Source organism: Lagenorhynchus albirostris, chromosome 12 (assembly GCF_949774975.1).
Source record: "Lagenorhynchus albirostris chromosome 12, mLagAlb1.1, whole genome shotgun sequence".
In the NCBI taxonomy this organism is placed as follows: domain Eukaryota; kingdom Metazoa; phylum Chordata; class Mammalia; order Artiodactyla; family Delphinidae; genus Lagenorhynchus; species Lagenorhynchus albirostris.
This window is the reverse complement of record NC_083106.1, coordinates 8203707-8347885: the sequence shown is the minus strand read 5'-3', so window position 1 is coordinate 8347885 and position 144179 is coordinate 8203707. Positions and strand designations below refer to the sequence as shown.

Sequence of the window (144179 nt, the reverse complement as noted above, 5' to 3'; positions counted from 1 at the left end):
AGCCCCTGAAGAGGAGGAGGTGACTCTCCTTGGTCTTGGGGCCCTGGGTCAGCGCCACGGGGCTGTGGAGGATAGGCTCGCCCTGCTGGTTGGGCAGGTCCAGCTGCAGATCCAGCTGTTGGAGGGATGCTGCTGATGCCAGGCTTTTCCTGGGCGGGGTGGGGGAAGAGTAAGAATCAGTCTCTAGGGAAGAGTGATCGATAGGCAGACAGTATGTGAGGAGTCACAGCTCAAAACAGCAAGTCACCGCGAGTTTGGCTTAACCGGGGTGGAAATTAGGAGAGAAAACAGCGAAGAGGCTAACCACAGGTTGTTTTTTTAAACCTGAATTTACAATAAAACACAATAAACCAAGAAATGTTGGTCCTGCATCAGTGAATAGCTAATAAAAGCTTATAATGTAACTGTTAAGAATTTCTGTGAGCTTTTTAACCTAAGGCAGTGATTCCCAAACATTTTCATGTCACAGTACATGCAATAAACCCCACCAGGAGGTGAACAGAGGCTGCAAGGGCTGGCTGGCCCCCCAGGTGCAGCCACGCCCGGAGCCGAGGGGAGCCTTGCAGTGGCGTCGCTGTCACTCATTTGTGGCACGCGGGTGGGAAGCTCTGACTGACTCACTTAATTAGGAAAAGTATTCCCTAAAGTTTGAAAGGTTTAGCCTGCAGTGAAATCTAAATGAATGACTCTAACGGTCTTCCCGCACAGAGTGATTTAGCAGTGGTGCCGAGCAAACACCAGCTGCGAGGCAGACTGTCGAAATTCATGAGCATCTTCTCCTTGTGATTTTTACAAAGCTGGGACCACTCAGTCTCCGTTGCTTGTTCCCAGCTTGTTCACTTCCTGGTCATTCACCCAGTTTCTGGCAGAGATGGACGACCTCATTGTGCGTGCGTGCGTGCCTACGTGCGTGCGTGCGCGCATGCGCGGAAGGAAGGAAGGCGAGCTGGGCCACCTTCTCTGTGGCTCTGAAATGAGCCTGCAAAGATGGCTGGCTGCTTGTCCTGTTTTCCGGTTGCTCTAACTTTTGCTCCCACTCCTTCCATCCTAAAGGCGACTCTGCTAACTCTGGAGGCAGATCTTTTATACAGGGAACCTTCTCTTTAATTCAGATGTGGTGTTTGAAAAAAGCTGTGTTGGGGCTTAAGGACACCTTTCTGTTACTTAAAGCAAACATGAAAATTTTCAGTTCTCAGTATATTCTAGAAATCAGTGATGTGGCACGAATCTTTGACTGAGCTCCCTGATGAAAAGTTCCCGCTCGTTAGTACCACTCTGCCGCCTGACCTTTCCACCCACCACACACCTCCCACTGCCTTCGCTTAGATAACTCTCAGCGCAAGCTGGTGTCCAGAAATGATACGGCCCGAAGTAAAGCCCGGGGGTTGTGAGCCAGAGTATTTCCAGCTCTTGCTGATGGCTAATTAACTGTTTAGGGAGGGAACCAGGGTAGAGAAATGGGGACTCAAACCATAGGAACCGGGAACTAGAACTCCCTACACTGTTTATTAACGGGTACACACCACTATATGTAAAATAAACAGCAAGGATTTACTGTATAGCACAGGGAGCTATATCTGATATCTTGTAATAACCTGTAATGGAAAAGAATCGGAACCTGTACACCTGAAACTAACACAGTGTTGTAAATCAAGTATGGTTAAATTAAAAAAAAAAAAAAAAAACCCAACCCACATTGTTTAAAAATAAATAAATGTCTTTTGGTTTTCTTTGGGTTTATTTGGAAACGCCTCATTATTTATATATATCTGAGGGATAAAAACTCACTAGTAGAAAGCACAACTTTGGTTACACCCATCAGAGCCTGCTTCACTACCTGACCCAGAGGTTTCACCCTCAAATGGCTGAGGCGCCAGGCAGGAAAGGTGAATGGTTGAGGTGAGCGATAGGGAGCCGCGGGGACTGTGGAAAATGGCAGAAGTCATGCTGTGTCCAAAGGGGTGGCCCATAGGCACCATGCAGGAACGTGGGCCCAGTGTTGCTGCCAATTTTTTTAAAAGCCAGAAAGCCAAAATTTTATTCAGTGTCAACTAATTCTAAGCATTTATTTAAACACAATAGAACAATGCTCTGACCTCTGGCCTGATTCGTCTTAGTCACCTGCAGATTTAGAGCACATGAAAACATTCAAATGATAGAGAGCCTCTGATGATTTGAGCAAAATATTTGAATATTTTAAATATGATGTTACAAACCGTATTGCAAGTAACATCTAAATCTGTCAGATAATTATTCATTTGAGCTTTAAAAACTATGGCCTCATAGATAATCTGTGACCAGCAAAAGGAAGTAGGTAAGGTTTCTTTTTTGAGAATGCTGCTCTGCAAAGTGCTTTTCCAACTCTGACCCTGGTCTAGACACTGTCTTCTCTTCTTTCACCTCTCCTGTCACTGCTCTTCCCCTTAACCACCCCCTCCCTCTTTTTTTTTTTTTTTTTTTTTTTTTGCATTTCTTTGAGATCCCGGAGGACTATACACTCACCGGGGCTTTAGTTTTCCTACACACAGAGACCTAGTCTGAGCAACGTCATGAAAAAAAAAAAAGCACCTCGTGTTAACCATATTTCACAACAAAGGCGCCTCAGGGCTCTCACCCCAGGGGAAATTTTTTAAATGCACTGAAATAGGAAACCAGTGATGTAGCAAATACATGGTGAATGGAAAGTTGCCCTTTGCCTTTCCATGTGGTGATGAGTTTCCAGCCTAGAGTGCGGCTGAATGTCGGCTTCTCACAGTGAAAGTGCTGGCTGCCCGCACTTTTTGAGACCTGATCTGCTGCCCTAGAGCCTGACCTGACCTGAGAACTGATCTAGTATATTGAGGGCCCCCGCTGCATTCAGAGTCAGCTCCTGGCCTGAGCGAGCTTGGGAGCATGCCTGAAGTGGGGGAAGAAAGAGCAGTCGGTTTCTAATGGAAGCGGAGTGAGCATGCTCAAAGGGGCCACTCACTGGAAGGGGAGGGTACCGGTTTACTCTAGCCCTACCCTCTGATCTGAAGTCCCTTCATTTGTCTCTGGTTTGACATAAGGAGCGGACAGTGATGAAGCATTTGGGGGTTCTCTGAGTGACTGGTGACTCTGCAAAAGGAAGAAGGTGCTGTTCAACTAGTTTCAGCAGTAGGAAGCCTGAGCTTGAGACCATGCTTTCCAGAGGGCTGGGGTTTAGAGGCAGCATAGATGTGGGTCCTCTATTCCACACAACCCCCGGGGTTTCCTGCATTAGGAGCTGCTCTGAGTGAAGTCATGGGCATACCTCTCTCTCTCTCCAGCCACATCGTTTCAATGCGGTTTCTCCCAAAGTCTGGGTGTAAGCTTTGTCCCCCGACACTAGGGTTCCTGGCAGCTCATCTCTGCGTCTTCCCTTTTTCTTACCATTTATTTTCAAAGTTGACTCCTACCTGTGGCACGAGTTAGCCTTTCTTTCTATGGGGCTAGCATTTATTCAGTGCCTGCTATATGCCAAGTTCACCTCTTTACTCTCATTCTTTTTCAATCCTCACAACATTTCTATATAATTAGACTCATTTTACAGATGAGGAAACTGAGACTCAGTGGTGTAACCTGCAGATGGCATAGTTACCAGGTGTGCCGGGGCTGTGAGCGGAGTCGGGACATTTCCTTCTCCATGTGTCCAATTCCACCTCTGAAGTATTTCTCATTCACCCCTTTTCCTTTTCCTCTTAGCTGCCATTGCTGAAGTTCCAAGCTCTGGTGGCACGTTGCCTGCATGACTCAATAGTTTCTCACAATTTCCCTGCCTCAGATCCTAATTCCCCCAACGCTCTGAACCTCTCCATCCTCCACATAACTATCTGCGGATTGTTTTTTAAGCTTGAACCACTCCCAGACTTAAAATCCCATAGAGATGCCACTGCCTTTGAGATTCTCAGAGCTCTTGTGGTTAGCCCTGACCCTTCTGTTGTTTGCTGAGATGCCCCCTCCACATTTCAACCCAGGGACCACTTGTCGTCTGGATTGGGTGACTTCTGCAAGCCTCTCTCACCTAATTTCCTGCTCCTCTATCTCCTCTATTGTAATGCAGATTCATTTCTACACGCCCAGCATAGCGCCTGGATGTGGAACATGCACCATGTGCAAATGAATGAATGAAGCAAAGATGAGTTGACCACGTGTGAACTTTTACGTGTCTTGCCTAGTTTGCTTTCCACTGAGGGCATCTGGCATTAGCTTGTCCTTTACTTGGCTTATCTCCCGTACCCAGTTTGTAGCCGGGGGCGGGAAAGTCGTGGAGTGATGGGAGAAGGCAGCAGGTGGTGGAACCCCAGGGAAGCCTGATTCCTTCCGGGGCTCTGCTGTTGAGGAGACACAGGTGGGTGAGGAAAGACAGCACTAAGCACTGTTACAGAGCAGCCTGGCCAGGCTCGTCACACACAGTCTCTCCAGTCTCCCAGAGGCTCTCCGAGGCCAGCAAAATATTTTATAATAAAAACAACCCTTTGCTTAGCACCAACATGTACCAGCCAGCGTTCTAAGAGAACCTGACCCAACAAAGTAGAAATTTCTTATTTCTCACCTGGAATTATATCGAGGGTCCTTTTCTTTCCTTTTCCTTTCTAAAATTGCATAATAAATAAAAAGTAAGTGTATTATTTATGATACCCTATAACAAATGACAGTATTTATTCTCTGCTGGCAGTCTGGCTTTCTTTTTTTAATGTTGAAATATTGTTTGGTGGTAATAGTGAAATGCCCTTTTCCCCCTGTGATGTTATCACCAGTTCTCCAATATTTTCTCTAATACTATACATGGCTTTCAGAAGGTTTAGAGTTAAAAGTACTCTTTGCCTGCATTATCTCACTTGATTTTAATTCCCATCTACCTTGTGAATTGGACGGGAATCCTTGCGCCCTATTGACAGATGGGCAACCCAAGGCTCAGACACGTGAGGAACAGAGATGAATGTCGACGGAGAAGGAGGTGAAGCAGGTCTGCAGACTCTAAGTCTTATGGGAGCTTCGGCCTTTCCAGTTATGTTTACTTTGTTGATCTCTCCGTAGACTATCGTCTAGAGAGCCTCCCGCTTGCGTGAGGATGGTGGATGGAACACACTGTGAGCTGAGGGTTTGGCTGCGGGCTCCGTGCAGACACCGGCGGAGGGCGGCCGCACATGCATACATGGGGCAGGAAGCAGGACCGCGCGCCCCACGTTAGCTGGTCCAGGGCGGGCCTGCGGCTGGCTGCGGCTCAGCACCGCTCTCCGGCGGCAGTGGGCTCCGCGCCGCCAGGTCTCACCGCCCCAGCGCTTCTCTTGGTGTGAGTGTGAAGAGACTTGGGTGGCCCGGCAGAGGCAGAGGTGCGGCTTCCAGCTCAGGTGTACCTGTGCTGGAGCTGTATGTATGTCGGTGTAGTCTCAGCTGGCTTTGAAGCACTTTGTATCCTACACGAGAATGTTCTAAACAGGAGTCCAAGGGTGGCTTCATGGGGGCAGGAGACATCATTTTTTTTTTTAATTCATATTCTCAAAGGACTTCATGTCCCTTGACTGTTTAAGATTCACTATTCCATAGGAATTTCATGAATATATAAATGATGTACTACATCTGAACTGGAGGGGTTCTGTGTTATCCCCAAGTTGTGATGATCATATATTGTGCTCATGAAGTCAGATGGCATCTCCCGCTGCCCTTCAGATGCGTGGTGGCATTCAGGACGCTGCCCTGCAGGACGTGCCATTCTGTACTTGCAGTGACCCCACCCAGCCTGGCCAACCCTGGCTCATCTATCAGAGTCCAATTCACTTCCCCTCCACCCTCAAGCAGCTCTGGCGCCCTGGGGCACACCTGGGCGCTTCCTCTGAGCCTCCCAGCACCTTGCTGTGGCTCTAACGCCTGTCTGGTCGCCCTGTGGTTCCTTGTTCACCTGTCCCTATGCTGGGGACAACTGGAGAGCAGGGCCTTTGTTGTATCCACCTTTGCATCCCCACCATCCAGCTCTGTGTCAGGTACACAGAAGGTGCTCAGTAAATCTGCGTTTGATCGACAGCCTGGAAGTGAGGTTAGGCTATGAAGAGCTGACATGAGACCAATTCCGAGTTAAATCAGGTCAAAAGATGTGGTTAGCCTGATTCACACAGGACTCGTGAAATGTCACATGAGAATTGTCACTTGCATTTGAATGGTGTGGTCATCCTGACAAGTAGGGTGGAAATTTCAGCCACTTGCTGAGCACCTCCTGTATGCCAGGCACTCTGCCGCATTCCCTTCTGAGAGGATATGAAACTTCTGTTTGATTGGGCCAAGCTCACGTACAGTTTGAGGTCTGGAGCTGGTCCCACAGCCAGAGCACCCAGTGTGCCCGTGCTTAGATGCTCCCACAGGTACCTGCATCTCCTAAATCTAAACATCTGGTCACAAGGATTAACTGGCAAGATGGCCCCTTTTCTTTCATATGTCACTAGAAGGAGGACAATTTGATGGAATGAATCAGATCATTTGCTGATCGCAGACAGCAGCACTTGAAAGCATTGGGTAAAGCGGGCACTAACGCAGAAGCAAAGGTATGAAATCCGTCTGCATCAGCAGAAGTCAGACACGCTTTACTGTCATATCGTTAACCATGCAGTGGTTTTACTCAAGGCCGACCACCAACTGACTCTTCTCTAAACCGGATTTTCAGTCCTGATTTTTCTCATCCTTCCCTGCTGTGGATATTAGCTTATGACAGATAGAGTCCTTGTATTCTTTGAAACCTTTCTATTAAGTTTTAACCACTGAAGGTGATGGTCAAAATCGTGGCACGTGGATTCACGTATTTGGCTCCCGGCCAGCAAATTTCAGCCATCTCCAACTACACCCTCAAAGGGGTGACCTCACTCCTTTGCTGACCTCATTTATCCTGTCATGTACGGGCATCTTTTTCCACGTGGAGGTATGAGGAGTGGCCTTCCCAGGCAACAAATGCGGTGTGGGATGCCGTGTCCCCCAGGCACGCTTGCTCTCCTGTACGCCAGGTGCGTTACCTATGTTTTCAGTCAACTTTCCCTCATGTTTGGAGAGCTTGAGAAAGTCGTCTTCATCTGCCTGAGGAAGAAAATGAGCTCCCGTAACTTTCCCAGAGAATCTGCCATCTCTCATCCTGTCTCCTCCTGCACCCGCGTGCCGTGGCTGAGGGCTCCTGGTCCAGCTTAATGTCCCTCAGGCCAGCCTCCTAACTGTCCTGCTCTGCTCCCAGCCCCTTCTCCGCACCTCCCCTCCTAGATCCTGATCACACCATACCTGGCTCTATTGCCAGGGCCACTTTCTGGATACCAGCACCTCCTGCGGGTGATGCTGAGTCAGTGGAGATGGGGGCTGTGTCTGCAATGTCCCGTCAGGCCTTTTCTGACCTCCCATCTCCCCCCATCCTTTCACACAAGTCATGACATCAAACTTACGACTCAGAGACACCCATCAGGATGACAGCTGTATGACCTCCATTCTCAAATGACAGGAGATAGTGAGAGAAAATCCTGTCTGCCATCAAGTGCTGTGGCTTCCTTCGAAATGCTTCCAGCAGACGTGTAAAAGCAGAAACTACCTGTCTGCAAGAGCTGAGCTTTCACATTTAGGAAGGCGGCCTGCCGGCTCCGAGGGAGGAAGCTCTCTACAGGGAGCCCGTGGGCCGTCACGCAGCAGCCCGGCCTCCAGCGCGAGGTGGGGATGCTCTCCGTGTGTCTGAGTGCACGTGAGTTCTGTGTGTCCACGGCGTCCTGGAATGGGGGCTCTGTGCCCAAGTGTGGGGTCTGGGGGTAAAGGAGGGACCACCACGTAATCACAGGGGTGGCCTCCTTTCGCAGAGCGCACTCTGGCTCTGCCACATACTGTCCACTGCCTGGAACGGCCTCTGCTTGGTCTTCCTCCCAGGGTCCTTGCCATGCTGCTTCAGGTCCCTCTAACCCCACTTCATGCAAAGAGTTTTGGGTAAAAGCCTGGAGACTTCAGCGTCACTCAGATCCGAGCTGGGGTCCCAGTCCTCGTCATGTTGTGACAAGTTACCCAACCGCTCGCAGTCCTGCTGGGATAATAACTGGGTCCCCTTCCCACGGCGCGCTGGAGGGTAAATGATGCGGTGTGGAGAGGCGGGGGCGGCGGCGTATGGGAAACGCCCGAGAACGGCAGCTGCTCCACACCTTGGTTCTGCCCCTTACTTCCTGGGGTGAGTGAGAGCCCAGGGAGGGAGGTGGACACTCATCCGATTTGGACCAATTCAGCAAAGAAAAGATTAAATTTAAACACCAGTCTTAGACCTGCCTTTTACTTTTGTGAACTGTTTCTTTCCTGCTCTTTGGTTCTTTCTGGAGCGTAGCCACGTGATGCCGAAATGCCCAGGTGAACCAGTGAGCAGCCCGATGCTCTGCCCCGGGGGCGGCCGGTGCCTGGGAGGAAGCTGAGGCTTCCTCTGTCCGGTTCACCTTCGCAGTACGACCTGTTCTCCTGCAGGATGGACGGTGCCCCAGAGACACAGACCCTTGAGCGACGGGCGGTGAAATGAGAAGAGACCCACGTGGCACCTCCGCTCGGAGAGGCTCCCCGCCCGGCTCCGCGGGTTCCCTGCAGGGGCGGGGGGGAGGGTGTCTCCACCTACCTGGTGGCTGGCCACACCTTGCTTAAAACCTTGCCCAGTCCTGCCGCTGGTGCTGAGGGGCAGTGCTGGGCCAGGCTCCTGAGCTGCAGAAACGAAGCAGAGCGGGGCTGTCTTGGTCTGTCCCTTTGCAGGGAAAGCATCATTCTCAGGAAATACCAACTCCCTCGGGAGGAGGGAAAGCACGGGGAGACTCACACACCCACACCCAGACCGTCGGGTGGACCTGGCCTTAGCGCCCTCTCACGTGGCACGGCAGGGAAAGGGGGCTTCTCACCAGCACCCCTACACACACACCAACCCCTCTGTGCAGCTGGGTTGGGTCCCTGAGTCCCTGCCTAGGCTCTGCCCACGATGTGCTCTCCAGACCCCTCCTGCCCATTTGGTATAGTCAGGAGCCTTGATTTCTGGGCCCAATGTAGCGGCTCTAATGCTGAACTGGAGTTGTACTTGCAGCCCCTTTCGTGTGTGGCAATTCGACAATAAGTAGCACTTTGGCTTTATTTTTGCAAAATACTGATCGCCAGTGTTTTCCCAGCTGTGCCCGGCTGGGTGTGCTTTAATGAGCTTTGTTTTGCATTTTACTGAGAAAGGCCGCAGACCTCTGGCGTATGTTCTGCTGTCATGGGCGGGGGCGGGCGGGGGGGAATCTATTCCGCTCCACTGTGCTTTGTCGACATCCCACACCCTCTATTTTCTCCCACTTTGCAGGCAGTAAGGAACCCCTGGCAGGGAATGGGGCAAGTGCCGGTTCCCAGACTGGAGGCAGCTACTGCAGGAGCAGAGGGGACTGAGCGTCTTCCTGACACCCAGTTTAGTGATCCGGTTCTTTCTAGGCGTATCATGAGATCTCACTGCAAGTAGAAATCCCTAAATGTCGGACGCTCTGATAATCAAATGCAAAAACTCATTCCAAGGTCAAACAGAAATAAAGTTCATTGTCAACAATCATGTTGACCCTGCAAGATAAAGGGTGACGAGGAGGGGGTATGGTTTCTAGCCTCAGGTGAACTTACAGGGAAAATGAGGAGTCAGGATATATATGAACAAGAGGAGGCAGATGGCAACATCGAGGCGAATGGTCCCCAGGCAGGATGTGCTGGTGGGCTGGGTCACCTCTCCCTACAGCACCAGGTGCCAGGTCCATGAAGAACCCGTGTGATTGAACTGGAAAAAGGACGGAGGAAGTGGCTTCTAACCAGCCTGGTACTGGGAGTGAAGAATGAACCTCTCTTCTCTAAGTCACCCCGTCTGTGTCCCAGCTATGCCTAAATGCTACCCTTGTAGAGTCATTCCTTTCCAAAAGGTATCCTGCCCCCTGATAAAAGACAAATAACATTGCAAGACGCTCTTATTCATTTATACCTCCAGGCTATGACTTTTCCCTGTCCCACAAGCAGGTTTTCATAAGAGGGGAAAGGAGGTGAATTTGAAGATGCAGGAAATGTGCTCTGGAACTGAGTAGGTCCGACTTCACATCTTTGTATGGTCCATTCAGCTCTGAGGTTCAGGTGAGGGTTTTTGGAAGATTCACCAAAATCTCATCATTCTTTTCCTGCTGCCTTTTCCAAAAAGGCAAACCAGTAGCAGAGGGAAATCCAGCTTTGTTAGGGAAGCTGTGAGCGTGAGAACGCGCTCACGCTGGGCCTGGCGGGACCTGGAGAGGCAGGTGGGCAGCCTCTGAGCTGTCCTGGGCACACTCCATGCCACTGCTGGGCCAGCCATCGCCCCCTGTCGGTGGGTCTCCCTCCGGAGTCATCAGCCAGATAGAGATCGCGGTCTTTGTTCCACTCGGCTGAGCTCCGGGGCTGCAGAGGCGGTGGTGGTGTGGCTTCCAGCTGTGTCTGCAGGAGCACCGGTTGGCGCAGTGCACCAGCGGGCCAGGGGCTGGCCGGGCCCTGGGCGTCTGCGTGGAGGCGGCCTCACGCCTGTTTTCCACCCCAGCCTTTCTCCACCTGGCTTCATGACAGTCAATCCTGCTGGGATCCCACAAGGCCTCAGAGGGCCCGAAATACCCTGTAACTCGTGCCCTGGGCTGGCACGCGGGGTGAAATGGAGAACAGGAGAGAGGGATGCGTGAGCCTGGGAGGCCTGGGCTGGAGCGTTCCCACCTGCCCTGACTCACCCTGTGAGCCCAGCCAAACTGCCGCACCTTCCGAATGGAGCCTCAGCTTCCTCATCTGTAAAATGGGCGTGCCCCAGGGTTTCTCCTGCTTTTCCTTGCCCCCATCAGGAATAGGATATTCGTTTAGGTCAGTTTTCTAAGCCTTATTTCTTGTGAAGTGAAATACATTATTTTCTTATGAAAGGAAATGAAAATATCGGAGACCAGGTAGGAGATTTGGGGAGGTGTGGGTGAAGAGTTACTGTTCGTTTCTTTGCCCTCAAAATATTCCTACAACTTTGCTCTTTAAAATGTAAAGTATTCTTGTCTCAGGAACAGTATTTGGGTAAGTCTATTCTCTAAGACCTTCATCAGATAATCTGAGAAGGTGATGACCTGACTGCCTTGAACATGGCTTAGTTGTGTCCCCCATTGGATAATACGTCCCCAGGGCAAGGACCGTGTCTTCTTATTCCATTTTCTCTCCCCAGAGACTACCAGCTCAGGGCCAGGCATGTATAAGTGCTAGGAGTTGTTGTTTAGTGAGCTGAACGGTTGGACTGTAAGCCCCCAGGCAGGGGCGTGTCTGCTCCCCTCACTGTCTTCCCAGCACAGGGCTGACGGCAGAGCGGTGGGACAGCAATTTAACTTCTAATGAGTTTACTCACCAAACGCTAAATGCACAAAGCCAACCACGACTGAAAAAACTTACATACTGCTGGAGAGAGTGGAAGGGACCCAGACCCAGATAATGGACAGTGTCTACATAAGACATAACTGTAGTGGCTTTCACGCGTCATATTTTGATTACAGTGTTGGAGAAAATGGGAGTTTTTCTGTTTATGGTGGAGATTAAGGAGCCATCCATTCATTCTCACACAACTGCAAAACACCTGGCCCTTCTCTAGTCATTCCAGTCAACACCTGTGGAGTGCCATGCAGGATCCCGCACTGACTACTGGCAGGGGACAAAGGAGGTGTGTCCTGTCCTCAGGGAACTATATAAAAAGGCAACTGCCTGACAAGCAGCAGTGGGGAAAGTGCCTGACTGTGGAAGGACCAGTGGGAGCTGCTCAGCAGAGGAGGAGTTTGTTGAACTAGAGCAGTCAGGGCAGACTTCCTGGAGGAGGTGGCCTATGAGCTAGAACTAGAAATACCAGCAGGATTGGGGCAGACCAGGCCATGCTCAGGCCCAGGGAATAGATTAACAATCTGTCTGGAGAATGAAACGGAGGAACAAGCTGCTAGGCAGGCAATTTCACGTGGACTGTATCCCACATTCAGGAGGTGACCGCACGAGCTAGGCTGGATGGATACATTTTAGCTAATCCTGGAAGAAATCATGGTATCAAAACCAATATATGTGCCACTACCTTCAGACCCAGCTTCTTCCTCGTGTGTCCCCGGGCCCGCCCCCCTGCTCTCTCGTCCCACACCTCAGCACCACTGCCCTTTCTAAACAGGTGGTGGGCGGAGAATGGTGCAGCGGAATGTCCTTGTGGTGACCTTTAAAACCTGAGGGTTTCTTGACGTTTCTAAACACACCTCTGCCTCCACCCCCAAATGGAATTCTCTATTGCAGGGCTCCGTCTGGAAGCTAAATCATCACAGCCCTGGAGGCTGGGCGCCTCCTTCTGGTCAGAGTTGGTAACTACAGTACCTAAATGGCTGTTTTCCGGACTTCTCTAGGGAAAGACCCCGGTGGAAATTGCCCTTGAGGTGAGTAACAATTAATATTAACTGAAGGCTTCCTGCATGTCATGAAACTTCCTAGGGGATTATGTAGACTGTCTCGTGTTTTTCTTCATAGCAACCCTCTGAGGTTGGTACTGTTATTATCCCCATTTTAACCAAGAGGACAACAGAACACTGAGAATTCAGAATGTGCCTGAGTTTACATAACCAGGAATCAACCAAGTTGTGCCTGCTGACACAGAGCTGACTCTTAACAATAGAACGCAAGACTTACAGTTCTTATTGATACAGATTTGTACCCTGGTGATGCTAGTAATTTAAGGACATAATGTGAAAACTCCATTGTTTTGAAGGGTGCAAATTGTTCAACTCAACAAACTTTAAATTTTTTTTTTTTGCGGTACGCGGGGCTCTCACTGCTGTGGCCTCTCCCACTGCGGAGCACAGGCTCCGGATGTACAGGCGCAGCGGCCATGGCTCACGGGCCCAGCCGCTCCGCGGCATGTGGGATCCTCCTGGACCGGGGCACGAACCCGCGTCCCCTGCATCGGCAGGCGGACTCTCAACCACTGCGCCACCAGGGAAGCCCTCAACAAACTTTAAATACCTACTATCTGCAAGCCCCTGGTGATGCTACATCATGAAGGACAATATTATAATAACAAAGTGACAATAACCCACAGTGTGGTATCAGTAATAAAACAAGTATTCAAATAACCACAATACAGAGAGAATGTTCTAGAAGAATGCTATGAATGTTATGGGAACACAGGGAGGAAACATGATTTCTGGCATGGAGCTGGGACTGGTGGAAGATCTGATGGAACTTGCTGGAAGGGTGACCTTTGAGCTGGGCTGATGTTGGCGTAGATGATGCCGATGTGGCAGGAGTTGGGAGGAGGCATGTGTTGGTGGAGTGAGCAGTTCTAGCAAAGATAGGAGAGCAGAGGGTGTTCGGGAGGCCAGTGGATGAGTGAGACTGCTTGGAGCTTAAGTGAAAGAAAGTAGGTAAGGATGGGCCAGATCACTAAGGGGTTAAGGGGTTCAAATGATATTATAAACATGGAAAGTTTGGGATCAGGAAAGTGATGGAAGCAATAAATATTTTTGTTAGTGCAAAAAGCTGTGAGCAAAACCAGCTTTAGGCGAGAGAGAGGCATGGACATATATACACTACCAAACGTAAGGTAGATAGCTAGCCGGAAGCAGCCGCATAGCACAGGGAGATCAGCTCGGTGCTTTGTGACCACCTGGAGGGTGGGATAGGGAGGGTGGGAGGGAGGGAGACGCAAGAGGGAAGAGATACGGGAACATATGTATATGCATAACTGATTCACTTTGTTATAAAGCAGAAACTAACACACCATTGTAAAGCAATTATACTCCAATAAAGATGTAAAAAAAAAAAAAAAACCAGCTTTAGGGAGAGGAAGGATGTACCTAACTAGCAGGTAACATTTGCAAAGACCCTCAAAAGGCGCTATAAATAGAACATGTACCTACCTGCCTGCGCTGACTGGCACACCTGTCTCCCAGTCTCCCCCACCAACCTGGCTCCGTGGCTGGCATTTCCACCTGGTGTACTTGGTGAGACAAAGGCCTATCAGGAAGGCCCCAAGTGAGTTGCACGTAGTTGCTGTGGAGGGTCGAAAAGACAGGCGCCACGAACACGTTCATAATGATAATAACAACGGTATCAGCCAAGAGCAATTCAGCACTTACTCTGTGCGGGGCATGATCTTGGTGTGGTACAGAGCCTAGTGCATCTTCCCCATAACCTTTTGCTGTAGGTACTATTATCGTCCCTGTGGTACCCGAGGAGGAAACCGCAACCCGGAGGGTCCACACAGCCAGTAGGTGGTAGAGCTGGAGTTCATTCTCCCGCCTCCTCTGGGTGTAACTACCATTTAGCAGAAGCCTTGGCTCTAACTCTGGACCAGCAGGGGAAGCAGGGCCGAGGTGAACGGCACAAGCAGCCACGTTTGGAAAGGATGTGGATGGAAAATCCAGAGTAGGATGGCTCTCTGAAGGGAGAGAAGGTCCTGTAGAGAGCAGAGGGGAGCCCAGATGGTCTGGTCTGGGGCAAACTTCTGGTGAGTGTGGCCAGACCTGGCCTGTTAGTGAACTTGTGTGTACAGTGTGCGTGCAGCGTGTGGGTGTGTAAACTTAGGTCAAGGTCACCAACCTCCGGCCTGTGAGCTCCAGAGGGCAGCTGTGTTGGTCCTTGCTGTGTCCTCAGTGGCTTGCTCCAATCGACAGGTCTTGGATTTAAATTTTATTTGGTCTAGTTCAATTTGAAATTATATTTTTCTTAAAAACCTAGCTGGCAGGGGCTTCCCTGGTGGCGTAGTGGTTGGGAGTCCGCCTGCCGATGCAGGGCACACAGGTTCGTGCCCCTGTCCGGGAAGATCCCACATGCCGCGGAGCAGCTGGGCCCGTGAGCCATGGCCGCTGAGCCTGCGCGTCCGGAGCCTGTGCTCCGCAACGGGAGAGGCCACAACAGTGAGAGGCCCGCGTACTGAAAAAAAAAAAACAAAAAATAATCCTAGCTGGCAGAGACACATTTTTTTCCTCCTCCTAAAGGTCTCATTGTATTAGTCCAGTTAATGGACAGCAGATCTGTAAGTAAACATTCTGGGTGTCCAGTGAGCTTGCGTTCACGTCAACATGCACCAGGACAATGGCCTCATGAACACATTAGTGAGCAGCTCTAAGACGGCATGTCCACCTGACAAGTGTTTCCTTAGGTGAGATGATGTGCAGGGTGCATTCTAAGTCCAGGCAGGGCGTCTGGTCATCTGAATAGTGTGACGTAAGGGGAACTAGGAAGGGCTCTGGGAAGACCCATCACCCACTCTGGCTTCTGTCTGTGCTCGGAATTCCCACATGAAAGGTATTTCTCCTCCTAATCACCTTGCGAGCTAACTCATTAAGGCATAATCACACCTGGAGCCTTTCGTGAGGTCGGTTTTTAGCAATGCCACTGGCTGGGAGGACATGGGCTCTCTGGGCAGAGCCTGGGCTGCATGGGGACAGGGGTGGGGAGGGGAAATTCCCCCCTTGCCCCTCTTCAGTTCTTGTGGCTGGACGATAATAAAATTGACACAAGACAGATTAGCAGGAGGAAAAAAAACACATTTTAATTCATGGGCATGGAGGTCCCATAGAAATGAGAGCGGTCAGCTTTTATACTTTTTAGACAAAGAAACAGTAAATTTGTAAGGAACTGACAGGATAAAGAAACGTAGGTTTGGGTGTCCAATTAGTGGAGAATCTAAACAGAGTTTGGGCTTGGGGTACTAAATTAAAGAAGTAATGGGGTTTGTTTATATATATATAAACAAACTTATATGTATATATAGGCTTCTCAGCCTATATGTATATATAGGCTTCTCAGCCCTGAATTCCTTAGCTTTGGTGATAAGGATGTCCTTCTATATCTGCATGCAGGGAGAGCATCTTTCGCACGAGAGATCTATTTCTTGCTTTCAGGGACACAGAAAGGGCGGTCAGAATATCCCGCTTGCACTGGCCATTTCTTAAGTAACTTCAATTTCAAAATAACCAATGTGCCATTGAGGCACATTTTGGGGCGGTCTGCCTTGGGCCCCAACACCAGCATATGGGATGGTCCATGTGAATGGCCTCCCTGCCCAACATGGGATGCAATGACAATAGCTCAGGAATCTCACACTGCATTGTTTATAAACACTTTTATGTATATCATCTTAGTTTATTTATACAACTGAGAGGCAAACATTTAACATACAAGACATTTAACATACAAAAACAACAATAACAGTAAAAACAAAACAAAAACTCCCTGAAATTCAGAGAGGTCACTTGGTTTTCCTGAGGTTACACAGCGTAAGTAGTAGGATGGCTGTAGGCAGTCACCTACCTGCTATGATTTAATGGGTTCTTCTAAATTTTCCATGTTAAATATTACATTCCATTATAACATGATCCAGCAATTCCACTCCTAGGTGTCTACACAACAGAAATGAAAATACATGTCCACACAAAAACTTGTATATGCATGTTCATAGCAGCATTATTCACAATCACTCAAAAATGGAAACAACCCAAACGTCCACCAACTGATGAGTGGATACACACAATGTGGTCTATCCCTACAATGAAATATTATTCAGCCATAAAAAGGAACGAAGTACCGATGCTAGCTACAACATGCGTGGAAAACATTACGCTAAGTGAAAGAAGCCAGTCACAAAAGGTCACATATTATATGATGCCATTTATATGAAATGTCCAGAACAGGCAAATCTATAGAGGCAGAAAGTAGATTAGTGGTTGTCAGGAGGTGGGGAAGATGGGGGAGTTACTCCTAATGGGTCTGGGGATTCTGTTAGGGGTGATGGAAATATTCTGGAATTAGTGGTGGTGGTTGAACAACTTCGTATGTGAATGATAACTCAATTTAAAAATATCTGTTTTAAAACTATGTCCCTCATTGAGTTCTTTATTCTCTGCCACATTGCCTATATTTCTACCCATCAGAGAAGCTCCTCTTTAAAAAGGCAAACACTTAACCGCAGCCGTCGGTCAGTTGCGCCTTAGAGAGATTCCTCTAACCTCCCCCAAGAGGGTCAACACCGAGAGCACGACTGCTTGGAAAAGGAATCAGGGCACCAGAAAAGTAACTCTGAGGATGGAGATGTGGATTTGGCTGACGTGGAAACCTCGAGGCAGGCCGGCGCCCGGGAGGCCGGGGTCAGGGCCGCGAGGCGGGATGAACAGTTGGGACCCTTACTGCCCGTGTTCCATGGGGGTCATTCCAGAGGACATTGGCCGAGACATTTTGAGCTGCCTCTGTTTTTCCTCTGCTGAGTCGCAAAGTTATCTACAATAGACACTTATTTTGTTATTTACCATTAGAAGAGGACCAGGATAGCAGAGCCTAGCCTGTGCCTTGAGAGGTTTATATCCAGCTCTGCCACAGACTAGCCATGACCTCGGACAAGTTACTTCACCTCCATGCCTCCGTCTCTTCTTTGTAAAATGGTAATAATGATAGTATTTTCCCCATAGGGTTATTGTGACTATTGGCTGTGTTCTGTAACCAGAGTGCTCAGAACAGTGCCCGGCACTTAGTGAGGGCTCTATACATACTTGAGATTTTATAGACTCTGAACAGTAGGTGCATCTTTTTGAAAAGCTTACTGATGGAAAGAATTACATTCTCTGTTTTCTTTCAGATTGCTTCTCATTTCGCATTTCCCCATATTTGTCTCTCTGTTAACTTTGTTACAAGTTAACAAAAAGGAATGTTATACTTTGAATTATATCTTAATTCCGTGCCCCACTGGAAATAAAGTTTCCAAATGAGAGGAATTTTTGTCATTTTTAATACATTTTAAGGAAATCAGTTGTACGGGTGGAGGGTACAGAGACGTGATTTCGCGGAGCAAGGCTTGGGCTCTCCATAGCCTGTTTCTATGAAGTTTTGGAACGAGAAGCAGGTCGACCCTTAGATTTGAGCATATGACTTCTTTTCTAAGACACAGCCCGAGGGCTCTTCCACTTTCGGATTTGCAGAACGATCCGTGTAAAGCCCCAGAGCCTGACTCGGAGTTTCCACCAGCAATGCTTGGATTTCAGACAACCACCCGGCCACAGCGCTCCTTGTGATTTCAGGCCTTCTCTCGTATGGAAGTGATCTTTCAGCGCTGTGATGTGTGCTGACAAGGAGTCAGGTCCCGGCAGGATTGCCACCATAAATCTGTAGGTGATCGTCACTGACACATGGAAGCAGGGGTCACGGGGTGGGCAGGGTGTCCCCAAACATCAGAGTTGGTGATGGAGGTGCTGGATCTGGGTGTCACTGTGGACTGACTCTTCATTCCCCAAATGACTACACACTCAGGGTCACAGTGAGCCAGTTTCTGGAGTCAAGCCAGCTGGGTGGCTACGAGAAGCAGAAGAAGGTGCCTGATATCAGGCCCTCGTCGGTGGAATGCTGGCTGATGAAATTACAGGCCCTAGCCTACTTTTGCTTTTACAAGATGATTTAAAAAGTTGAATTCTAACCAGTCTTTCTCTTCTTGCAAATGAGTAGTTCGTTACTAGTTAGTAATCAATTTATTGACCTTTTCCCCAAAAAGGCTTGTGCAAGTATCATGGCGCATCTCCCTCACCCACTCTTCCTCACCTGACAGCAAACGTTGTTGATTTCTGCCTCCAGAATATCTCGCAAAGCGCCCATCCTCTGGGCCACCATCCAGGCCCGCTGGATCTGGGCCCCTCTGCATCTGGCTGAGGTGGTCGAAATTTAAACCTCTCATCCCTTTTCCTTCCTTTGCTCCAAGATATATCATTTCACATAAAACACTACAGGGCTGTTTTTAAGAAAGAGACCCACTCCTTAAATGAACTGACGTTTCATTTAACAAGGGTTAAATTAATTTAAGATCAACAAACACTGTGGATTTGAATTTAACATCATTCGTAAATGAATTAACAAATCACAGTCATTTAACATCATACGTGCTGGGCTGGTGCTCTGTATGCAGAACTATGGTCATGCTCGATCGTAAGCTAAGTTCAGACATTTATGTTCCTGAAAATATGAAGACTTGTTTTTTCTCTTCTATGCTAAATGTTTCTTTTTTCTTTTTTTTTTTTTTTTTTGTGGTACGCGGGCCTCTCACTGTTGTGGCCTCTCCCATTGCAGAGCACAGGCTCCGGATGCGCAGGCTCAGTGGCCATGGCTCACGGGCCCAGCCGCTCCGCGGCATGTGGGGTCTTCCCGGACTGGGGCACGAACCCGTGTCCCCTGCATCGGCAGGCGGACTCCCAACCACTGCGCCACCAGGGAAGCCCTAAATGTTTCTTTTTAAGTGAACTTTAAAAATCACTTTGAGCGCACACTGTATCACAATATTCAGTGTGATCTTCCCCCAGTACTTAGAGGAAGAGGGAAAAACAATAAACTAGGAAAGGGCAGAAGACACCAACATATGGAGGAGAGGTTTAGATTTGGGGTTAGGATATGCAATACTAACTCTTAGCCTCAATAAATGTTCCCCTCCTCCCCATATAGCTTTAGTTTGAGATTTCTAAATAAATATTTCTTTAAAAACTTAAAAAAAATAAGAAATATATGCTCATTGTAGAAAAATATAAAATATGGATAATACATAAATAGTGAAAATGCAAAACTGACAAAAATTCCTACTTCTAAGCTAATCATGGTTAACATTCCAGTAGAGATTATTCCAGACCTTCATATGAACATATTCTAGATATCTACATAAACCCATATTGGGTCAACCAATATATACTGTTATGAACAATGGTCTTTAAGTTGGAGGCTATCTTTAGGTCCCTCTGGGGAGGAGATTTGCTATGCTCGATCCCCTTAGTATTTGAGGGCCCAGCGGACTTCAGACTGAAGTCTCCCTACTCACCGTGCTCTTTGGAGTGGGGACCACATCACGGCTTTTCCCTGGGGATGCTCTCGGAGAATGGGGACCAGGCATGCTGGGGCTGCTCCAGGACAGCGAGGAGCTGAGCTTATCGAGTCTCATGACCCAACTGGACCTGGGCAGCCAGAACACATGCGGGCCGCTCCGGGCTGGGGCGCTGTGAGAAGCGCGTTCCGAGCGGACTTCTCAGGCTCTACGCGCATGCGCCTGCCCTCGGTCTCCCTCCCTCGCTCGCTCTCTCGCTCTTTCTCTATCTGTCAACTGGCTAGAAAGTAGCGAGTTCTCACTCCTTCCTTCTAACTCTTTGTCTCTTTCCCCCTCAACTTGGTTTGACCTGCTGAGTTCTAAAGAACTTCATGCCACACGGGTCCATTTTCAGCAAATGTGACTTACAGGCTTATTCCTACACGAAACAGGTCATCCAACCCCTCTCACTGCAGAAGTTTCAATCAATTGTTGGACACTCTTACCCAAAAGAACAATGTGGGCCAGCGAGTGAAAAGCTGTGCACGGTCCCCCTTAGTGTCCGATAGAAATTGGCTCCCCGAGCAATTGCTTCTTATAGCGGCACAGGTGGTGGTACAAGCCCCCCTTGTGAAGGCAGAGGGCTCGGCTCCCCGCCTTTGCAGAGAGCAAAATTTTCAGAGAGAAGAGAAGCTCTAAATAAATGACTTGCTTTCTTCTGGTAACTTGAGAGCATTAATTCAAAAAATTTGTTTTTTGGTGACTATCAGCTTTTTGATCGACTCAGTTCTAACTGGTAATCAACAGAAAGCATGCATTTCTTAAGAATTTTCTATCAGTAACTGTTATAGTCATTCAGAAGATCCTTCAGAATTTTAGATTTAGCTGCAACTTGAAAGATAATATGGCCCCAACTCCCAATTTTCCAAATAAAGAAACTAAGATTCAAAATCAGTAATTTCTTCAAGATCTCCAAACAGTCTGATTTGGTTTCGGCTTCCAGCATATTACAGCATAGTCTCTGCTACTGGATTTATCATTTGCGTTTGGTAAAAAGACAGCATTCCATGCCAAGGTGCACGTTCTAGATGCCTTTGGTTTGCGTGCTGCACGTAAGGACAGGCACGGACCGCAAATAGAAACCACTATGTTCATCTTTGTATAGACTTACACTCATGGTAGTTTCCAAATACAGAGAATCTGTTAAATATTAAAAAAAAATAAATGAAGCCCCTGTCTTAAGGTCGCATATCAAAAAAATCATGTCTCATTCGTCTCTAACTTTCTTTAAATAATGTGGGAGGAAAAGAGCAATTTCAGGGCAGGAGAAGGGCAACTGAAGTGAACTGGGACAGGTTCTCAGTTCTGAGAGTTAAAGAGCTTCTCTTCCAGACTTTTCTGCAAGGCAGTATTTCTGAGATTATCAATTGAAAGGTGAGGTCATCTGAAATAAATGTAGCCTCTGGCCAATTAGTCTATGCAGGAGTCTATTCTGTGATAGCATTTCCATCCCTTTCTTTGGGGCCTGTCCTGCAGCTTGGGGAGAGCAGCTGTTTTACGACCTGGCTGCCACTGGCTGCTTGGGTCTGGCCCGGCCAATAGTTTTCCACACAGCTCCCGGCTACAGTCAATTCTTGCTCCAGGAATAACCCAAAATAGAACAGAGTTGTTTCCGAGGGATTTTGCAACTGGAATGAGGAGAAGAAACCACCTCTTGGGCACTGGAATTGTGAGAGGAAAGGCTGGGGATGCCTCGAGGGACGACATACCCCCATGTGTTCTGGGGAAGAGGAGGGAGTCGGTCTGCAAAGGGGAAAAGCAGAGCGAGGCAGACAGGGGGGACCGAGTGGGAGGTGGAGAGGCCCTCACGGCAGCCACTGGGTCCCATGGGGCCACGTGTTTTCTTTCTTTCTTTTTTTTTTTTTTGCTGTACTCGGACCTCTCACTGTTGTGGCCTCTCCCGTTGCGGAGCACAGGCTCCGGACGCGCAGGCTCAGCGGCCACGGCTCATGGGCCCAGCTGCTCCGCAGCATGTGGGATCCTCCCGGACCGGGGCACGAACCCGCGTCCCCTGCATCAGCAGGCAGACTCTCAACCACTGCGCCACCAGGGAAGCCCGGGCCACCTGTTTTCTGATTTTGATTTTTGTGAGTCTCTCCAGAATCCTCCTGGCATATTTGCATCTCTGACTCCTACAAACCAATTCATGGTAAGTGGAGCAGTTAGGGCTGATTTCTATAAAATTACCCCAAATGTTCTCATTCATCTAGTTTGTCTAAGTAATTTTCTGCTAAAGGAGGTCTGGAAGACAAAGCAAATCAAAACCTTTTCTTCGTGAGTTTAAACAAAACAACGGCGTAACCTACAGATAGCCTTGCTTTCTCAGCTTCCTCAGGCACCGTAGCCATTATTCATGCCTCATTTGTGTGTGGCCCTTCGGTCTCTTACCCATCTGTGAACGTTTCTTATCCAAGCCCACAAGGTGGTGGTTCCACCTCTAGTGGTCCCAGCTGTCTTTAACCTGGTGTATGAAATAAAAATAGCCGGTACAGCGAAAACTGCGCGTCAAGTCTCTAACCGTGGTTTATTTTACACATTTATATGCACACGTTCACACACACACGCATGCGCACGAAGCCTTCAGCTGAATTATGATTTGCAGGTGTACCTGTCTCCTCAGCGCGCTGCGTTTTCCAGGATGCAGATCACGTTGTATTTCTCTCTGTAGCTCTAGGCTCAGCAGGATGCCTGGTATTTTGTAGATATACAGCCTTTTTTTTTTGTTTTTGAAAGAATGGACGGATGTATACTCACGAGGAAATCGAAATCCCAACTTTATAGGAGTAAAACCATTTACCAAACTCGCCTACCCAAAGGGCAGGGTTTGTGTCTCAATGCAAAACTTTGTGAGTAAACTAGATTTGCAGTGACTCTTGGAGCAGGCTTTGCTCTACACACTGATTTTGATTCTTCACCCTGGTCTCTCTGCTTGGCTCCTTTCACAGGGCATACACTGCTGTCAGGGTCAGAGTCACTCACAGTATCCGGGATCAGCCAGCTCTCTGAGGGTCACACGGAAGAACAAGCTAGTTCGTGACTCCTTGTGCGCTAACAGGAGATGAGGTTTTCTTTAGTGGCTGAAGAGAAGAGGGAAGTTTTGGGCAGAGAAGCCTGGGTTGAGAGGGGAGACAGGCAGCAGCAGGATGGCTCTGGGGACCGTTCTAGAGAGAGCTCTGCAGGCTGGTACTGGTGGTGGGTCAAAGGAGCTGCTTCTTGAGACCTGCAGCCCAGGTGATGTGGCTTTGGGGGCACAGAAGCACAGTCCCCCAAAGAATTTGAGGGGGCATTCTCTTCCCTTCCGACCTGTTGCCCAGCTCAGCAGCAGGGAGCACAGGGCACAGGAAGTGGTAGGTCGCTCTGATGTTGCTGTCATGCACTTATGGGCAGAACAGACTGGGGCGGGGGTGGCGGTGGGATGGGGCAGTCCCGAAGCCTGGGTCCTGATGCCCGCAAGCCTCGCTGCTCACTGCAGGCAAGTGAGGCCTTGGGACACTTCCCCTCCACAGAGGATATAATTTTTTTGTTTGTTTTTCAGGAAGGTCAAATAGTCATAGAGATACATCTGATAAAGCCACATCGCCTCACACCATCATGAGATGAGTGCATTTCAGGTATGATTGTCCCCATTTCTCCTTTCCTCCCGTGCCTTCTCCAAGGGTCCCTTCGCTCATAATTAACAATGGCGTCTTTCCCTTCCTCCATTCGTTTATTTTTCCCACCACTCAGTTTAGTACTTATTTCTCTCGTCTTGCATATTAGTTTGGTTCACTCATCTAGGTTATATAGGCAGCTCTTTGAGGATGGGGACCTGGTCTCACTTTTCTTTTCAATACCCAAACCATCTACTACATTCTGAGTACACAGCTGATATTCCAGAATTGTCTGTTACCTGAATGAATGGCTGGAAGCAGAGTGATTTTCTACAGGGATGAGCCCAGGAGGCAGTAAAGCAGTGCGCTTCCTTCCATCCGAGTACAGCCACCCGTGGTACCCATACCTCTTTGCTTTTTTCAAACAATGCATCCTTCTCTCCTACCGTACACTCTGTATGCTCTGTGAAGATCCTAACTAGTGAGTTTTGGAGAGAGAATCTCTGAGAACTGTCAACTCAGTTTAGCTTAGAAATGTATTTAGAATTCTGTGAACAACTTTTTCTTTTCACGTCTTTTTCTTGCACGCAGTAGGCATCCAGTGAAAGTTTTTTCAATAGATGCAGATAAATAGAGAGAAACTAATAAAAAGAGAACACTCCTCTGATTTGAGTAAAAGAATGAATTCGTATTATTTGTACCCCTATCACACTTAGCTTGGTCAAACTATATCTTTAGGACCCGCGGGAAGAGGAGGAACAGTTGCCAGCAAGCTCTTTGCTTGGCAAGTGTAGGAGGAAGTGACTCCACGTCGCCGCATCTTTACTGTGATGGCTCTCTATTTCCCTCTGGTGGCAGATCTGTGCACTGCAATGGGTGTTTCTGAGGCTCCAGTGAGGTTAGATTTGAACAGAACGGACTTGAAGGGTTTTAGAGGTTTTTGATTCCAGTATTTCTCCAGCTGGAGTGTTGTGACAGATCCTGGAAATGCCTCTGAGTTCTCTACAAGATCAAACCTTTGCTTGGATTTCGGTGATAATCTGAAACAGATGTGTATTCTGGGTTATGTGGATGGCCCCCTTCTAAGCGCTGCCCTGCTGCTCTGTTTTCTCATTTGTGTTTGTGCTCATGGTCAGGCTGGTGCCACGTATTCCTACTTCAATTGCCAAGGGAGGCCCAGTGAGGTTCGGGCTCCCTGTAACAATACAGGTTTTGCACGAAGCCACTACAGTAGAAGCACCCCCGTGCAAAAGACTCCCACTGTCAATACTGCATTTGGAGGTGCGGGGGGAGGTGAGGCGCAGGGTTGCTTAGAAACGTGACATTCTCTCTCATGTCGGTTTTGCCGGTTGAGTCCTGTTGACTTGTGGCGTTGCTACTATTTATTTTTAAAATGTTTTAAACAGGTGCTTTAGTGATACCTAAGAGCTATAAGCCTAAATGGTTCACACCTTACTTTATCATTGTGTAAATTTATGTGTTATTCCAGAAAATGAAGTAATCCAACTGTGGGGTGGAGGGAGCAAATTTTCCCTTTAAAAGTGGTCCAAATGATGCAATGCGGGTCCCAGGTGAGTGACGTCATTCTCCCGGCATCAAGCAGTAGTCGGGGGCGGAACCGGAAATGCCCAGAAGGGATGAGGCTTTCGGACCCACAGCCCTGTGTGGTCTCCACCACCCACCTGCACTATCTGGATTTTGTTTGTTTGTTTGTTTTTTCTGCGGTACGCAGGCCTCTCACTGTTGTGGCCTCTCCCGTTGCGGAGCACAGGCTCCGGACGCGCAGGCTCAGCGGCCATGGCTCACGGGCCCAGCCGCCCCGCGGCATGTGGGATCTTCCCGGACCAGGGCACAAACCCGTGTCCCCTGCATCGGCAGGCGGACTCTCAACCACTGCGCCACCAGGTAAGCCCGCTTCACTTTGTCAGTGGAGACCTGATCTGTAATCATTTAAAAATAATAGGCATTGGGGTATGTTCCTCCTTTTCATGTTGATTCAAGTCAAAGTGTATTTCCCATTGTTCATAGCACTTTTCTTAGTAGTTTAAAAAAGTATAACATGTGATTCTTGCCCAAGAACAGTTTAAAATTAAATTTGGGGGGAAGACATATGTGGGATTTTAAAATATTTAATGATAGTGCCGCAAAGTAAGACAGTCAAGGAGCGACACTGTCCCCTTGGTCCAACCTGCCAGGTGGCCCTTGACACTGCGTTCCTTCCTTGCATCCCCGCAGTAACCTTTTTGTAAAGTCTCCTGGGAAGTCGAGAAGGAAACCCCCAGTTCCCTCGGTGCCTCAGGTGCAGCCGAGGGCTCTGGAGCCTCACTCTTGTCACCTGGAAGTGGCCCGGGAGCGCTCCTCAGGTCCATCCGTGGGAAGACGGCAGGATGGCCTACAGGGGGAGTTCAGTCTCTGCTAAACCCGCTGCTTCCGAGGTCTGATCGCGTGCTGGGCTCCTCGGGAAGAATCCAGGCCCCTGCAGTCGGGGTCTCCTTCTGTCAGCAGCGTCTCTGCCATCGCATGGCCCAGTCTGCCAGGCTAAGAAAGCAGCAGCCTCCCGCCAAGGTGGGCCCGTGGCCTTTGTCACCAGTGTCTGCACGTGCGCGAATGCGTTGGCGCAGGTATGCCTGTGCGCGTAGAAGTGCAGGCTCGTGGGAGGCGTGGCTGGTGTCCGGCCCTCCTGGGGAGTAGAGCAGTCCTGGGTAGAGGATGGGTTTTTTCAGCCTGTGAGGAAGGGTCCATCGGGGACCCCGAGTCCCGACTTCGGTATTCCTGACTCCAGAGGTGATGTGACTCTAACCCAAATCCCCAAACACAGGCTTGCGGTGTTTCCTAATCCCAGGCTGATTAGCCCGAAAGCCAGTGAGTGCGGCTCTATCTCTCCAGGACCTACAGACACAGGTCCTGTATCTACAACATAAGGAAGTATGTAAGCAGAGGTTCCAGAGTTTGTGAAAACTAGGACAGTACCCGTTCTTTTCATGCGTAAATTAGCCATTGTTCCTCACACAGGGGCATTTTATGATTTCTCATCTCTCTCCAGCTAGTCTAGGGTAGCTTCCCTCCTGGGTCGCTCGTTGGATGCTGTCACACCTTGTTCTCTGTCAGGCTGGCCTGGCTTCTTCCTGGGGTACCTGTCACTTCTGCTGATGTCCCATTGACCCAGATGCTTCACATGGCCAAGCCCAGCTTCAAGCGGGTGGGGAGTAGACTCCACTTGGCAAGGCAGGAAGAAACTGCAAACTCACAGCCCAAAGGGGTGTGGGTCCACGGATTGAGGCTTTGGGGGGAATCTCCCCCACATCCAAAGAGCAAGGATGAAGACACTGGCCCCATCTTCACAGGACTCAGAGTCTGGGTGGGGGGCAGGCAGGGAGATATACAGTTCCCACGACCCAGTGTCAGAATGGAGCAAACCCAACAGTGGCCCACAGTGGGCTCCATGCGGTGGGTGGAAGCGCCAGCAGGCAGGAAGGAGACTCTACAAGGCGGAGCCAATGGCAGGAGAGAGGGGCTGGGTCTGCAGCCCCGGCAGCTGCACAGTGAGGTGTCTGGGATGGGGAGCCGGCTGCAGGGGATCCTGGTGGGTAGCAAGGAGGAGAGGTGGAAGATGAGGCCACCAGCTACAGCTAACTGACATCATTACAGACAGGGTGGAACCATGTTATTATTTTTAGTCAGTCTCACATTCTTGGTCAGGTGATTCTTGAAATTTTAAATACTTATAATAACTCCAGCAAGTTTACTGGAAAGTTGTGCAGTTGGCATTTACTGGTGCAAGTGACACAGGATGGAAAAGATGTGGATGAATTTATATCACTAGCCTAAGGATGATTTTTTCATCCTTTTTCAATTTCAGATGCACGTTGATATTTCTGTGGGAGTTACCTTTCTTCTCCCAATTATATGGTCAAAGGGAAACACATTTAAAATTTTGTAGCCGAGGAGGTTGCAACTTCAGCTTTTCGGATTAAATTCGGTCCAAGAACTCTGCCGACATGAGGGGCTGAAATTGCTGGAGATGTGTTTATCATGGCCTGCAGCCACTTTAGCAGAAATGGAATTTTGTTTGAGGTTGTAAAGAAAAAAATGCTGCAGGATTTATGGAAGCACAGATTGCCTGGGTATCTCTGGCAAGGGTGTATAATGGGTGCTCCGGTAATGAGGGGCACCAGGCAGCAGCTTTGCTTTGCTCTGCACTTAATGACACAAGCCTGTGAAAAGTTCCCACCACTCTTCCACCCCCTCTCACTCTCTGCTCCTCCACTGTCTTCAATTTCCCTCTCTGTTCCTTTTCCTCTCTTCTTTCTTGCTTTACACTAAAAGAGGAAGTAGCCATTTCTGCCCCCTTGGGAGTCCCGTCCATAAACTTTAAACAGAAATTGACAAGATCTGCCTTGCAGTTCAGTTCAGGAAACATTATGGGCTACTTTTCCAGAGAGGCAGGCAGCATTTTTCCGCAGGTGGTAAAAAGAAAATGCAAGGAGATGGATCAAAAACTAGAGTTCTTAATATAATCTTTGAAATGAGAGTTGTTAATACAATCTTATCTTTGTGTTCCCCTCCCGCCCGAGTCCCCAGCAGGTATTCTGGGCTTTGTCATAGAGTGAGTGAGAGAGGGAGAAAGAAGCTGAGGCAGGGCAGTTTCCTCATTCTTAAAGCTTCTGTTTGAGAGAGACACAGAGGAGGGAGAGAGAGAGAAAGAGAGAGAGAGAGGTGCAGAGAGAGGAGATTTACAAAATATCTGCTTGACTGCACAAAGGTTCTAGTACAAGGATGTTCACTGCAGCATTGTTTATAACAGTGAAATGCTGGAAACAACTTATATATCCAATAATAAGGCACTAGTTTAAAATTATCGTGGGGTGTGACAGCTTCCCAGCCCCCAGAATTTCTGACTCAGTCCATCTGGGATGGGGCCCGAGAACCTGCATTTTTAACAAGCTTTCAGCTGGGCTGATGCAACTGACCTGGAACCACCCTTATATCACTCTGAGAACCATTGTTCTAAAGGAAAAAGGTGCTTCAAAGTTAGAAGCAATAATCTTCTTTCCAACTTTTCCATATTTTCTAGAAGGAGTGCTCCTTTAAAATATCATATGCAAAATATTATAAAAGCATTCTGGAATTTTTATGAGACCAGTTTTTTCTTAAACTGAATAACACATCTGCATGAATAAATATTATTTACATACTACCTCCCAATACCTGTAAATTGAATTTCAGATAAAATTCATTCTCTACTCTGTGTCCTAGCACTTGCCAGCTGACGTCTGTGTATGTTGACGACCACTATGTGCATTGTGTGGTATTTTGCTGTTCCAGTTGATAAATTCTTGGCCCGAAGCCATGGCTCAAAAAGTCACAGTACTGCTGACATTATACATGAAAGGATCTCAGTGAACCAGAGGGGTGCACACCCCTGTTTGAAGCGTTTTTAAACATTTTCCTCTCTTCCCTCTGTTTTTTTTTACACTCACAGCCACTGAATCATGTGTTTCGGCGTCAGCACTTGCCTTCAGGAGTTCTTGTCCTGGTCAGTGCAGCTGGTATACTGGTCAGTGCCCAGGATCTGCTCACATCCTCTTGGACCCTCTCCCTCCATGTCTGTGGGCTCCCCAACCTTTTTTAAAGGACTTCCCTTGGCTATGGGAGCCCCTTAGCTGCAATACCAACAGGCCCAGCTCCCTGACTTGCGTGGGGACCACCCTGAGGTGTAATTTATCCTCTGAGGTTCCTCTGTGGAATCAGGCTGCAGTGACCCTCTGTGGGGCGTTGGCTTGAGACTGAGCCTTTGCTGGACCCCCCGTCTCGCCTTCCTCACCTCCCAGTCGGCCCTGGGAGCACTACTTTCACAATCAACACATCACCTGTGTATGAATCTTCATCATGGGGTCCACGTCTGGGGAATTCTGACTTAAGTCACGGGTCCTTGTACGGTGTATGTAATCTACACAGGATTATTGTCAACAATAAAAATGCATTGGTTGGTACTCTGCTGACCAGTAAGGACATGTAGAGTTATAAGGCACAGCTGATGGCCTGGAAGGACTCAAGATCTTGTTTGGGAGATGTAAAGCGCGTAGAATAAAATTCAGTGATCGCTGGGGGCAGGATATTATTGGAGACATATTTGCCCCTTTGCTTTCATCTTCAGGTGGCTCTTCGCCATCCTCCCCTCCCACCTGTGGAGTGCTGGGGGCGCCAACTTGTCCCTGTGTCCCACGTGCAGCACAGAAGTCACAGGAAGACCCACGAGTATGAAGAATGGTGTGGTCAGGCACGTGAGACGTCTCAGTGGGGTCTCATGTGACTAGATGAAATGGCCAGGCGGCACCTTCCCAAAGGCTGTGCACCCTCTGAGCTTCCTAAACTTAGGGAAAGGAGGGGAAGGTGACCGAGATTGTTTCTCTTCAGAGATTGTTTCCCTTCCTCTTGATAGGAGGAGGTGTCAAAATAGAAATCCAGTCAACACACAGAAGACAAGACCTGAGGTCCACGTGCAGCACAAATGCAGGGGCGAGCGCCAAATCGATGCAGCAGGCGGCTCTGCGGCTCGAGCTTATGACAGCTTTATGGGCTCAGGGAGGCTCTGCAATGCGTGTGTCTTCTTGTATCAAGTCTCTCTATCTTAGACCTTCAGGGAAGTCAAAGAGTTGGTTAAACCAATAAATAAGAAACATCCTATGCAAAAATCACACCCTCATGTTAGCTTTGCTTTGACTTGCTACACTTTCAAGCTTGCCCAAGGCCAAGTAATCCCCAACTCAAGCCTGGTTAGAGCTAATCAGAAGAGTTTTGTTTAACAAAGCAGAGGGAGGTCAGCTCTTTAAAAGCAAAATACTCAAAAGATTTAATTTTTATACACGTAAATGCATCCTATTTACTGAGTCCCTAATTTGGCCCAGAGCTGAAGTGGCCCCGTGACCTCTTCAAGGGAAACAAGGGTGAGGGACTTGTTTGCTGGCTAGTTACTCCTCCTTGGCTTTCCTTCGTGGTATCTCTTGGAATGAAAGATGGGTGTGTCAGACCCTGGCTCCTTAAGGCCACGGTCCCCAACCTTTTTTGGCACCAGAGGCCGGTTTCGTGGAAGACAATTTATCCACGGACCGAGGTGGGGGGAAGGTTTCGGGATGATTCAAGCACATTACATTTATTGTGCACTTTATTTCTATTATTATTACATTGTAATATATAATGAAATAATTATACAACTCACCATAATGCTGTCAGGAGGCGGAGCTCAGGTGGTAATGCGAGAGATGGGGAGCGGCTGTAAATACAGATGAAGCTTTGCTCGCTCGCCCACCACTCACCTCCTGCTGTGTGGCCCAGTTCCTAACAGGCCACGGACTGGTACCAGCCCGTGGCCTGGGGGTTGGGAACCCCTGCCTTAAGGGACTTCTGTTGCCAATTACTTTTCCTATTTGTAGTATAAGGAGGATGTCATTCGCCTTGCTAATTACTGAGAATAGAAAAGAGATGAATCCTTTTAGAGACTTTGGCTAGTACAGAGTATGACCTGAGAAAGCCAGTGCTTTTATGATACATAATGTTAACAGTGATATTGACAGTGAGATGCTGACTAGCGCCTTGTGTCAGTCAGGGTTTGATCAGAGAAGCAGAGACACTAGGGGAGATAAATATATCTCCCTGTCTGTCTATCTATCATCTACCTGTCTATCTATCCAATGCCTATTTGTAGATATAAATATACACATACATACAGATAGATATAGTAATAAATATAGATACATAAATCTTAAGGGCTCAGTTATAGAGACTTGACCGTGGGCAATTCTGGGAGCTGCTGCAGTGATCTCTCTGGGAGCTCGTGCCTTCGTGCAATGCTGGAGCTTGAAGTCTGAAAGGCAGGCAGCAGGGAAGCAAAGATGGATGTAAAGTCTTGGAAACCAGGATCAAGCTGCAAGCCAAGAGCACGACACTGGAAGCTGTATCCATTTTCATCGCCTCTGACCTAGATGGTGTGGCGGCCCTGCAGGGACTGGGCCCTTTGTCACTCAGCTAGTCACTCTGGCCCGGGGTCAGAGAAGCTGGAGGGGATCTGTGGATCAGGGTGTTGGCAGGGACAATCTTCCTAGTCTTTTTCAGCATCTAGAGACTGTGAACATTCCCGTTTTGTGGTCACATCGCTCTGACCTCTGCTTCCATTGTTGCATGTCATTCTCTGACTCTCCCACCTCCTTCTTCCATCTTTTAAGGACCTTTTGATCACATTGGGCCCAACTAGCTAATCCAGACAATTTCCCCATCTCGAGATCCTTAATTAGTCACACCTGCAAGATCTCCTTTGCCGTGAGAAGGTAACACGTTCACGGGTTCTGGAGACTAGGACACCTTTGGGGGCCATTATTCTGCTACTGCAGGGCGTGGGTTCCAACTGTTTAGTGCCACACTGCCATGTAGAACTCTGAAATGGCCTGTGCTGAACTCTGGTTAGCGGTGAAGTTTACTTAGCTCTAAATGCTGGTAAGCACTTCCTGAGTAATGTAGGGTCTAAGGCATGAATTAAGCGCTAGATCACTGGACACTATTGGACTCACAGAGGAGAACCTCATATGCTGTACACAACCCCATCTGCAGTCTAGAATCGTGTAGTTGTGACTATAATTACTCAGTGTATTTTAAACTTTTCTTTAAATTACAAAAACAACCCAGGAAGATATGCTTGGTGTAAAAAACTTCAAAATGAAAAAAACAGAACTATAAAGAATAAAAGGCAGACAAGCCTCTTGGATAGCCTCATCCACCAGAGGGCAGACAGCAGACGCAAGAACTACAGTCCTGCAGCCTGTGGAACAAAAACCACATTCACAGAAAGATAGACAAGATGAAAAGGCAGAGGGCTATGTACCAGATGAAGGAACAAGATAAAACCCCAGAAAAACAACTAAATGAAGTGGAGATAGGCAACCTTCCAGAGAAAGAATTCAGAATAGTGATAGTGAAGATGATCCAGGACCTCGGAAAAAGAATGGAAAAAGATCGAGAGGATGCAAGAAATGTTTAACAAAGACCTAGAAGAATTAACGAACAAACAAACAGAGATGAAAAATACAATAACTGAAATGAAAAATACACTAGAAGGAACTGGCTATTTAAATCCTGTCCTAGAGGGACAACTAAGTCAACCAAGAGAATCCATGTAGATCTGACTCCCGAAGAAACAGTTGTGAAGGGATCAGCCATCATGGAAAGTGCAATTGAATGTTTCCTGAGGGGCGCTCTGAAGTATCCACAAGGTGCCCCTGAGAAAGAGGGAGTGATGTCAGCCTCCAGGACCCTCAGCTGGCCAAGAACTCTCCTGCCCACCTTCTTCTCACGCTCTTCCATACTCTTGATGCTGGAGGGGTCAGAACTCGTTAGCAAGCTGAGGGCTGTAAAAACCTCAGGAGGGCAAAGGGCAGCAGCTTCAGTGTCTGTGGGCTTCTAGGTACAGCCGGCTCCAGGAGAGGTCGGGAGAAAGTCTAATCAAATCAAGTTTGGAATTTTTATGACTGTACAGAATTAGACATTTTTAAGTATGGAATTGACACTGTGTTTATGACTTAGAGCAACCATAGGATTTGTTTTCTCCCTATGAGTTCACAGAAGTCATGACACTGCCTGAGTTTTCTCCCTGAGACAGAAGAGGAACTGATCCCACTGTAGATATTTTAAAGGAACAGTGGAAGACAAAACTAAAGTCATTTTCTTATCAAATCTTATGAGGCTTTCCTGTTCCATATACATCTCAAAATTTTTTACTTGACCTTTACTATACTTTATTCAATCTTCTGAAACATCCTCTAATCACTTACTGGCATGTATTAGACATCATCCTGCGTTCATCCAGTATGGTTTCAATCCATTGATTTTCCTGGCTGCCTAGAACTCTAGGGTCTGGATGTACAGTACTTTCACCAGTCCTTTATTCCTATTATTTTTGTTATTTACTATTAAGAATAATATTGCAAAAATATTTGTTTACCACCTGTGTGACACCTATGAATAGATTTCTCTGGATGGATCACTGATGTGGAGCTGCTGTCACATAGAACATGTTGACCCCACGTGTTTTTAGCTTCCTACCCTTCGTGCTCTTTCTTTCTGATAATAGCATCCCTCTTTTCCTTTGGGGAAATGGAGATGTAATAACAAAACACCTCAAATTTTTGTCTTCTGCTGTTATTTAAAAGCAAATACAGTGGGGGCAGTGCTTGCACTGCCTGGGGAAGAAACTTAGCATCCTGTCCTCTTGTGGGGAATTGGAGTCATATGATCCAACTAAGCCAATCAGATGCTACCTCCGAGAACACAAACAATGGAAAATGGTTGGGGATGATTTGTCCCAAAAGGAGTACCTTAATCAAGCTGGCTAAACATTTCTGCCCTAAGGCTTTATTGAGTCCTATTTTTCCTGAGATTTTGTTATTAATTCTTATTCTTCTAATACTGTGGGGGGTTTTGTTTTTGTTTTTTAAATCTAGCCCAGGTGTGTCTCTGTTGTTTGTTAATGATATAAAGAATATGTGTATTTAATATTTTGACAAATACCTCTAGTTGTCCTCCAATCTGAAGTAGCTGTTTAAACTTCCACCAACAATTGGCAGCTTTGGGACTTCATTTCACTTTGATTTGCTTTAAACAGGTGTGTAGTGTTATTCAATTTTTCTAATACAATACCACTTCGATTTCCTGATAGAGTGATTCTGCTTCTGAGTAAACTGTCATTTTCTCCTGTAGGTCGGCCAATAAATAACTTATTATTCCTAGAATGCGACAGACTTGTATTATCTTGCCAGAAGTATAGTTGATGAAATGGCCCAGGGTCAAGTTAATTTGATTTATAACTGGAGTGATTCACAAGGACATGAACTACAAACTTTGGACTCGAAGTATTCCAAACTGAGTATTCTCACATGGTCACCTTGGCAACTGTAAATAATGACATAATCATCAAAGATCAGCAAAAAGAACGGTCAAGTATTGTACAAAAAGTTCCTTTAATTCACATCATGTTTGCCAATTATTTTATTCTTACTTTAAATGTACATTAGAAAAACCAGCTGTTGAAGGCATATGAAAAAAAAAATCAGATCCTGCCACTGGGCAAATACCGTCACTGAAAGTAGTACATGTAGGATTCATTGCCCTGTGTGAAGAAACATGTCCAGGTGACTTATGGACGATTGGAGCCATAAGTAAAGGTGAAAGAAAGTGAGCACTCAGTTACCAAGAATTGTACCAGGGAGAGTGTGGAGGAATGAAATCATGCCCACCACCAACTTCTTGAAACACTTCCTGCAGTGTGAATAAGGGGGAAAACTGTACACATTTGACTTTTATCTCCTCTCCTCTCTCCACCTACTTTTGTTGAAATTTAGAGAAGAATGGAAAATGTCCAGAGGAGAGAGAATTAAAATATCCTGGCACAGGGGCTTTGCAAGGTTTTGCCTGAGAGCTGGAGTGCTATTCAAAATAGTTGACAGCCAGTATGGTAACGTAAATGAACATATAAGGCAAAAGTAAATCAGTTACCGCCATGTGTTTTATAGGATCTTATAAAGGAAGATCACTTGAGTAAATAAAGTTGTGTTGTTTTGTTACTAAGATACGGGGAAAAGACTGCCTTTCACATGACAAGCAGTACAACTGACAGCGGAGAGATGGCCAAGTGCCTGAAATAGATAAGGACCAGTTGCCAGGGCCTCCAGCGTAGGCTGCTGATGAGAGTGGACACCGCATTCTGCTCATACTCCACAATTAAGAAAGGTGTTTTCTGTATGGAGTTTCTTTCTTTCTTTCTTTTTAAATAAGAGAAAATCAAACAAAAATTTAATAGCATGTGTATGTGGGAGAGACCCAAGAAAACTGAGTAACCCCTGGGGGTTCTTTATAGATACTATTTCAGTTTATGGGCTCTGCCTTGTGTTTTGAGTTTCTTAAGAATTTTTTAAAACATGAAGTGATGTTAAGTTTCATCTAATGCTTTTTCTGAGTCAAATAAGAAGAGCATATCGTTTTTCTCCTCTAGTCTATTAATGTGGTAGAGTACATTTCTGCTAATGCTAAACCTCCCCTGAATTCCTGGGAAAGAGCATATTTGGACAAGATATATTTTTGCTTTTATACTTGACTAGATTTGGTTTGCTAATGTTGTTTAGGATTTTTGCATCAACGTTTATCAGTTAGAGTGTCTTTAATTTTCTCTCACCTTATCATCTTTGTCTAGTTTTGGCATCAAGATTATATTAACCTCATGGAATCCTCCTAGGGGAGCACTTCCTCGTTTTACATCTTCTAGAACGGTGGTCCCCAATGTTTTTGGCACCAGGAACCAGTTTCCTGGAAGACAATTTTTCCAATGGACCAGGAGTGGGGGGGTGGGGAGGAAGATGGTTTGGGGATGATTCAAGCACATTACATTTATTGTGCACTTTATTTCTATTATTATTACATGGTAATATATAATGAAATAATTATACAACTCACCATAAAGCAGAATCAGTGAGAGCCCTGAACTTGTTTTCACTTGCCACTCACTGATTTTTGATATGAGTCTGCAAGCAATTGATCTATTATGGTCTCTGTGCAGTCAGACCTCTCTGCTAATGATAATCTGTATTTGTAGCCATCCCCCAGCGCTAGCATCACCACCTTGACTCCACCTCAGATCATCATAAGCAGCGAGCAAGCTAGATCCCTCCTACGCCCAGTTCACAGTAGGGTTCACGCTCCTATGAGAATCTAATGCGGCCACTGATCTGACAGGAGGCGGAGCTCAGGCAGTAATGTGAGCGATGGGGAGCGGCTGTGAATACAGATGAAGCTTCGCTCGCTCACCCGCTGCTCACCTCCTGCTCTGAGGCCCAGTTCCTAACAGGCCATGAACTGGTGCTGGTCCGTGGCCTGGGGGTTAGGGACCCCTGTTCTAGAAGATAAGAACAATTTTTCTTTGAAAGTTATGTAGAATTTGCTCATAAAATTGGCTGAACTTGCTATTTTCCTCGTAGGAAGATTTTAAACTACTGATTTAATTTCTCTAATAATTGTAGGACCATTTGGGCCTTCTCTTTCTTCTTGAGTCAAGTTTAATAAGTTATAATTTTCCAGGAATTTATTTCGTATAAGTTTTCAAATTTATTAGCATTATATTTATGAGCACATTAAGTAATTATGATGAACAGATAAAACAGCTATGCTACTTCATAATATTTCTTTTCCTTTTAATATCTGCTGTTTATGTAGTTGTGTCTTCTTTTTTTTAAGTTCCTATTTACCCTTTATCTGTGCCTTCTTTCCTATTTTTTCTTAATAAATTTCACAAAATATTTAGTTATTATTCTAAGGACCATTTTTTATTTTTATCTTTATTTATTTATTTATTTATTTTGATAGGTAAGAAGTGGATTTATTTAGAGACATACACATTCCATAGACAGAATGCGGTCCGTCTCAAAAGGCAAAAGGCAAAAGGCCTTGGGAAAAACACACTCCACAGACAGAGTGTGGGCAGGGATTTCCAGGAATTGAGCCACCACATACTTTTGGGCTTTTATGGTTGGCCTTGGAACTGTCATGACGCCTGTGGGTATGTCCGTTAGCAAGTGCATTACAGTGAATGTATAATGAGGCTCAAGGTCTACTGGAAGGTGAATCTTCTGCCATCTTGGACCTAGTTGGTTCTAACCAGTTTATGTCATATCCTCAAGGGCTATGCCATTCCTTTAAAGGTTGTGCCCTGCCCCCTTCCCTCCTGTTTTATTTCCCCCTCAGAGATTTTACTCCCATATTCTTAAGGGAAGCAGAGGGGCAATGGTCCAAGTCTTCTGTAACTGCTTCAAGGCTGAGTAGGGGCATTGACCCTGCCTGTCAGGGAGTAAAGATCTCTGGATGCCTGATCTAGGGGCCCCAGTAAGGACTATTTTTTAAAATTATACTCTCTGTTGTTGCTGTGGATTTCTTTTCATTAATGTCTGCTTTTTTTTTTTTTTACTAGCTCCTTCCTTTTCCTTTAAAGAGTTTATTCTCTATTCTTGTTCTTTTCTTAACTTCTTAATTGGCTTATTTTCAATGTTATAATTTTAAATCCAGGTGCTTGAGGTTACATATTTTTCTCATATATGAATATTTAAGGCTATACACTTTCTAGTTTTGCAATATCCTATGTGTTATGATATGTACAGAACTTATTATTGTTCAGTTCTGAGCATTTAACAATTTCTGTTATGATTTTGTCTATGTTTAACTTCCAAATATAGATTTAAATTTTTCATTTTTAAATTTTATTTTATTATTTTAAAGAATACATTTATTTATTTATTTTTGGCTGAGTTGGGTCTTCGTTACTGCATGTGGGCTTTCTCTAGTTGCGGAGAGCAGGTGCTTCTTTTCATTGTGGTACTCGGGCTTCTCATTGTGGTGGCTTCTCTTGTTGCGGAGCATGGGCTCTAAGTGCACGGGCTTCCATAGTTATGGCATGTGGGCTCAGTAGTTGTGGCTTGCGGGCTCTAGAGTGCAGGCTCAGTAGTTGTGGTGGATGGGCTTAGCTGCTCTGTGGCACGTAGGATCTTCCTAGACCAGGGATCAAACCCATGTCCTCTGCGTTGGCAGGTGGATTCTTAGCCACTGCGCCACCAGGGAAGTCCCTAAAAATTTTATTTTTGACTTTGATTTCTGACTTCACTGCACTATGGTAAGAGATCATGGTCTGTATGACACCTATTTTTTTTTTTATTTGAGGCTTCTTTATGGCCTAATTCATGGCCAATTTTTATAAATGTTCCATTTGCACTCAATAATAATGTATATTCTGTATATGACCGATAAATCGAGCTTGTTAGTTGTGTTAAATATTCTACAGCTTTACTACTTTATCTGATCCATAATTGAGGAAGGAATGTTGAAATCTCTCCTCTCTTGGTTTCGAAGCTATACATTCTATATTTTTTAGTTGTTACTCTTAAAAGTTTGCTGTACTTAATTAAAAAAATCTAAATTAAATTTCCCAACCTCGTTTCTGGACAATATATGTTTACTTTAACCCTCTTAAAGTAAACCTTCGATGAGCCTTCCCCTTGAGCTTCTGCACGCTATGCCATGTAATCATTTTCTTAAAACTAAACTGAAGAGTGAAATCCTGAAATTACAGAAGTCTTACTGGAGAGTCAATGACCAGGGTAAGAACAGTGTGACTTCTTGTATTGCCAATTCTCTTTCTCTGTTCCCTCTCATCCAATTTGTCAGAAAAACATCCTACCTGTACCTTCAAGCTGTACCGAGAGTCTCATCAGTTCTCATCCCCTCCATGGCTATCCTTCTAGTCCAAGCACCATCTTCCCTCACCTTGATTATAAAGCCTGCTTACTCGCCTTTCTGCTTCCACATAAACCTTGTCATGCCACTCTTCTGATCAGAGTCCTCCAATGTACTCCCCTGCCCCACCACTGTGGGATAAAAGCCTAAATCGTAATGTAGCCTTCATTGTCCTTACTACAATGTCCCCCGTCTTTTAAAACTTATCTCCTGCTCACTTTCAACCACTGCTGTTTTTAGTGTTTTAGATCCCCAGTGCCCAGAGCTGTGTCAGGCACGAAGTAGATACACAATAAATATTGGTTGAGTGAGCAAATGAATGGCAACTGATCTATCAGTATTTCCTGGAATTTACTGTGTGCTTGGTACTGTGATGGCCTTTTTGGGTGGCAGACAGGACATAAAGGTAAATCTTGATTCTCATCCTCCCGAGGACAGGGGGAAGGTACTGGTTAGAACTCATGGGTTGCGAGCTAGAAATCCCACTCCAACTTAGCCAAAGAAAACTTTTGTCTCCCGGAAGCAATCTTCAGGAAGGGCAGAGCTGGGGCTGGAGCCCAGGACTTGCCCACCTGCGCGATTCTTTCTCCCTGATTCGTTGTTCTCCATGTTTTGGCTCCAGTATCTCTGGATGGTACCCTCGAGGCTGGAGTCAGACACACAGGCCCCTCTTGGCTACCGTATCAATTTCTTGTGACTGTTGTAACAATTACCAGTTTGTGGGCTTAAAACAACCAAAATTTATTCTCTCAGTTCTGGAGGCCAAAAGCCTGAAATTCTTTCCACTGGACTGAAATCAAGATGCTGGCAGGACCGTGCTCCCTGCAGAAGCTCTGGGGGAGAATCTGGTCCTTGCCTCTAACAGCTGCTCATGTGCCTTGGCTTGTAGGTGCATCACTCCCATCTCTACCTCTGTGCACACGTTGTGTCCTCTTCTATATATCTCAGATCTCCTTCTCCTTCTTATAAGGACACATGTGATAGTATTTAGGGCCCACCAGATAATCCAGGATAACCTTTCCATCGCAAGATGCTTCACTTAATCACATCTGCAAAGACTTTTTTTCCCCCTCTGTATACGGTAACATTCACGGGTTCCAGGGATTAAGACATGGACATCTTTGGCGGGGGGGGTGGGGGGTGGGGGGCATATTTCAGCTTACCTCAGCTACCATCCTTCAGCATCCATGAATGACGGGAGGAAAAACACTTTTTCACCAGCTCCAACGAGAAAAGTCCTGACTCTGACTGACCCTGCTTGGGCCACTGGCGATCCTTGGACCAACTGGGTGGGAAAGAGGGTGGTTGGGAGGGGACAGGCCCCACTGGAGCCGTTTGGTTGGAGTAGAGGAGGGGGCTATTATTCCCGGAATAAGAGCAGGGAGGGGAGGGTGCTGGGCAGACCAAGGCCATAGCTCCATTAAATGGCGGTGGGGAAACATTGCAAAACTGGGGAGTAATTAAACATTAAAATGGTTGCAAACTGCAAGAAGAGTTCTGGGAGCTCATAGACCTTGCGGGATGAATGAAGAACTGGGACCCAGGGGAATGTTTTCCTGAAAGGAAGGCCATAGCATTCTGCCTTTCCTGGGTGCTCACTGGGCAAGCGGCGCCTGCCAGGGCTTAAAGGGGCGGATGTGGTGTTTCCGTTCAGAAAAGAGATGCTGTGTTTCTTTTTCGTCAGTCGAGAATTCGTCTTGCAATCTTTTCCTCTTTGCAGAAGGACACAAGTCTGGTCAAGTTGGGGCCTGTCACGACGGAGGGCTGACTCGACCTTAGGCTGTGAGCTGCAGTCAGATGAGGTCTGCGAGGACGCTGCTGGGCGACGTAGGCATCTGCGCCCAGAGCGCGGACCTGCCCGGGCGCAGGCGTCCTGGTCGCCTCCAGGGGCTCTCCCAGTCCGATCGGGCGGGCGGCGAGGCTTCCAAGGCGGGGAGCCTACCACAGATAGGTGGGAATCGGGAGAGGGAGCCCTAGGCCGTGTTAGCATCATAGAGACCGGAGGAAGCGAGGCCAGGCGAGTGCTGGGCCTTGAGAGCTCCGCGCTTACAGAACGCTGCCTTTGAACCCAGTTCAGGCGCTCCGCAGAAACCACAGCTGGGAGCAGCAGTATCTAAGGACCTTAAATCCTCCTTTCCCGGGCGCGGGGTGTGGGGAAGACCAGGGAGGGCTGCAGGAACGACCACAACAGGCTGATAGAGGTGAAGGGGCCTGGCTCGGGTCCCCAACGTTGAAGCCAGAGGTATTTATTTAAGGTGACAGAGGCATGCCTGGGCTTGGCAAGGAGATTGGGCGTGATGGGCCATTCCCGCAGCCGGAAAGCCGGAGAGGTTAGACAGCGGGAGCGCACGCCCGCACAGCAATCACTGCGTTTCTAGACCCGCCCAGCGGTTTTCCCGGGCGCTTGGGCACCCTGAGCCGCGGCCCTGCGCCCCGCCCGCCTCGGGCCATCACCCCGCCACCCTCGCCACCCCCTCAGCCCGCATGCCGGCAGGGGGCGCCCGCGCGCGGCTAAAAGGCGCGGCCGGCGGCCGGCGGCCTCAGTGCGGAGCGCGGCGGCCGCGGCGCGGACAGGGAGCGAGCGGCGCGGGGCCTGGGCGCACGGGTGCGGCGCAGAGCGCTCCGACGCACACCGACGGCGGGGACCCGACGGCGGCCCCTCTGCGCTCCCAGGCTCCAGCCCAGCGCCCACCCGGCAGCCGCCCGGCCCAGCCCGCCGCGCACCCCGGGCTCCCGATGGCGCCCGAGGTCGGGGCGTCCCCGCGGGCTCGGCTCCCTCTGCCCTGGGCGGCGCTGCTGTTCCTGGCCGCGCTGCTGCCAGTCGTCTCCTCGGCGGGGGCTCCAGGTATGCGCAGTCCCGGCCTCGGCCGCCCGGCTCTCCGCGCCTCCTCACCGCTTCCCTGTCCGCCTTCCGTGCGCCGCTCACCCGCCTGTCGCTCGGGGGACCGCCGGCCTGCTCTGTACTGGCTGCATGTCCTGTCACTAACTTGTGCGTCCTCATCGCTCGCGAGTCGGGGCGCGGAGGGGCGGCTGGGGACGCGGGTCCGGGCGTTCGGAGCCTTGCGCGCTGGAGGCGGGCCCGGGGACACGGTTGGCGGCATGGGGACCTCAGCGCAAAGCGGTTTCAACTTTGCCGTCGAACGCCCGGAGTCGGGAGACACAGCAGTCTAACATTCCGGGAACATTCCGGCAAAGAAAAGAAGGGGGGTAAAAAATGAAAGAAAGGCGACCTCTCGGCTCTGCGGTGGGGGGAGGGGTGACGCTTTCCTTTGCCCAGAATTTCCCCGTGGGCATCCTTCTTTCCTCCAGTTCACCTGCCCCGAGGCACGGATGCCTGGTGAAGGACGGCACTCGGGAGACCAGAGGGAGGCAGAGAGGCAGGACTGTTCTCTAAGGGCACGGGGAAAGCTGTGGGCCGCCGCGGGGCAATCGGGTACCTCGGTGCCCAGGGAGAAGCCGCGCTCTTACGTTGCATCTCGGTGGGAAGTTTGGAGCTGGGAAGAGGGCATCTGTCTTGAGAGGAGGGAGAGGGGAGAGGGAGGGTCATTTCGGGAGAAGCTCACCATTCCCCGAAGGCTGAGGCTGGAGACGGGGTGGATGATTGCTTTGGGGGCCGAAATGTGAGAAACGCTTTTCAGAAAATGCAAGCGCGCTGTTTTCAGATTTCTTGTACGTTTCCCGCAGAGCGAGACAAATTTTTCATCCCTAAGCCGTTGGTGGCCCTTGTTTCCACCTCCTGTGCAGGCATTTTCACACTTGACACTGTGTGGCTTTTATTTATGTCATCGGTTTGAAGTCGACATTTTTGTTGACACTGCTCACTCCCAGCTGGGTTATAAAAATTCAGATGCGATTCTAAGGAGGGCTGCTTGCTTTATGACGCTATTTAGTGTGTCGACTGCCCTCCTACTACAAGGGAAAAGGGAAAAGTTGGGGGTCCCATTGCCTTCTGAGTCTTTTTGGTGGGTGCATCGTGCATAACGCTTGTCTCAGGATTATGCCAAGCGCTGGGATGCCACTTTTTCATAAAACGAGGGTCCAGTTGTAGGTTGTTTTCGTCTCTGTTAGCTATTTCTAGGAAAGCATTCACTGAACATTTGTATAGTACTTATCAAGAATAAAACTATTTTAAAGCCTTTCAACTTCCCCCCCTACAACCCGGGGCTTTTTTTTTTTCTAAATTAAAATTCTCTGAATTGGAAAGAGTTTTTGTATCAGAAAACAGACTGAAAGTGGAGCCAGTGCCACCCTGGCATTTTGCAGCCTTGTACCTGTTAGGTTCCACTGCCACCTGCCCGACGGGTTTACATTTGCGTGGGTCCGAAGTCTGGGCGTCTTGCGATCGCTCCCGGAATCCTGCTGCCTTCCGCGTGCTGCTCCTTGGCTCGCCTTCCGCTCTGTAAATCACTGAGCTGTGGAATGTGGGAGCTGGAACGCTTACTGGCACTCCTCTCTACTGTGTTGACGTGGGATTTGCAAGAAAACGATGACCAGACTAGAAGCAGACAAAGGAGGACAAACACATTTTGAAATGCATATCTACTGCATTTAAATGATAGAAGGAAGCGACATCGCCTGCAGAGAGCTCCACGTGCTGGGGAAGAAATCGGGGGGCACGTAATTTATTCACCGGCTTCTCTGGAAGGCTTCCTGCCTGTCTTGCTGTAATAGCTGCAGTCACTGCTCCAGACTTGTACTCTGGTACTTGCAGCAGGGCTGTGGACACACTGCTTCCTCTCTCACTGAACGAATGCATGGGCTTAGCGAGCTGCTCGAGTCAGGCCCTCCCCCATCCCCCAGACCTTCGGGATCAGAATCCCTGCCATGAAATCACCCAGAGCCACCTTCCTAGTGGCTGACCCATCACAGCTCAGAGGAGCTTTCCTTAAAACAGAGGGGATTTGCAGGGCATGCTGAAGATCTAAATAAACCCTTCAACTTGGTGGTCAATTAAAATGTAAAACAAAATCAGCAAGTGATGCATGCTCCCCCCTCATCCCTACAATAAAATACTACGCAACAGTTAAAACTGTGATTGCACTTGCCAGTCTGATACGATACGTTTTTCTAAAAACACGTGAGGACACACATACTCTCATACATTTATAGTGGTTATCTTAGGATGGTTTTGGGTGATTTAAAAGCTTTTTTCTTTAAAGCTTGAGGACCCTTTCAGGGAATCCGCAAGATCAAAGCGATTTTCAAAGTAATACTAAGACTATTTGCCGTTTTCACAGTGGTGACGTCTGTAGGGAGAGTACAAAAGCTTGTGAAGTGAGAAAACTTCAACTGCGGGTGCTGTAGTGTGAATCTTAGCGTTGGTGCCACCGTGAGCTGGTAGTCACTGCATTTTTCAGGCTTTTGAAGTTGAGAAAGGATATGCCAGTTTCCATGAAGAATGTCCTTCGTGCAACAGTAAAAATGATTAATTTACCAAATCTCTACCCTTGTCTGCATGTCTTTTGAATATTCCGTGTGAGGAAATGGGAAAGGCACAGAAAGCAATTCTGCTGACTGCCCAAGTTCATCAGCAATCCCGCAGAGAAGCAGTTGTGTGATAGTTTGACTTGTGAGCTGAACTAGCCGCTTTTTTTCATGGAATGCCACCTTTACTGGAAAGAATGGCTGCAGACAGACCAGTTATTTTGACTTGAGTATTTGGCAGACATCTCAAAAACATGACCAAAGGCGGTCTGCCACTTCTGGTAAAATAACTGCTAGTATGTCTTGCCAGTGAGAAAATTGAGCTGTCAGGTGAAAATCAGAATTTTGCCATGTCACCTCCAATGTCCTAAACTTGAAAGCTTCCCAATACTTAGAAACTTTCCTAATAAGTTAGGTGGTGATATAAAAGAACGCGATTTTGAAATACTGTTATAAAATGTGTCAACATTTAGATGCTCTGCATAAGCAAGTGAACTGGTAAATCCAAGTGACCCATGCACAGTGTTACAATATCTTGCCTGGCTAAAAGGTCCACCAAAGTGCAAAATAGCCCAGTGGATTTTTAATGGAACAAAATGTGAAAAATTCTTTTTATGGTTTCAGATTGTACATTGCAACTAACCTTTAAGAAACTGCTACTTGATGAGTTTTGGTGTAGTATCAAAGATTTTCCAAAATTATCTGTAAGGCTATTAAAATACCTTTCCCATATCTGTATGAGGTCAGATTGTCTTCAGATACTTCAGCCAAAACAACATACTGCAGTAGGTTGAAGGCATAATCGGATAGGAGATCCCGCTGTCTTCTATGAAAGAGATTTGCCAAAATGCCAAAAAATGCCATTCTTCTCATTTTCTTTGTGTTTTGGAAAACAGTTATTTTTCATAAAATACAGTTTGTTATGTCAGCTTGTAATGGTTTACTATTGCTATTTTAACATTAATTAATAAGTACGTAGTTTAACCTCTTCCTAGATTTAATTTCTGGTCAGTAGATACGGATAGATAAAATCCACAAAAACACAAACTCTGTGAGATCCTCATTAATTTAAGAGTAGATAGGAATCTGAGAAAAGGAGGTTTGATAACCACTGCCGTATAGAAAGGATGTAGGTTCAACATCAAGGCGCCTGGGTTTGAGTCTCAGCACTGCCATTCACCTGCTGTGTGGCTTCGGGCCAGTTGGTCAGTCCCCACTGGACCAAGCAAATGGAAAGATTCCTTCCACCTCTAGAAGCCCTCACAGATTCTCCTGTGGCCCAACCTACATGCAGCTCTGTAGGGTTCCCCTCCTACTTCTGTCCTCTGAGAGGAGTGGGTGAATACACCCTTTCCTTTTATCTTGTACATTGGAGCCCCTCCTCCCCCAGATGAAAGAACTGTTTTATTTGTCAACTGAGCACACAATTCATTAGTAGGAATTAGAGGTTGTAATAGAATTGCAGAGTGATAATTTATGTCCTTGGAAAGTTATCACTGGTCAGTTCCAGATCATCATCTTACCAAGACCATTCATAGCTCTATTTAAGACACAAAGGCCTGAAAACCGGCCCTGTTGGGGGTGAGGGCTGGAGGGATGTATTCGTTTCCTGTTGCTGTTATAACAAATTACCACAAACTTAGTGGCTTAAAATAACACAAATTTATTATCTTACAGTTCTGGAGGTTAGAAGTCTGCAATGGGTCTCATTGGCCTAACATCAAAGGTTTTGTTCCTCCTGGGGCTCTAGGGAGAATCCGGTTCTCGACTTTTTCAGCTTCCAGAGGTGCCCGCGACCCTCAGCTGGTGACCTCTCCAGCAATGGCGTCACTGCACTTCCATCCATGCATCAGCTTCTCTGACTCTGACCTTCCTTCTCCCTCTTTCACTTAGAAGGACCCTTGTGATTACATCGGACAACCTCCCATCTCCAGACTGTTAACTTAATCACATGTGCAAAGTCTATTTTGCTGTGTGAGATCACACATTCACAGGTTCTGGGGTTACGACATGCACATCTTTGGGGACCATTATTTTGCTACTGCAAGGGGTGAGGGTGTGGGTAAAGGGAGCCTAGATGTAAGCATTTCAGGAAAGGCCCCATCATGATTTGCTGATTAAGGAGCAGAGCTCTTTTCATTGGTCCCTATGGAATTTAGGAATTTCTTGAATTCTAATAAAACTTCTATTCAGAAGCTTTTATTTCAGTTAGAAAATATGGACGTGAGTATTTAAATGTATAAAGGAGAGAAAAGAATATATATGTATGTGTATTCACGTGTTTAACCATAGAATATTTATGTTAGGATACATCTGACATTGAGACCTTGGCTGCCTTTGGGGAGAACTGGGTAGCTGAGGGCAGAGAATGGATATTATTTCATTATTTTAAATAATTTTTAAAAATATTTATTTATTTATTTGGTTGCACTGGGTCTTAGATGCGTCAGGCGGGCTCCTCAGTTGCAGCATGCGAACTCTTAGTTGCGGCATGCATTTGGGATCTAGTTCCCTGACCAGGGATGGAAACTGGGCCCCCTGCATTGGGAGCGCAGAGTCTTAACCACTGTGCCAACAGGGTAGTCCCTGTTGCATTATTTTAGTAGACATATTTTAGAGCATTTGGATTCAGGGAGATATTGGTTAAACACATGGCGAACATCGTTTTTGCCTAAGACATTATCCTTGTCTTAGTTACAAAGAAGATGAATTTAATTTAATTTGGGGGAATTGTGTTATTAGTATCATCTTATCAAGGAAAATTCTGCAGTATGGATCAGGTGATGAAAATTTAGAAATTGTGAATAAGGAATTTTTGTGCCCCTGAGTAGTAGGTGATGCCACGTGGAAGATGCGGAAGACACAATTTTCTCCCAGTTCCTTCCTTTTTCGGCTCCTGGCCCGGCAGGCGGCAGCACTTGCGGTCCACAGCCCTTAGAGGGCGCTCGGGGCCTTCCCGCCGCGTTGCCCCGTTGCCGCCGCCCGCTGGCTCCTCGCGTTCCAGCCCCCGTCGCCGGGGCTTTACAGAGACAAGAAACTTAGGACATACGTTCAGTTACCTGCTTTGGTTTTCCCTTAGTGTTTGCCCTTTTTTTTTTTTCAATTTTGCTACTCATTGGAGTTTCCTTCAGATATTAAGCTGGGAAGGACAACTCACTCACTGAGAGTGGACCTGCCTGCAAGTTAGCAATTTTCAGTTGCCCGTTGGTGAGAAAGAATTTGAAGCCTAAACCTAAAGCTGGGGTCAGCTGCTGGGGTACCCCTGTTATATCTGCAGGTTCTGGTCAAAGCTGCAGCAGCTGCAGGATGGGTGAGCACAAGGGACCCTGAGGGGAGGTACCTGCCTCCTGGGCACTGGAAATCAGTTTTGAGTGAGTTTGGGTGAAACCGTCTCTCTCAGTATCTCCCCTCCATGCTCACTGGATTCTCTTTGTAACCAGAGAGAGTAATGCAAATCCTAAGACAGGTTTGGAAGTGCACCGAAATAACTGGAGAGCTGCTAATTCTTCTCCTGTGGCCTCCTATATGTGGAGGCCATGATAAAATGATAACATCATCATAATCCTTAAAGTACAGTCTAGTTAATCCTGTGTTCACCTTTATGAGGAGTTCTTAGGTTGTGTCTCGACTTTCTTTTTAATATGAACTGGCCGTTAAAAGTGCCGCAGTTTACCATTTCCCTGTATGTCATTTCATTTCATTTTCACTGCAGCCTTGTGAAGTTGGTAACATCCTCATCTTACCCCGAGGGGACTGTCCCAGAGTCGGACATCTAGTTGAGTGGGGGTCCTGGGATTTGGACTCCAGTCTCCTGGATTGAGACCCCACGTTCTTCCTGCAGACTCCCCGGCTCCTGCTGGCTTGGACGTTTCCTATGTCGGTCTCTTCGTTAGGCCGGTACAACCGTTTCTGATTTGCTCAGGATGCCTTTCCAAATCTGTGCTTTGGTCACATTGCTGTTGAGAAATGATTCTGTCGTACACGGAAGCATGTTAAACTCTGGTAGGACTTAACTTCAGATGGGGTTTTAGTGAACCCTATTCCCTGTTACAAAATCGATTTGGCATTTGGATATAAGCAAGATCCTTATTGTGGGGAGTGCCCTTTACTTAGTGGGCCCTGGAGGCCAGTGCTCTGTGTCTAGTTTGTTACATGAACCCTTCAACCTTTAACACAGGGCTTCTCTGGGAATGTTTGACCCGTGTGATGGAATTCATAACCCTGAGCCGCTGGCCTTGGATTTTCACCAGAAGGCTCCCAGAATTCAAGTTTGATTACAGCGGAGGGTTAAATCAAGGACCAGCACTGAGAAGCAGGAGCAGCTCATCTGTGGGGTTGACAGACCTGCACCTGGTGAGACTGTAGTACTGCGAGCGTGAAGGGTTTCAGACTTCTCAGAAGAGATGCATCATTGAAATGCTGGGATTTGTCTTTTAGGAATTATTCTCTGGTGTCACAGCTCTTCATTCACTCCAGTAGCCCTGACCCAGCCGCTCATTTGCACTGTGACCTTAGGCAGGTCATGACTCTTCAGGCCTCAGTTTTCTCATCTGCGAAATTAGGGGATTGGACTAGAGATGTGGAGAAGGGCCCCTTCCAGCTCTCACTTTGTGGGAGTTTCCATTGGAAGGTGTCCATTCATTTATTCAGCAAGCACAGGAATGCCAAGTCCAGTACACACAGTCCGTTCGTGAGGGCACAGGCATGGGGAGGGCAGGGAGGGTACCGGCAGTGGGATGCGTGTTAGGACTGGAAGGTCCAGGGCAGCTGTGTTGTTTCGTCGCAGGCAGATGGTTGGCCAAAGCCAGCAGACACGGATCGGGGATGCACCTGTGTTGCTGTTGTGAGAAGGGTGGATGGTGGGTCCCTGTACCCTAGTGCTGTGGCTGGAACCACTTAGCATCGTAGTAAACAATCCGAGCAGGTATGCAGCCACGGCTCCTAATTTGAGACGACACCGCATTTGTCTGCAGGTGCAGTCCCACTGACAGTCACCCGCAGCTGGACCACCCAGCGCGGGGCAGGGCCAAAGAGGCGGGAGACCTGCTGGGTCACGTGTGGCCTCCTGGGAGCTCAGAGGAACAACCCAAGCCAGGCCAGGCCAGGTGAGGGCGGCCCCGGCCAGGCGGGCCCTGCCGGCTGGGATCTGAAGAACCAGACCTGTTGACACCGATGGGTACTTTGGGTCGACAGAGGGGAAAGCTGCCGGCACAATCTCACGAGGGCAGCACCACCTCATCCTCATAGTGTTTTTTGTTTGTTTGTTTTGTTGTTCGGTATGCGGGCCTCTCACTGTTGTGGCCTCTCCCGTGTGGAGCACAGGCTCCAGACGTGCAGGCTCAGCAGCCATGGCCCACGGGCCCAGCCTCTCTGCGGCATGTAGGATCTTCCCAGACCGGGGCACGAACCCGTGTCCCCTGCATCGGCAGGTGGACTCTCAACCACTGCGCTACCAGGGAAGCCCCCTCATAGTGTTTTATAAAACAAAATCCTCTACAGTGAAGGCTCAGGCTCTCCGGACTAGCAATGGCCCAGCTGTGTGGTCGTCACACTGATGCTTCCACCTAGAAAGTGGAGAGCGTGGGTGAACCTGTCACATGGAGGCCAGGGGGGCTTGCTGTACTTATTGTAGGTCAGTGTAAAGACAGCTTTACGGGAGCATTTCCCCAGGCAGAAGGGTCAGGACTTCGGACAACATTATGTGTGTAAAAGGTCATTTTTTTTAATGGTTTTTAAAAGTTTTTATTTTCAGAGAGCTGTAGATTCCCTTGCGTCACCCAGTTTCTCCCGAAGGTCACATCTTGTGTGACCGCAGTGCACTGCCCTGGTTGGGGAGCTGACACTGGTGCAAGTCATCAACTTTATTCAGAGCTCACCAGTTTCACATGCTTTTGTGTGTGTGTTTCTGTGTAATTTCAACACACGTGTAGATTGTGCAAGCACCACAGTCAAGATACAGAACATTCCATCGGAAGGACCCCTCCTGCTTTTCTTTTATAGCCACGCCCACCTCCCTTCTTCCCCTCCTCCTTGGCAACCACTAATCTGTGCTCCATCTTTGTAATTCTGTCATTTCAAGAATGTCATATCAGGGACTTCCCTGGTGGTCCAGTGGTTAAGACTCTGAGCTTCCACTGCAGGGGGCGAGGGGGCTCCAATCCCTGGTCAGGGAACTAGGGCCAAAAAAAGAAAATGTCATGTCATATCAGTGGAATTGTATATATAACCTTTTGAGATAGGTAAAAGCCTATTTTTAAAAAGTATATATTTTTGCCCATTCTGCTTGAGATCACTACAGTTAGTTTGCAAGTATTTTGTGTGTACTGAGATATTATGGTGAGTAATTTGGCATGGCAGGGAAGTACTACGCCCACCCTGGTCCAAGCCACCTTACCTGGATTACTGCGATAACCTTCTCACTGGTCCCCCTGCTCCTGCCCTCTTCCCCTACACTCTGTTTTTAAAACAGCATCACAGGGGCTTCCCTGGTGGCGCAGTGGTTGAGAGTCCGTCTGCCGATGCAGGGGACACGGGTTCGTGCCCCGGTCTGGGAAGATCCCACATGCCGTGGAGCGGCTGGGCCCGTGAGCCATGGCCTCTGAGCCTGCGCATCTGGAGCCTGTGCTCCGCAACGGGAGAGGCCACAACAGTGAGAGGCCCGCGTACAGCAAAAAACAAACAAACAGAAAACCGAAAAACAGCATCACAGTGATTCTCAGGATGCATGACGTCACAGAGCCGTCTACCTCTCTCAGATAGAAACCGAAGTCCTAGCAAGTTTCAAGGCTACACATGATCATCTTCCTCGCCAGGCCTTCCCTCACTATCAGCTTCAGCCCCTGGACCTCCTTGCTGCTTCCCTAATGTGCTAGGCACCTTCCAGCCCCAGTGCCTTTGCACTTGCTGTTCCCTTGGCCTGAACAACTCTCCATAAACATGTATGGGATATCCCTCACCGTTTTCAGGTTCTTTATGCCGTATCATCTTCCTGTGAGGCCTCACCTGACCACTCCCCACCATTTAACAGTATAATCTTACCCACACCCCACAGCACTTCTTATCCCAGTTTTATTTTTCTCCTCAACCTCTATCACTACCTGAGAGTGTGCGTATTTCACTTGTGTGGTGGTAATCGCCTGTCTTTCTCCTCTGGAACAGAAGCTCCATTTTGTCAGTTTTGTTCACTGAATTCTCCCCATTGCCTGGAACCCTGCCTGAAAATAGTGGGTACTTAGTAAATATTCACTGAATGATCAGATATGCTTTCTTTGGTATTAATTACATATGATATACATTCAATCTCTTTATGTATGTTGACCTGAGGCCAGCAGGATATGTGTGGTTTGTGGGTGTGGGGCAGGCCCCTGCATGCCTCTCACTCTAACCTGTGGAGTCAGCACACGAATTCTGAGGAGTGTTGGCTTGTGTTGGAAGTCCCATCTGCAGCGGGAGTGAAGAATTTTACTTACATGGTATTCTTGTTTCCTAGGGCTGCCCTAACAAAGGGCCACAAACTGGGTGGCCCTTTAAACAACAGAAATTTATTCTCTCGTAGCTCTGGAGGCTAGAAATCCGAAATCTGCAGGGCAAGGTCATACTCTTTCTGAAGGCTCTAGGGAAGAATCCTTCCTTACTTAGCTTCTGGTGGTTTCCAGAATCATTGGTGCTTCTTGGTTTGTAGATATGTCACTCCAATCTCTGTCTCCGTTGTCACGTGACATTCTCCCCGTGTGTCATCTTACAAGGATATTGGTCATACTGGATTAAGGCCAACCCTGGTCAAGCATGATCTCATCCTAATTTGATTACATCTGCAGAAACCCCGTTTCTAAATCCCGTTCACAGGTACTGGGCATGAGGGCTCAACATATCTTTCTGGAGGACACAATTCAACCCACAACATACGGTATGCCTTCATACCAACACAGTTCCTTTTCAGTAGGTGAAAGAATTCACACAACTTCCAGCCCTGGGCCGTAGCTGGGAAGTGGGCAGATGTGAGTCGCTGTGTTGCATTGTGTGCTGAACTGTCGACCCAGAGCTCCAAACACCTACGCACATTCAGTGAGCCTAGTTCATAGATCCAGCCTGGCTAGAGCCTTCGTTCATAAAGTAAGTAATTAAATAGTTAAATCAGGTCTGCTATGGGCAAGTTACTCTGTTAGGCTCTAAGGCACAGGCTACAAAGACTTCATAAAGAAATTGGGATTGACGCAACAATAAATAATGGCATCAAATGTGATCAGTGTAGCAATACAGGATCATCTAGCACTTTCTAATCAACTTCCGCCTGCCAGATAGAGTGTTAAGTTCTGAATGTTTTTACACTGATAACACGTAGAATCGTAAGGTCAGCAGGAGAAATCACCAGATCTGTCCGAGGACTTGGCCTGGCAGGTGCACTTTGAAGTTGACACAATCTACGTTTTTTTCCTATTTAGTAAAAGTTGGGATGTGTTGCTGTCTTTCTTTTATCGAGGTTGTATTGTCTAGTGGAGTCTTCTAGGTGGTGTGATGTGGCAGCCTTGCTCTCCCAGAGTGTCTGACTCCCTGACATTCTTTGTGTGACGGAAAGCCACCATGTTCTCTTTCTGCTGTAATGCCTCCCTGGCCCTGCTGTTTATAATACTATTTTCTACCCTACCCAACGATTTCTTTCTATTATTTTCTGATAGACTGGGAGGATTGAAGCATCTTCTTATGTTGAATAACTCTCAGAAGCCACATACATACCTACAGATATCCAAGCAGACCATAGTCAAAGGGAAGAGAAAAGAGGGGCAGAGAACACCAAGCTCCTTGACTTTCCTGAGACCTGGGCTGATCTTATTTTACGGTTGTCATGATGACATTTTGACTATAACACCCAGGGAGAGAGAGGCCTGGGAGATGAGGCACCCGCTACTGTCTGAGTAGACTGTGTGTCTCTTGTAGAACATGAGGGCTGTCTGGGATGAGTTCCATAGGGTCTGATGAGGCTCTGAAGTTGTAATGAGCTTTCCTTGCAGGGAGCAATTCAGGAACATTGTGAGGGTTAAAGGGTAGGCTGGGTTAGAGTCTTAAGAGATTAAATGTCCTATTAGAATGCAAGTTGTGGAAAGCAGTGGCCACGGGAGAAACCTCTAGCAAAGGCTGTCCTTGAGTTCCACTGGTGCCATACTTTGTTCTCTGATCATCCTAGCCTGAAGAGGACGGTCTGAGCCCTGGTAACGTTTATTGTTAGCAGCACTCAGATGATATTTAATGTCGACGCCCTCGCTCTTCTGTTTGGATGCCAATATAGTGCTTCGCTCAGGAGACTGAAGACCTTTGCCTTTCTTGTATATCTGTGATTACCTCACTTGTATCCCTGGGCAGCGCCTTGCCTAATAACCCTGCATCACCCAACTGAGTAACGCATTCATAGATGCTTACCCTTGAAGGTGGGGGAAACCTGTTGGAATGTGGGTAGAACCGTCTAGTCGTGGAAAGCATTGAAGACCATTTTAGACATGCAGTTGTTAGGCAGATTGAAGAGGGGAGATTGGATCAGGTTACCCGACGTTCAACTCTCAAGATTTAAAACTTCTAAGTATATTATGTAAGCGTATTTCCTGAGATTGAGGGAAACGAGGACCCAAAGCCCACTCCTGCTGTGTGAGGAGGGGGCGCTGGCCAAGAGCCCAGGCACTGGGAATCCTGCCGGGTTGTTTTCTGTTGGGTTGTAATTGGTGACATTGGTCCTTCTGTGGCTCTTCTGCTTACTGTTGATCTCACATTTATTGAGTGCTTTATGATTTTCTTTCACACTTTATTCTCACAAAAATCCTTGGAGGGTAGCTATAGAAAAGGAACGAATTAAGTTTGATATTTGCAGAGTGAAACATCAGTGGCATGTCTGCTTGGTTGGGGGCTTTGAATGGGAGTGGACACGTCCTAATAACAAGCGGAGAAAAAATGAGCTCTTCTGAGCCTTTACTCGACACTGACGGACATTCCCTTCTTCCTGAAAACCTCTCCACTCCTGTCTTCCAGGATGCAATTTGAATCCTGATTCTCCCCTTTATCACTAATGTTTCAGATTTAAAACATGTTGGTCCCAGTCATCCTTTAGACACCAGTGTTCTTTGGGTTTCATTGGAGATGCTAAGTAGACAGTTGGACGCGCTGGTGCTCAGAGGAAAAGCCAGAGCTAGAGTGATGAATTCGGGAACCATGAGCACATGGATGGTGTTTGCAGTCCTGGGACTGGACATGCTAACTTAGTGAAGGCCCAGGAGGGGTACGCAGAGAAGAGGGGCGTCCAGAGCAGGGCTTGGAAGCACTGGAACGTTTTGAGTTCTGGCAAAGAGGGAGGAGCTGCTGAAGGAGACAAGTGATGGGAAAGGGAAACCAGGGAGTATGGTATCCTGGAAGGCAGGAGACTGTGGCTCAGAGAGGACAGGAGAGGTACTTCCACGAGGAGAATGATTCAGCTGTTGCTGGAAGCAGCGTAAGGGAAGGAGCAAGAAGGAGAATTTGGCAGCATGACATCTTCCTGACACTGAGAAGAGCTCGTTCAGTGCAGTGAGCTCACGTGTCCCAGTGAATTCAACTTCCACTAATGACTTTCAGTTTTATACCTTTGGTTCTGATTTCTCTCCAGGCCTACATTTATTCCTTGTAGTTATAATGACAGCTGAGAGGCAACCAGGTATAGGAGGAAGAGCATATGGTCTATGATTTCAGACAGGCCTGAGTCTAGTAAGTGACCACGATCACTTACTAGCTGTGTGCCCCTGGCAAGTCACTCAACTCTCTGAGGCTCAGTTTCCTCATTTATACAAATGAGGATACTGTTTGGGTCAGCAGATGTAAGCTTTTACATATAGAATGGATAAACAACCAGGTCCTACTGTAGAGCACAGAGAACTATGTTCAATATCCTCTGGTAAACCATAATGGAAAGGAATATATAAAAAAGGAACGTATACACATGTATAACTGAGTCACTTTGCTGTACAGCAGAAATGAACACAACATTGTAAATCAACTATGCTTTAGTAAAAACAAAATATTGAATAAAAATGAGGATACCAAAGCACAGTTCACTGGGTTGTTACGGAGATTCAAGAGCTAGTGGTTGGTCATGTGAACTCTTTTTAACCACCTCTGGATCCCCAGTGCGTAGCCCAGAATCTGACACGTAGTAGGGGCTCAGTAGATATCTGCTGCAGAAGTAAATGAAGTGGCTGGCACTGAGTAGCTACACAACAAATGTTCATTTCCTTCCTTCTCTTTTACTTCTCTATTTTTTCCTTTTCACAAATGGTCCCATTGCAAAACTTAAAACGTTTTGCTCATTGGGTGTGTTGCGCATTTTTTCATCTTCATCGGTAGATGGTTTGCCTCTGCCCATTCGTAACCAGTAAGTGATTATCTGAAATATTAAAACATTTTAAATATGAGAACATATTTCAGAAAGTGATTATCCTTAGCAATCTGGGTTGTCACTGGGTCCATGTGGGGTTGGCTTCTGGTCACGTCTGCCTCATTTACTCTGTTTCATACCTTCCTGTCCACAACATTTGCTTGGCCTCTCTTCTAAGGGTATTTTTCAGGGAGCTTTGTGAGTAAGATGAGCGGTGATTATAGCGACAGTAATGCCCAAGTGTTTAACATAGTTAGACAATGACTTTCACATTTTGGGACAAGGAATGAATTTTCAGGGAGTTTTTTTTGGCTGGCACGTCAAGCAGTTTGTAGTAGGCTGAGTTTAAGCTGCACCAGCTATTTCTCAGCTGCGAATTGAATTTGAAGAATGTGCAAAAGATCCCACAAAAGCCTGGCAAGTCCTGGGTTCTCGTAGGGTCTCTGATGCCATCCAGCAGCAGGGAGGGGTCCTATATTCCCTTCTCACATCTAGGCATTTTCTTTTTAGGGTCCCTTGTTTTCCTATTGTCATAGATAAATATGTCTGTGGAATTCCTCCAATTCCATTTTCCTAAACCATTCTGGGAAGCTGGTGGTTTAGATGGGGAAGAATTCTTGTTTTTGTCTCTGGAACAGTAGCTTTTGCTTACATTGGTTCCTGAATAAAATGGCCACAAGGGCTTTAAAACCTTAACTCCTAATGTTCAAATTCTGCCAGCTCTGCTGGTTAAGTTCACCCTTTCTGGCCGCATCATGATCTGGGTAGCAAGTCCATGGCATACTGACAAATAAATCACTGACACTGTCAAAATTAAATTCCTCAGTGTGTGTGAAAAAAAAAAAAAGACACATACATGTATAAAACCAAAAAAGAAATTAAATTCCTGGAGTGGATCCCTTAGAAACAACAAACAGAATGAAATTAAAGTTAAAGCAGTTCTCATTTAGAAATCAAGAGAAAAAGTGATTTGTGTTTATGGATCCAGAAATGATGACATCAGGTAGCAATGGACTGGGCTGCTGATAACACGATATCTGGTGAGCAGTGGCTCAACAGGTTAGGGAATTGTTTATCTTACTCACCGATAAACTCGGGAGCAGAGAGGTTCTCAGGGACCCAGGATCTTTTTGTATTTCCACTCTGCCACCCCAGGCCAGGTCATCACTCTCAGACTTGTTACTTGATTGACGTTCCAAGATGGCTGCTGCATCTCCCGGTATCACATTGACATCCCGGGGAGGGGGAGATGAAGATACAAAAGGCGAAAGCATAGGACAGCAGATCCAGACCCTTTGATAATGCTTTCCTGGAGGTGGCGGCAGTAACTGTCTCATATGTCATTGGCTAGAATTGACCACATGACTACCCTTAGGGGAAGCTGAAGGGTTATGAATATTCAGTATCTCAGCCTCTACTATAGAAGAAGGCAAGGGAGGAAGAAGCAGCTGGGCATGGCTCTCGGGTACCCCACCCACAGTGTCTATACAGCAGTTTCTGAATTCAATGCAAACTGCTAAACTGTTCTTAATTAGTTAGGACACTTGGCTTGAATGGGACTAATAAAAATTCAACTTAAAACGTCTCAGAAAACATCCTGAGGGAAAAGGCAGATTCATTTTAAGAGAATCCTTTGCGCTTGAGAATCTGACTTTGGCTTTGCCGCTTGCTGTTTGTTTTGAAACAGAATTCTTTGCTGCTTCATTTTTAGGTCAGTTTTTGTGTTTTTCTGCTTTGTAGATCTTTCCCAAGGTGCTGGGGGTCAGGAGAGAAGAAAGAGAGAAGATAATGAAGGGGAGTAAAATGAGGTTAAACTATATTAGCAAGTATTCTGGCTTCCACTCTTCACCCCAGTATCCCCCCAAATACAAACAAACAACCTAGAATCTAGAACATTCTAAGCAAACTTTGTCCATCGGGAGCTGTTAACCCTTGAGGTGATGCGAGAGTGTTGGAATGGCAGCGTTGTTTACCAGCATCAAGGGACTGTGGCTGTGTTGAGGGTGCGAGTGGCCTTGGCTAGGAAGTTGGGAGCCATCTCCTGTGGAGAAGGGGACAAAGGAGAAAGCGCTGTCCATGTGGCATTGGGCTCTTCCCTTGGGAAGTCCCCATGTGCCCACAGGAGTGCCTGGTGGCTTCAGGCGTGACCAGCTTGTGTGCGGCCCCCAAGGGGAGTAGTTTCCCGAAGCCAAGAGTGGGGATCGGCTCAGCCCATGACACGAGGCTGCCTGAAGCCGGCGCAGGGTGGAGGAGGCTTGCACACAGCTGGATGCGGGTGCAGTGGTGCTGCCAGCGAGAGAGGATGGAAGTGGACTCAGACAAACTCTACTTAAAGACTAGCCAGTGGCTCGAATTTTGAGATTTGGATGGCTTCACCATTTGGCTTCTTTGAGCTAATGGAGAAAAATTGTGATTCACAATTGTATTCAGTGACCATCCAGCACCCGTATAAGCACAGTGGCATGTACGCATATGAATTTGGCCTTTTCCTCTGAATAGAATGGTGCTTTGTTGTTATCAAAATACTGGAAAATGCCCAAGGGGCGAGGGACCTTGCGGGGGAATTCAGGTTTAGCAGAGGCTGCTGGCGTGCTGAGCAGGGGTGCAGTTGCACCCAGGGCCCGGCTGGCCCCTCTGGCCATTAGGAAACCGGGACTGATGCTCCAGCCGCACACAAGAGCTGCCCGGGCCGTTTGGAATCTTCTAGCTTCTCTACTCACATACACCCTTCCCAGGTAAATACGACAGGACATATTTGCCGTATTTGGGGGCATGGGGTAGAATGTAGAATCCAGTAAGTCACTATTAACCTGGAGAAATTGACTGGGTTTTGAGGGATGTGAACCAGGGGTGAAGTCCGGAGAGCCCTGGCTACCCTTGACCTCCCGAGGGACCCGGAGCACCTGCTTGCCTTGGTGTTTCTCTCTGCGTGAGGCCGGTATTGTGTGGATCCCCATGGTGGGCTCAGAGGTTCTGTCTGCAAAGCTCTTTCAGCTCCCTGGAGTGTTTTTTACGTTTAAAGACCCCAAAGATCTAGAGTTTGGTTTCATTTTTTATCCAGTTATACCTAAAGAACTGTGCCGACCGTGGGGAGCACTTTGATGGAACCCCATGCCTAGCGTGAAATGTCGGAAGAGGAGCCAGGCCATTATTTTCATACTCTGACTCTGTCTACCCAGCCCCAGATTTTCAGGTGGAAAACTCAATCAGCCACCTGTAAATTTTACTAGTATCAGTTTTACTTCGCACAGTTGCAAAACACCATGTACTTCCCCCCTCCCCTTTTTTTTTTGGAAGGGAAGGGTCATAACTATTTGGCAAATAGAATTCCAACATCCATTTGAAAAATTATTTAAAATGCAGTCATTTCAGTGTTTTGCGCACATGCTGCCAACCATCTGGTTGTTTCTGCATTTCTGGATAGCCCTGTGCTGTCTGGTATCTTATGGATAATTGTTGAATTTTTCCAGCTTTCCTGGGAATCATAGTCAGATTTGTAGATCACATTGCTTCCTCCCCCAAGCTACACTGCAATTTCAGTACGTCCTAACCTTTTTTTGGCGTATCGATTGGATTTTTGGTCAAACATTTGTGGTTACACTGAGATCTGTGTTTTCTTCATTTCAGAGTCTGGGAAGTATTTGGCGGTTTTCAGTGGAAAGTCAAACTTGAATTTCAGACAAAAAAGCAGTAGAGAGACTTACACAAACCTGAAGGGTTTTTTTGCCTTAAAGAGCAATCCTTGGTATACTTAAGAAATAATTTTAGCATTTTGGGGTTTTAAGGGGCCAGTTTATTTCCAAGGCTTTTAACATTCCTTTGGGGGTTTTCTCCTTAACCAGGGTTGTCCTCTCCTGCTTCTCGGCCTCCACTGCCAGACTGGGTGGGCTACGAGGCGTCCTCAGCTAAGAATGGCAGCCGTCCCTGGCTGGTTTTTGCCTTAATTTCTTTGGGTGTGTCTGCACTGGCAGCCTTTTGTGACCAAATGTACTGGCTGCTGGGGTAGCTTCGAAAAAGTTATTTTTGACTTCCATAGAAAACTTTGATTAATAGGCTCTTAATCCATTAGGTTCTGACTGCAAGTGGCGAAAACCCAACTCGAACTAATTTAAATTCCGGAATTCATGGCTTGTGGAACCGTACCTTGGGAAGGGCAGGGGTCGAGCTGGTCTTAGGGGTGCCCAGACTCTTTCTCTCCATTTCTGGTCTCTTCGCCGTGCGACAGCAAGAACTGGTCACCCACAATGGCAACCGAGAGCAAAGGCAGTGTTCAGGGTCCAGCTCCAGTGAGAACAATTCCTGTGAAGTTTTTGGGGTTGGCTGGGTCACAGGACCAGAGGTCTGTTACCAGAGAACTGGGGGAGGCTTCACTGGGTAGAGAACAATAATATGTGTCCTTCACACAGCACATTTTTGGCTCCCTGCAGAGGATTTTAGGGTCTTGCAGAGACTTTAGGGTCTTATTAGGACTCTTTAGGAATGTAGGGAGCTGAGAGACTTTGGATTCAATTAATTTTAGTCCAGGGAATCCTGAAGAATCGACACCAGTTCCAGTGAAAGATGGCAGAGATTGCAGTTCTGAGAGAACCCTGACCCCCCTCTGGGCATTTGAATGAATCTCTTCTGGCTGAGGTGAAACAGGATAAGAAGTAAGGGAATAAAGCAATTGGGACTTCAAATCTTTCTATTTTATTTAAGCTGTGAGGCTGAGAAGCCTTCACTCTTGGACTTTTTTTCCCTGGGACTTTTGTAATAGGAGAGACAAATTGAAGCGGGGACTTTTTTATGTTGCTAGTATTATATTTTCAGAGTATCTTCATTTTGTCATTTCATCTCGTTGCTGAAATCCCGTGGGCTATTTTGGACACCATGAGGTGGGCAAAATTGGGGACTGAAATAGGAAAGGCCAGAAGTGGATTTTCAGGCTAGAGGTCAACTTGGCTTTGGACTTGGTTAAAGAATGAGCCTTCCTCATTTCAGAGCTTTTTGGGGACCTGGGGGCGGGCAGTCCCCAGCTACGACCCCAGAAAGATACATGGTGGGACAGTGATTAGTACTGGGGGAGGCTCTGAAGGGGGGGCAAGTGGTCCTGACCCTCGCTCTGAAGAGGCAGCCACACTTGGCCTCAGGTTGAGGTCATGCCCAGTGGGCTGAGGGAACAAGTTTCTGGGGATGCTCCGGGACTTCCATTGTCCTCTCTTCATGTTTGCTTTGGCCTCTGTCCTCATCCTGTGCTCCCTCCCCTCCTTGAGGCGTGCAGATTGGAGGGGTGAGTGGTGAGAGCCCAGGCTCCATTGGTCTACTTTCTCTACTCGGTGGCATTCACGAATTAGAAGAGTCAGGCACACAGGTGTCCTCTTGGAGGCTGCTTTGCTGTAGGAAGGCTGCATTTGGCTCCAATCCTGCTTACCCATGGGGAGCGCTGGGTGGAGGCCCAGGCCTGTTGCTCTCACCCAACCTGTGAGGCAGTGGTCCTGAGCTTGTCTGCTCTGCAGGCTCAGCTGTGTCTACCCAGAACTGGAGACGGGAGGGGGGACGGGAGGGGGGACAGGAGGCGCGATGGAGGTCACACGTTAGATCCACCTTCTCCAGTGCAGCCTCCTCAGTAATAAACCTGATAGTTTGATTTCTGACTCCTTTATCTACTTTCTCAAATTGGTTGAGCTCAAATGTTCCTGAGGACCACTTTTGTCCCCTACCCTTCAAATCCTGGAAAAGCTCCTTCACATACTTAGTCAGGTGAGATAAAATTATATGTGATTTGTTATTTATCAGCTCAGCTCATCATTGCTGTTTAACGTCAATCTATAAATTGTGTAGTACAATATGACCGTGAGTTTTGAGATACAAATCTATTTTTCAGATTTAATTTTCAAGTCAAATCAAACTATCGCTTGAGTCATTTCCCTCAGTAAGTATGCAGTAGAAAACTCAAAGAAGAAATACTTATTTTTCTTGTAATGACTGTCAGTTATTGTCTCAGAAAATATTGGGTTCTACCAACTAACATTTTATCGGTGGATTTTCCTACCTCAGCTGGGGGGTAGCATCCTTGTCTAGATGATTCTGTGAGAGGTTGCTCTGTCCAGTGCAGTCACAGGAATGAAAGGATTTGAGCTTGTTTTTCAGCTACTGTTCTGTTTCTAGATGGTAGGTTGACCGTAAATCCAGTTCACAGTATTCATTCATTCCTCTGATATTCGTTGAACTCTGTGTGCCAACGCTTTGGTGTAGCGGATTTGACTAAAGTCAGTCCACTTGGAAAGCTGCGATGGAGCAGGTACAGAGGAAGCATGCAGGTGGCTTAATGGTGGTCTCACAACTTCTCCCTCACGTCTGCCATCCATCTCCCTTCCCTTCTCTTTTTGCCTGTCTGGAGAATGTAATGAAGTAACTGGAGGCTGTTTTTTAAAAGTAGAACAAAGCAAAACAAACAAACAAACAAACACAACACTTTGGCTCCAGAAAGATCCAATTACCATTCTGAATCACAGTCTTCAGCAGGATTTCCTCATGGATTGTGTCATTTTTTGGAATCACTTTTATCCTTGCTTCATTGTATGAATGGATTCTGAACTTTCCTTCTCTTAATTTGAGAAGTAGCCCTTGACAGAGCTCCCTTTCTAAGAACATATTTATTTCTGGCTGTTGCAGATAGGTGTGTGCCCTTAAGGATGGGTGGTGAGTCTGAACCAAGAGTTTCATTTTCAACACGTCCAGTTTGGAACTCACGTGGGCCTATCAAATGGGCAGTAGGGACTCTCCGTCTGGGATGGTTAGGGCAGAGCCGGGCATGTGGAAGTCATTGACTGTACGAGTAGTTGAAGCCTAGGCAGCACCTCACACTCCCCTCCCTAGACTCATCCTGAGATGGGTCCTCCTTCCTTGGAGCCTAGGCAAGTTTTTTTTCACAGCTTTTGGGTCTCTTGGGAGAGAGAGGGAATTCTGGAGGTGGGAAATGAATCCTTGAACAGATCTGTACCTCAAGCCTTCGGGGGCTGGGTTAGTACTGGTTCTTCTCCAGGCTTTAGCATATGCACCTTGACCTGATGCTCTTACTGATGGACCCAGACTCCCACGGGAGTCTCAGCGTTCACACAGGACATTGGGAAGTTGTCAGGATCAGCAACTAAATGGTTTCTTCTGGAGTTAAGATAGAGGTCACCAGCTGGCTGCCAGTGGACTGAGTCTGGCCAGCTGAGGGGTGTGTGTGTGTGTGTGTGTGTGTGTGTGTGTGTGTGTGTGTGTGTGTGTGTGTGTGTGTGTGTGTGTGTGTGTGTGTGTGTTTCTTCATACAGTGTTTCTTAAAACTTAAGTGAATTAGTATAAAATTGGGAGACTTCACACAAAAATCAGGATTTCTAGCTTCTTAGAAAAAACTCCCCAGAATATTGGACAGTCTGGATCCTGAATTCCTTTTGGTCAACAGGTGCCAGAAAGTAAATTGTGCCTCTGGTCGGAGCGTTACAGTCCTTAATATGTCTTCGCTTATTTGTTTCATCTTCCTGTCCTTGGAGGTGCTTGGGTTGGGGACCCTCGGTTGACCTCATTAGTCTAAACCATCCTAACGTCTTTCTCTTCAACCCATTAGCCATTTAAGTGAGTACTGAGTGTGTGGTCCGTATCCGATGCCCAGAGAGATGCCAGAGTGGGGAGGTGGGGAAGGGACAGGTGAGGGATTGAGTCCTGTCCACTAGGATAAATGAGCCCTGTAGATGTTGGGCAGACCAGGCCGGCCGTGGGACCTAGCTCTGGACCCAGCCTTCCCGAGGGCTTTCGTCAGCCCTGGAGAATCCCTTGAGGCCACTCTGCGGACTCTCTGAGGACCGACATTGCAGAGCCCTTGGAATCTTGAACTCCATCCTTGAACAGATGTGCATCCACACTTGGACCCTTCAACCAAATTGGCCTGCTAGGGCCCTCTTGAATGAGGCCTGGAGTTTGGAGCCTAGACCAGAGTGAGAACTCTGGGTGCTGACTGTCCCTACTTTTTATTCGCCAACGGACCAATAGAGGTCTCATGGGAGCCATGGCATGGAGATGTCTAGCTTGGCAATTCCCAGGTGTCTGATATATCATCAAAATACCATTTTGCTGCTCAGTACCTGGTAAAACATTCCTGAATCTGGATGAGGTGTACTGATATGAACTGTAGGATGACTCTGTCATGGTATGAAATTGCTCGAGTCATAGCAGACTCTGCAGGCCGCTGCTTCTGTCTCGAGCACCTTACCGTCTATCTCCATCAAAGACAGCCTCGAATGGGGGGTGATGGGGAAGGACACGGACAGGAAATTCTTTTTGTTTCCTCTGAAATCCCTTAGGGTGCCGCTTGAGCTCACGTCCTCCTTTTGCCTTCTGTGGAGATGCAAAAACAGCTTGTCACAGCCCTAACCTGTCACACACACTCTGTGAGGTGCCCTCCCAGCATCCCCTGTACTGGGTCATGTGATTCCTGTTCTATTGACTTTGGGTTTGTCCTTCTTCTCTTTGGAGAAGCTGTTCGTGGCATACATGGCTTTAAAGAATATACCCCTGTATCATCTTCATTCGATGAGAATACTGAAAAGTATTACAAGAGGGTTCTGTGCTTCATTTGTCTAGCAGACAGGAGGGTCTGTTCTAAGTTTCTAAGAACACTTAAAAATAAGGAAGGAGCCAGTGTATGTCGTGTATCCACTTTATGCTACCGGAATGCTGATCTGGAACCCAGAAAGCAGTCTGCAGGCCCTGAAACCAATTTCACACTCCTTATGTCTCTACTTCACATTTAAGGAATGAAGTCATGGGACCTACAAAACAATGACCACGAATAGAACGAACTGCTGTGTTTCTAGCCCCAAGAATAAGTCTTCTGTCAAGTAATCCAAGTTCACGCACATTGATCTGTACCTGCTTCTCCCTTAGATAGAGGCTGGTTTGATGAATACTCTCAGAGCGCAGGCACTTGGGGGGGGGAGGGGTAGGCCTGGAATGACCACAGTTCCTTTCATTTAGCCCCCTCCTATTCTTCTTTTCGTCCAAGCCTTTCTGAGGCATGGGTGATGTTGACTAGGCAGCATCGACAATGATACCAATTTTAAATATCAGAGTTGATGAGAACCCAGGGAATGAAAATGTCGCTTAATTAAGTCACTGTAGTATTTCGTTTACTTGGCCCAATTTGTGTGTGTGTTGGGAGTTGGGTGGGGGGACGGGTTATGGTACATGGGTCTAAAGCCTTTGGAGGATCTTAAATTCAGGACTGATTTTACAAGCAGATTGACCCTAAGGCTGCCTCTAAGGGATGATTCCAGGGTCCCCAAAGGTCTTCGTGTTCAAAAACGACCTTCATTAGGTAACTGTCCAAGGCCTAAAATGTCACCATTAGAAAGTTGTTCCTTTGGCCTAAGATTTTGTTATAAGAATGCAAGTATTGTTCACTTACTCCATGCCTTCCAGAGAGAGGAGAGGATGAGTACAGGTAGCAGGAGGCAAGGTGACTGTAGGTGAATGCAGGGTACCCCCCAGAGGGGAAAACGGCTGGGAAGGTGGGATAGATGGTGGAGCAAATGATGAACGCAGCTGGAGGCCTCACAGTTGGTTTTAGGATACTAGTGGCTTCCTAAATTAATTTTCCATGAGTGTGGTCATTGGTCATTTATGAGCAGGGACAGAGTCTGAGGGTCTGTGAGCTGTGGACACAGCAGGATTTGCATTCGGTTCCACCCCTGTTCCACACAGCTGTGTGACTCTGGGCAGTTCTCCTAACCTCTCTGTTCCAGGCCTTGCTTTCTTCATCTGCCACATGGAGGGAGTAAATAACACCTCTCAGGTTGTGTGTGTTAAGAGCACCTATTGCAGTGTAAGTTTCAGGGCAGAGGGTGGCAGGTGGTAGGCACTCAATAAGCCCTCTTTTCCTGTCCATTTCCCTCTCCCATTTTTATACTTCAGAGTTGTTTTGCATCATATGGCCTTTTTCTTAGTGCACAGTGCTGATACAGGCAGTTATCGAGTTGAGACACACTGATGGTACTTGATCATTGGCAAGAGGAGAACAAACAAACTCATGCATGGACCCACTTGGAAACTGATGGGGTAAGCGGAATGCAGTGATGTGCATTGGGTTTTGGCGACCCAGGGGGATCTGCCTCTTGTTCTTCTTCACTTTCCTCATCTTATTGGAGCTCCTTGAGGTTTTGGATGTTCCCCTGTGCTGGGCTGATGCAACCATTTGACTGCAATCCTCATGTGACTTAGAAATTATTCCATGCTGTGTCCAAGGACAGATGTAAGGCAGAGCAGGAATGAACAATGAACATATTTATAGATTGTTCCTCTTTTCAGATGTCAGTAATGAACATAAATCATCTTCAGACCCAGGCCGTCGTGCACTGATTGGATCACTCGCACCCAGAGGAAAATGTGATGGTGTTAGGGCTTCGCAGTCTCACATTTCAGACCATCTGTCTGAAGGGAGGTTTGGAATCGAACTGTAAAGAAAAGCATTATTCACTTATTCATTCATTTGTTTTCTTCCTTAGGAGAATCACCTAACCATGAACATCCTTTCATGGTGCTGGAGTCCTTGCTTTGTTTCCACCGAGATTTTGGTCAGGGTGAAATATTGGATTCCTGGGAATGATTTCTGCTGTGTGGGAAATGGGGATTGCAACTAGAAAAGGTCAAACACGTGGCAGAGAAGGAGGGGAGGTTTTTGTAGTGAAGCCTTGGGAGAAATAAAGGAAACTGAGGAAAGGGAGCCCCGGTCCTCAGACAAAGTAAATCCTGAAAAGTTTCTCATAGGCAAGGAAGGGTCAGTGAAAATTACGGCAGAGTCGCCATGATTGCTAATTTGAAATATCCAGAAACTCACTAGTGTGCTGTCTTTATTGTCTCCTCAACTCAGAATTTCCCTGATGGTGTTAAGCTTCTGGTCTGTGCTTTCTCCCATCTCGGGTTTACAGGACCCTCACCTCTGACATTGCGGAAGGAATGCTTTCTGGGGTCTGGTCCGTGCTCAGCTTCTGACACTGTGTTTTTGTCTCCAAAGTGGACATTCTTCCTCTAGTGCCTTGAAAATTATTATATTCATACTCTATTTTTTCATTCCTTGGACTTCTTTAGTGGGGGTCCCAGGAGTTCTCTCCTTTTATCATTTTTACTCCTGAGGCAGCAGGGTAATTTGGGGAAGAATAAGTGATATATGTTAGAATCAGCCATACTTATTTTGTTCAGAATCTTCATTGGTGTTACAGTCATATACTAACCAATCTATATGTTATCACGAAACACTCCTTTTTCCCTTTCTTCTTCTATGAGAGTCTAAATTCATTTTTCTTAATGTTACTAAGTTTAAATGTTTCTGTGTTTTTAAGATTACTTCCCCCCCACCCCGAGAATGCCTTGCATCATTGAATAATCAGTTTCAGATCCAGATTTGCCCCAGAATTGACTGTTGCGTGAATATTAGCATCTGTTTATGTTATGTTGCATTGCAATATCGGTTACATTATGAGCTGAAATATTTTGTTTGACAAAATATTATGTTTCATTTTGGTTATTTTTGAAAATCAAGAACACTCTTTTGGAACTTCATAACTGGAGATAAAAATGTGCTGCTTCATAATTTGTCCTTCCTCTTCTGGGACAAGATATGGAAACATTTAAATTAGCTACACGCAGGTAAAACCAGTGGGTTACCTCTCTTTCAAGGTGTTGATCTTGGTTTGTTTTCTTTGTGGAAACGAATGATTCTGTTATCTCACTTTGGATACAATGGAAATTCTTCCTGATCATGAGAGTTCTATGTTATTCTTCTCAGAGTTGTTTGAAAGATTGTCCAGCTGTACCATGTAAAATCCTAAGAATTTATTTAATACATGAATGCTTCTGGAGAATATGTCAAATTACTATTTCGTTAATCTTGCACTAGCAAGGCAACATGATCAGGCTGGGGAACGCCTAGAGTTTATTTTGATTTGTTTTACTTTTGGTTTAAATTTACCACCCACAGTTCCCTGAAATACATAAAAGCTTGTAGGTTTGGTATGTCTGTTTTGCTGTCGCACTGTAATGATGTCCAAATGTGATGGTACTTAAAGTCTTCAGGATCAGACAGATCGAGAGTCATTTCCTCTTTCGCTAACCATGTCAGAGAACATTGGAAAAAATTCGTTTTCCCAATCTGCCCTTCCTGTGAGTTGATAGTTGCGCTGTTTGCATAGCTGACCACCCACTGAAGCCAAGGCATGTGAAACTGCTGTCCACTAAAATGGGCCTGAAAGTCACGTGGGACCCACCCAAAGATGCTACCAGTAGACCCGTGGAGCATTACAACATTGCCTATGGGAAGTCACTGAAAAGTCTTAAATACATCAAGGTGAATGCGGAGACACACTCCTTCCTTATTGAGGATGTGGGTAAGTGACACTCTGGTCTTGTTACTGGTCAGAACTAACTGTACACCTACATTCTCCTTCCATTCTCATGGTGACTATTTGTGGGACAAAAATGGTACCCAGTGGTTCCTCGGGGATGGACAGCCAAGGTCAAGCGGCTGTTAAGCAACAGCCTTCATCTTGCCCATGGGCTTCCCCAACCTGCATTTGAAGTCCAGTACTCCTGGATCTCTCTCCACATTGTTGTAGGGAACAATTTTTAGTTTCTGGATGTGCCTTTGGAAAATACATCGACCCTTTTTTATCTTATAGGAACTTGACAACTGGACAAGTCTGTAGCCTGATCTTGAGATTTCTAACTTATAAACCACGTTATAATTAGGGATTACTTAAGTACTATGTCCCTGTAGGGGTGTGTGATGTGTCATGCTTTGCCACATGTGGTTCAAAGATATAACATTTTTCGCCATTAGATTTGATTCTGGAAGTTTGGGGTATTTAGCATTTTGCCTAAACATATTCTTTTATAAGGGCAGGTGTAGGTGGTTTTGAACTGAGGCTTTGAGCTGCCTCCAGTGGATCCTCTATCTTCTGCTTTTTTGGTCCCACTGGCCTGAAACCCTGTTTATTCTACAGTCATCTCGTGGTCCAACCTTAAGATGGATCATAGGAAGTAACAGAATTCAGCACCTGTGACAACCAGGTTCCCCGCCGGCCACGTTAGCATTCTGCTGCCTTCCTTCAGTGGATCAAAACCAGCTCGTGGCTTCTTAGTTTCCTGGTCACCATCCGGTACACTTACTCCTTCTCTACCTCCTGCACTGTGATATTAAGCTTTCTGGGTAGCAGAGCAGAAAGTGCACGGAGGAGAGACAAAGAGGGACAGATTCCCGTCTTCACGGTTCCAGCGAAACCTACGTTTCACTGGATCTGAATCTCCTCCACGTCACTAGGGCCCCACAGGGTCCTACTGTGAGGTTAAATGGAGTTTCTGTCCCACCAAAGGCACGAGCAGCGTCACATGTGCTTGCTCAGCCCTTGTTAGGGTTGCTGCAGAGGAGAAAAACATGCAGAAAGAAAGCCCTAGAACTCACTGCAGACTGAGAGTGTCTCCCCAGCATCTTTCTGATGAGTTAACTGAACAGAATCAGAGACACGTTGATGACATTTCTTTGAAATACGAATAAGCTCAGAGCGAAGAGAGAAAGCGCCTGGCGAAACCTGATTTTGCTTTTTGTCTGAACCTAGAGCATTTCCCAGTTAGTCCGGCAGGTTGTGCCAAGCCCTCAATGCCACCGGGCCCTGCCGTGGTCAGACAGAAGGCGGACCAGTCTTGAGCATAGCAGGGGTCCCAGATGTGTAGCTGCCCCTGGGCCTCTGGCTTGAGAACTGAAGTTTTGTGAAAGGAACACTCCTCACTTTGAGCAATGCAATTAACGTTATTGCCTTTGACGGAGCTCTTACCTCTCCAACCCTGCATGCCCTCAAGTGCCCACAAACTTTCATCTCTTCAAGGAATCGGCACCTTCACTTACCTTTCATAAGATAATAATTCATTTGGAGGAAAACCAGCACTACTAGAGTTTTGCTTTTCGAAGCTGCAAGTTCAGGGTACCCTCAATTTGTAACGCGGTATCTAGGTTTCCTTTTGCATCCCAGCAACTTCAGGGTCTCAGCCAAAGAGACCTTCGCTATGTGTCCTTGACCTGTGGATGCACGTCAAAAAATGAAGCCCAATTATTTCACGCTTAGCATATCCAAGATCCCAGGAAACGTTTTTCTAGATTTTTGTTGAAATAGTCAAAGACAGCATGTACACATAGTAAGGGGAATATTTTATTATGAAAAGAGGAACATTCCATGTAGCTTTATTTATTGCATAAATAAAGATTTCCCATGAAGATTTCCCATGCACTAAATTTTATGAGTTACACTGAAATTTTCTCACTATTTTTTGGAAGTTGCCATTTGGAGTTTCCATTGGGAAATATTCTTCGTAGTTACAAACACTGTGGGTTAAACCAGTTATCTAGTGGACAGTGCATGCCTGTTTCCTACATTGATTTCACATTAAAAAAACGCAAAAGCTTTTCTTGTTGACTGTTCATGCATCCAGGTTTATTACACATGTCATGTACTTTGTATTAAATAAATTTTGTGTTCTTTTGGTCAGATGTGCTTCAGTTGCCTGGGATGAATGTCAGTGATTTTGATTAAAGAAAAGAGAGAAAGCTATAGTTAGACTGGTCACTTAATTCAGATTTTTATATTTGGTTATAACTGGTATAAGGAAGACGGTGACTTAAATTGTCATTCTTGGAGATTTGAAACGGTGGCTTGATATAAACCATATGTTTCAGAGCCGGGGGTAGTGTACTTTGTGCTGGTTACTGCAGAAAACAACAGTGGAGTGAGCCGTCCAGTTTACAGAGCTGAAAGCCTGCCTGGTAAGTCTTATCTAGAATGGGAGGCTGTATTTTTGTGACTTAGATTGGGAGATTCTTTGCTTCATCAGGTCAATACAAATCTAGAATCATTAAAGAGTTCCCAAACAAGAAATTTTTAGACTTGCATGGCAAGCTGAAAGATTGAAAACTAGGAGAGATTTATCCCTTCTTTTAAAATAATTTTGATGTAGGTTATTAGCGTATTGTCTTAAATTTCGGAGTACTCATTAGAGTAAACTATGTATAAAAGACCAAAAGTGTGTGTTGTCCATACAGGTTAGGGGCCTAGTCACTCGTATGGCCTGAGCAGATCCTTTGGAAGATAGTTGAAGAGACCATTGAAATATGCGTTTAGGGATGCACTGAAATGTGGACAATACAACAGTCCTCCTTTCTAACGATCAAGTTACATTTTCCTAATTTAGGAGGTGAATGGATCAAGATTGATGGTTTTCCCATTAAGGGTCCAGGACCATTTAATGAAACCGTCACAGGTACTATTTGCTCATTCGGTTCATGTCTTCACCGAAGCACCATCTCAAAAGAGGGCCGTGCTTCTGTCACACACACATGTGCTCACAAACCTTCATCCGGTCCCCATCGCTAAACTAACACACATGCCGCACAGTTTTGGTCGATCTGCTCTGCACCGGATGGACCAGATTGCAGCCAGTCTGCAGTCTGCACTCCTCACTGCTCTTTCATGTTCTGGTGTGGGGGCATGTCTTCGTCTACATCTGGGATTGCTGTTGCGCTGTTAACAGGCAAATATGGTGGTTGAGATGGCAGTCCTGGCCCGATGAGGATATTTGCACCTCTTCTACCTGTGGATGCAGAAATGAATGGGGCCCACCAAACAGTGGCTTTGATTGGCTGACATGCTACATCAAGGCTTTCTCTCTTTTCTTATCCATGGGATATTTTGTGATATGTTAGATAACCTGCCTTCCATCTCAGCTCCATATTTGTATATATGTGTGTTTTATCATTTGGATGTTGATGTTGTCTGGCCATATTGTTTTACTTGTTGAGAGACGTGTTGACATTTCCTGTGTGCTTCATGAATATATTTGATTCATGGTTAAACAATAATGCAAAATGAAAGCAGTTATTTCAGAGTGTGGTTGGGTGATATCCCAAAGGCAGTGTGGCAAGGAACAGTGTTTTTAAATACATCGATCTGGTATTGTTGTTGAGAGGAAGGTGAGTATGTGGAAACCAATGACCCTAATCTGCTTCTCAGGTCAGATTTGATGGGTGTAGGCAGTTTTCAAAGTCCGCTTTAGACAACAAGAGAGTGGAAGAACAAAACAACCAGAAAACGAAACTGGATTTCTAGGAAAGGTGATATGTTCTTGTTTAAATACGTTGGATGTGAGGGGATGTAGTGGCGATGTCTTATAGGTGATTGGAGATGAGGGCCTGAAAGTTGGAAGAGAGACGCAAGAGGTAGGTATGGGTTTAGGAGTCAAGCTGTAGAGGGAGAACTAAAGCAGGGAGAGTGATGAGTGGGTGAGAATTAGGAGAGACAAGAGTAGAAGCCAAGGATCAAACCTGGGAAGACATTGACAGTACAAGAGTCAAGAAGGTAGTAGTACACCTAGAAAATGTGCAAAATAGGAAAGGACGTTTATTTCAGAGGTCGTCTTCCCCTAAAGATACACGTGTAAACACTCACAGGCACACATAAACCTTTTACTGACAGATGTACTGTGCCTTGTATTTGAATTTTATCCTTTGTATTTTAAATAACCATTTTATTTTTATCATCTTCCTGATAGAGTTTTCTGAATGGCAGTTTTAGAACAAGTAATTTCCTTACTTTTTCTTAAGTAGTTAATTTCTTATGCCTTCTTTAATAGAGACAGGTGTGTGTGTGAGAGTGGGTGTGTGTGTCCTTTCTGAGTAAGCACATGTGACAGAAACCCTGGGAACTGGGAACCACAGACGATCATGCCCCAGCTCACTCTTGGTTTTATGGACTGTGAGACCTTTAACCTCTCTCTGCAGGAGCCTCTGTAGGCCCTAGTTGCCAAAGAACGCTCTGCTATAATACATAACACTGTATTTGCCATGCGTTATGTTAATAAAGATGCTGGAAGAAATTGCTAGCCAAAACCTTTTGCAGTATATGATATAAAGCAGAACTTAAAAAAAATGCATATACAGAATGCATAGACTTGGTTACAGTGCTCCAGAAAAGAATTACATTTCATTGTTAATGAAAAAAAAAATAATTTATGGGAAATTATCAATAAGGGATCAACATGCATCTGTACCTTTTTTAATATGGCCTGGGAAATATGCTATGCTATTTTTCTGAGGAAATTGTTAATATATGATAATCCTGTTAAACAAAAGAAGTACTATTCTGAATTCCAGGTATCTTCATGCAAAGGAAGGGATTTGTCCTAGAAACGCAGACATTAGCATCTGCACCTGGTGTGAGGCCCCAGGGGTTGGCTCTAGTGCTTTGATCAGTAATACCTCACGTTCTTCCGGTGTTTATTTGAAACCAGAGGAAAATCCGTTCTTTTATTCTGCTGGAAACAGTGGTTTCAGTTCAGATTTCAGAAGGCCTCCTTTGCTGGCTGGAATCTATCTTCACCTCATGGTCTTTACTTAAAAACAGGACTTTAATTATTTAATTCATTCATTCAGGGCCTGCGGCTTTCCAGGCAGAGTTCTGGGTGCAAAAGACGCCATAGTGAATAAGATAGACAAGGGCCTTAATGGCCTTAATGAAGACTGCGTTCTAGTGGGAAAGAAAGACACTAAACCTGTAAGCAAAAAGTAACGCATACAACCTGTATGAGTTTGGTAGGGATGCCATAACAAAACATCGCTGACTGGTTACCTTAAACAATAGATATTTATCTTCTCACAGTTCTAGAGTCTGGAAGTCCAAGATCAAGGTGTCAGCAGATTTGATTTCTCCTCACATGTCAGCGGATTTGTCTCTCTTTGGCTTATCTTCCCTCTGTGGGCATGCGTCCTTGGTACCTTTGTCCAAATTTCTGCTCCTTCTAAGGACACCAGTCAGATGGGATCAGGGCCACCTTAGTAATAGCCTCATTTTAACTTGATCACTTCTTAATAGGCCCAGTCTCCAAACACAGTCACATTCTGAGGTAACTAGGGTTTAGGTCTTAAACATAAAAATTTGGGGGGTGGGGAGACACAAAATTTAGCCTGTAGCATAATCATAGCTTCTTTGAAAAACCAGCAGCGCTGTGAAATAGGACAAGCAGGGTGGCGGAGCCTGGGGGGTGCCAGTAAGATGGCTGAGAGCCTATGGGGACTGTCTGAGAAGCCACAAGCGGGGAGGAAAAGCGCGCAGGGAGTCCTGGAGGTGGGCTGGACCTGAGTGGTTCTCAGATGGTCACTCAAGCAAATGTGGACACTCTCAGGACTCAGAAAACGATAGGACCAAGCAAAAATGCAACTCTAGGGCAGAAGTTTAGACTTCCTCTTCGGGTAGCTCATCGCATATCTTTTTGTTAGAAAGTGTTCTTAGTATGTAAATGTGAAATCTCTCCTGTTGAGTTGTAAACCCATCTGCCTTTGCTTTGTCCCAGGGAAGAGGTGCTGCAAGTCCCTTCACTTATTGGAATCCTATTATTTAGTTTTCCTGCAGACTTTTCTGAAGTTGTTTTAGCTTTTTTCCTGTGACGGGATCTGGGTAATCTGCTCTGTGCAGAACCAGGCACTGGGAGTCAAAATGAGGACCACGGTCCACCTCTGCTTCCAGCCAGCCCGGGGCCTCAGAGGACAATTCATCTGCTCTCACTAGCTCTTCAGCTGGGAAATTTTAGCTCTCAGTAGGATCACATGTATTTTTAATAATGTTATGGTTTTCTAGCAACCTAGTCCTTTGTGCTTTCCTTAAGCGATGGTGCCCAAACTAGACATAAAATAAAAGTCAGATTGATGCCTCGTATTTTCTTTACATTATACTTAGTTCATGAAGCTTACTTTTTTTTTTTTTTTTTACAGTTAAATTATAGCTCAGACTCAAGTTCAGCACAGAGTTCACAATTCTCTTAGGCCATTTTCAACCAACACTGGCGTGATACCCGTGGTCCAGCCATTACTTTCCTCATCACAGTCACCCCCTGATCCCCAGGTTGCTCCCTGAATCCAGATAGCTTGAGGGCACTTAGCTTATTGTGCGCCTTGCCACACCTATGTCCTGGACTGCATCCACCTCTGTGACAATGGTCCCTTTGATAGTCTCACTCCTGTCACTTAAGATGAAGTTGCTCCCCTCCACAATCTAGAATCATGAAATTCCCCATCATCTCACTTCTTCAGTGCCCTCATGTCAGAAGCTTGTTTCAGATCCAATCAGGCTTTGGGTCTGTAGACCCTTCCCCTTTCCAGAGTCCAGAAGCCGTCTCCTGGCTCATTTCTTGCTTAGTTTATCTGGGTCCCCAGCATTTCAGCCGCACTCGTGTCAGCATGGCCATATGCCAGACACCCCCTCCCCCCAGCTCTCTGGTTTTCCCTCCTGCGTGATAACTGCTGAGCCTTGTGGGAGAAATAAAGAGCTAAGCTGGTATGCATTGTGACAGCTTCTTATAGCTGGTTTTCTACCTTCATCTGGGCCCTCGGCTCTGCTCGGCAATGGTTTGTCCTTACTCAGTTTCCTTTCTTTCTCCCACAGTGGCTAGTCCAAAATTCGGCCACTTTCTTCAGGCTCCTTACCCCACCTGCCTTCCTATCACTTCTAGCAAGTAACCTTGTTTCCTGCCTCCCTGGGAAGTAAAGGTCATCAGGGTGACATCTCTTGTCTTCCCCCTCTTGACTTCTAAGCCTTCACGGCTCCCTTCCCTCCTCCTGGCTCTGAGGAAAGTTTGCTGTTCTCTTTCAGGCTGACTTGAGACACGGAAAGCTTCTTTGCAAGCGTGGTTAGACCCGAGGGCTGTTCTGGGGTCGCATTCAACTTTGGAGCCTCCCCTCCCCCATAGGAGCTGGCTCAAAAGCTGATTGGAACAGGTGTCAAATTATTTGACGCTGAAACAGTGAAACTATGAAACCCCGAAAACCAAAGCTTGGCCTCTTCCCTTTCTTCCCTGGCACTCCTTTCATAGGAAATGTCTGTGGACATATCAGGAGGGCATGCCCCGAGCATGCGTTTTGGTCTTTTCTATCAGTAGTTCATCAAAATGAGCACCCATCTCCAGGTACATTTTCTTGCTAGTTTGTTTATATAGATGTGACTGATGTGGAATTTGAAAATTCTAACCCATTGTCTTGAGATGGGCTCCTTCCCTAATCTCTTAACTTAGAGCATAATTAATCCATCAAACCGTAATCGTCTCCACTGCCCACTGTTGCAGCCCAGACTCAGGCTTAGCCAACAGTGAGAGCTGACCTTCTGAGCCCCTCAGACATACAATGATGGGGCTCCCTAGGAAGGCTCCAGGCTCTGTTCTAAGCAGCTTCTCAGGTTCTAAGCTTCCTTCTAAGGTTCTAGGGTTCCTTTTAGCTTTGAAATGTCATGAATTAATGACACTAAGGCACTTTGAATGAGTGATCCTAAGCTTTGCAAGCAGTTGGGAAGCATTCCTGAGAAATGGCTGTTTCCCTTAGTCTCCACCCTACTTGGAGTGTCTTAGGTCAGCAAATCCAGGAAGCGTATTAGCCAAGGAAGAAACACTGAATTATAGTTTCTGGGTGTTGGGGTGGTGACTGAATGCACAAAGGTGCCCAGGATAAAGAACTGTCTCCAGTGATACGCTGGAAGTGGCGCCCTCCCCTTCTCTGGCTGCAAATGGCAGGCATTCTGCCAGGTGAGCCAAGGAGACGGTCGTGGTAACTCACTTAAACTGACGTGTGTGTGTACGACTCTGGGAGAGAGTAGCCTGGGTGGTGCAGCAATAGGCGAACCACAGACAGCACTGCCGCCCTGGGCAGTCGTCAGATAATCCTGGGGCTGCTGAGTGTTGGACTTGAGCTTTAAGTGTAGCCCAGTTCAAACTTTTTAATTATGAATCAAAGACTGTCCTCTTTGCATGCACTGGTTTCAATTTAACAATTCTTTGGCCCACAGGGAATTAATACTGTCTGTGACATTATATTTTCAGTAGCTCTCTCATGCAATTATTAGTGTTTTTTTAAGTGTGCAATGCACAGGGCAGACCTGGTTTGTGGTTCCTGGTCTGGGTGGTGAGCTCTTCTGGGGCAGGGCAAAATGATTTACTCATCTTTGTATCTCCAGAGCCCGGGCCAAGCGCACAGTATGTGCTCAAGACATGCTTGTTGAGTGAAATGAATTTGGAGGCTGCGTCTTCTCCACGCCTGTGCTCTGGAGGACGTGCAGTGTGTCAGGAGGTCGGGCACCCCCGTCCCGTTTACCTTCTGGCTCTGGGGCTGGCCCCGGGCAGGCCACTTTGTCGTCACTTTGCGGTGCTGTCATTAGTCAGAGATCCTAGTTCTTTGCCCCCCGTTTCTTGGCGGGGCCTGGGGGAAGGATGGCGTTGAATGCATTTGGAGATTGGAGTTCCTCAGGGCTGGCTGCGCTGTGAAGACACAGTCAGATCCACCTGCTGCGGGGTTACCTCTCTCCACGTTCATCCCGGGGCTCAGGTCTCTACGTGAGGGCCTGTTTCAAAGCCGCCTCTCACATCAGAATGCGGTTAGACTTCACCAGCCTTAGAGGTTGTTCTTTAATCATAAAAAGTAGGCAGTAGAGGCTTGTGTGCAGAGCTGTTGAACGTCATTTAGCCAGACGTTCTTGGGTGGGAACTCGGGAGTCTCAGCCCAAACAAGAATGCCATGGGAAGGACTCAGCGCCGGCCAGCTGCCCGGAAGAGGCAGTGGTGGTGAGCAGCCTTCCAGGACAGCAGGGCTGAAACCCACATTTTGCGGTGTTTCATCTCCATGTCTACACTGATGAGTGTAAATATCTGTGCACAGATTTTCCCTTCAGTGAACTGTTAGGAAACGAGCGACTGTGAGAGAGGCCCTTTCCCCCCATGGACGGGCGCGTATTTCAGAGGCTCATGAGTGGCTGCTTTGAGTGGGTGGGGCAGGGGCTGTGGACAGCTGGGGAGATGAACTGTCCCCACTGTCCCCACGTGTGTGGCCTTGAATGGAATGTCGGCCGTCCTTGCCGTCGAGTCTTAGAGGAACCTGCAGTACTTAATAAACCTACTGGCCCGATAAGGCCAGCGTCTTGGGGGCTGGATGCCACTTTCTAACTGCGTATCTGTCACCGGCTTTTCTTTCGACATCTGAGTGAAAAAGAGGGTGGGAGGGGCAGTGACGTCACTGAAGAGGGTTGCAGCTTCTCATACAGGCTCCCTGCAAAGGAAGCTGTCAGTCCTGAAGGAAAGCACTTTCTTTTCTCAGTTGTCAACCTATTCATATATTGTAACGGGATCTTTCATTTGCATGTTGGAGAGCACTAAAAATTGAAATAATGAATAGGAAAAAGGTCTTTCACACCCAGGAAACAACTGCATTGCTGAGTATCCTACTCCCAAATGAAACAAATGCGGAAGAGCTTTAGACTAAAACAAACCAAACCAGAAAAAAGCTTTGAATAATTTTTCTGAGAATTTTTAACACCCCTTCCTCTCAGCTTACATCGACCAGCAGGCTCTGTGTCCTCTGTGAGGTGAGGAAATGCCAGGTGTCCACATTTCAGCCGTTAAGGAGCTCAGGAGAGGATGATTGCCTCCTTTGCTTTCTGTGGCCCTCTTGAGTCCTCAGGAAGTGTGGCTGAGAACTGAAGCACCACCAGATGGGCCCAGCAGATGCTTCTCATGATGTGTTTTCACATCCCTCGTGGAGGAAGCTTTGCAGCGGGTCACCTGCAGGAGGTCCCTGTCCTTCCTTCCACCCTGAGTCAGGTGAGGCTGGGCCAGGGATGGGGAGTGAGTGAGCTGGGCCCAGGCAAGGGCTCACCCTAGGCCCCGGTGCAGGTGGCTGAGCACGTCGGCAACTGTGTCACTGTTCCAGGCTTGTAGTTGAGCCACTGCCCTGAGTAGGACGCAGAGACCTTAGCTCTGCCTTCGTGGTGGTGGAGAAAAATTATTGGCTTAACGTAGGGAGAGACGCCCCTCAAAGGGCTTATGATCTGTAACACTGAGGGATGTGTCCATGCAAACAGTTATAGGACTGCTGATTTCTTGTTCTGGTCATAGAGCACGGCTTCGTCGCCAGCTCGTGCAGAGTTTGCCTGTGTCGTTAATGTCCTGCTGGCTGCCATCGTGGGGCGACCTGGCCTTTGCAGCCTCAGTCCTGTGCGGTGACACTGATGGTGTAATTTTCACTGATATTCATAGCACCACTGGGGTCAGAGTCAGCCACTGATGGACATTTTTGGATGACATCCTGAAGCTGCTGACGTACTGGTCATTCTTGGGGCTTCTCAAACTGGGTTCTCAGAACTCGGGAGAACGTGGCACTGCCAGGAGTCCAGGAAGGCATGAGGTAAACGACGCAGATCCGACGGCTAGTGGTTTCTTGATGGCCGGTTATTTAAAATGTTATTTTTGACTTTAAAACAGACACCAAAATATTATAGAGTAGTCTATAAAATTCAAATGCAATTTTGGGATAAAACCGAGATTGGGGCTAAATTGCCACGCTCCAGGCTTCTGGGGGTTGAGCTCATTTTCTCTGCTGTTACATAAACCTTGGTGAAGCATCTGAGGAGCTCTGTTCAGTGGTAAAGTGAACCAGCACTTTTTTGAAACAAACAGCCGAACAAAACAACATGGTTGGAGTGGAGCGGTCCCGGGTTGGCTGAAGCATTTGCTTTGTTTCTGAGACAGTCCTGCTGGATTTTGTGGACCCCACTGGCCTGTGGGGTTGGCCTCTAACTGCACCGTCCCTTTCTATACCCCACGTTGAGTAGGACCCCCTGTGGCTTCCTCATCTGGTGACAGCCTGGCTGTCCCCGCGTGGTCCTAGGAAGCAGGAAAGAGGAGTCTCTGTGAAACCTGGACGGGGGGCGGCAGAAATCGTAAACCGAGGGCACTTGGGTTTGTCTGTATTGAAAGTTAGTTTTAAATGCTTTATAAAAGGCTTCCCCAATCCTTAACATGATTCGTAATTGACATTGATCAGCTTGGGGGAGATCAAGGTTTTTTGGTTTTTTTTTTTTCTTTCAAGACCTTCTCTCTTCTCCCAACCCCTCAAAAAGCAGCAGCGATGGACTGACTCCAGACGATGGTTTAGGGGTGCTGCTCTGGTGTCTCTGAAGGACGCTGAGATGCGTGCCTGTCACACGCATTCTCCCCTTGGTGTCCACAGTGCCTCCCGGGATGAGTCAGGCAGCCAGGCCACTGGGGTAGCTGACCAAGTACTTGGCTTTTCGTCAGATGGTCGCTCCTCGGAGACGGAAACACGGATGAATGTAAGGGGACTAGTGTGATGAGTGGATCCTGACGGAACAGATGGACCCAACTTCCCTGAAGAGCAGCCAGGCCCTTGGGAAGGAGCTTGGCTGGCATCTTCTGAAGCAGGGGTACCCACGGCATGAAAGTCTTAGGTGGTGATGCCTGCCTCTGCAGACCCGTCCTTCACCAGAGGTGTCTGAGAAGCAGCAAGGGGGCCCTCGTCCCGGACGGGCGCCACGCTTATGCCACAGCGTGCTGCTGGCAACGCCAGCCCTGCAGCCGCCGTGAGTTTCGGAATAACAGTGCAGGGAACCAGGGCTACAGCTCCGACAGACCTGGGCTCCGATGCCAGCTTAGTGCCTCTTGCTGCCCGGCTTCAAGATTCTCCCTTAATCTTCCTGAACCTCGCTTTTATTGTCTGTCAGTGGGGTGTTTATTGGGTTATTGTGAGGGTGCTTGTCAAATGACTTACGTCGTAGGGATCCGATAGATTAGGAAGGTTGGTGATGCTCTGACAGACGCTCTTCCAAAATGAAGCCACGAGATTTCCTTTCTCCTTGTTAAACAGCTGGGCCTGTCCGAATAGACAACAAGTCGGTACGTCGTTCAATGTACTGAGGTCCTGCAGAGCTTTGGGACTCATCAGAGGTGTTGCAGGAGGATTATGTCAGAATTCAGCCAGGAAGAAGGAGCCCTTGGCAGACAGAGGCTGTGAGGTGTTGCTGACCCGCCCCCGTGTCGGGGGGGGCAGGGGACCCAGACTCACATTGAGGGCAGCAAAGCACGTGTCTCTCTCCTCCGGCTGAGACAGCTCATGTCACCCCCTCTAACGCATCTTCCCTCCCCCTCTCCTGCCCCCTCTCCACTTCCTAATCATGCTTATTCATCAAAAGCACATACAAGCTCTGGAATCTCACCCAGACAGATAGACGTGGGGGGGGGGGTGTTTTCACAAGCCCTCAGGTGTTCTGATGCACAATGCAGCCTGAGGACGGCGCCTCGCGGCCGGAATCCTGCCCACCCTCCGACCAGTGTCCCTGGTGGCCTTGAGGTCTGCTGCTTGGGGAGGCCGGGGAGGCTGCCTGGGGCAGAGGCTGGGCAAGTGGAAGGCCAGTGGGCACCCCGGCATGAGGATAAGGGCCATCTTCTCAAAGCTTGGAGGTCAGCACAGTGGGAGTCAGGTTGGTCCGTAAGTGGGACAGACCACTTACTCTGCGAAGCTCTAGACTGAGTGATCCCTCACATTCTCCTGGAAAACGAGAATGTCCTGCTAGCTGAGACCAGGCCAGGGAAAGCGGTCCCAGACAGCGGTGGCCGTGTACTTTTATGCCAACGAAGAGGAGGTACCTGCTCAGAGTGATTGGTAACTGAGATGCTGGTGAGGGCAATGAACAGTGCTTTCTATTTATGGTGCAAAAAAGTCACCTGGATGGAGACAGCCTCATATTATAGAGGCTTTGGCAGTAAGTCCATCTCTTTTGCTCACGTCTGGTTCTTTGGAACCCATTTTTTTAGTGCCCACTGTGTGTCAGGCATCACGAAACGCTTTGTGATAAACCCACAGCTCACTTTCCGGAAGGAGCCACCCACCCATCCACTGAATCTGATAAATGGGCGATTTCATTTTTATCGCGACCACAAACACAACAGGCACTGTGTGCTTGATAGATGCCAGTACGATGTGAAATGCTTTACGTGGATTCGATTACAAAACCCAGTGTGCTGGACACTAGTTTACAGAGGAGGAAATTGAGGTTCGGGGAGGATTCTCAGAATCACACAGGCAGTGAGAGGTACACTCAGATTCAGACCCCTACTTCTGAGCCTGTGGAAGCCCATTCAGAAACGACACGTTTAACGAAGATTGAATTGTAAACGGGCAAAGCGTCATGTTGAATTTTGGATTTTTTTCTTTGTGATAAAAACAGATTTTAATTCCCTCCAATTTCAGAATACTTGCCAGTTTGCATAGCTGGCGATACAAATCGGGAGAGACATTCTTCTATTTATTTATTTTTATACATACATTTATTTATGGCTGTGTTGGGTCTTCGTTGCTGCGCGCGGCCTTTCTCTGGTTGCGGTGAGCGGGGGCTCCTCTTCGTTGCGGTGCGCGGGCTTCTCATTACTGTGGCTTCTCTTGTTGCGGAGCACGGGCTCTAGGTGCACAGGCCTCAGAAGTTGTGGTGTGTGGACTCAGTAGTTGCGGCTCGCGGGCTGTAGAGCACAGGCTCAGTAGTTGTGGCGCATGGGCTTAGTTGCTCCGTGGGATGTGGGATCTTCCCGGACCAGGGCTAGAACCTGTGTCCCCTGCATTGGCAGGTGGATTCTTAACCACTGAGCCACCAGGGAAGTCCTGGGAGAGACGTCCTAATTGTGCCTGGCTTTTGGATACTTATCATAATCTACATGGCAATTGTTTCACCCAGCTGACCTGCCTAGTGTACGGTGTGTAATCACTGTAGGACTTCTGTGATCGACCCGTTCTGTGGTTCCAGGATCTACCTGGTTATGTGGTACCCAGAGTGATGGACGGAGTCTGTCCTGCCAAGTTTAAAATACACTTGGCACTAGTGGATGTGAACTTGACTACTCTTGGCAATTGTGACTTCCTGTTTTCAAGATAAAAGATTTACAGGGATTTATTAGAAAAATTTCAGAAGGCTTCTGTGAGGCTATCACATACGGTTTAGAGAAAACAGATAATCTCCTTGCAAGTGAATTTGAACCATATGAATAGTTTTTCTTCATGTGCGCATCAGCTTAAAAGAGGACTCCCAGATGATCTATAAAAGATCTATAAAAGCTGTTGAAAGTATGTATCACCAGAATTTTAAAGGAAGGAAAATTTGAGAGTACTTGAAAAAAATTGTGGTTGGCTTTTCTAAACTCAGAGATTTGAAGGATGGAGGGCTGTGTGTTGAGGGATGACGCTGTCACCTCACTCTGGTTTCCAGAGTCAGCGGCCTCTGCGCAGTCTGGGGGCAGTTGTCTGGGACAGTCTTGGGGGAGGGGCCTTGTCTGGTTCCTTAGCTACCTGCTGAGTATACTGTCTGATCCATCAAAAAAACCCGCATACATGCACGTGTAATGCCTACTGTGCAAGGCATTATGCTCTCACTCGGAAGGGGGCCTTGTCCCCCATTCATTAGCAGAAGAGGTTGGGTGTTTGGTGGGATGGTTCGTGGGTAAGGGGAGAGCATGAATGGAAGGGGCGTAGGTGGACAAGAAGGGAACTTGGCCTCAGTGGCTGAATTCAGGTCGCTGCTTGGCACTTAGCCGTGTGGCCTTGGGTCTGTTACTTCACCTCTCGAACCTCAGTTTTCTTGTGGGGATTATGACATCGATCCTACTCACCTGGGAAATGTTGGAAGGACAATTAAAGTGAGCCACGCAAGAGCTCGTGACAAACTGGGAGGTTGTGTAGAGGGTAGTCAGTGTGGCTGGTTGTACTATAGCCTCAGCCCTGTTCCCAGAGCTCGCTCGGCAGGCCTCGCCTCGTCCTCGAACCCTGGAGTGGAGGGTTAGACAGCAGGCTGGAGCCTGGGGGAAAGCCTGCACAGTCCGAGGGGGTGGCATGGCCGACGTTCAGTGGGCCTGGCATGGGTCAGGGCCTCAGGCAAAAACCTGTGCCGTCTGGGACCGAGCTCCTTGTTCCTGGAAACACGCCTTTCTCCTCCTCAGGGACCCTGTCATTTGGGGGCATTCCAGTGGTCTTTTTCCTTATTACTGTTTGTTCAGAATTTTGCTATTGAGTGTCAGGGGCTGTTTGTCCTGGAGCCCAGCCCTACAACACTCCCCAAGGTCCCCCCGTAAAAGTGCGCTCTCCAAGGATGCTGGTTCCACCGTAAAATGGGAGGCTGGAAGGGTCCCAGGACAGGGGCAGAGCCGCAGAGCGGGGAATGCCATCTCTGGTCAGTAATTTATTTTCCAGCTGACTCCTGCGAGACCCATGCGTGTGTTTTCGGTAGCTTTGCCCATTTTGCTGGAGATCATCCCGGAAGTCCCACGCTGATGTGCTGCCTAACGCAAAGGACGGGAGCGTGGTTGTGTCCCACGGGGCTTTAGCGTAAGAGCTGTGGAGGGCAGCCCTGAGGCCGGTCAAGTCGGTGACAGCGGCGTGGACACCCACCACGTTTACTGCTGCCACTGGGGGGATAGGCTGTGGGAGCCAGGTGGGTTGGGGGGAAGCTGCCAGTCCCACTGGGAAAGCGAGCAGAGCCAATGGCCTGTGGCAGCCTGAACAGGAGTCATTTCTCACCCCCGCGTCACTGAGGTTCCCTCGAGGAGGTATGAGCTTTTCTTAAAAGTAAAGTAAGCATCGTATGTTGTTGGCAGAGATCGTTTTCACCTTATAGACTTTTTAAAAAACATAGCCCTGACCCCTGCCCAAAGCTGGACACTCTGGAACCAAACACCAGCCGCGAGGGGTTCACCTCGGAGGGGCCGTGGCATCACTCGTGAGAGGGGCTTCAGTTTTGTGGGTGGTGATAGTTTGTATTGGGGGCGCACGGAGTAAAACATGACTTAGAAGATGTAAAGAGAATGAAGCAAGGTTTTTTGCTTCCTTTAAAATTTCTTCTCTCGACCTCTAGCCCCCTGCTTATGGCTCATGTCAAGTTTATTTCATAACTTTGCATAAATCTGAAAATGACACAAACTCCATCCCTGAAAAGTTAAACTCGGTTGTGTATTTTGTTCTGAGGAATGTCCTCCAAAAATGTGCTAACTTCAAAAACCAAACCAAAGCTTCACTGAGACTAAACATGCTCCTCCTTTTCCAGATTTTGCTTTCCATAAACGGTTTTTACAAGATATTTTCCCTATTTATGTTTAAAAAACTATTCTTACCCTCGCCCCACACAAAGTCTGTTCAGCAGTGACACATGCTGATGGAGAAAATCCATGTCCACAGTCACCCACAACACTTAACAAGATTTGCCAGCCTGTACCTTTCTAGAAACACTGGATGTCACGTTGTCATGAGTATGTAACAAGAGATTCCCACTAGGAACGCATAAGACTAATCAACTCATAGGATTAATACAGGAACTCATTCGATTCCTCAATGCTGTGGCGTTAATGACTTGGACTATTGGTACTGAACACTTTGGGCAAATTATTTTCTTTTGAATTAGAGCGATAAGCATATTTGTCATTTCTGTAGTTGCTTGGAGGTCCCTAATCTTTATAGAGGCTAGACCTTGAAATGGAGAGCCCACCCCTGAACTTGGAATAACATTGAAATTGTAGTATAACCCCAGCGAAAGTCGTTACACTCACATCACCAGGGTGCAAGACCAAGTTTTGTATAGTTAGTTCATAGACTACATTATTGGATTAAAAACAAAAAACATCTCAGTAATCTCTACTTTGTGAACTGGGGAAAATACTTGTTGAACCATTATACGGTATTCTCTCAGTAGCCTTTAGGAATGGCGGTGCCCAGTGACTGATTAGATAGTTCCAGCTAATATTCAAAAGGATATTCCTTTTGGTTCGATTCAAGACATTGGAGCCAGGTGTCTGGGTTTTCGGAATAACCATCTCCAATGGCTATTTACTGTGCTATTGAAACTCACTAACTCATGACATTTGTTTTTGTATTTTGTCTTAGTGTTGAACTGTTAGCTTAGGTGGGAATTTGCCAGTTTAATAAAATTAGTCAGAACTGATGGCAGGGTTGATATACAGAAACTCATTAGATAACTGGATCCCCAGAAAGGGCTAGAATGTGGCCCACTGTCAGAACCAGGCAGTGTAGTTGTCACATGGTCCACAGCCCTTGTTCCCAAGTTTATCAGCTCTAAATTGATGTAAAAACAAAACATTGAACGCTAAGTATTGGCCACTGGAATGCCTTGCCTTGAGAATGTTAACAATGAGAAAGATTCTTTTTTTTTTTTTTTTTAATTTGGTTGTGCTGAGTCTCACTTGCGGCATGCTTGTGGAATATAGTCCCCTGACCAGGGGTCAAACCCGGGCCCCCTGCATTGGGAGCATGGAGTCTTAACCACTGAGCCACCAGGGAAGTCCCTAGAGCGATTCTTGAGATTTTCAGTTTAGTAAGAAGAGTTCTCTAAATGGATTCATTTAGCAGGAAGGCAACAACAGACATGGGGAATATCAGCTGGGTTTGTCTGAAGGGGCAAGACTTGGACATGTAAGAGAAATTAAGATCAAGACCAGAGAGCGGTATTTAGTTCTTAGTGATTCGCCATAAAGACAAGGAAAGCCCATTTTTTTTTCAACTGTATAGTGGAAAAGCTTCCAGGAGGACAGTTAAAAATAGCATGAAAGTGTTTGCTATATTTCACGCTGACCTTTTGCTTTAATAGAAGATATATAGTTTTGGCTTTAAGGGGGCAAGAGGAAATAGATGAAAAGGAACATTGTAAAACATCCAAGATTTCTGGCTGGCAGTCTCACACACAGTATGTTTTCACTTTAAGTCCTTGAGATCTCTCCGTGTGCAGTGTGGGGAGGAACGTGGACACGGAGTGTCGAAGTGCCCTTGGGGGAAGGATGTTCTTACTAGAACTGGTAACCAAAAATGGATGTTTTAAGCCCAACTGCTAATTGTGGTGGTCAGTCTTTGGATACGCTTTCCATCCTTGATGGTGAGCTCCAGGGTTTGCTGTTTAATGGTCTCTGTGTCATGTCCTCTTTAAGAAAAGGACGTGCCCAACAAGCCCTTGCGGGTCCGAGTCCGCTCCTCCAACGACCAGCTGTCCGTGGCGTGGAAGGCGCCTCACCTGTCTGGAGCTAAGAGTCCACGCAGATCACGGGGCTTCCTTCTGGGCTACGGAGAAAGTGGCCGGAAGATGAATTATGTTCCACTGACGAGGGATGAGCGAACACACGAAATTAAAAAGCTAGGTGAGTTTCATGTTCATTGCTATTCGATGTTTTAATGATGTTGGCTGTCATTTCAAGATTTTGAAGCCTGTTCGTGACAGAACGTCGTATTTCAGTTGTAACGTTCATTTTCCAGGTATTACAGTTATTCAAAACCTCATTCTCTGTTCTATCCTCCGTCCATGCCTCCATTCTTTCCACCTTCTGTTAGTGGTGGGACAAGGCTGCCCAACAAGTGCCCTTCAGCGGCTTCCTGACCCAGTTGCACTGGGTCATTTTTCTGGATGTGAGGGGGCGGGGCTGATGCTTTTCCATCTCGGCTCTGCTCTCATCGTTTTGCTCTCTAAGCTGCATCTTAGATCCTGGGCTACTGGACCTTGCATCCCATCGAGATGAAATGTGGTGGCAGCTGATGGAGGCTGCGGACCCAGCCCGCCCTCCTTCCTCTTTGCAAACCCTCATCGGGTGTAGGAAGCATCAAAGCACAGGCCGTGGAGGCTGTGACCGGGAGAGGTTATGTGCTTGGTTGCTTGGTTCCAGGCCTGATCTCTGCTGGCCTTGCTCCTTGGTAGGCCTGGACAGTGGACCCGGACCATGCTCCCAGGGGCACAGCAACGATCCCTCACGCCTGGCGCTTCCTTGGGGGTGGAGACACTGCAACGCTCGTGCAACACTTCTGCTTTTCTCCCTTCCCTCATGCCCCCTTACCTACGTGATGAGTTTCGCAGGAGGCGCTGGGCAAGCGTGGCTCGGCCCCTCCCTACCACCTCCTCTGGGGGAAGCCAGGCTGCAGAGTACACATTCTGCTCTGCCCCTCTGTGCCCGAGTCGCGGAGGGCCCGGGCTCCTGGGGCAGCAAGGTCTGTCTGACTCTGGGCTTTGCTGTTAGAACGTACACCTGCCCCGTGTTCTCCAGCTTAGTTTGTACGAGCCATGGATATTGTGGCCTCCACTGCTTATTCTTGTTCACTTTCTAATTAGATCAGTGCTCAGGCAAGGAAGAGGGTGGGATTTATTGGGCCTCCCCAAGACTCCAGTGGGAACGAGGGTCTCTTCACGACGCGGTCATCAGGCGTGGCTTGGCTCCCAGCCTACGCAGTGAGGGGCTAGAGACTGACCTGGGCAGATTTGAGCTGGTGAGACACCGAGCGGAAGCCAGGCTGGACTCGCTCCCTGGAAGATTCTCGGAAGTTACCTTCCCTGCTCTGCTCACACACCCACTGTTGGAAAAGTCTGTTGGGTGCTCATGGCACAGGGTCAGCCTGGCGTTCTGGGGGCTTCACGGGGTCTCCACGTGGCGGCACAGGCAGCGGTGAGCCAGGCATGGCATTGAAGCCTCAAAATAGACTCCAGACTTTTTCCAGCCCGAAGAGACGAGCTACCTGTGTGCTTCAAAGCCGCACGAAAACAAGAGGGATCGTGGGAGCGAATGGAGAAACCCGAGCTGTGCATGCTTCGTGAAGCCTGGCTGCAGGATTAGCAGCGAGACCCAGAGCTAGAGGCTCCACACCTGGAGCCACAGAATAATCTGGGGGCTCTTCATTCATTCATTCATTCATTCCTGGGCCTACCCCTTGCCTTGAGTGGTTGTACCGTGCAGGTTAAGTGGCTCTGTTTTGGTGATTCAGGCCAAATTCTACCCAGGATATCAGCAGATAAGTAGTCACTAGTTTTGCATTTCTGATACTGTAGAGAGAGCATTTTGTAAGTGGAAAGTTTTCATTGTTCTGCATCTTTCATAGACACCACACATTAAAATGTCCTTTGGTGTCAACAAATTTTTCATCTGACTGGTTCTGTTAACTTTGTTTTCTCAGTAGTGAACCCTTGGCTCGCCTGAGTGTAGCAGAAGGATTTTTGTTTGTTTGTTTGTTTTGCTTCCTGAACTTGAGCAAATGTTGGAACTGAGGTCAGTGGTGGGCCCTGATCCTGGCCTGAACTGACAGCTCAGGACTCTGAGGCTTCCTATACCACCTGCTAGCTTAGGAATTTTCAACAAATAAAAAGCGTTGGGAAAAAAAAAAAAAAAAGCATTGGACTTGCCATTGTGAACGATCTAAGTGGTCACCTTGAGGAGGAGGTCTCACTGGACACTTGCTCCATCCTGGCCAGGAGGATGGAATGATGTGAAGAATTCCTGTGGATGTCGGCGTGGCCTGCTGTGTTAGGGGAATGCCTGTCTCCTTATTTTATCCCGCATAGGATTTTAATTCCATTGATGACGGAGATGCCATTGAAAGTGTGGTACTGCAAGGAATGGCCAAACGTTAAGGAAACTTGGAGAAAAGTGGTGGGCCTGCGGTCCTTGGAGTCATTCATTAAACATGTCCTCCTGGGCATCTTCCATGTCAGGCACCATGCTGGGTACCAGCTCCCCGGCGGTCCCTCACAAGGGCCGACCGTACCCAGAGTGCTTAGTGCTCACTGTTGTGAAAGCAGCTGGAGAGGGAAAAGGAGGCACCGGAGGCAGGAAGCTCAGGGCCTTTTGCGGGGGGAGGGAGGGCGCCAGTGTTGAATCCTGTGGTCAAAGGAGTCCCTGGGGGCATGGGAATACAGAGGGAGAGGAGGTAGCCAGCCCAGGTGAGGTGGGAGCCGGACAGTAACGAAGAATGAGCAGGTGTACATTTGGAGTCCTTCAGAACGTTTCCACGGACCTTCAGAAGTAGTTTCTGCCACATTACGCCGAGGTTGGGAAGTGAGGGAAAACGGTGGCTCTGACAGGGAGGGTTGGGGCTTGGGGTCCTGTGGTCCCTGGGCTGGTGATGCTGCAGTCATTTTGGAGATTTTATTTCTACCCTTTATTCAATAATCAGGAGCACAGAAAGAAGTGTGCTTTTATATCACTGTGCTTTTATTATATTTCTATGAAAAAGAGATGGACTGGTGCATACCCAGCTGTCAGGTGCTTTCTCAGGCCCGGGGTCAGTGCCCGGTGAGCCCTGGGCCCTGCCCCTTCCTCACCTGCATTAGTAAGAGCCTGGGGTTTGGAGCCACACAGAGCTGGGTGTGAGACCAGTCCTGCATTTAGGCCATGACCCTGGGGTCAGTTCACCCCACTGAGCTGGTTCCTCATCTGTGAAAAGGAGACAATGAGAGTAGCTTCCTCGTGGGGCTTTGTCGGCACTAAATGAAGAATTGATGTGCAATTCCTAACGCGGCACAGAGACTAGACCCAGTACGTGTGAAACCATTGTTACAGTTTACTGCAGTGTAGACTGTTCCTTTGAGATCATCTCGGGCCAAGCTGACTTGGAGAGCACAGCAAATCAAGAACCTGGGCGTTCAGCAAATCCAAGAACTTGAAGAGACGCATCACAGATATGTAAAAGAGTCAATTGTGGGAAATTATTCTTTCTTGGTGGTTCCTGATAAATGATAAGCCACTGCTTTTCACATTTAGTTATTTGTACATGTTCCTGGATTGGGAGGTTGAATGGCAGAGTGTTTTCTTTGTTGACATTTGGTGTACTTGCCAGTAGCAGCAAGAAATGAACAGACCTGAAAGGACTCCAATGTTGAGAAGTTTAGTTGGATGTTCTATGAATTCAAGTGTTACAAACTTGATTCTTCCCTTTTGTAAAACATATATTTCAAAATTCTCTGACAGAATAAGATGTGAGAGCCTCAATCTAAATAATTTATTCATGTCACAGTATGAGTTTCACCTGCCCTATGTGTGTGTGTATCCACACACACACACACACACACACACACACACACACGCGCGCGGGAGGGAGCAGGTTGTCCAGTATTGCCCCTTCCCTTGAAATGCGATTAGACTTCAGTTTACTTTACATAAACAGGGCTCAGTGTGAGTGTTTCTGAGCACGAGTCTCCTTTTATGTTTAACTCGACGTGCTGTTTGTAAAAACGACAGGTTTATTTTCCCACTGCCATATGGAAGTTTGCAATTCCTGCAGACAGGACACCAGTGTTAGAAGTTTCCTTTAGGGTCTTAGTGCCGCCTTGTTAATGTGCGTTAGAAGTATGTCAGGTTGCCTCATTTTTATTCTTGAATTGATCAAGGCTGCTACAGGAAACGAGGTCGATAGAACCTGGAGTTGGGCATTAGCAACTTTAGATTTAGGGAAGATTATGAGTCCTTTTAGGGGTGTGACCTTGGGCAAATCAATCCATGTTTATGGCTTTACGTCCTTATTTGTAAACTAAGAAGGTCAAATTGGAAGCTAGCCAAGGTTTCACGGGGGTCTCAGACTCCGTGATTCCATAGCTCCTGAGAGTTGTAAGTTTTAGTTCATTATTGTAATTTGTTTCCAAATAAAGTTTTCAAGTTTCGGGTAAGTTGGACATTAGTGGGCCCAATGCACAATTTGGGGGGTAGGGTGGAGGTGAACTAACTGAAAGAATAATCCAGAAATAAAGGATGAATTTACTCTTCCATTTGCTCTTAGCTAATCTTCAGAGACCCCGTTCTGAGGATTTTAGTTCGAAGGGGCACAGCACCCGATCCGGGCTGCAAGCCTGGTGCACTGGCTCTTCTTGTCTCTCTCCCTTCCTTTTGATGACAAATAAAAACAGAGTCATTCCCTCCTCTATATTTGGAGGTAAAAAAATTTAGGGAATTGTGTGGGTAAATATTCCGTTCATTTCTTTTTTAAACATTGTTCATCCTTCTTTGATGCTAATGAGCTAGAAACCCATTTTTCAGGAATTATAGGTAAAAATCCCTTCCACATTTCCTGACATAAATCGTGTTCTTTTTGAGTTTAGTTCCTACAGTTCTTGGTCTCACCTGTAGTTTTCCTGAATAAGTAGGAATGCCCAAGAGAGATGAGAAGGTAAGAGGAGAGGAACACAGACGAGCAGGGGTGTGCTTTCCAGAAAGCCAGCTGCAGAACCTCATCTCTTGCTTGTTGGTCCACAGCCTCCGAGTCAGTGTACGTGGTCTCACTGCAGTCCCTGAACTCCCGGGGGCAGAGTCAGCCGGTCTACAGGGCTGCCCTAACAAAGCGGAAGATTTCAGGTATGTCTCCAAGGACGCGTCTGGTCAAGCCATGGTCTAGGGCTTGTTTGTTTCTGAATGATGCTGGCTGAGCGACAATGCACATGGATTTTGTTGAGTATAAAAGGAAACAGCAGGGCAGACTTGGTCACATTTTGGAAGCCTGTGTGTTTCTTTTCTACTCAGAGGCTAGAGTGTTCTTGTGATGAAATCTGTCTCTGTGTATATTTGAATGGCTTCAGATCTGTCATGATAGGAGTGCCGAGCATTTACTCCGTTTAACAGGCACAGTCTGATCCATGCATAAGCTGCCCTTGGTGAGAGGCTGGGAACAAAGGGAGAGAAGGACGAGTGGGTGTGGAGGGGGCAGCGTGCAAGAGATGCACTCAAACTTTATTTCAGCTAAAATTGCCTAAAAGTAGCATTGAGAAGAGTGAGAAAAATTGTAATAGTGTCTTGCTGGTAGCCTGATCATTGGTTACTTACGAAGGGATACTTTTTTCCACATCCATTCAACAGATATTTTTTATATCAATCATATAGTAACAAATTAAATATACCTTTTCTGATTCACGTGCCTTAATTTAAAGAGGGAACCTACAGCGTAATGATTTTCATGAATTCACAATTTATTTGAATTATATAATATAGCATATATCTATATATTATACTTTTATACTGATAATTATTAGAATGGTACGTTGTATAAGAAAAATCCCACATGTATGTTGTTTCACTTTTTAAATTCTTTAATTGCTGCTCTAGAAGAAGTCCCTGTATCACTTTTCTAACAGACTCCATATTTCCACCTTCCCCTACTTGTAGTGAAAGCCACATCCTTTTGAAACATGATCCCTGAAAGATGAAAAGAAAAACACAAAACAGACAAAAACCCCCAAAAATTCCCAGAGACTAAAAGCAAAACTGAAGACATCTTGTGAGTCTCGGTGTTACAGATTGAACAAAAACTATAAACTTTGTGACGTTACTGTATTCCATTGGAAACTGGCAAACTGAATTCTCTTTTCTGTCTGAATATTACTTTTAATCTGCCTTGGAATCACAGATTCTAAATTGTAAGGACCTTGGACTCAATATGACTTGTGCAATCGTTGAGCTAGAATTTTTATTTCATGCCATGATTGCCCAGGAAATGCTCTGAATTGACCCTTTCTTCCCCTAAACTTTTGCCTCCTGTAAAAATTGCATTATTTCCCAGAAACTCATGGTGTATATTGAGAAAACGCTGAGTGATTTGGAGTATCTCTGACCAAGGGCAAAGCACCTCTTTTTGTGCTACTGTTCTTATGTCGATTGGGTTAGGCAGCTTAGAATGTGTTTAAGAAGAGGAAGAGTGGGGATTTTGGGTTTTCTGCATTGACCAGTCAAATAATTGCTTGACTTTCTATTCATTTCGTTTTATCTACCTCAAGCATAAGCAATTAAAAAAATAAACTCTGGGGACCAGAGGGACTCGGGGCAGAGCCTACTGTTGGGGACAGCCTTTCCATGTGCACAACTGTCATTGCAGAAGAGGATGAACTGGATGTACCTGAAGACATCAATGTCCGGGTAATATCGTCCCAATCTGTGCTGGTAGCCTGGGTGGATCCTGTTTTGGAAAAACAGAAGAAAGTTGTCACATCAAGGTACCTTTCCTTCTTTCTTTGTCGTTATTTTCTATATGAGAGACATGGTTTTTCCGGCCCTGAAGAGACGTGTATTTATTTGAACGATTGTATTTTTGGACGTATGTGAACACTGACCTCTTTTGTAGCTGACGGGTAGACTGTTGCATGACAGTCTAGCTAATCTCGAGTGTGGTACACATTGCCCACAAATCAGATTTGTGTAAGACACACAGTAGGACCTCACCTCTCATCTGTTCAAAGTCTTAACTTGTGTTTGGAATTTTCCTAGATTCTGTTTCTTTCTTTGCCCCCAGTTGTGTTTTGCTTTGTCTCATGAATGTTCTGTTCACGCACAGGGGACGTGGGTCCACCTTGGGAAGAGTCTTACCATCTTCCTGTTATCCAGGAAGAGTGGCAGCAGGAAGGGTCCCATGTAGAGTGGTGGACGTTTGCCTGATGCCTTGCACACAGTGGTTCTTCTTTAGACACTGCACTGCTTCCTGTCCAGCTCCTCTGTGTGTAACAAAGTGCACGTATTTTGTCCTAAGCCACGATCTTATGCTATTCTGGTTTTTACATTCATTTGCAATAGCGATGGAGGAAAAACCATAAGGTTAAAACAATTTTTGTGCTAAAAAGGCCACTGGTGAATGCCATTTCTAGTTAGTGGTAGATTAATAGAGTCACAAAAATTTTGTGTGTTAAATGACTAAGTAGTGTACATAGCCAACAGAGAGCCAAAGATTTGGTCTAGTCACTATGTATTAACTTTTGAGCCTATTTGCAACCAGGAAAAGTGATTATACTTTAGAAGATGAATGGAATATAATGCTGAGTGTGTGTGTGTGTGTGTGTGTGTGTGTATATATATATATATATATATGATATATATTATATATGTAGTATACATTAGATATATATTAGATATATTATTTGTACTAGATAGAGCTTCTGTCACTGTCTGCTAGTAAAAAAAGACATCTGCTTCTTGTCAAAGACCTCAGAAAATGCATAGTGATTCTCTCCCAAGCCATAGGGCCTCCCCCAACATGAAGTGTTCCTGATTACCACTGGACTTTGATTTCCAACATCTTGATGAAAACAAAAGGGCTTGAGTTTTCTTAGCAGAACTTTTATTGCGAATTGGTGTGCTGTGTCTGCAACTGAAGTCTTATCCTAACTAATTAAATATCGTAATGAACAGCACACTTTTAATGCATCAAATGCTTTCTACTGTAAAGTGGCCACAAAGAAAACTTCTTGGAAAAGCAGTCCAGTAAATGGCATTTGCAACTCTTAAATGTCAAGTGTTGAGGATGTCTTAGGTCGGGGCTTGCCCAGTATGACCATGTTGGGTCACACCGTACTTCTCTGCCTGATAATCACACAGCAGAGTTCCTTTCATAAGCGCCTCTCTCCTGCTCTGTTACACATTTTTGTTCCATCTCATGGTAATAAGTCTACTCAAAACCACATGGTGCCTTTCCTTATAGAAAACATGCCTGCATTGGCATGAAATGAGTCTTCTTGTCTTTCTTTTCTGGAGAGCCAAGGTACTTCGGGCCGGTTCTGGTTCTTAATATCGCCTCTTCCACACAACGTACACACACACACACACACACACACACACACACACACACCCCTAATAAGGCCCTTGCCTCAGAAAAACAGTCTCCCATCTATCCCTTCCTTTTAATCGCTGCTTGACCTTTTGAACAATAAGACATTTTGGTGTTGAAAGGACAATAAGGTCCATCTCCTCTGGGCTATTTTAGACACATCTTCCTGGAACTTAAGTAGATCCTTTGAGCCAATAACAAAGTCAAAAGTTTAGAATTTTCTCCTCTTTGATTTCTCTACTTACCTCCAAAAGTCATCACTTGTGGGGAAGGGAAAACGTCAAGGAATCCAGTGTTCAGGTGCAGAGAATTGGTCAGAGGGGTGTGCTGTTGCCTTGCATTTTCTTACAGGCAGTACACTGTGCGCTACCGAGAAAAGGGGGAGTCCGCAAGGTGGGATTACAAGCAGGTCTCCAACAGACGAGTGCTGATAGAGGACCTGATTCCAGACACCATGTATGAATTTGCAGTCCGCATCTCACAGGGTGAACGAGACGGCAAATGGAGTACATCTGTCTTCCAGAGAACACCAGAATCTGGTCTGTATTCAAAATGGCCTTTGGACTTTCAACTTGGGAATTACCACTAAAAGAAGATTTAAAGACAGTTTAAGAAGCCAGTAGCGATAAAGGCCAGCAGTGGCATTTTTCAAAGTAACATTAACCCTAAATTTTGGAAGCGTTTCTATGTATGAACACAAAGAAGTTTCGTTGGGTCCATGTTGTATCCTTCACTTTTCATGAGCATGTTATTCTGACACGTGGAGCACATTAAAACCACGGGGGGCCTCCATAAATCCCCACTGTATGTGTGAATGCCCCTGGACAACACATGGCTCTAGAATAGAGGAGAGACTCTTCTTTTTTAAGGCTGAGGTCATGTTTGCTTTTGGGGGAGAAATTTGTTCTATATTTAAGACTACAATTATTTTCTTTTAAACTGTGTCTTTAGAAACCTTATTCAAAAGAAGTTGAAACTGGATTTTCATCTTCTTTGTATATTTCGATATTCAGCAACGAGGGAGATTCTGAATTCCTAAAAGCATTTCCCTGTGCATGTCTAACCTTACTATATGAGTTGGGAAAACTGATATAAATCACGCCAAGAGCAAGTGGAGAATTTTCTCTCGTGTGTAATGAAAGTTAACACAGCAGCTCTGCAATAAAAAGTGTGTATGTAGGGACCACATGTCATTTCCTTTTAGAATACCCATGAGGGCACTTTTAAACCTTGGATCCTTGTCCTTTTGTAGCTCCTACCACAGCGCCTGAAAATTTAACCGTCTGGCCAGTCAATGGCAAACCTACGGCTGTCACGGTAGCTTGGGATGCACTGCTAGAGACGGAGGGGAAAGTGAAAGGTAGGAACCTCATTACTTAAGGTATAAGAAGCACGTGGGCGTGAAATACCCCAAAGGGAGCTGTGTACATTGACTCTGATAAAAACTGGTTCTAATCGCAGGCTTGGTGACTGCACAAGCAACAGGGAAGCAACGTAGCTATCAGGGGTGCTGAGGCAATGGACAAGGATGTTTCATGAGGGGTTTTCATTGTCAGTAAGACCCAGGTCATCGTGAAGATGACTTTTCATCTTGCCTCTATGCAGGGATTTTGATGCTATTATCGAGAGGGCTGTTTTTAATTGTATGGATGTGACATCACAACCTTTAACCAAACAAAAGGACACCCTGTTTTTCACGCTGTGGGCCTTTTCATGGTGCCAGTAAGATCATGGCAGGTAGGAGTAAGCAGAAATCCCATGGGACTATAAATATTTAATGGGCTTGAAAATCAAGTAATAAAATAAAATGTTAAATAGACTTTTTCCCTGTTTGTCAGCATTTTGAACAATTGATTTTGGGTGGGGGGGCTGGTTGAGGAAAATATGACCTTAAAATAGAAAAAAATACTGTAGATTTAAAAAAATGAAAATAGCATAGAATATCCACAGCTAGTTAAATTTTAAAATGGTCTGTTGAGAACATTAAATAAAAGCGCAGATAATTTCTTTTTAATGTAAAAACATTCAAGAACCTTTTGGAAGTCTATCTGGAGACACTTAAAAGGGTGGTGTTGAGGGTTCCCCTGACATCACCTATACAAAGGTACTCTAAGGCTACTTTTTATTGTTGCTTGATTTTGGAAGAAAACTATAATATGGAAAGTTTGTGTAAGCTTAAGAAAATTCAGAAAATTATCACTGATCTTCTTTGAGAATTTCTTAATTGAAGAAATTGGGTGGTTCTGTTTTATAGTCAACTGTAAGTTATCTCTTCTGACCTATAAGGATATCTTTTCACTGAACGGTAGAAATTACGGAAGGTGGAGGTAGGACAGTATTTTCTAAACTTAATGCTTTCTCACTTCCCACGTTTTGAAAGAATATATTGTACTATTCTTGTTCATTTTTTCAGTGGAATAAATCAGAAACAAATGAAGAGAAAAAATAGTTAGGATACCCCGTTTTTAATCGTTCTTTTTATGACAGTTTGACCATTGGCTTCTGTATCATTATTGTGATGCTGAAAAGACTTCTGAAACTTGAATAAAGACATGTTTTAGCTGACTACCTTTTTATAAAAAAAGTTATGAAGTTATTAAAAATAAATCAGTTATTGCTCCTGTGGTGACCTTATTACCTACCATGCCACTTATTTTTTTCCCCTCTCCCACATCTTAGTTTATATTTATAGCTCTTTGGCAAAAGAAGCTCCCTGGTAGTCAATTAAATATTGCCAGAAGTAATAAATAGCTACTGAGTTTTTATGTCCGAAAGAACTCATGTACCTCACTAACCTAAAGGTATAGTGGTGGGATTGTAAATTCATAATTATCCTGGGGCATTTTTTTATGCCTGAGAAATAGAAAACATAATAAAAGAATATACTTTGACATGGTTAAATTTTTTCCAGATGAATTGAATCCACAAAAAAAAAAAACCAGAATTACAAAATTTTGTAGACAGTGGGTTCTTTTAATTCTTACTTTTGACCACCACAAATGACTAGTTTGTTCATTTTCAATGAGAAAAGAATGCTGGGTTTTTTTGTTTTTCAGACAAATGTACTTTTTAAAGATTAGAGCTTAGGGAAAAGGACAGATCATCCAGGCTCCCCTAGGAAGTATGATAATTGCTTGGTCATTCTGTAATTTAAATTATTTTTCTTGGTTACCTCCTACTCATATTAATTTGATAAGTTTTGTAAATCTTGAGTTCATTGGCAGGAAAATAGGCATGACAGTTTTTAGTTGAGGGTGAAAATTATGCTTTAAAATGTGGCTTCCTTATGTTGCATTTCCATATAAGCATAGAGATATATTAGTCCCTTGGACTGAATTTGCTATGATTTTCAAAGGCCCAGGGCATTATATATTTATAGATATAGCCAATTAAGGATGGAGACATTAAACATCACATAAATCCATGACTCAGCAACTTTTCCTCACAGTTTTAAATACTGTGAAAAATCTTTATCCGAATATATTAAGAACTTTCATAATTCCTACAAAAGTGAAATTATATTCCAAATATGGAATTTATCTGGCTTAATGCACAAATGCAGATAGCCCAGATTAATACAATGGAACTCTTAAAGGTGTCAGCAGCTCTTCAGAATCAGTTCCTAGGAATTGTCATTTTTTTCCCTGTGGTTTCTTGTCTTCTGCATACAGTCTGTCACAGTAAATTAGTAAATAAACACAATGAAGAAAAAACCCAAACACAAGGGTAAATATTTTTGGTAAATGTATGAAGACTGGCCTCCCGGGGTCCATGTATTTAGTTTGCTGTAAACGGAAGGTTGCTAGCTGACTGACTCCGTAGGCCCGTCTGGTAGCCTGATTGACTTGTCAGTTCGCCTTCTACTGTGTCTTTATGCTCCAGCTACTGACTTGGCGTGCATCGCTAGAGAATTAATTTTAGTAATGCACGTTCTAATTCATCCTGCCCATACAGTCTGTCTACTGGACACAGGACTGTTTTCAGTTTCCTCCTTCCAACCGTCTGCCAAATCATTTCAGAATACATTCTTTCATACGCCCCGGCTCTCAAACCGTTTGGAGCAAAGTCCCTCACCTATCCTGGAGAGACTACTTCTGCCCTAGTGGATGGTCTGCAGCCTGGGGAACGCTATCTTTTCAAAATCCGGGCCGCAAACAGGAGAGGAATGGGGCCTCATTCCAAAGCCTTCATTGTCGCTCTGCCAGCAAGTAAGTAGACATTGTGTGTTTGTGGCTCTCTTTTTCTCTCTCTTCATTACTGCTAATTGTGGTGTGTTACTTTGAATCATGCTCTTGGGTTTAGAACTGCTCTGTGGATGAATTTTGGGGTTAAGGTACCATATTGATGTCTGTAATATTTTTGTGGTCCCTTTAGAAATTGGTCTCCCCAAACGCTAAAATGTTATTGATGGCTAACAGCATTAATTACTATTATAATAGTAATTATGAATTATGTAGTAATTATGTGACTAATATATTCATTATGTGATTCATCTTATATCATTGTGTAATTTGGGGTTTACGATGACAGGGAAAGAACATTTTTAGAGGCAGAATGTGACATTTTTAGTTCATTTTAATGAATAAATGGCACATAAAATTTTTATAGTTTGTATGCCATTATTCTGGGGTGCAGCCTTACTCAGAAGAATTTCAGTTACCTTGTTTATCTGCTCAGTATCAAACCCCAGCAGGTTAACAAAAACCAAAGTTGGAGCGGGGTGTTTCTGGACTGTGTTTTCTTTCCTGCTTGTCTACATTTGCACCAGATATTGGGAGCTTTCTCCTTCATTATATGCTGTGAGGACCCACAGTATACTGCAATATTACACAGTTCTATCATTAAAAAAACCTGAAATAGATGAAGTTTGCTCTCTCTGGATCCCCCATTGCTATACAAGTCCTTCTCCCCTTACAGCATCCCTTCCCGCATTCCATCCTGCTCTCAATAAAGGGTAAATTATAGGGTACACATAATATAATGTTTTGCCTACCCCAGGGGTCTTTTTATTTTAGGCTTTATTGTGGGATTACAAATGTATCCATCATAAAAAGGATTTTAGGCAAGAAAAAAGCAAGTAAGGACATGTTATGCGGAATAGGGGACTCTTTGTAATGCCTCAAAAATTACAAATTTGTAGCTCGCCCCAGTCATTTGCAATTTATACACGACACGTCTCCGTATAGCTTTCAGTATAGATCATTCAACATTTTGTGCCAGGCTTGTGTGTATTTCTTGCCTACATTGTCAAGAATGGCTATAATGCACTTGTAATATCTTGACAGTTATATTAAGAAAGTCCTATATAAGATTTTGTGCTTACAAAATCAATGAATTACTTCCAAGTACTCATTTCAATTACTTCCAAGTACTCATCACAAGCCTGAAAAGCCCGGCTTCAAATAAGACGTGGCATACATAGCCTGATTCAGTTTATAGAAACTCAATACACATATTCTCTAGGACTATATTACTTACAGCAAAATAGAACTTTAAAAGAGATTTGCTGTAACTGGGAAAGCAAGTGTCAGGTCTAAAGGAGGAGAAGTCATCGATTATTATTACTAATTTTAAACACCTCCATACTGCCATCTTACTCATTTTCCGTTGCATATCTTTCATATTTCTTCTTTGACATCAAACTCTTTAAAATCTATTACAGCCCCTACCAGTGAGTCTGATGTTCAGCAGAAAGCAGACACGGAAGATCCTCACGAGCCTGAAAAGCCCGAGCCGTCCTCATCTTCGCCCAAAGCTCCAGCTTCCTCAAAACACACTCGTTTGCGTGTTTCTCCCCAAGGGAGAAACGTCAAGAACCTGCTTCTTGACTTGAAGAACAAAATATTGGCTAATGGTGGGCTGCCCAGGAAACCCCAGCTTCCCCCTCGGAAGAGTGAAGGGGTGGATCCTCAGTCGACAGAAATCACCGAGGAGGAAGTGCTGGATTCCCGAGGGCACCCGCCAACCTCGCCCTCGGAGACCCAAGGCCAGAAGCCCCAGCAGAGGCCACCAAGTAGACCTGTCCACCCGGTCCTCCCTGCGGGGCGGGCTCCGGGGAGAGCCCGAACGCCGGGGCTGCCCCGGAAGGACGGCGCGGACAAGCGTGGCTCGTCGCCCGCCTCTCACCCTCGCCCAGGGGCGCCCCCCTCCGCCTCTTCGGTCCCAGCCACACCCCCCGAGGGCCCCGCTCACCGCCCTTCCAGCTCTGATGACAATGACTCCGTGGACCAAGAGGAGGAAGGGCCAGCCGCAGGCTCCCCGCAGCCGCCTCCCCGGAGCGCAGCGCACGCCCGGCCCGCCCTGGCGCCCGGCCGGCACCCAGCCTGGGGCGCCCTGCGCGACGGAGGCTCCGCGAACCACGGCATAAAACCAGCCTTGCCCTCTCGGAGGGCGCCCCACTCTGAGGATGGGGAGGAAAATTCCAGGGCTTCAGGCCCACCCGCGAGACTGTCTCCATCCCACGGGGGGCCATCTCGGCTGCTGCCCACCCAACCACAGCCCGGGCCCCCGCTCTCCAGGGGCTGGAAGGATGGTCACGAGGCCCCAGCCGCCAAGTCCACCGCGCCGTTACGGGCTACCCAGCCCTCCTCGGCCTCCTCTCGTCTCTCCTCAAGGACACAGGCCTCTGAAGGCGCAGATGACTCGGACGGCGGCGGTGACGATGCTGAAGAGAAAGGGAAGCAGGCTGAAGCCACGGCCCCGACATTTCGGTCCCGGGCGCCTGTCTCTGGACATTTCAGTGCGCTCAGGAACAGGCCCTTCGCTGCCCCCGGCAGATATCCACACCGGCTTGGCGGCGGCCGAGGACCCCGGTTACGGCCCTCCAGCTCCCCGCCGTCCACCGTGGACCCCCGGGTTCACTCGAGGGTGAATTCTCACCCAGCTTCTGACCACAGGCGAGGCTTGGGCGGCCATGAAGACAGCGAAGAAGAGGCAGGGGACGAACAGCCGCTCCCGGCCACCGTGGCGAATGACCACGCGTCTTCCTCCTCCGGGCAGCTTGTCTCCCGGGGTGCGGACCACCTGAGAAGAGGCCCTCAGAGAGCGGCGAGCCCGCAGCGGAAGGAGCCCCTCGAAGAGAACCCCAAATCCGCGGGGACCTGGGCAGGGGCGCATCCTCAGGCCAAATCTCCGCCCTCTAAGGCGCAGGATGTTCAACAGAGCACCGACGCGGGCGTGGAGGGCGGCTCTTCCCAAACGCAGCTGTCTCCTGCGCCTCGCTCGCAGCACCACCGCGGGACCCGCGTGCCCCGAAGGATGGGTGCCGGGTCCGCCGCTCCGGAAAAGCAGCCTTCATCGGCCGTCTCCGCGTCCCAGCAGCAGCCCCGCGGCCCGCAGAGCAAGGAAGAAGGGCGTCCGCCTTCCAATCCCCAGGCCGGGCGTCCCCACCCCACGTCGCAGGAAAGCGCCTCCTTCTCAGACCCTTACTCGTCCAGAGGCAGGCAGTCCTCCCTCACGGCGAGCTCCCAGGGGGGGCTTCCCGCGTCTCCCCAGAATCAGAGCGAGGATTCCGACGACAGCTCAGAAGCGGAGACCAGGGGCATCCGGGCGCCCGCATACTCGGCGGCTGCCAAGGTCGCCGCCCCGTCCCTTCCCAAGCACCAACAGGTGGAGGCTCAGGCAAGAAGCGCCGGCGACAGTCACCTCCGCAGACCCTTAGGCAGGCCCGGCAGCCTCCACCCCCAAGCCCGCCCCAGGGTCCCCGGCAGAGCAGGGCCCCAGGCGGTGGGGAAGAAGGACGGTGCGTCCCAGGCCACGCCACCCAAAAGGGAGCCCCTGCCGTCAAAATCGCAGCAGTCGGTCTCGGCCGAGGAGGAAGATGAAGACATGATGTTTTTTAACGGAGGAAAGGACAAGGACCCACTGTCTTCCTCTGTTCCAAAGTGGCCCTCGTCCTTCATCCCCAGGGGCGGCAAGCACGTGGATGGGAACATCGCTAAGGGGGAGACAGAGCCTGCTATCGTGCTTGCGCCTCCCAGAGTGAGCTCCCCGCAGGACAAGAACGCCACCCCAGTGAAGCGTCCTCTTCCTCCACCTCCGGGCAGCTCCCCGAGAGCCACGCACCTCCCGCCCAGACACCCCCCTCGCAGCCCTGCCACCCCAAGTCCCACGGAGGCCCCCCCCTCCCCGCCGCGGTTCACCACGCGCGCCCCTGCCATCTACTCGTCCACCACCCCTATGCTCTCCTTGCGCCAGCGCATGATGAACTCAAGATTCCGGAACCCGTTCTCACGTCCGCCTGTGAGACCCCCTTCCAGACAAGGTAATTTGTTTTTAACTTAACGTTTTCTTTACGGTTCTCAGCAGGGTTCGTAGAAATTCCTTTTATTTTATCGAGCATCTGCTCTGTCCAAGCGTTGTGTCAGGAGCTTTGCAGATGTAACATGAGCGCATACTCATAACCATCGCCTGGGTTTGCATTACTTCTCCTGGTCTTCAGATGAGGAAACCAGTGCTTAGGGGTCTGAGTGGTTTGCTGGAGGCCAGACAGCTGTGAAGTGGCTGAGCTGCAATTCCATTCCCAAACACTAACTCCACAGCTCTCGGCCATTCCGCTATCCCATACTGCTTCTTTGAGTTCCTTAACATATGCTCTAAATCTGAAAATATGTCGTAGCCATGATGCCAAACTCAGGTTCCTGTGTTTTACGTTATTTTTACCTGTCCCTGTGCCAGGGCATATTAAGGAGTCCACAGGAAGGAGTACCTCCCTGTGTGGGCTGGATCGTGTGCTTGTTGTTCTGCATATAAAACCCTCAGCTGAAAATACCCCGGGACAAACTCAAATGTCTTGGGTGAAGATTGCTCAGACATTGCAATCAGTGAATGTTGCTTCAAACCTCCAGAAAAGGCATGTTGAAGATGAATGTCACACAGCGGAGTAGCAGGCCGATGTGTGACTTAGGTTGAGGACAGAATGTAGGCAGCTGTGAACTGGAGTCTACATGGACCCCAGGGCAGGACCTAAGGTATTTACCTGAAATCTGCATTCAGTTAACTGGTGCCTTACCCTCTCCTTGCATGGAATCAGGGCTTACTAGAACACTGTTGAATGAATGTATTAATATTTGTTAATCTGTGCAATATGTTGTTAATTTAGCCCAGCTTAAGGACATAGAACAGTACCCCATGTGGAGTTCAGTTTTCCATTAAAACGGACTCTTTTACACAAACCTAAGACCCTGACAATAGAAGTAAAACCCACATTCCCTTGTACATAGAAAAAACTCAATAAATTTTAATTTTTCGTTAACTATTTGAGCGAGAGAAATGTCTCTGACCTGCAGATAGCTGTCAGGAAGCCCAAGCACTTTATCTGGTGGGCCAGGCTGGAGCAGAATGCTCCCAGTGGAGGCCTCAACCAAACTGCAGCTGATCAGAAAGGGTGTGAGGTGAAGAGAGAGGGCAGGTGCCAGGAGCAGACAGACAGCAACTAAGGCCAGCCAACTGGGCCTGCCACTTCCTCTCTGAACAAATACTACCCAAGCAGCCCCACTGAAGTCGAGCTTTGAGTCAGCTCTGGGTTTATGCTCTGCAATTGATGAGCGGGACCCAAGTCAGCTAGAAATAGTGAGCGTGTTAAGTATACTCTGTGGAGGAGAGCAGGACAGCATCTCGTACACTTTAGAGAGAATTTTCCCCATCGTTCCGACTCTCCTTCCCTCTCCCTTCCAACTGGCTAAAATAAAGCTACAGCTACTAGCTTTAAGGTCTTAAGCCTTATCTGGAAAATTTACTTATGCTGAGCACACTTATTCCCCCAGTAATGTCAGAAAACTGTGACTTTACCATACTTTTCATAGGCATTCATATGTGTCATGTACAAGTCACAATTTAAGACTATCATTATCTAATATATTTGAGCTATTGGTTTAAAATTCTGTTTAGTGTTCCTGTTTGAAAAGATGTGTTACTAGATATAGTTTGGTATGAAGCCAACTTTCCAGGAATGTTGAATTTACCAGGTCCTGTTGTTGGATTTTTTTTTTGTTTCTGTTTTGTTTTTTGTTTTTTTTTTTTTTTTTTTGTATTGTGTAGGTTATAATGGAAGACCAAATGCAGAAGGGAGAGTACTTCCTGGTAGTAATGGAAAACCAAGTGGACAAAGAATTATCAATGGTCCTCAAGGAACAAAGTGGGTAGGGTAAACTTCTTTACACATACTGGTTATTTTCATGCTGTTGGGAAGAGAAAAATGGTGGGCATTGTATAATAAAAAACGAAGCGGTCTTTTTTTTTCTTCTCTAGTTTTAACCACTTGTGTGTCGATATACTTATACTATATTGTTTCTTCCAGTGCTCAGAAAAATCCCTGATTCTCCTGAGTAACGAGTTTGCTTTCTTCTCATAACTAATTAGGTCAGACATGGGCCTTTGTTCCCATTTGCTTTGATAGGTTAGGAAGGTCACACAAATGTTTGGGCCAAACAGTTACAGAAAACCTGAGGCCCAGCCTCTCAAATGAACTTCTGTTTTCCCACTCCTGCCTGATAGCTTTATTTTATTTCTTGTTATTGTTCGATTAAAGAGTATACATATTTTCTGTAAATTGTCTCAAATCCTTTGTAAAAGAAAGCAGGGTAAAAACAATTGAACAAGCCAAAAATCCCGGAATCAAATAGGCAGTTTTTAATCAGATCACCTTTTGAATCTTCCAACAATTTGACTAAAATAAAAAATAAGTATTAGTGCTTTATGTATGTTTAAGCTAAATGACTTTAACTTCCTGGGGTTAAGATAAATGTTTAGGAGTTTTTGGTGGGTTGGGGGTGACAGGCAGAACACCTTACAATGTTCAGAGTTTTAAAATATTTTTTCAGAGAGTCAAAAAATTATTTATAGTAGAATTCCCAGTCAAAACTTCCCATTTAAAACAATAAGGTTTAGGAAAACGTACTGAAGAACTTCGAAGAATTTTCAGTCACAGGTGACCTAAAGATCCATTTTATCATTTCTCAAAGGAACAGAAATTCATGGAAGGAAGGATGCATATTAAAGCGAAGCGTCATTGTAAACAATTTTGAATTGAAACAGTGTGGAGTAGATTTCAAAAGGAGGGTTTATATAAATAAGTTTTATTTTAATTACTGAGACAGCACCCAACAAAGTGGCCTGCTTGCAGGGGCTCCTCCAATGGCCTGATTGTGCAGAGTCATGGTTTTCAAACATTGGTGAGCATCGGAATCCCCGGGGGGCTTGTCAGTGCGGTCTGGGTAGGGCCAGGTAATTCTCATATCCGACAAGTTCCCAGGTGAGGCTGGGGCAGCTGGTCCAGGACCACACTTGGAGAACCAACAGTGTAGAGCATGAGTTGTTTCTTAACAGAGGTAATAATACCTTTTGTTCAAGTTTTATAATTCCTTAGAATATGAACATTTTGCATGCATACTGTATTAGGCAATTTAATTACAAATTAAATTGGTTTTGTTACAGCAACTTTGATTTTTAACACTCACAGCTAAATAGAAACATGTCATGTTCATGGCAAGAAGTTAAAACAATTCAGAAATATATGAAAAAGATAATACGCATCCCAAACCACTTCTTAGAAATAACCCCTGTTAACAGTTTGGGATATAATCTGTCCAGAATTTTCTCTCTGTACTTTTAAGTTTATATACACAAATGAATATATTTTAGTTTTGCAACATAATCAGTCCTATAATCTAAGTCTGCATCAGGATATGTCAATAAATATAGAATTTCCGAATCCTTTTCATGGGCTGCATAGTATTTCACTGGATGGATGGGCCATAATTTATTTAATCTCTTTCCTCTGTTGATGAACACTTAGGTTGTTTCCTACTTTTTACATACTACAACATATTAAATGGTAAAAGTATTTTGAACATCTTTTGAATATTTGAGAAACTTAAAACAATTTACATATTATATAGATAAGCAATTATAATATGAAATGTGACTGTTCCGTACTTTATTCTTATTAAACCTTATGAATGATGCTGACAAAATAATGTTTCCTATTCACATATGTTCATGCAGTTGGATTAAGGTGAACATTTTGAAATGTTCAATGTATCTTTTAATCTGTGTCATGGATATAGGTCGTGGATCTTGATCGTGGGTTAGTATTGAACGGAGAAGGAAGGCACCTCCAAGATTCACAAGGAAATCCCCTTCGAGTTAAACTAGGAGGAGATGGTCGAACCATTGTGGGTAAGTGAGAGTGTTTTTTAAGGAGCAAAAGTGTCCTGACTTAGCTGTAGAGTGACAACTTCTCTCTTTCTCCTCCTACTCATTTTTTTAAAATTTTTTTTATTTTTTGCGGTACGCGGGCCTCTCACTGTTGTGGCCTCTCCCGTTGCGGAGCACAGGCTCCGGACGCGCAGGCTCAGCGACCACAGCTCACGGGCCCAGCTGCTCCACGGCACGTGGGATCTTCCCGGACCGGGGCACGAACCCGTGTCCCCTGCATCGGCAGGCGGACTCCCAACCACTGTGCCACCAGGGAAGCCCCCTACTCATTTTTAATGGGGGCCCTTGAGCCATGTGGAAAGGAGGTGCCTCAGAAGGGGGCAGAACTTAGCTTCTTCCCTGATCCAACTGTCTTCTTACAGACTCTCCACCCTCTAGAAAAGGTGGCTCTTGACTTCATTCTTGGGATTGGGCAGCCGAGAGCAGGAGTCAGCAAAGCAGCTTCTGAAGCCGAACCCTGTCTGCTGCCTGTTGTTATACAGCCTGGGAGCTCAGAATAGTTTTTACATTTTTAAATGACTGCCAGAAAATCCTGGAATGATAACATTTGTGACATGTGAATCTTATGTTAAATTCACATTTCACTACCCATACGCAAAGTTTCAGTGGAGCATGGAAACATGCATTTGCTGGTGTACTGTCCGTGGCTTGTTTGCCCGGTAGTGGCAGAGTTGAGTAGTGGCGTCATAAAGCTTAAAATACTTACTCTCTGGCCCTTTACAGAATAAGTTTGCCACCTTACTGTCCACAGTAACACTGAAGTCTTTAGGGGTAGGAATGAAGAGGGGGAAAGAATTACTTTCCTTACTGGAGACTTCGAGTTATTGCAGGTAATGGGGCGTAACAATGAAATATTTATATATTTATATAAGCTAGTACAGAGTAATGGATAATATAAATAGCCTAGAAATTTCTGGATAGCAGCAGATACTGCTCCCTCACCTGATGTCCCTTTAATTATTTCTTTGCCTTTTACTGATGAAAATAGAAGCCTCTGAGAAGACATTTTCCACTTGCTTTTCCTGTGTCCTTTCACCTTGTTGCACAGATTTTGTTTGATTTTTGTTTCAGATCTGGGAGGGACCCCCGTGGTGAGCCCCGATGGCCTCCCCCTCTTCGGGCAGGGGCGATATGGCAAACCCTTGGCCAGTCCCCAGGATAAGCCCATTTTGAGCCTCGGAGGGAAGCCCCTGGTGGGCTTGGGGGTCGTCAAGACAACCACCAGTTCCTCCACCGCCAGCACGCGACCCCCGACCACCACGCCCCCTCAGCCCACCACGACCAGCACCACGCGCCCAGCGACCACCCGAACCACTACGCAGTCAACCACCACTACCACCGCCCCCGAGGCCGCCGCTCGCATCCCCACCTGCCGCCCCGGGACCCTGGAGCGACATGACGAGGATGGCAACCTCGTCGTGGGCTCAGATGGGATCCCGGAGTGCCACCCCGAGGAAGGTAACCGTCTTCGTTGTGCCGGTAACTCATGTGATGGCGCACTGCGTTGCCGACTAGGGCCGCAGAGACAGCGGGGCGGTGAGTGGGGTTGCACAGTGGAGAAGCAGCTGCAGGCGCTTATAGCTCACGGGGTTTACTGACCACGCTGTGTCACAACTAGGATGGCCAGACTGAGCAAACAAAAATACTGCGTGGGACGTGCTTATATGAAAGCTTTTCTACTATTCAAATCTAGGTGGGCATCCTCTGTTTTATCTGGCAACCTTTGTCACCACCCAAGTCAAAAATCTGGCTGAAACATGGGACATTGTTAGTTTGGACCAGTGTGCTTCCCAAAGTGTGTCCCACTGGATATTAGTAGATTAGTACTGGTTATAATAATAATTAAAATATAATAATAATTATTATTATATAGTAATTTTTTAAAAAAGGGTCTGTGATTACCTGTGTGATGTAAACAAGGTTAAAGGAATTTCTTCCTGTTGGACTCTAACTGTTGAATAGTCTCATTGTGAATTTTCAAGTAAAGTAGGATTTCCCAAGCATGTTTGATCAGCAGTCCCTTTGGAAAACGCTTATCCTTGCGTGGCAGCAGGGGCCGTCCACTGGCTAAGACTGAGCCCTTTCCCTGCTCTGGGACACCCAGCCAGGGCTGTCCTGCGCCCCTGCTGTGTCATCCTGTATTTGCCTCAGGCTCGAGAAGGCAAATTCACCCCCTTCCCTCGGGTTGAAATGAATTGCAATGCAGGCTGTAAAGCTTCTGTCTTTTTAAGCTAACGCAGAGTGAAGACCCTTCATTTCAGGAAATCACACTCATGCCCCGAACTCTTACATAGCATCATTGACCTGATAAACCCAATCAGTTTGAACATGAATGCTGTCTCCAAACTGGGAATTCTGTTTGAAGTTAGTCTTTCCATGGACAAGTTCTGAAGAAACAGGAACATTTGACATATCTGAAAAATTCACACCAAAGAACAAGGAACACACTGAAGAAGAGGACGATTGGGAAGAAAATTCTCACACTACCAGCTAACCCAGTGAGTACAAATTGGAATTTACCTTTGGGTTTCCGGTATGAAAATATTATGTATCTTCCTTACTTCTGCGTACATTGATGTGTTTCATTTTTTTAATTGAAGTATAATTAGAACAGATATTTGTTTAATAATTGGTTGTAAACAGAAGAGTGACTATTTTGGATTTGGTTCTAATTACTACTACTACTATTATTAATATTTTACATTTTCTTTTGTCTCCTCTGATGTAGGCTTTATTGCATGTTCTTTGCATTTGCATTTCCGTTGTATTTCGGGGCTTTTTAGTTGGCATGAAGGTCGATATTTTTCTTGGTATTTTTGTTTCTTCTTTTCTTTGCAGATCATGCTAGAGATGTGTATTTTTTACTTCACTCCTGTCCATTCGTCTGATAGCCTAGCCCAAGCCAAATTAGTGTCCAAGTGTTAATAATAATATATCTCTAAAAGCAACTAGACTCCAATAAAAATAAAAAAATAAAAAGAAATAAAAAAGAAATGCAATGGTAGTAAAAAAAAAAAAAAAAGTAACAATTCATCTCTAGACAGCATTTCGAAAATAAGTACAAAGTCTTGGAAAAGCAATTAAATTTGGGGAGAGCAACCTATCATTCTCAAACAATATCATCATGTACTATAATTTATGATTTTAAAAATACTTCTGTATGGCTTACCTTCCTTGTTTATTTCTGCTGCTCCACTAACAACTTTATTAAACATTTTCTTCCTAGTATCATTTCCAATCATAGTTGTTTTTATTAAAAAACATCTTTAATAATAGCTTTCTCGAGACAGAAATCACATACCATCAAGTTCTCCCTTTTAAAGTGTACAGTTTTTAGCAGATTCATAGAGCTGTGCAACAAGCAGCACTATCAAATTCCAGAACATCTTCATCACCCTCCAAAACAAACCCTAGACTCATTAGTAGTCACTCCCCATTCTCTGCTCCTCCCAGCTCCGGGAAACCACTCATCTACTTTCTGCCTCTATAGTTGCCTGTTCTGGACATTTCATGTAAATGGAATCATGTGAAATGTGTCCTTTTGTGTCTGGCTTCTTTCAATTAGCATAATTTGTTTTCAGGTTTCCTCCACATTGTAGAATATGTCTGTACTTCATTCCTTTTATTGCTGATTAATATTCCATTGTGTGGAGAGACCACATTTTGTCCCTTTATCAGTTGATGGACATTTGGGTTTTTAACACCTTTTGTCTATTATGACTAGTGCCGCTGTGAACATTCACGTACAGGTTTGTTTTTTTTTTTTGAATTCCTGGTTTTAATTCTCTTGTGTAGAGTTGCTGTGTCGAATGGTAACTCTCTGTTTAGCTTTTTGAGGAACGACCAAACTGTTTTCCATCGCAGCTGCACCATTTTTATTCCCACCAGTAATGTATGAGGTGTCCAGTTTCTCTCCATCTTCACCAACACCTGTTATTATCTGTCTTTTTCATTCACAGCGGGTGTGAAGTGGTACCTCATTGTGGTTTAGATTCCTAGTTCCCTAATAACTAATGATGTTGACATAGCTATTTTTTATACTTTCTGTGTATAGGTTCTGAAATTGAAAGTGAGCATGATTAAGTCTTGTGTCTAGATAAACCCTGATTTAGGGAATTCATTTGATAAATGTTTCTTTATCATTGTACAGTGATTTCATTATGAGAAAGCCCGTGTGGTAATTTGAAGAGGATGGAGTAGCTCTTGTTTTTGTTTTTCTGGCTTCATTCATAATTTTGAAAAATAATGTCAGCAAATGATCATTAATCATCTACTCCACATGGGTTGGGTTCTGTGGGAAACATAGAAGAGTCGGTGACGTAGCTGTGCCTCTGAAACCTCACAATCCAATGCACAATCTACCTGAAATTACAGTAGATAGAAACAGCTCCCTCTCATCAGGAAACCAAGTTGTTTACGGCAGAGCAAGATGGGATAAAGATCCGTTTCTGCAGGCCTGAGGCTTTGGTGTCTCATGTCTCCTTTGGTTCTCTCATCTCTGTTGTCAGGTCTCATCAGTTCCCACCGATTCTTCCTCCGTCACATTTCTTAGACTTCATACCTCCATTGCTAGGCTGACCCTTTTGGCCCAACACTCAAATGATTCCTCCTTACTGGGCTTCCTTACACCAGCCTCCGTGTGCCTCCTACCCAGATGTGCAGCTCGACACACATTCCTTGAATGTGACCCAGCCAAGCCCTGCGCTTGCCTCAGAAATAGAAAGCACGGTCCCCGTTTCCTCCACCACTGGAACGCAACTGTCAGGGCTAATCCTGGAGAGAGGTAGAGAGGAAGGGAGCATCTTAAGGGGGAATTGGCTTCTAAAGACGGCTTGTAATTAGAAAATCACAGTCAAAATTGTTCACGAAAACCCTCCGTATTATCTCTAAAGTACAGTAGAGTTTGCTATTTCTTAGTTGAACACGTTCCAGTGGCCTCGACCTGCAGAATCACATCCTGTAAATGGGACAGTGAGACTCAGGACAGATGCTGATGTCAGCGGAGCGACGGTCCCAACTCTCCCCTTCACACTTCACTCCCAGTACCACCTGTACCGTGTCTCCCTGCCTCTTGCTCTGCTCTCATGTTTGTGTTTTCTCTCCAGTACTTTTTTTGTTGTATTCGGTGTACAGGGGGCCCTCTGTACCGCGGGTTTCACATCCACGGATTCAACCAAACTTGGATTCCTTGTACTTCTCTATTTTATAAAAAGGACTCGAGCATCCACAGATTTTGGTATTCACAGGGGCTCCTGGACCAAGTCCCAGTGTACATCTAGGGACGACTGTAGTTCGGTTTATAATGCACACCCACAAGTGCTGGGGCTCCATGTGCTTACAACCAATGTTTATTTACCAAGCAAATTTTGGCCATGGCACTTTGCAACCTAGTAACCTGAAATTGCTGTTGTAGGGATGATGATTTAGAACCTGTGTTGTGATCCCTGAGAGAATACCTCCCCTTCCAAGAGTCCCCTCTTCAATCCCCATATAGCCGACCATTTGTCATTATCTTCCATTGGCAAAGTCCTAACATTTTGTTTCTAGCCCTCCAATTTTAAAATCATCTTTTCACGTCTCTTAGTCTCGGCTCCCTTGGTTAAATCCTGCCCCTCTTTCCCTTGAAAACACTGCTTTAAAATAGTGTTTTGGGAATAACCTTGTGTCATTAAATCATTCCAGTAATTTAAGCATTTGTTATAGAGGCCATATTGTTTGCATATTCCTGTAAGCATAGATGCATATTATATGCTTGTTTCCAGCGTATTGGTGTTCTTTCTCTCTCTTACACACACACACACACACACACACACACACACACACACACTTTTTTGCTTGCTATGATTTCTCTATTAAATAATAAACTCCTTGCAGTAGAGATAGCGTCCTCTGCTTCATCTCAGATTCCTCACGGTACCTAATTATGCAGCTTTGGATATCTACACCATACCCCAAGCCATAGGCATTCTCTGTTTTCTACTGAGAAGTCTTTTACCAGCGATCCTTGTTTTTCAGGTTCTGTTTCGACAGCAGATCTGATGGTATCGTGTGTGTCTGGAAATGTTACGAGCCAGCTGAACGTCTTCAACAATTTGTAACGTGACCTTGGGGCATGTTTTAGAAGACCATCAGTCATTGTGGAAAACAGTTCCCTCCTGCCACAGCTCACTCTCGAGACAGAAAATAGAAACAGAATAATTGAAAATTCACTTGAGCTGGAAATTGAAAATTCACTTGAGCTGGAAATTGAAAATTTCACTTGAGCTGGAATTGAAAATTCACTTGAAAATTCACTTCAAATTTAACCAAATAATTTGCAAATATCCTTGGGTTTCAAACGGCTGGAATTTACCTTCTCTCTAAACTTCTAATGAGAATCTCTTTTATAGTTTAAAAAAAATATCTCTGGAGCTAAGACCCGAACATTTTACGCTCATTTTTTTTCATGACTGTTTGGATAAACTACTCAAGAAAATAAACTTGAGTACCACATGGTTGGTGGCTGGCACCTACTTTTATACGAAGAGGTGGAAGCTTTTGATATTGATTCTGGGTTGGCTTATAAAACATCCAGTTTTATGTAGCTCCAAATGCTTCAAGATGGCATTCAGGTGGGGCAAATTCTGAGGGTCAGCTTTTCCCCCCAAATTGTAAAACTGTTTCATTACATCTGCAAGTTTCTTTTACTTGGAATCAAGATGGTGCTCTTTTAGAAAAATTATGCCTGACTTCATTTGGTCTTAAAACAAAAAAAGGAGCACTAAATCACTCAGTAGGATGTTTACTTTTGCCAGAAGACTTAACTGTCACTCATCTCAAGAAGTGATCCAAGTTCGCAGGCATCGTGTCTGTGGCCTGGTGCTGGACCAGAGCGTTTCAGCTCCTCAAGGAATTGTATTTAGTATCAGGAGTCCATGAAAGAAACCCTATAGTTTCCCCTTTTCTCGTTCACTCCGGGAGGCAAACATTGTACAGTTTATTCATTTTGACCTGAGCAAGAATAATAATGAAAGGAAATGAACCTGAGCTGATAATGAGGTGAAACAAGACTACATTCTTGAAAGTTAAATGGACACAGGGAGGAAGATGGTTTCTGGGACACAACAGCCAGGTAACTCCAAACGTTAGGTGGTGTCACCCTGAAAACTGTCTAATTGAAACCAGCCCAGAAGTCATTCCTCTTGGATCCAGACATATTGACATTGGAATGACCTAAAAAAACATCGCGTCTAATCGTTTTTCTCGAAATGCCCATCCTGAAAGGCAGATCATTTACAACTTCTCTTTGTTGACTTTCGTTGGCCCTGTCAGAACATCCCCAGCCTCACCACCTCCATGGTGAGGCAGGTGGGGGGGGGCGTGTCACGGGCCTCAGGTGTATGCGGGGCTTTTCATCGCAGAGGGGCCAGACAGGCGAGGCAAGGTTGCCACTGTCCTCGGCTGGTGGAGTTTGTTTCGGCAGCATCGCACTCCTGAAGTTATTCAAAGTAGGCTCAGACAAGGCTAGTAGAATGATTACATTGGTGTATCTCTCAGGAATGATCAGTGATTTCCTAGCAAGAAAACCATTCAAAATCGGTGCCTGTAATATTTTGAGTGAAGGGCGTCGGTATACTTTCTAGTTCAATTCCCCTTTCATTATGCTGCGGAATGACGATTCTGATAAAGTGCCTTAAGGTTTACAAGCAAAAGATCGGTTAGTCCAACTTTTAAACAGTGGCGGCAGTGACGAAGTATAAAGAACGTAGTCTTTGGAGCCGAGGGCTTCAAGTCCAAGTCTGTTTCAGCGCTTTATCCCTTACCAGCTGTGTGGCTCCAGGCATGGTATAAATCCTTGGTGTCCTTGGATGAGAAGTGGGTGTAATGAACCCCATTTATCTTATGTGAGGATTCACTCGAACAATATATATGTGAAGTGCCTGATGCCCAGAAGGCAAATGATAAATCCTCGTTCCTGCTTGCCGTCCCCTCACACCCCCTCTGCCTTTTCAGTGTGCCTTGAATTGAGAGTTCCGTATAATTGCTGTGGCTTCAGGTCAAAAGGAAGGAAGGAATTCCTCTGAATTTTTAAGGTGCCTCAAGATCTTACCGGCTACAAAGAAACGGTCTCCTTTTTGCAGCTGCGTTTTCCTCCCACAGGTCGAGAAGTAATATATTGATCTCCTCCCACCTTCTCAAAAAAGCTTCTGCTGAAAGGACCCAGATGGTGGACGCAAAAAATGTGGTTTTTGCTTTCACTCACCTTTCTTAACCAAGTTGTCATCCATGCTCGTGATATCAGTTCAGTCATTAATAATAGTCATTTTAACAATGGTTCTTATAATTAGGGCTTTCTGGAAGACATCAAAAAATCACATATAAAAGTCTATTAATTGCATTTAGAGGATAATTTTGTAGTCATAATAGATCTCATGGTTTTGTAAATAAAGCCCTACCCGTTTGTAAAGGAGTTTGTAGTCATTGGAATATTATTTCCAAACTTCATATGCAAGTTAAGAAGTCTAATCAGTACAGATTTATCTGCTGAGTCGGTGAGAGAGGCTGGGAGCTTAGAGGGGCAGTGAAGCCAGATTGGGAAAGAGGAGAGGCAGGAGGTCACCCTGCTTCTGGAACATGTGAGTGGCAGGATCCAGGGGTTGGAGAGAATGAGGGTGCCATGAACAAAGGAGCTCCCGGAAGAAGGAGTTTTGTCCCCATCCTGGGTACCAGCTGCCACTCTCTGCTCTCCCAGAATGCCTGTTCTCAGGCCTGCAACATCCTGGGCCAGGGGGAGCCTGGGCGCCGCAGAGGTGGGAGGAAGGTCAGGAACAGCCCCTTGAGCTGGTCGGGGATGCTGGGGAGGCATCTTTGTTTCGATCCTTGAGGGCGCCCCAGGGCCCTTTTCTGAGTACAAAGGAGAGAAAATCTGGGTTCCAGCTCCCTTCCTTCTGAGGAAGCTGAGGAGCCCCTGGCAGGGGGCGCTTACTCCCCTGGAACCATCATGAGGCTGGATCACTGTGTCCTCGGCGTGATGCTGAGAAGAAACCCTGGGGCGTTTGCTGACCCTTCCCCTCTCCTCCTTCACTAGATGAGTTCTCAGGATTGGAGACCGACACGGCAGTGCCCACGGAAGAGGCGTACGTGATCTATGATGAAGGTACTAATGTTTTTAAACACATTATTTGCATACTTTTCTGATGGGAGAATCTTATTTTAATGACTAAGTGGATGACTTCAATTTCCGTTTCCTTCGGAACGCAGGGGTGGGTGGCAATGCTTAGGGAAGGGTGGTTATACCGTCCCCCTCCAAGCTACCCCCCAATACAGGTTAACCTAAAGGAAAACAGTGTTCTTGATACACAGATGCAGCTTGCAGACCAGTTCCCTGAGCCCCGCTTTCCCTCCCTCTCAGCCCCTCCTTCCTCTAGAGATCCTGGAGCTGCTTCATTCTGAGCCTTCCTGTCCCCCATCCACACCGTTAGTAAAATGACTTGGTTTAACCAGGTCTCGGCCTCCAGCCTTGACTCTTCCCATTCTCATTCTTTCCTTCCTCTCCTTTTCTAATTACATAAAAAAGTGCAGTGCTCTAGATGTGCTGATTCTTTTTTTTTTTTAATCATAGCATGTTTTCACGTCAAGGTAAGTTTCTAAGGTAAAGAATACACACGCCTTGCATGGCACCTGGAACACTCACTCCATCAATGGTAACTAATCCTGTCATTGTACTTAGGACCCTGCGATGGTTCTGTGTGTTTTGTAAGTTGCCTCCGAAATTGAAGGAATCCACGTGGAAATCTTGTCCCCACCCCAGTGCTGGCCTTTGACACTCGGGATGTCTGTCCCCATTTTTGTGCTCTGCCTGCCTGCTGCTGTCTGTAGTTCCAAGGCTCTTAAATCACGAATGTGGGAATAATGTCACCTTTGATGCCATCACGATCGTTCCATGTAGTGGTTTAATCCCCCAGTTTTCAAAAAAAAAAAAAATGGACTTAAAAGAAAAACAGCAGATGTGAGAAAGCAAAGGAAGCTTTCTTAGCATCTTTGAAAATAGCACCTTTCTTATGGTTTGGAGCTGTTGAAAGGGAGCAGAGTTTTCTTTTTTGTTAACGGATTAGTTCTCTGAATAGGATTAATCCTACACCCCTCCCCAGAGAAAAGCCCATACACAGAAGATAAATTTTTTAAAAAATCAAGTTTCTTTTCTCATGTGAATTTTTTATGGCTTTAAAAGGGAAAATTATTTAGGCAGAGAATGGTCTTGGACCAGTAACAGGAGCCTGCAAAACGGGGTGAATTCTAAGTTTCTGTCCAGCTTTGATTCTAAAAATCTCATTTTTCTGGTCATCGTGTTTCTTTTCTTCCTTCCTTTCTTTCACCAGGAGCTGCTTTTCCGAGAGGACTGAAGTGGGAGGAGATACCGTTTTGTTAGCATCACATTCCGTTCAGGCATAGCGTTTATTCCACGGAGCGGTGGGGTGCGTGCGCGCACGTGCTTCCGTGTAGAGATCAATCTTAAGAAGGTCTCTTTTGATGGTACACGGTGCCCCTTTTCTGGAAGTGCCCAATTACAAAACCATCGCATCGTTTCAGATTATGAAGCTGAGACCTCAAGGCTGCCGGCCACCACCAAGCCCTCCACCCCTGCTGCCACTCCTGCTGTCATCCCCCCGGAAGGCTCCATCAGTTCCTACCCTGAAGAAGAGTTCGATCTGGCTGGAAAGAAGCGATTTGTTGGTAAATAGAACTTCCTGAATCAGAGAGCCGTGGGTTTTAACTTTCGTTCCTTGAAGAAGAGCACAGCTAATCCCTTGGACTGGCCAAGGCAGCGCACTTGCAGCGGTGGCTTATCTTCCCGGACGAATTTTCCATTTGGGCTGATTCAGCGAGTCATTCCTGTTTAGATGCACATGAGCTTGCTTTCTGCAGAAGTCGGGAGGGGGGATGAATGCAGGAGAACGTTTGGGATCCGACAGAATAGAGTTTAGAGAGGCTGCCTTGTGTGGACGAAGAGGAGGGAACACTTTCGATAATCACCAGTCCAGGGAATAGGAGTATTTTTACTGTAGTCAACTTTTCTGAGATGAGACTTCCACTAGGCCTTGCCTGCACTTCATTAACTTCTTCCTAAAAGATGAGCGGTTTACTGAATTGAGCTACTTAGAGTTTCAAAGAGCTGAAGCTGTTTTCCTTCAGTTTTTTTTTAAATTAATTTATTTATTGTTGGCTGCGTTGGGTCTTCGTGGCAGCGCGCGGGCTTTCTCTGGTTGTGGTGCGCGGGCTTCTCATTGCGGTGGCTTCTCTTGTTGCGGAGCGTGGGCTCTAGGCGCGGGCTTCAGTATTGCGGCTCACGGGCTCAGTAGTTGTGGCTCACGGGCTGTAGAGAGCAGGCTCAGTAGTTGTGGTGCACGGGCTTAGTTGCTCCGCGGCATGTGGGATCTTCCCGGACCAGGGCTCGAACCCGTGTCCCCTGCGTATGCAGGCGGATTCTTAACTAGTGGTCACCAGGGAAGCCCATTCCTTCAGTTTTTTCTTCCACTCTTTTTTACATTCTTTTCCCATATAGGTCATTACAGAGTATTGACTAGAGCTCCCTGTGCTATTCAACAGGTTCTTATTATCTTTTCTCTGTATAGTACTGTGTTTGTCAATCCCAATCTTCCAATTTATCCCTCCCTCTTCTTTCCCCCCAGTAACCACAATTTTGTTTTCTGCATCTGAGACTCAACTTCTGTTTTGTAAATAGGTTCGTTTGCCCTTCAGTTTATTTCCTATAGTTTTTGTTAGCCTCAAGGACTTGCGACCTAGAAATTGATTCTATTCTTCTTTCTCAATTATTAAAACAATTTCAGGAGGATATTTTGTTTCACTAAACTGTGTTTCATTCCCTTTGGGAGTCTTCTTTTCCCATGCCCTTAATGAACTTTGCTAACAAGACAGATTAACATATTACTAAGTGGAAAAACAATAAGTTATTACTGAGTGGAGACAGGCAACAGCTTAAACTAATATCACACTTTTCTGTTTCCAAAACAATGTTCTGCCATCAGCAGAGAACAACTCTTGCCAGCCAAGATGTAGTATTGAGTGTCTGAACCACACGTACTTGAAGAATAAGAATCTTTGTGTGTGTGTGTGTGTGTGTGTGTGTGTGTTATCTGTTTGAAGTGCTTTCTTTTTTTCTTTTTTTGAATTTTAAGAATCTTAATTAGAAGGAGGAGTCCTGAGACAAATGGTAATGCTGGGCCATGGCACGCAGAAGCCTGGCTGAATCCCCCGAATGTGCTGACTTTTCTCTCTGTGGTTCCGTGACAGAAATAGAAATGCTTTCAGTGCTATTATTAACTGCTCCAAAGAACTCCTAAAAGCCTGAAAGGCTTACTATTGTCTGGCTATTTTCATATGCCTATAACTCTATAAAGCGTAGTAGGCGGCTCCCCCAAACTTCCTGATGAGATCATGAACAAGCTCGAAAGGCCTAATTTTATACAGAGTATTGGAATATAGGGGATCTAAAAATTGCTTTCAGTCCTCACAGCCACTGAGAATGAGAACCTGTACGAAAAGATGCAATGGAACGTTTAGAAAGTTCTAGAAATTGTTACTTGGGAGCACTTGGGGGTCTTGAATGTATCAAGCTCAAATCCAATTCCTTGGATTTTCTAACTTCTAGAGCATATGTAATAAGAAGAGCTGTGGACTAGAGGGAAAAGCTTCTGTTTGCCCGCTGCTCTGGGGGCCTCTGTCAGCATCCGTAGGCTCGGCTGGAGTGTGGGTTATCAGTTCTTGTCCTGCCTTAATTCTGGGGCCCGTGTATCTACTGAGATCACGTGTATAGAGAAAGCTTGAGCCTATCCATAAATGTGAGGTAGCTATCATCGTCCTGAGTGGTAATGTTGTAGAAGGGTATTCAGGCCTGGCCTGTGCAGACATTGCAGGTAGTTTTGTGAGTCCCTGAAGTCCCAGGGAAGGCCACCCAGAACTGAGGCTAAGGCTGTGTATCTTGATCAGTGTATGGTTTTTTCTGGTCCCAAGACAGCCTAGGGAATGAACTGAGGTTGAGAGAACTCTAAGTCGGGCTGATTCACATCCTTCTAAGTTTTGGGGCGTAGGAATGGCAGAATGCTGCAGGCTTATGTTATACTAGATTGTAGCTCAGAGATGTTTCAAAACCACCGAGGTCATAATCATTGACGCTGATGGGGCGATAAGCTCTTTTGACACCATGATGTTAAAAGATAATAATCATTGACGTTGATGGGGCGATAAGCTCTTTTGACACCATGATGTTGAAAGATATAAATATATAGATCCATACAAGAGAGCTAGGGATGCGCGTCTGAGTTTGGCATCAGGGCTGATGACCCTGGATGCTTAGTAGGAAGAGACTGAATCAGGGGGTCTACTCCGTGGAGCAGACATCATGTTTCTGCCTCCAGAGAAAGCCTTCAGCAATCCGACTGGGCATCTTCGTTCTTTTCCAGCTCCTTACGTGACGTACCTAAATAAAGACCCGTCTGCCCCGTGCTCCCTGACTGACGCTCTGGATCACTTCCAAGTGGACAGCCTGGATGAAATCATTCCAAACGACCTGAAGAAGAGTGACCTGCCTCCTCAGCATGCCCCCCGCAACATCACTGTGGTCGCCGTGGAAGGCTGCCACTCATTTGTCATTGTGGACTGGGACAAATCCGCCCCGGGAGATATGATAACAGGTGTGTCCAAGGCAGATGCTCAGAGTTCCTGCCAACCAGCAGGTGGGAAATACAGACAATATGGGATGGATGGATGATGGATGAGTGGATAGATGGAAAATGGATGGATGGATGGATGGGTACATGAACGGATGGATTGGATAAATGAATGATGGATGGATGTGAGGATGGATGGACTGGATAAATGAACGATGGATGGATGTGAGGATGGATGGGTAGGTTAAATGGATGGACAGATGCATGAACTGGAGGATGAATTGGATGGATGAACGCAGATGTCTTCTTTTAAAAGGATGAAATAGAGGCAGTGTGGGAAGCCTGTGGGGTAGTATGAAGAGCACTAGATGAAAGTCAGAAGTCCTGAATCCTAGTCCCAAATTGGCTTTTATGACTTTGAGCTACCTACCTCATCTCTCTGGACCTTGCTTTCCTCCTATGCAAAATGTCGTTACATCTCTTATACTCTGTAATCCTGCAAATAGCCAGGGAGTCCACAGAGCCACACGTAAGATGAGATCCCACAGCATGGGTGATGAAAGAGCTCCTACTGTGTGCTACCCGGAGTCACAGTCAACCCTGGGGTCGTGACAGCCTCTTCCCTTCTTTCCATGTCTGCTGGGTGCTTCCAAACCAGTCTCCGTGTCCCTGAATTCCTTAGATGGGCCCCAGATGTGATGGCAAAGTGCCCAGGGATCTTCCTCCTCCTAGGTCTTGGCCTGTGAGATGTTCATGAGTTCATTTGATTCTGCCAAGGATATATTTGAGGATAAATTTGTTGAGATAAGTTCCTACAGTAAAGAATTAATGTTGTTTTGAATAGACCCTTCTTTTGCAAATGATTCTTTTTGGGTCAGTTAGTTATATAAGAGGAAGGAACATATGTGTGTGTGTGTGACTCGGGACTGGGGATGGTGCCGTTAAGTCAGAGTTTGACATATTATCTGTCACTATTATGTTAGCGTGGTTCATCGAATTCAAAATTTTTAGTGCTTTTGCTTTATGTCCCCAACATTATCTCTTAAAATGATAAGAAAATATCCAAGCACATCCAAAGAGCAACTTTTCTAATGGAGTTTGCACAGCAGCCCAAAGACCAGGATAAGGAACACAGGAAAGAGTGCCTGGGTATTGTGCCGGGTAAGGCGGAAGGGCCAGGGGAGAGCGAGGGTACAGATCGAGGGGGCGGAGTCTTGGTCTAACTGTAAGTGACGGTCGCCCCCAGCCCGTGAGCTGCATGGGCTGCAGAGGCCAGCTTCTGTGAAGTCCAGCATGTTCCTAATAGAAAACGAATAAATCAACGGAAGGAGGAAAGCTTGTAGTCAAAGCAGCCAGAAAATCCTTTTATTAACTGAATATGATTTTATGAATGGCAATTTTGAAAAGCAAGCAAGTAAGCATACAGAAAGAAAATAATGGAAAACCTTAGCTTAAGCTATTTAGCTTTTGATCTCTTGCATAACAGATGTTACTTAGAATAAATATACCACTGTGCCCTGAGCCACGGGGCTTCTGAAAAACAGAAGGATGGATACAGGATGAGAGTGCCAGCCACCTTAGACTTAGACATGCCTCAAGGGCTGCCGCGTGAGGAGCCTTCAGAGAACTCCCGGTAAATGTCACCGGGCTTAACTCCGAAGCAGTTCCTGTATCATCCCATAGAGGGCGTGCTTCTGAAACACATGCTCTTGTTAACTTCACATCCCAAGCCTTCCTGGAGACTTTGAGGTCATCTCATCAACACATACCCTACACCTAACCCTAAACCAAACCTCAGTGCCCTAATCACGAGTACTCATGCCACGAGCATAGATACCATGGCTGAAGAATTGATAGGGATTCGGGTACTCCCGACAGAAGGTTGTGCTGATACTGCGAAGCTGTTTACTGTGGAATAGTTCAGCGCACGACAGCCCTGCAATATGCAGGGCTGTTTAGACCCCAGAGGCTAAAAGAGAATATCGTGGGAGCTCTTCATCAGCAAATGAATCAACCACCAGCTCTTTTCGCTGTAGAACAGCGAGGCAAAGTGGATACACAGATACCTCCTAGACCCAAACAGAACATCACACTTCTGGGCCCACTGCAGGGCATTTGGGTCCTGGTAGCTCCGTGAGATACTGAGCGCTCTGCTGGTTTCCACCAGCTGTACTCTCTTGCACAGGCGGTTGAGTCAACATGTAACCAGGTGGTATCCAAACGATATGAAACTCCTGCAGAGTGAGTAGGCCTGCAACCCGTTGCTTTCCCTGATCAGTCCCAACGAATGAGGCAGTTACGCCATCGGGAGTGACTCCATAGGAAATCACCCACATGATGGCCTCTGAGTTTTTCAGGACAGGTTTTGATAAGAACAGAGAAAGCAGGAGTTACACGTGCTCAGATAGCACATTATAAAAATTCAGACCCAAGGATAAGCAGAGAAACCCGCGTAGCATGTGGGACGAAGAACAGCGTTCTGATGGAGTTGATTTCAAGACGGATTAGCCGGGCAGACCCGTCACAACGGGGCTCCTCGGGCACATGTGTGCGGATGTGCCTTTGTTATATGCAGCATGTGTGGCTTGATGCGGCTGTCCTCAGAGGAGGAGGGAACCCTGTGGAGAGAGCAGCAACCCTTCCCTGGTCCCCATGAAATATTTGTTGAAAAAAGAGAAGAACGAATTCCTCCAGAAAGCAGCGTGGAAAGGCTTCAGAGCCCAGTGCCTCTGCTTCTGCTCCCTGTGCGCTCGGCAGTTAGCTGTGTGACTCTAATCCACTCTTTCCATCACCAGAATAGGTCTTAATGGAGGCAGTCAGAGAGAACAGGTTGCTAAATGAAGTCGTTTGCCTCTTAGATGCTTTTGATGCTGTTGATCTTTTCCTCCTTGACCTGCGATCCAATTCTCTCAACCCAAGTCTCCCTCGCAGGCTCACCCTCTTTGACCAAACACTGAAGATCGGACTTGCCGAGGGCTTGGTCCTCAGTTCTCTTTTCCTCTTACTCTGTGTTCTCTCGCTCCAGGATTTTACCCACGCACACGGTTTTAATTCATCTGGGAGGGGAGTCATTGGTTTATAGCTCAAGGCCCAGCCTGCCTCTCCTCTGAGCTTCAAACAGTAAAATTATGTCTACCTGACATCGTCACCGGGATGTCTCCAAAGCGTCTCAGACTCAGCGTGTCCAGAATCAAACTCATGATCCTTCAGAACCCCAGACGTGCTCACCTGGGCTTCCTATCTCAGAGGAGCCCTCACTTTTCCACCCATTTTTTGCAAGCTTGAAGGTTTGGAGTCATCTTAAAATCTCCTTTTATTTCCCCTCCATATTCAGTTCATCACTAAATCCCGTCAGCTTCACCTTTCAGATTTCTCTTGCATGCATCCATTTCCCTCCGTTAACACCACGGAGCCTGAGCTGTCACCGCCTCTCACCTGGATATTGTGACAGCTGTCTAGCTAGACCATCCCATCCATGCCCCACACACGCCCTGTCGGTTCTCCGTTTTGCACCAGAGAGATGCGCTGAAGACAGTCTTATTGTGTCACCCCTTCAATGTGTTCCCTTTCTTCAAGAATGAAAAGCAAAAGCCTTCGTGACCAAAGGGCCCTGCATATTTTTTTCCGTTTTGTGCTTCCTCAGCTTCATTTCTTGTCGCCCCTCCTCCCACCCTGCCACTCGGAGGCTCCGCCTTCTCCTGGCTCCTCCCTCTTCAGCATCTTTGCCCAGGAATTCCCTCTACCTGGAATCCACCCCACCTCCTACCATGCATCTTAGCTGCTTCCCCTCCTTCAGTCATCAGCCCCATTTCGGGGCCCTGGGGGAGCTCTGCCCGCCCCCTGTCCCCCAGCACGTGGGCTGCTCCTCAGTTCTCATCACGGCTGTGTAATCCTGTGTGTCTGCCGGCCTACTGCTCCTGGAGTTATAGATAAAACGAGTCGCCGTTTGACCTCCAGCACGTAGTGCAGGGTCTGACACATAGAAGGCACACAGTAAATGTTTGTTGAATGAATGAACGAATGTGAACTTGGACCGGATTTTTACCCCCTCTCTGAGACTCAGTCTCCTCGTGTGTCAGAATGAGGGCAGGGAAACCTGTGTACTAGGACCAGGAGAATTCATCGAAGTAAGACTTAATCCACAGGATTCAGCTTGATGTTTGGCGCGTAGAAAGTACTTGACAACGATTTCCTTCCAACGTAAGTAAAGAATGTGTGAAGCTGTGACGTGAGCTTCCCTTGGCCTAACGAGGCAGCCTTGAAGGCTGGGCAGGTGTCAGGGCTGAGGGCCCACCCGCTGAGGCCCATTAACAGCAGATAAGGCAGAGAAAAGAGCTGCCTGACTGTTGTCACTAGACATCGAGGTCAAGGGCAGGCAGAGATATTCAACAACTAGAAACTAAAGGAGAGCCGATAGCAGTAGGTGAGGAGATCACCCACCGTGAGTCTGGGGTCTTTCAGCCACACACACGGCATTCACCATCACGGTTTCTTCGTTTCACGTGAAGGACGATTGTATATATCTTTACCGGGAGCTTCTTAAATACTTGTGTGGAGGTCACTGCTCCTTTCTTCTGCTGCGCGCTCACAGATGTTATCGGTTCTAAGGAGATGAGGAAGGCCAGGGAACGTGGGAGATGAGGACACGGAAGAGAAGTAGGGAACCAGCTCGTCACCAGGAAGTGTCTTTAATTTTGTCATCTGCATCTGGTTTCACCAATGGGTACCAGCGTTCTATCCCATCTGACCCAACACACTCCCCTTCTTGACTTCTCGCACAGAGCTGCCTCCATGCCACTGTTTCCTTCCCATCATCCTCCCCTGGGTTATGCCTCTGGTGTGATGTGTTTCCTTGATGCTCATTGGGTTCTGCCTCCTTTCCACTTGTAGGTTACTTGGTTTACAGTGCATCCTATGAAGACTTCATCAGGAACAAGTGGTCCACCCAAGCTTCATCAGTAACTCACCTGCCCATTGAGAACCTGAAGCCAAACACAAGGTATGAGGTGTCAGTCATTTACAAACGGAAAACGAGACCTATGTGCCTGGTCATGGATATCCTTAGGTTGAAAAGAAAAGGATTAATCAAAAATGTCTTTATGGTTTCTTTTGAGTTCTCTAGTTAGCTCTCATAGACTGTCAATGAATGCTCACCATATGTCATGTATTTTTCTTAGGGGAAAGCACTATGGGCACCGTAATTGTTAGGTTATTGTATTTCTATTTTGTTCCCTATTTTCCGGAGACTAAAGCTACCCACCGTTGGGGAAGGAAAGGTTGCTCTGTGTGTTGAAAGGGGATCGATCTGTTTGTACTCACCCCATGGTGGCTTAGGCAACGCAAGCTTTGTACGTGACATGGATGGAGCAGCAATTACTCAGACTCTATACTGTACAAGTTCAGACCATTCAAGAAAGATGTATTTTACACATTAATAATGGTTATAAGAAGCGTGTAGCCTAGTCGGGGCAGTGGCTCGCTAGCCAGAGGGCCATCTGAGAGTGAGCCCCCAGTGTGAAATACGCAGAACTTGCTTCGAGGGTACAAACAGCATGAGTGTGCATTTCCTCTTTTATACTATCTGGTTTTGCTGGTAACAGCCATCAGGAAAGAACACAGTGGTCGAGCTGTGGTATGCTTGTAAACTGGCTCTCTGGGAAAAAAAATCAAAACAATAACCACTGGTTTATGGTATTTGCCAGTTTCTCCCACCGTGGCCAGTTCTGAGCTACCCTGGCTCTGCAGAACGCCTGATGTTTAGCGATCGGCTCTCTGAAGCCTGTAGAATGGCTCTAGCACACCGTGGACGTCAAGCCACTGTGTTTCCATAGCAAAGTGTTCTAAGAGAGTGACTTGGACCCAAGGTCTCCCATTTTTTTATAGAGTCAGAGGAACACAGAGGAGATTGGAACAAAATACTTTCCTTAAACAGAAATGTGTTGAAAGGGATAGAAATTGGACAATATCCTTGGGCGCTGAGAGACTTCTGCACTAGCGGAGAACTTTCCTCAGGGCCTGTTAATGTCCTGGGCTGCCTTGGACTGCGCTTTCATAAACTGTTATAAATTTTGAGATTCAGCAAATAAAAGACAGGAAACTGAGAGAGCACTTTTCTTAGCTCTTCTCTGATAGTAACGAAAAGTTGATTCATTGCAAAAAGAATAAAACTAAAGAAAACGAAGTCAACGTCCCATTTTTTTATTGTGGGCAGAGTGAATGTTCTTACAGCACAGCCTCAGTATCAGCTGAAAGAGGCCTTGGGATGTTTGGCCGCATGGCTCCTTGCAAATCCCAGTCCCCTGCACCCTCCGCAGTCTAGCGTTCCTGTGGCAACTTTTGGTACCAAGCTGGTGCTGAGTTGTGAATAATATCAGGGCCCGGTTATGTAGGATGGTTGATTCATTCTTTCAGTAGGTATGACTGAGCGTCCGCGATCCACCGGTAAGTGCTTACTGAGTGTCTGCTCAGGCCAGGCACCGGGCTCCACACCGGAGAGAGCAGTGGGCGTGGGCAGGACGTGGGGCAGGGGTGCACAGTACACTGTGGCCCCTCATGGCTCGCACAGCCTGGTGGAGACAAATAGTTTATAGACGCATAAGTATGAACCTTCCCCGGCCAGTGTTGTGAGGGAGAAGTACACTGTGCTCTGAGGGTACGATAGGGGGCTTTTTGCCTGAGCTTGGGGGTTAGCGTGCAGTCAGGTGAGCTTCCATGGGGGGTAAGATAAGCAGCACTTCACCTGGAGAAGGTGGGTGAGCAGGTCAAGTTGCTCCAGGCAGGAAGGGTGTTGGGAAGCCGGTGGGTTTAAGGAAGAGAAGGAGGCTGATGTCGGGGGCGGGGTGGGGGGGAATGGGGAGGAGAGGAGGCTGGAGGCTGGACCAGCCGGTCCCAGAGGGCCCTAGTGTCCCCTGAGGCTCAAGTCCTGCGTCCACCCGCACTGAGCGCCCTGATAGACAGGCTGGGAGCAGCAGCCGCCTCTGCCCCGTGGTTCGCGCGTCCTGCGGAGGGAGTGGGCCGGCTGGAAAGCGAGGCGTGTGCTTCCTGCTACAGAGGCTTCCTCCGACCCCCCAATAGCTGCTGAACTTTTACAGCCCGGGAAGCGTGCCACGATGTAAGGACGCTCATTTTTCCCCGCGTTTCCCCTAACGCAGGGCGTCTCCGATGGGCTCACTGGGGTGTCCACGTGTTTATTCCACAGAGGCTGCGTCTCCCCACCCTCTGCACAGTCCTCAGGGCTTCTCAGGACCCCCTTCAGAGTCCTCGTAAGAGACGCAGAAGTCGGTCCAGCCCAAGAGAAGACAGGATGTAAAAACTGGCTTTGGTTCTTTGTAACTGGATCTTCTTTTTTGACAAGTTTAAGTGGGCATTGCCCACCTTATTCACCCAACTTAGCCCTGAATCACTTTCTGTAATCTTCATATTGTAAGTCCATACCTAAAGTACAGAGATTTGTCACCATGGAGGCTGTTGAAAAGAAGGCGCCAGAAGCTTGTAGAAGAAGGCAAGGCATGGATTGCTTTTGTTACTTGGGTGAGACAGAGACTCTTCAGGGTATGAAATGTACATTTTAGTCTGTAGAAAAAGTCTTATGTGGTTTTCGAAAACAGGAATTTTACGCCTTTCATAATCCCACGTTGTTTTTCAGTTCAGCATATTTAAACTTACTTTGACATATTAGGCGAGTTCAAGTGGAAATACATCTTTAGAACTGGGCCATGTGGGCTTTGCGGAGCACTGGAATTATTGTGTGGACAGGAGGGTAGATTTGGAGAATACGTAGGTTTCAGTGGTAAAACAAAATGGATACAACCAAGAAATCGGAATAGTCTCTCGGGCAATTGGTCATCCCTCTGCCATCTCCTCAACTGCACAGGGTGTTTCCCTCTGTGGGTCTGGGGAAGAGGTAGCAGCGTGGCTCCAGGGATGGCTTGAGAAATATTCAACAGAAAGGTCCCCTGTAGCCTCTGAATATCAGTGTCACTCTCTAAGTTTCGATTTCCTTTTTTTTTGCGGTACGCGGGCCTCTCGGGGCACGAACCCGCGTCCCCTGCATCAGCGGCGGACTCTCAACCACTGCGCCACCAGGGAAGCCCTCCTATTTTTTTAAGGAAAAAAAAGTATCTGTAAAGTTGGACTGTTATCACTGATGTATGCCCAACCCAGTGCTTGAACTGCTAGCAGAGTCTGCCTTTAACTCCACGACCGCTAAGTTAAAAGTACGCACAACTGAGGAAACACGGAATGCTGAGTGAATTGAGATTTGGGAATTCCTATGTTCTTAATTGTGCATATCTCTTTTATAAAAAAAAATGACATTTAAAAAAGGATTCTTTCCTACATGAGATGTGAATATACTTTCTTGGAAAGCTTAAAAGAAGACTTGATTTTACCGAATGGGCTTTTCTTTGCTCTCTGTTTAATCAAACCCCAAGTCAAATATCTCTGTGTAACTGTGAGACCAGAGGCTCCCTTGAGGTTCTCAGAAGCTCAGAAACTCAGGAGGCTTGGTGCCAGGGCAGAGGTGCCGCGGACACATGCCTTTGCTCTCTAAATGTAAATAATTCTCCTTTTAAAAATTTAGGGTGTCTTAATTAGTGCATGTGATCTGTGTGTCTGACAATCAAATACAGGATTTTGTAACATTGAAGTGTAGCTTCTGCTAGCTGGAAACCAAGACTCCTTCTGAACTCTCTGAAGTGGTGGAGAGCTTCCCCGCACAGGGATTTTTTTACCCACCTTCTTTACCTGGAAGTGTTGATAGTTAGGGGCTAAGAGAGCACAGATGACACCTGGAATCCCAGAGGGGAGGACAACACAGAGAGGAGCAGTAGGTAGAGTGGGTCTTAACTGTGTTGGTTTCCAGTATTTTCTCATCACCACTTTTGGTCCTAGAGCTCATCAGAGTCCAAAGTAAGATGCTCTGGGACTCCCAATCTACCTGCTTGTCATTCTCCCTCTAGATGAACAGGCTGATTCAGACAGTGTGCTTTCTAGCACATTCTCTGTTCCAAGAAAAAGATTAATCCACAGCAAAGCCTCTGCAGGCCTTTTCCTCTTCCCCTTCCCGGACTTGCTTCTCTTTCCTCGAGGCACAGAAGCTGGAAACTCAGTGACTTTACGGCTCCAGAGCCAAGCATAGCACTTGTCCTGCACCCAGAACATTGTTGTCGTGTTAGTTCCCCCGAGGAGACCGGCCTCAGCACTGCTTAGCCTTCTCCCTGCCAACAATGGGTTTGCATCATCACACTGTCAAACATTCTGCTTTTTCACACACAGTCCAGTGACTAGAATTAGGTTACAATTGGAATTCTGCTTGGTAAGCGTTTCACCGCTCCATCTTCCCCCTCCAGTCAGTAGAACTCAAGACGGGACAAGAGGAGACCATTGCATCCAAGGACGGGCCTGCGCGGGGCAGTTCAACCCTTGACGCTCTAAATAACACACACAATCTAAGTGGCCTGTTTGCCCAGTATGCCCCTCTGTTCCCATTAGTCACATGTATTGTTTTGAAAAGTTATTCGAAAATGAGAAAGTTTAGAAATAACGTGAAGAAATAGCAGTGGTGTACGCATCTGTGAAAAATAGGACTCAAATCCTGCCACAGAGCAGGTGCTGAATAGTTTGGGTGTTTGTCTCATTACACAAAAATTAAACAAGGTTCTCTTTCAAAAAATGTTTTCTTCCAATTTCAGGTATTATTTTAAAGTTCAAGCCAAAAATCCTCACGGCTATGGACCTATCAGCCCTTCAGTCTCATTTGTCACAGAATCAGGTATGGGTGACTTCATGTCCTCGTTTTTTTCCTTTTCTTGAAAACAAATAGTCTGAAATCATGTCTACAATAGAATAAAAACTGAAGAAGTTAAATCCTCTTCTCTTTAATCAGTTCATATTGGATGTCATTTTATAAGATAAACATGATTTTCTTTCTGCTGAGCTAAAAGTTGGATAATAAAATTTAAAGTAATCTTCATTGGAACTGCCTGGGAAGTGAAAAGGTCCAGTTCCAATGAAAAGGGGGGGAGAAAATCTAGTTTTCAACCATGTGGGAAAGGTAAGTTTGAATCTATCTGTAGAGATTTAGTTACAGAGATAAATTCCTTTTGTTTTTTTAATTGCAAACAGCTGAAGAGCATAAATGTCATGTGACCTGAGGGGACGTTGCTTCTTTCAATTAGTCACATCTCTAAGTTGCTTCCTTTACTAGGAGACGAAAATGTCTCTACTTAACATGGAGGGTCTAATTAAAATACTGTCCATCTTGCAAGCAATATCACTCAGAGGATGTCCCTACTTTGGGATGCTGGTGTGCAGAGCTCTCAAGCCCTTCAGTGAAATGTCCCCGTGGTCATGGTCTGAGGCAGTACACACAGAGCTGGCCCATGGTGGCAGGTGCCGGGTTGGCAGCCTTTCTTGTGTAGGAAGCCAGGCTGGAGAGTTGGTACCCATGGTCCCAAGACAGGCACTTACAGAAGCCCAGCTGGGTCGGCTCCACACTAACGTGGCTGTCGCTTCCATTTGGTTAGATTATTTCCTAAGAGCAGGAGAGTAAAACAAGCATTTACACTTACAGCTAATGGTATGTCACTTTATTTTATAGATATCAGAAGATGTCAGAATGAATGGTCTGTACAAAGGGGCAGCACAAAGCAGATCTGGGGGGACGAAAATGTTGTGTGTGTGATCGTGGTGGAGTTCCATGAGTCTATACGTGTGGTAAAAATTCATAGGATGTGTACCCTAAAAAAGTAATTTTACTCTGTGATAATTAAAATTAAAAAAAAAGGATGGCCCATGTTTACCTGGCCTGTATTTTATAAAAATGAACTTCTTCTAAAGCAGAATTCCTTATAATGTAGTTTCATATTAAGTGGCACTATTTGGGCTAAGATATAGACATGTTTTAAAACAGCTATATTGAGGTAGAAATGGCATACAGTAAACTGTTCATCGTCAAGATGTACAGCTGAGGAAGTTTTGGGGTATGTTTATACCCTTGGAGCCATCCTGGCAGTCATGCTGGTGCACAGCTCCATCACCCCAACAGTTTCTTCCTGCTGCTATACAATCCAGCCCTCCCTTCCCTCCCCGTGTGCCCATCCTCTCCCCTCTTCGCAGACAACCACTCATGGGCCTTCTGTCACTATGGATTCATTTGCACCTTCTAGAATTTTGTATCAGTGGAATCATACAGTGTGAGTTCTTTCGTCTGGCTTCTTTCACGTAGCATCCTTTTGAGATCCATCCATGTTGTCATATTTATAAGTAGTTCATTCTTTTTTATTACTTAGCAGTGTTCCATTGTATGTGCCACAGTTTGTATCTATTCACCTGTTAATAGACATTGGATTGTTCCTACTTTTGGACTATTACAAGTAAATCTGCCATGAGCATTCATGTACAAGTATTTTTAAGGACATATGCTTTCATTTCTCGGGTAAATACGCAATATGTTTTTACTTTTTTAAGAAACCGCTGAACTGTTTCTCCAAGATGGACACATTTTAAAACATAATGAGTATTGAATTATTTTGTGGTACCCAATGTCAAAATATTATCGTCAAGGACCCACACCATCTATATAAATAACAAGACAATATAAATAGAAAAGAGTATTTCTTGAAAGGAAATGCCTAGAAAGTAAAAACTAAGGGAATGTCTTGGCATCTGTCAAATGAATCTTATACTTCCTTTATCTATTCTAGCTTGGGTAGTTCTTTTAATTACAAAAAAAAAAACCATTTCAGCAGTTGCATGGCTGTGTGATGTAATAGTGAAGTCAATTATTTCTTTTTCCTTCTACAGATAATCCTTTGCTTGTTGTGAGGCCACCAGGTAAGTTTCTCTTCTTGATAAACTTGACATTCTAGTAATCAAGTTGAATATTGAATATGAGATTGTTATGGTTACAGGTAGACGCGCTGAACCGCTTTTGTATTTTCGTAATTTTCTGACAACTTCTATGGTTTCTTTGCACCCATCATCCTAATCTAGGGAAAAGCGTGTTCTGGAAATTTTTAAATAGGGCCATAGCAGCCAATATCTATAAAAACCATTATGGGTGGCCAGTATCTATGAAAATAGATAACTTTATTTTCATAACCCCTTTGAATATTTTAAATTGCTGAAAAGATAGCAAAATGCATTAAGTGTACGACAAAAGTTTACTTTGTTTTTCAAATAAACCAAGAAAGACCTATTGCTTAAGTTCAAGACTGGTCTTATGAGTGACAAGAACAGGAGGTGCCCGTGCTGAGGGATTTTGGGGGTGGGGAGGTAGGGTGACGTGCCCTGCAAGGTCAAATTTGCCATCATAGCTTATGTTCCTTGGCTTAAATTAGGCTTTTTCTTACTCTGAGAATCCTTTATAGAAATGCAAATACGTTAACTGCATGCAGGTACAAGGAACTCCCCAGTTGTACTTCAGTACAAAGAAAGAAGAGAAAAGACAGACAGAGAGAGAGACCACTGGGAGGTGGGAAAACTGCTCAGAAAAGCCCTGAGAGAAGGGGAAGTCCCAGTGAATAAATCAAATTCTCCGGTATTTTGTGCAAGAATAAACACTGTGAAACGCCATGACTTAGAAGGTGTGCTGTGTGTCGTCCAGGTGGTGAGCCCATCTGGATCCCATTTGCCTTCAAACATGACCCTGGCTACACGGACTGCCACGGCCGACAGTATGTGAAGCGGACGTGGTACAGAAAGTTTGTGGGAGTCGTTCTTTGTAATTCACTGCGGTATAAGATCTACCTCAGTGATAACCTGAAAGGTAGGTCTTTAGGGATGCTGTGCTATGGGAAGGTGTGGAAAGCTTTTAGTTTTTCAGATGCTAACTTGACATAGCAGGTGCATCAGAATGCATTTGAGGTATGGACCCATCACATCTCAGTCTGGCTCAAGTGCAAGCCAGTTTTGCAGGCTCTATTCTGGAGTGACTAGTATTTACATTGGTACCCAGGAATATATGTATATATTTTAAATCTACTACTTTTTAGGAGTGAAATCCAAAATTCTCTTAGAAACTGAAAGGCTGTTTTTCTTTGTTGTTAATCCCATAACATTAACAATGAAGAAAAATGGCCTTTAAGTTTCTTTAAGGTATGAGTGTAAGCTGGAAGTATTGAGGAGAAGTACCCCCTACGATTTTTGCCATTGGAACAACTTTACAGAGAAACAATGTGGATGGTGAAACATATATGAGGTGCACTATTTGTTCTGTGTCCAAAACTTACACTGTTTTCATCATGGTAGGGGATTAAAACAAAGAATAACATAAGTATTTACTTTGAACTACTAACATTTCAAAGTACCATTTCTCCCCCGCTGGTTTTAACTCACCCACTTACCCAAAATTGTTTTGTATTTCAAAATTTGCACAACTTTTAATTTTTCTAGTACATACATTTAAAAAGAAAGAAAACTTGCCCTCAGCTGGTTTATATGTTGTCAGACGTCAGGTTTTTTGTTGTTTTGTTTCTTGCTGCTGCTCATCATTTCTAGATAATGTCAAAATCTCCCCAACCATCCCCCACCCTTGCAATTTCTCCGTGTACATGCCTCTCCCCACAACCAGTCTGTTCGTTTCTTGCTGCTCTTTTTTCCCTCTTGCACACTGTCCTTTTGCTCCGGGAGAGGCTACACAGCCATGTCTGGTATCCCAGGGTTGAGAGAAACACCTTTGCCCTACTGTGCAGCTCTGGTTCAGGACCAAGGACAGCGCCTCATGCTACAGACACACCCCCTACTTCTAGTTATGTACGAAAATAGTTTCTTCTATTTTTCTAGGTATTCATGCTTTTCATAATTACTTCATGATACGTTCTCTGCCTATCAGAGTTTCCTCCTTGTTTTTAAACCAAAGAGTAGAAAGGTCTCCCATCTACGGGCTGAAAATGCCTATAATATTAGTAGTTTCCATTTAATGAACAATTGCTAAGTATTTAGCACACATGAGCCTGCTGAATCCTTATAACACTTTGAAACCGGTGCCATTATCACCATTTTTCAAACATGGAAAGTGCGACACACAGAGCTGAAGTCACATGCCCACTTCAAAGCTTGTGCAAATCCCTCAGCCAGCGCGGCGGTTCTGGAGCAGTCAGTGACTCATCGCCTTCCTTTACGCAGATACATTCTACAGCATTGGGGACAGTTGGGGAAGAGGTGAAGACCATTGTCAATTTGTGGATTCACACCTGGATGGAAGAACGGGGCCTCAGTCCTACATAGAAGCCCTCCCTACCACTCAAGGTAATGTGAACCAAGGCCCAGTGTAATATACTGGGGGGTGGAGAGGAGGGCTGACATAAGGAGAAAATTCACTGTAGCTCTGCATTTGGTTTACCATTTGAAGATGGATATTAGCAGAATTTTGGAGCATAAAAATAAGGAAGAAACAAAACACTCCTACCACATGCTGGGTTTAGGGTGAGCCTGGGAGAGGTAGGGACACAAAGGAATATAAGACCTTACCCCTACCTTACCCCTACCCTCAGTAAACATGGTCAGTAATTGGGAAGGGAGGATAAATATGTGAAAGGTAACTAAGAGCAAGCAACTTAAAGCACAAATAATGACAAGAGTTAAGTCACATGATTGTCCCATTGTCAGGTAATTGTGCAGATTATAGTTACTCTCTGAGTTCAAAGGGCAGAGGCTGGGCTTCTCTGGTGGCGCAGTGGTTGAGAGTCCGCCTGCCGATGCAGGGGACACGGGTTCGTGCCCCGGTCCGGGAGGGTCGCACATGCCGCGGAGCGACTGGGCCCATGAGCCATGGCCGCTGAGCCTGCGCCTCCGGAGCCTGTGCTCTGCAACGGGAGAGGCCACAACAGTGAGAGGCCCGCGTACCGCCAAAAAAAAAAAAGGGCGGGGCTGCCGCTTGAGGCTTCCAGGGAAGGTTTTCAGAAGAGGCAGAGTCTGAGCTGAGTCATAAAAATACATGCAAAGATTAGAGGGCCTTCCAGGTGGAGAATGCCATGAACAAGAGTCCAGGGAAAGAAAAAATAAACAAATACAAACCAACCATGATATGCTTCAGGAGATCATGTATCAACTATTTCATGATGGCATTGCAAGGTGAAAATAAGTGTTTTAATCTCAAAGTTAACAATGTGTAATACATTACTAACTGCCCCAAGCCCCCAAATAAACAAACAGAACAACTGAATGAAGTCCAGCGCTTTTAGTGATGTGGCATTTTTTAAAGATATAAGATGCTCTGATCTTTAACATTTTTTAGTTTGGAAAAAAATACCATAGGTGGTACAAAGATTACCCATTTTCAAAAAATTAAGATACATTAAAATACACAAAACAGTAAAACAAGTATGTTAGGCAGGGTTCTCCAGAGAAACAGAACCAACGGGAGATGGAGAGAGGGAAAGAGACAGAGGTGGAGAGAGGGAAAGAGAGAGACAGAACAACATATATGTTAAGGAACTGGCTCTATGATTGTGGAGGCTGGCAAGTCCAAAGGCTACAGGGTGGGCCAGCAAGCCTGCTAGAGACCCCGGGAAGAGCCAATGCTGCAGTTAGTCCAAAGGCAGGCTTCTGGCAGAAGACCCCTCTCTTCAGGGAAAGTCAGTCCTTTCCTACTAGGGCCTTCAACTAATTGGGTGAGGCCCACCCACATTGTGGAGAGTAATCTGCTTTACTTAAAGTCTGCTGATTGAAATGTTAATCTCATCTAGAAAATAATTTCACAGAAACACCTAGAATAATATTTGACAAAATAGCTGGATGCCGTGTCCTAGCCAAGTTGACATAGAAAATTAACAATCACAATAAACATGCATAATACACCACATCTCTTAATTGTTTCAGGATCTTATGGTGCCCCAGGGTTAGTATTAAATGCATCATTTGTATTTCACTGTGTTTCTGTGACTGTTGTCATGGTTTTGGCTCTGAACAGAGGTGCTGGTTCATCAGAAACTCACTGGCGGAATGGCAGGTAACCTTTCATCTTACAAGAGGACACAGGGCCAAAGGGGTGAGAGCGGTTGTTGAGTTGCCAACATTTTTTGAGGAGGTTGGAGCATCACTTCTTCTTGAAAGGAGAGGTGGTCAGAACTGCTACAGGATTCTTTCCTCTGAGAGGTTTACTTGAAAGATCTGAAAGTCTACCGCGGATCCCGAGAGGTAAATCTTGGAGGCCCGCGGTTCTAGGCAAGTCAGGGGCCCCAGATTCTGTGGGAATCTTGGTTAAGGTTGCTTGCCCAGCTCAGGGCCTCCCCTACTGGGAGTGCTCCATTGTGATTGACTAAAATGATACTCCTCTGTGGAGAGAGAGAGAGAGAGAGAGAGAGAGAGAGAGAGAGGTGTCACACATGTGGAGACTGGATTATCCCCACAAATCATCCTTGGGATAAACCTCCGAGGGTGGGTGTTGTGACTCCACACAAAAATGGTCGTATTTATTTGGAAGTAACTTTTGTCACAAGAACAACTTATCAGAAATCTTCTGTCCGAAAGGAGGTTGTTAGGATGAGGATTCTTCCAGTTGGTTCAGGTGCTTTTGATGCTACGATACAGACACCAATTCCAAGTGTGGGTTCTTTTCCCGCACCACCAGGCAATTCTCCAACACCAGCCGGTGCTCTACAGTTCAAATCTGTACTGAAACCATTTACCCAGAGATAGCATCAGATGCCACAGTTTCAGACCTCAGTCCTACAAGACCGCCCCCTTCATGCACCTTAGATGCCAATCACAGTCCACTGTGTCACCTGTCCTTCTGATAAGGACAGGCTATAAATCAGAGGTTCCCATGACCCCCTCTTTGGATTTGATTAACTTGCCAGAGGGGCTCACAAAACTCGGAGAGACATTTCACTTACTAAATTGCGGTTTATTATAAAAGGAGGGAACTTGGGAAGAGCCAGGCGGAGGAGATGCATAGGGCAAGGTATGGGGAAGGGCAGGGAGCACCCACGCCCCTTCGAAGCACCACTCTGCCTGAATCTCCGTGTGCTCGCCAACCTGCAAGCTCTCCAAACCTGTCCTTTGGGGGTTTTCTGGAGGCTTCATTACATTGGCACAATTGACGAAATCATTGGACAGTAGTGATTGAACTCAATCTCCAGCCCCTCTCTCCTCCCTGGAAGTTGTGGGTAGGGCTGAAGTTTCCCCCCCTACAATCACACGGTTGTTTCCTCTGGTGACCAGCCCTCATCCTTAGATGCTTTCCGAAAGTCACGTCATTAGCATAAACTCCGGTGTGGTTGAACAGGGTTTACTATGAATATAATAATATTCCACACACCTTTATAGCTCTTGTCACTCAGGAAATTCCAAGGGCTTCAGGAGCTCTGTGCCAACAATGGAGATGAAGACCAAATATACATTTTCTATTATAAATCACAATATTACTGATTATTCTTTCCCTTTCTTTCCTTTTACCTTCCAGGCTACTATCGCCAGTACCGCCAGGAGCCAGTCAGCTTTGGCAACATAGGTTTTGGAACCCCCTACTACTACGTGGGCTGGTATGAGTGTGGGGTTTCCATCCCAGGGAAGTGGTAACCACAGGACGGTCGTGCTGGAAGCTCGTCCTGCCCGGCCCCCTCGACTAACCTGCACTAGGGCCTGTGAGCAGGAGAAGGGATGGTGTCCCAAGCTTCACTGTCCCCAGTGTCAGCAAGGCCACACGGTGGACACCGGACACTTCAGGCATCTTTGGTCTGGAGCTCAGTCCTACTTCTTGGCCTGGACCACACACAGGATTCAATGTTGCTGTTGACTTTGCTTCTCCACATGTTTTGCTTATAATAGCTCATCCCAGAGACGGCAGACGTGCACAGCTACCAGGACGCCTGGTGTGATTTTCATACTTTTTAGGCACAAAGTTCAGACACTTTGGTATCTCCAGGGATCAGCATACACACGCTGTGCTTGCTTTGTGGAACACCACCCATGTTCTTTTTTCTCACTGGACCCCTCCCAAAGTAGCTAAATTTAAGCTTTGGATCCCTTTCTATGCAGTAGAACTGAATTACTAAAAATGCCACCAAGGGAAATGTAGCCTACTTAAGATTTATTCTATGGACTTAACCCACCACTAGACCAATTGTATCAAATCTTACTTGTAAATTCTCAATTTTGATATATATATATATATATATGTATATATGCATATACATATCCACACTTGTCTGCAAAGACTGATTAAAATTGCTAAGTGTGTACTTGTTCACTAGATAAATGTGTGTGGGACTTTTTGGAGCAGAGGTGCTGTTTATTAACATCTTTTTAGAAGGGTCCAGAGAACAGGTACTCTGTGTACCACGGCAAGAACGGCAAGGCATGTGTTCTTCCTGTGAGCACTGCTGAGCTGTGGAAATGACCGGGATGCAGCGATGCTAGCTGTGAGCCGGTGGCAAACGGAGTGATTTCCACCTTCCATCCTCGTGTGTGGTCTCTGTGTGGACATATCCAGTCGGTTTCCAGATTAAGATTTTAGGTCCCAGATGATTTTGAAATGCAGTTTAAAAAGACTTCTTTCGCCTTTCCCGCCTAGCTCAGTATCTACTCCTTGAAGTAGAAGCATCTTAGCCCTCTCAGCTGCAGCATGAGAGGGTTTATTTAATGACACTTTAATTCTTCTTAAAATGTGGTGTCCTTTCCACGTGAGTGGCACCTCCGCGTCCTCAGGCAGCTCTGGGGAACGGAGGGTTTGTCTTTCCTAAGTTTCAGGGTAGAAGAACCAGTAGTGGGAACGAGCCAGAGGCAGACACACTTCTGGGCCCCGGGGGCTGTACCACTACGTAAATGATGTAACGGCAGAAAGTGTTCCGCCAACTGGAATCAGTTATTTTCGGTGCCAGCAGCGTGTTGAGGTGAAGCCTGATGTGTCCGGTAGGTTTGGAGATAAAACAGGAAACAAGTCGCTGCGGGATTTTTGTGATGGGGCAGCGGGAGCTGACATCTTCCCCAGTGGCCACAGTTCCCGCTTCTACGGTAACCGACAGTGAAGAAAATGCAGGCGTTCTGACAGTCTGGGAAAATACTAGGATAGGAATCTTCTGGGTTTCTGGGGCTCTTGTACATAAAAGGGGAATTGTTTTAAAGGGTGTCTAAAAAACACCTATTTTCCACACTAACATTCAGACATGCTTCACAATAACAAGCAAGGGTAAGATCTTTAAATATAAGTGAATTTTCCTAATAAACCCATCTTTGTTCTGGGGCCTCCCGCGGAAGAGATGGGGGATCAGGTCCAGCACAGAGATGCAGAAGAGATGGGGGATCAGGTCCAGCACAGAGATGCAGGCATCTCTCCTCCGTGATTCACACTTTCATACATTAAACGTCGTGTTCCCTGTCGGCCTCACCCTGAAAGGTCTTACACTCATTTCATACACAGAAGGACATGTTTCCCTCAGAAGGATTTTATCCTTACTTCCCAGAAATACAAAGATTTCACTGGTGTTCATTCAGGCAATGTTTTTTGAGCCCCACCTGGAACCTTAGACTGTATTTGATTCTGGAAAGCTGAACTTTGATACAAAGAGATGTTTGCAGTTCTTTATAGAAATTACTGCAAATCCCAGATGATAGCACAACCGAAACAAAAACACTGAATTTATACAAAAAGGTGATAGTATTCTCAATACTCTTGCCAAATTAGGTTATGCAATAGTTCAAATGAGTCCACCACAGTGATCACATCAAGTTTCTAGTGCTGTGTGGTCCTGGAGGACACGTTTTAGGGACCCCATTGGCAGCAGGATGCCAAGAAGGGGACATTCAAGATAGTAGAGGGTCTGGAAACCATTCCATGCCAAGTTAGAAGAGTTTAATTACCAAATGAGCCTTGTTGGAAAATACTGAGCTGTTCATCGCTAAAAAACCTTAAATATAGCTGGAAATGTCTAAACTTGCAATTTGAGGCCCTCAGCCTGTTTTTATATTGGCCTGTGAGCTCAGAATGGTTTTTCTATGCATTTAAAGGGTTGTAAACAAAACAAACAAACAGTCCAAGCAAAAACACCAATGATGTGCAATGGAGACCATGTGTGGTTCCAAGGCCTAAAATATTTACCCTATAAGACAAAGTCTGTATAGCTGTAGATAAGAGTTTTCTTGAGGTTTAAAGAAGGCTTTAGCAAAGTCCAGATTTTAAAACTAGCACATGCTACGTAATAGATGTTTGTTGGCCCTTCTCTGACTTGAGTTATATTTATTATCTAACTAGCAAATCTGAACTCTGCATTGAGCGGTTGATCCGGGTCCCCCAGTTTCCTGTCGGTCAAGCCCTCTGTGCTGTGGTCTCGGGAAGTATTATGGTCTCTAGGGGACTTCATGCATATTTAATATAACCATTTGGTTAGAACATAATTTCCAGCTTTTACCAGATGAGTTTTGACTTATTTTTTTCCCCTTTTTGACCTATTCAAGCCATATATCTTGGTCAGTTCAGGAGGGTGGGGAATTTGAGAATGTGGTGATGAATGGGGTTAAAACACGTTTGCCTCTCTGCACAGAACACAGATCTTAGTCACTATGTATAATTATAACCCCACTGGTGGTCCAGTGGTTAGGACTCTGCACTTCCACAGCTGGGGACACGGGTTCAATCCCTAGTCGGGGAACTACTAGATCCCGCATGCTGTGCAGCGCAACCAAAACAAAACAAACAAAAAAATAAAGATGAGGAAACTGAAGAAAAGGACTGTTCAAGGATACACAGCCTCAGACTGGGTGGATCCGGCCAGAATGAGCCTTGTGCTTCAGAATGGTTCCTTTCAGTATATATAGTTATCCTAAAGTCAGGTAGAAAAGTAAAACTCAAACAATGCAAAAATCCGTCCTTAATGAAAAGCACAAATGTATTTCTTACAAACCTCTAAAACAACAACAACAGTAAAACAATTCCACCAGTAGAATCAGCCCACACTTCTGCCACAGAATACAGGTTGTAGGTGCCTTAAAATCATCTCCTTAAGATGTAACTATCTTGCAGTTGGAGACAAGAAGTGAGTCTAAAAATATCTTCCCAATCACCCCATGTCCCCATTCTCAGATTAGGCTGAGTCAGGAAAATTGTATGAAAACACAAAGTGTACTTGTCATGAATGGCGATCGAGTTTAAATATTAATTGTAAGATGATCAATGTGCACATTTAAAAAATCATGAGAGCTAAGCACATAAGGATTTATGATAAAAGGGAAATAAAATCAACACAGAAATGGAGGCTGATAAATTTAACACACAAAAAAAATCCTTGGTCCAAATTGGGAAAGCAGTTCTCTCTCAAGAAGAGATTGTTTGTTGGCCAAGAACAGAAATGCCCTCAAGTGTTAAGGAAAGGGTTTAAGTGAGGTTGGACCACGTGGTCTCAGGACAGGGAATAACTTGCAGGAGGTGCTGCCAGGTCGTGGAGGTGAGCGAGCAGTTGTTCTTGCCTCCCTGTTAATGAACAAACACGCACCCCTGCAGCCTGCCAAGCCGTCTGAGTCCCTCTCAGCTCCCGGTGGTTTTCTGCAACTGTTTGTCAGACCACGCCCATGGTCTTCACGCTCCACCCCGCATCGCCACTCACCTCTATCCGCTTCCCCTCCCACTTCGGGAGACCCCGCCTCACTCCACCAGGCAGATGGCAGATCTCCACGCACCTGCAGCCGCGTCCATCCTGCCGTCCTCACAAAGAGCTGCCCCCTCCGGCCCAGGACCAGACTCTGATCTGGAACTGCAGTGTCTCCCTTTTGAAAGATCCTTCCCCAACATTCAGACGTGCTTAGTGCTTCTCATTTAAAAATTTTTTTAATTCGAATTAAAAAATTTTTTCAACACCCGTGGTCCCCTTCAGCTACTCCCTTCACACTGTGCTGGCTTTGAGCTCAGTTCCTGAATTAATCACCCCCATTCCATCCCCTCACCCCCCACTCCCCTGTATTTCTTACACAGCCACACCCTGGCCTCTCACAGCTCAGCTCTCCCAGGTCTCTCCTGGTGGCTACATCCTGTGGACACTGGTCAGGCTATTTCTGTTGTGATCTTTCGGCGGCATGTGACAGCGTGTCCTTCTTGAGCCATCTCCTACCTGGATCTTCCCTCCCAGCTCCAAAGGCATCCGAGCCTTCCTGGTCCTTGTTTAAGGGGCTTTGGTGTTTCAGGGTGACTCTGGCCACTTTCTCCCCTGGCTTTTCTTTCAAAAGCCTAAACACATAAAGAGATTATTTGAGGTGGGGGAGGAGGAAGGTGGGTATTATGGGGTCTTTGTGGAGTGGGGGGAAGATGGGTAAGAGCAGTGCAGGAGACATCCCCCCAAGACAGGGGGAGGACGCTGGTTGGGGTTCTAGGAGGAGCAGGGCCCCACAGACCTCTCTCTCCCCATCTCCCTGGGAATACAGGGGGGTGAGGAGGACCGTGGGGAGCTGATGAGGCTGGACCTGGGTGAAGGGAGGCTTCCAGCTCACCCCATCCGAGCCCATCCCACCCCATGGGGCTGGAAGCAGGAGGGTGTCTGCCTTCCAGGGCCATGGAGGCCTGGGTGGTGGACACTGCATTAGTGACAACCATGCCTCTCTTTCACAAAGCAGATGTCAACTGAATCCAAAATACATGCCGGACATCCTTCTAGACCCTTTTCCAGGCTGCAAGGTGCCCAAAATACACACGATCCCTGCCCTCGTGGAGACTGTATCCTCGCGGAGCAGGCAGAAGACACACAAGCCAGTAACCAGGTGTCAGCTGGTGGAAGTGAATGGGACAAATAGAGCAGATGACTGTGTCGTGGGCAAGTGGGGACCTAAAGCAGCGAAGAGGCTCCTCAATGGCTGGAGAGAAGGGAGGTGGGCATGGAGGGAGCACCAGCAACACCTGAGACTGAAGGGTTTCTGCCTTGGCATGTGGGATCTCAGACTTGACTTTTAAAGGCAATAATAAAATAATGCTCATTTTCTGGTCTTTGAATTCAGTAGAACTAACCTAGTCGACCTAGTTATGTTGCTAAAACTTTGACACCGTAAAGGAAAATGTCTTGTTCCTGTCCCACCCAAGGGTGGGCTGACCCCAATCCAAGTCCACCTGTCCAACTAATCACCCATCTTCAAGATCCACACATCTAGGGGAGAGGAGAGGGACAGCAGGGGTCGTGCACCCAGAATCACCCAGCCAGGCCTCGTCCCTCCTCTCAACAGTGACTGGCTACTGACTTTATATTTGGGTGGAAAAAGGGTCCTTCTGTAATTTTCCCAGAACAAAAGGCATTTACCTCATGATGAGCTGAAATCTCCCTTCCAACAGGAAAATTAATTGGTGTCTACCTTTCCTGGAACTTTGCCATACCAGTTTCCACTCCTCACTGAATTACCAGTTTTATGAAGGCAGAGGCTGTAACAGAGCAGGACCCTATGGGGCCTTCCCAGAACAGATGCCTCCCCACCATGTCATCTGCCTGCCTTTTGTCTGTAGAAAAATTCTAGTCAAAGAATAAGTTTAATCAGAGAAGTG

At 46.3% G+C, this 144179-nt stretch overlaps 1 protein-coding gene across 1 annotated transcript; it reads left to right on the top strand.

Annotated features, from left to right (window-relative positions):
- Positions 1 to 41514: 41514 nt before the first annotated feature.
- Positions 41515 to 138912, top strand: FNDC1 (fibronectin type III domain containing 1). Its single transcript, XM_060168139.1, has 23 exons — positions 41515 to 41623; positions 67798 to 67992; positions 70332 to 70418; positions 70844 to 70912; positions 86444 to 86650; positions 91514 to 91612; positions 93123 to 93240; positions 95193 to 95380; positions 96094 to 96201; positions 98861 to 99049; positions 100504 to 103104; positions 104880 to 104980; positions 106907 to 107018; positions 108129 to 108515; positions 116125 to 116193; positions 117627 to 117770; positions 120518 to 120748; positions 125615 to 125723; positions 130417 to 130496; positions 132530 to 132559; positions 133332 to 133493; positions 134852 to 134974; positions 138132 to 138912. The coding sequence occupies exons 1-23, from the start codon at positions 41515 to 41517 to the stop codon at positions 138245 to 138247; spliced, it is 5634 nt and encodes a 1877-aa protein (XP_060024122.1). The 3' UTR covers positions 138248 to 138912.
- The last annotated feature ends 5267 nt before the right edge of the window (positions 138913 to 144179 follow it).

Coding starts and splice junctions, on each gene's coding strand:
- FNDC1 (XM_060168139.1), top strand. CDS start 41,515: ATGGCGCCCGAGGTCGGGGCGTCCCCGCGGGCTCGGCTCCCTCTGCCC. Junction 70,913..86,443: donor ATTTAATGAAACCGTCACAG/GTACTATTTGCT, acceptor GTCCTCTTTAAG/AAAAGGACGTGCCCAACAAG. Junction 134,975..138,131: donor AGCCCTCCCTACCACTCAAG/GTAATGTGAACC, acceptor TTTACCTTCCAG/GCTACTATCGCCAGTACCGC.